General features: G+C 29.6%; 3 protein-coding genes across 12 annotated transcripts; 1 reads left to right on the plus strand and 2 right to left on the minus strand.

The window, feature by feature from the left end:
• Positions 1 to 5,424: 5,424 nt before the first annotated feature.
• Positions 5,425 to 78,642, minus strand: LOC136990229 (disheveled-associated activator of morphogenesis 1-like). 7 transcript variants are annotated; one of them, XM_067288614.1, is made up of 25 exons: positions 78,533 to 78,642; positions 56,142 to 56,357; positions 55,920 to 56,009; positions 45,366 to 45,431; positions 45,192 to 45,280; positions 44,972 to 45,107; positions 44,661 to 44,858; positions 44,372 to 44,586; positions 44,194 to 44,260; positions 43,280 to 43,397; positions 37,377 to 37,509; positions 37,153 to 37,279; positions 36,899 to 37,021; positions 36,609 to 36,801; positions 32,881 to 33,011; positions 30,735 to 30,842; positions 26,905 to 27,105; positions 21,567 to 21,673; positions 17,424 to 17,512; positions 17,106 to 17,320; positions 16,957 to 17,018; positions 14,109 to 14,169; positions 12,099 to 12,230; positions 11,823 to 11,993; positions 5,425 to 6,919 (listed from the first exon to the last, which is right to left on the minus strand). In XM_067288614.1, exons 2-25 carry the CDS (start codon positions 56,319 to 56,321, stop codon positions 6,584 to 6,586), a joined length of 3,348 nt encoding a protein of 1,115 aa, XP_067144715.1. In that variant the 5' UTR covers positions 56,322 to 56,357; positions 78,533 to 78,642; the 3' UTR covers positions 5,425 to 6,583. The 7 variants fall into 7 exon arrangements, with proteins under 7 accessions (XP_067144715.1, XP_067144712.1, XP_067144714.1 ...); XM_067288611.1 differs by lacking the exon at positions 78,533 to 78,642 and adding an exon at positions 77,000 to 77,157; XM_067288613.1 differs by lacking the exon at positions 78,533 to 78,642 and adding an exon at positions 72,644 to 73,473.
• LOC136990234 (arylsulfatase B-like) lies at positions 74,104 to 91,166 on the plus strand. The gene is made up of 15 exons (XM_067288623.1): positions 74,104 to 74,244; positions 87,298 to 87,531; positions 87,895 to 88,006; positions 88,342 to 88,393; positions 88,464 to 88,567; positions 88,991 to 89,130; positions 89,201 to 89,277; positions 89,363 to 89,464; positions 89,566 to 89,629; positions 89,884 to 89,981; positions 90,064 to 90,200; positions 90,283 to 90,341; positions 90,436 to 90,553; positions 90,618 to 90,760; positions 90,841 to 91,166. Exons 2-15 carry the CDS (start codon positions 87,438 to 87,440, stop codon positions 91,020 to 91,022), a joined length of 1,482 nt encoding a protein of 493 aa, XP_067144724.1. The 5' UTR covers positions 74,104 to 74,244; positions 87,298 to 87,437; the 3' UTR covers positions 91,023 to 91,166.
• An 833-nt stretch (positions 91,167 to 91,999) lies between these two features.
• On the minus strand, positions 92,000 to 113,041 carry LOC136990005 (uncharacterized). 4 transcript variants are annotated; one of them, XM_067288323.1, is made up of 16 exons: positions 112,862 to 113,041; positions 108,689 to 108,770; positions 97,820 to 97,946; positions 97,271 to 97,335; positions 96,924 to 97,058; positions 96,765 to 96,842; positions 96,647 to 96,697; positions 96,507 to 96,559; positions 96,275 to 96,407; positions 95,884 to 96,203; positions 95,661 to 95,803; positions 95,398 to 95,552; positions 95,123 to 95,325; positions 94,794 to 95,051; positions 92,337 to 92,394; positions 92,000 to 92,240 (listed from the first exon to the last, which is right to left on the minus strand). In XM_067288323.1, exons 2-16 carry the CDS (start codon positions 108,719 to 108,721, stop codon positions 92,073 to 92,075), a joined length of 1,980 nt encoding a protein of 659 aa, XP_067144424.1. In that variant the 5' UTR covers positions 108,722 to 108,770; positions 112,862 to 113,041; the 3' UTR covers positions 92,000 to 92,072. The 4 variants fall into 4 exon arrangements, with proteins under 4 accessions (XP_067144424.1, XP_067144425.1, XP_067144423.1 ...); XM_067288324.1 differs by lacking the exon at positions 112,862 to 113,041 and adding an exon at positions 112,668 to 112,827; XM_067288322.1 differs by lacking the exons at positions 108,689 to 108,770; positions 112,862 to 113,041 and adding exons at positions 98,255 to 98,425; positions 108,534 to 108,652 and having other exon boundaries at positions 95,884 to 96,200.
• Positions 113,042 to 118,293: the final 5,252 nt, after the last annotated feature.

Raw genomic sequence — 118,293 nt, forward strand, 5'->3', positions numbered from 1 at the left:
TAAAAAAATTTTTTCATGATAAAAATTAAACCTTAGATTGGCCTTTTTTTAAAACTCTTTCCGATCTGTGGGCACTAAGAGGACCTTTTTTAGCAAGCCCATTATGGGTTCGGCCAGGCCCACAATGGGGTGGCCGGGTGGTGAGAAACAAGGCCCGATATTACCGAACGGACTACCCCCCCCCGAAAAATTCCTGGGGATTTTTCGACCTATACGGATTCGATCCTGGATCCCTCAGAGCAATATACTGCCACCAACGGGCATTCGGCTAAACAATATGTGCTTGTGACACATTGAGATTTGTTGAAAGTTCACGAGTTATTCGTCGATTTTTAACAATTTCTTCCTACAGTTTTTCTTCGTCGATAGCTTTTGAGCGTGCAAACTTCAGTTCAAAATTTCTAAACTTTTAAAACCACACTTAACATGTTTTAAGTTTAGGTGCATCTTCCCCCATACACATTACGGATATTTTTACAGTTTCTACAGCGTTATATCATGAACGTCCGCAGAAAATTTCCCAGAAGGCAAAGCATGGCGACAAACAACTACTGTATTTAATTATTTGGAGTTTTTTCACAAGTACAGTAGATTTACTGTACTTGTGAAGTAAATTCACGGCAATTTCACAACTGTTAAAATTAAATCACACGCGTTAAGAAGCGACAACTATTAAAAGTATGCAAAAATTTTTTGTGCAACCCAATTAATAGGCATATTTTGCCACTCTGTATTGCGTATGGCCTGGGTATTTTTTTTATTTGTTTTTATATGGTTTACGTATGCTTGGTTTGTAAACTTCTTGTCAAATTTGCTTCTTGTCAAACTTAAAAATGCATTAAAACCAGAATTTAACGGGTTTTAATGCATTTTTAAGTGTGTTTTTAGGGTCTGGAAGGGATTCATCTAATTTACATTATTCATTATGAAGCAAAATTCATTTTGTACTCGAACAGCCTTCTGGAATGAATTGCATTGTATGGCCCTCCTATTTTTCTTTTACTGAAAATAAATTTTTGGTATGGTAACGTTCTCTTCTGTGTCCTAAACCTTCGTAAAGTTTCAGCCGGCGATTTGTGGCTGAGATAAAACAACTTCACCAATAGTGCTTTATCCACCAACGTCATCATCATAATGAAAACCGTACGCCAGCGCCAACAACAGGAAAACTCAGAAGTGAGCTGTTAATCGTATACCTTGCATTTGTTCTTGTTCTTGTTCTTGTTCGTGGGTTTATGTGTATACCTTGCATTTTATAAGACTCGGATTCCACAATTCCAGAGACTTTCTTGCGTTCAGCGCCCTCTACCGACAAAAATTTGAATTATTTTCTTTTTCTGTACCCAAAAAAAATCCTCCTTTGTGAGAATAACTTTTACGCAAACCGCATTCAAATATACCAATTCTTTCAACTTTTATGAATTTTTAAACTATTTACAAATTTATGGGATACCCTGTATATAAATTTCTGCTATAATTTCCTTGGTTAATGTTACCTATGGTGCCAAAATAGCGGCTCGTCTCTGATTCAAGGAAACAGAAGAAAGAAAACAGTGGAGACGCACGTTCTAACCTAACCTAAGCTATTCTAATAATTTGGTTGGTAATAATTATGGTAATTAGTAGAATAGGTTAGGTTAGGTTAGAACGTGCGTCCCCACTGTTTTCTTTCTTCTGTTTCCTTGAATCAGAGATGAGCCGCCATTTTGGCACCATAGTAACATTAACCATTTCCTTTAGCATCTGCACTACCTATTCCCCAAATTCTATTGTATAAATTTACATTTGTGCTTCGTGAATGCTGAAAGCAAGATTTCTATTATGACTTCTATACGACTAATATGATTTTGTGCTCAATATCATATGGATAGCTTTATTGTGACGTCATGAATGTCGTATAAATGTGTGCATTGCCTGGTAAAGCGGCTTTGATATATCTGGATAAGTAAACCAATGATATAGTCAGTTTCAAATTAAACGGGCTATATCATTGGCTTGCTTATTAAGCTTTATTAGTCACTTTACCATGCCACTTGGAGTATAAAAGGATATTGTACAATAATACTGTACTTTCGGTCTTTAGTAAAATTGCAGATGTGAATGACACTTCTGGGACCTTAATAAAGCTGTAAAGCATGCCCATAGGAGCAAAAATTTCAAAGGTGCCATATGATTTAGAGGTATGGTTCCTTTAACTTTTTTGCTCCTATAGGCATGTTCTACAACTCTGTTAAGGTTAAGGTTCAAACAGTGTAGTTCACATCTGTAATTGTACATATTCTTTTCATCACAGTAATTTTCTGAAATTGTTTACTGCATTATGCATATATATATGTTTAGTCATTTTTGACTTTGAAAATCATAGCTTTTATTGTTTTCATTATTCATATTATTATTATTGAGTTTTTAAATTATTCAAATGATTATTATACATTTTAATGTTCTTTGAAACTACAGAAAATGTATATATATAGAAATACACACAGTGAAAACTGCTTAGGTGACCACCTGCATTCGACGGGCACCTGTCAAAATGGGCAAAAATTTCTGGCACGGAATAGTTCATACATAGTCTTCGTATAAGTTACCCGTATTAAACGACCACCTGGGTAACGCGACCGCGGGCATTGATTTTTGGTCCGAAACAGCATACAATAACTGTAATAAGTGACCACTTCTGCAAATATATCTAGTCTAAACCATTGTTCGAACCCACCTCGGGCACTTCTCCCACCCTTGAAATTGGTCTAGCAACAAAGGAAATTCATTTCAGTTTGTTCGAAATTGTCCTGAAAACAAAAATGAGAAGTGCTGTCGTTAGAAGATCGTGTTAAAGTTATCAGAGAAAGCAAAAATGGTTTATCACAAGGGCAATTAAGCAGCGAAATTTAACTGTCACACATGATTAAGTCCTTAACACACACAAAGTACTGAAATTATTTAATGCCAACTATAATGTTCATTAAGGATATTCTAAATTTCGCAGGGTAACTAATGATCAGTTAACTAATGAACCGTGGGTGGTCGCCATAGACAGGTTTTACTGTATATACTTCATACATCTCAATTAAGATGTTATTTCTAAGAATAGAATAATTTCAATCTTTAATTTATAGTGATCTTTTTTAAATAACTGAAAAAGCTTACTTAACTGTTAAACATCAATTAACAATGATTTGCATGAGTTAAAGTCAGACTTTCTAGTTATTTTATAAGCGCTGGATGCTTGAAAAAAATTTGCTCATTTGTTTTGCATATATTTCACTTATAATATCAGGTCAGTCCATAAGTTCATGCGTATTTTTATCTACAAAAAAGATTTGTTGTAGGTGTCTATGAACAGTTCCGTGGGATGAATTTAAACGTTCCACAATTTCATCAACTGTTAAAGACGGTTCTGCTTCAACTAGTGCAGAGAGAGCATCATCGTCAAAGTCAACGGGTCTTCCAGTACGAGCCTCATCCTCCACAGTAAAATCATTGTTTCTAAATCTTTCAAACCACTTCTGTGCAATCCTTGCAATAATTACTATTTGATTATGTACAGTATTTATTTTTATGGCTGCATTTGTAGCATTCTCACCACTTAAAAATAAAAAGTATAAAACATGTCTTTTGTATTCGTTGGTTACTTCCATTTTAAGGAAAATAAACAACTGAAATGTTGACAATTCTGAACAGTATTATATGAATGAGATCCAATTTAACACTTCAGTGTAAAAATTATCACATTAGACTGACATTTTTAACAGCAAAACAAGATTTTTCTCAAGGTCATAGAAATGTGCATGGACTTATGGACTGACCTGATAATATTCAATTTTAAGAAGTATCATATAATAAAACAAAGATTTTAATTGCAAATACATATACATTAGCTAAATATTTTAATTAGTTTTTTGAACCCTTGAATGCTTTCCTGGCTATTTTTTAGTCTACATTCATTAAAAATATAAACTGCAGTGAAATAGAAAATTTAAGTAGAATTTTAATATAGAGTTCCATGTGCTGTATATTAAAATTTGCTAAATAAAGGAAAAACAAACTAGGATTTTTCCACAACAGGCTTTTATTGATTCATTTATAATGTAAAAAATAGGTGTGAATACATAAACTGTAATTTTCCAACGATAACTTATGTTACTTCAAATAATATCAGTACGAAATAAATTTCCCAATAATAGTAGAATTTACATAAAACAATTAATTAAAAATGGAATTGCTAATCTTTAATTTGGAAAACTTCATAGAATTCTTCAGACAAAAACTTCATTATTGAAAAATATGAAGTTATGAAGAATATGAAGAAAATTTACCTATACAAAATGTACAGAAAATATGGTGATGATTTAATGAAATTTTGGACATAAGTTATGGGATTGCTTTAATTTTATAAAATAATAGTGTTTATATTGTAGATGAAAACAAAAACAGTTTAAAAACTCAGGTTCTACCTATAGATAAATCATAATTGTGCAAGTGATTACAATATATCTACGTCAATTTGGAATATTCTTGCTTAAAAAAAAATGTACGAGACTCGTTAAGCACATAAAAATATAATGAAATAGATGGAATTTCAAAATAATACTGATAGGTTCAATAGAAAATGTCGGGACAGTTCACAAAGCAGCATCTTTTTTTACAATACAATAAACTTTTGTAGATAAAATTGCACATATTGTAGTCTAATGATTGTAAAAAATTAATTCAAAAAGTCTTGCTTCAATCTGTTTAATAGCAATGTTGCCAAATTGACATGTACATTAGATGATTATATATAGGAGTAAACATGCAACATGGCACAAATTGATTAAAAAGGACATGATTTGTGGTTGGATATGTCGACAATACGGAGCACAACACTGCTTTTTTCATTTTTTTGTTCCCAACTGTAGTGTTACTCGACATTCATTACATAACATTTGATATAGGACAGAGGCAATAATTTCCTGAATCATTTTTTTTCCTTTTATAAATACTTTAAATACCAAAGAATATAATAGCACCTTACACTACAACACAGTGCACACTGCAATGGCAGCAGCAATATAAAAAATTATATGAATACAAAGAGCTGATTTGTTCACTGCATAAGAATTACACACAATAACATATATAAAAAAGTAATGTACAAAAGTTTGTTATAAAAAAATTAATCTCCACAAAAACATTTTATGATTTCTTTAGTAGAAAATGATAGGGTAGGAAGGCCAATGATGATCAAAAGATTTGCTAAAGGATATATTTATATATTTTATAAATACCTATTATATACATACTTTAATATAATAACAAAATAATTAATAAATTAATTAAATAAATACATATAAATAAAAATTATACAGTTTTATAAATATCAAATTTTTATTTTGTCTAAAAACAAAAATTATTGTAAATTTATACAAAATAAATATCGGCAGAATTGCAACAAAATTTTTTCTTATTTAAATCATTAAATAATATACTGTAATACTCAAATTTGATAACTAAGATAATTGATAACAGACGGATTGCTAATTATTTAATTAATTATTTAAAAAAACAAAAAAAGGAATGAATTGGCAGCCTTCCCACCCAATTATTGAAAATTTAGAAATATACAGTACAAAAGTGTAAAACACATTTATAATGACTTCATTTATATACTAATATCATCATATAAATATCACAAGAAACATAAAAAAGTCTCGTTTTTTTGTCTTCGATATTACAAAAATTATCAATCTATTAAAAACTGCAAAATCATTTGTTATAAATTTTCCTTATCAAAACAATTCAGTTTATGACATTAATTATATCAAATTGGCAAAGTTGTTCTATTTTGCATAGAGCAACAAAAATTTTTGCAATGCATTTTCCCTTTTATATATATATATATTTTTATATATATAGCATCTACAACTTATGTGAAGACATACATATTCATAAGAAATATTTTTAAGAATTACAACTGCAATAATACATTTTAAAATGTACAGGCAGTATACAAATTTGGAATTCCTGTTACTTTTTTTGTACTATGACTTTCAGCCACCTATCTAATTTTAACATTTACACTCCATTCCTCCTGTTTTTTTTTCTTTTTTATTTACTAGTAACATTATTCTGGGTGGAACATTATGGTCACACAATTTTATCACTCTACAGGAACATCAACGCTACGATGGTTTAGTAAAACTTTCTCGAACTCAATTCTGTTTTGAACAAACTTTATAATTCCTTTAAGCAACTTTATTTTTTTTGTTTTTTGATACAATCAATTTAAACGGAAATTCTTCAGTCTATATTACAAAAAAATGGCCAATTGTATATGGCACTTGTTAATAGAGATCCACATTTTTCGATCCAAGATACATCTTGGACATCAGACGTAATGAATTAAATGAGTATGGCCAATAATATACTTTCCACTCCAAGCTCACGTATATGAATCTTTGATTATTTTCAATGAGATTAGATGGTTAAAAATAAAACATCAGCTACAGTCACTGATGTTTCATCTGTAATTTTTCTATTGGCATTTTTTAGGGTCAATAATATTTATATTACCGATTTTTTTATATTATAATAAACTATTTGTTTAACCCATAGTGTTGTGACCGGGGGAACCAAGAATTCTTTCTCGACTTGATTCTCTTGCAAGGTGGACTGTTCTCCATTGTCCACTTTCACCGTTCAGACCAACAGATTGAAGTGGAGATGGCTGACTTCCTCTCTTTTTATTGCGCCTATACTTAGCAAAATCGTCACCAAAGACATCACCAGTACGTAATGCAGATATCAAGTCATCAAATTCACCTTTATCTGAACTTTTAATACTTCTTATTCCATTTATAGCACCATTCTTTAGTCCATTCACTCCTTTCAAAGCACTCTCTTTACTGGACTTATCACCACTGTTGCTGCTACTTTTACGCTAGAAATATATTATAAATAGAAAAAAATAACTTATACATTTGTTTGATTTATAAAATAAAATATAACTTTAAAAATATAGAAAAAATGAAAACAAGGTATTTTCTAAAGAATATTTGAAAATCTCTCTCTCTCAAATGAAAAAAAATATATATTTAAAATAATATATGTTTAAATTGAAGCTTCAAAATATGATAAAAGTAATTCAATTGCTAATGTGAATAGATTTTTTTTTATATAAAACTTTTACTACTAAAATATTTTGCTTATAAGAAAACTTTTTTACAATGAGCACTAGTATAAAAATGTCATGATTAAATATGAAGCAAAAATCCAATAAAAATCAATTTTATTTAGAAATATGATAACTGTTATTTTATTGTTTGTTTCTGTGTTGAATACGATATATCTTATGCAAATATCATTGTAACATATAAGAGATATATATTTATAATAGAGATAGAGTGGGTGATTGTAATTAAACACTGTCTAGAGAAAGATTTAGCAGTTCAAATGCAACTGAGTCTGCCTATTGTGACATTTTAGAACTTGCAGAAGACATTTTCATTAAAAAGTTAGAATTAAAACACACTAAACCTATAAACCAGCAAATTTTTGCCTGTCTTGAATGAGCATCATCAGACAAACTAATCATTAAATGCTGAAACAAATGGGGGATTACCAAACACGTGTGCAGAAGGACGTAGAACGACTTCAACGCTGTGCGGAAGGAGTCAACATCACAAAAATTAATAGCAAGTTTTTTTGCAGGTGGCCTTATATATTTCAACCTGCTCAAGATGTTTGAGAAAGGGTTGCCTGGAAGAGTTATGTAAGAGGCATGCTTTGCAGAATTCCACATTGATGTCAGGGTCAGAGGCATAGATAATGTCTCTGTGTTGGCTAATTCTTTCATGATGGATGGCCTCAATGATGGTTTTGTAATGGCCTCAAGAAACATCAGACATGGAAAGCTTAAGAGCAGGAGGCCTCGATTAACTATATACAACTAACGTGACTTCTGAAGCAAACCGGAAATCACGTTATTTCAAAAATATTCCCATGAAAGGAGTTAGATAGATGAACAGCATGACTCTATTGCTAACAGAAAAGTATAATGTACAGGGGTAAGACACTACTAATTTGAGGTGAAGAGCATATATTTTAAATTAAAAAGTTATTAAAAATTGCAGCCTGGTATTGTAACAATGTCACAATAAATAATTGTTTGTTGGATATTAGGTTGTTAAATATAATTTATTGACATGTCATTAACTGTTTCAGTTAATTTTGTTATATGCCTTTGTATTTTTGGGACAGTCAAATTGATTGTAATTCTTTAAAATTGTTGTTTATTTTTTTCTGTCTCAATAAATGGTAATCATTTTTTATATGTGCATTTATGAAAGTTCAAGCAAGGTAAAAATAAATTATTTCTGCAAAGTTTTCAGTGTGAATGATTTTATGTGGATCTATTAATGCCTTTACTGTATATTTATGGGACACACTTTAAAATCAAATATATATATATATATATATATATATATATATGTGTGTGTCACCATTTTCTTATCAAAAAGTAATTTCATATTATTTTATTTTATAAATGGCTATTTGTATAAACAGCAATGAAATTGCAAAACCATATATCCTGCATAAATCATTTTGTTATTTAACAGAACACATTTTACATGTTGAGTGATTGTAAAGTAACTTCCAGTATTTGAGAATGTCTATCTCTGTAAATACTTGGCCTAATGAATGAAACTGTACAGTATCATTTAATGAAGAAACACACCGGATTATGCAGGAAATTTACAAACCAAACATGCAACTGATTTCACCATCTAGTGCAGAAACTTTATATAGCAGAATAACATTACGAGTATGATAATCAAAAATGCCTTTGACAACCTTTATAAAGAGGAAGAGTTAATCAAACATTACTATCATTCAGACTTGCAATGCTGGGGCTGCAATCAGGACATCGAGAGCTTGTACAGGGCCAAGGGGTAAAACAGGCTCTTTTGCCTCTTAGTAGTCTCCTGAAGCCTTTTGTTTTTTGAACAAATGAAATATGTAGACTATTTATTTATCTAAAGAAAAACATCTGAGATGTAAAAAATTATGACAATTTAGATGACAGCCAAATTTTTCTTCTTAGGTGTTTTCCTTTGGTAGAAATAAGCTTTGCGCTTTGAAGAGAAATGTAAAAAACTAATAAAAATCTGTGGGTACCACTTCAAAACACCAAGCTTATCTTAAGAAAGATTACTAAGAAAAAAAATTTGACTGTCATGTAAATTGTCATAATTTTTTATTTGAAGTAATTTTTTTACATCTCAGATGTTTTTTTTCAATATCAATTGTGTTTTGGTTAATGGCCGTGTTATTATACTAAAACCTAAAGCAATGACATACAATGTGCCATTAGTAAAATTGTTATAAAAAAAGTTTTAATTTATATAAATTTGGGTTTTGTTATTCTGAATAACATTTTGAATAGAAACAGTTCATTTCAATGCAGTTTTATTCTTATAAGTATAAAATTAAGCAATAAAAGTAAAATACCTCTATAGGAAACACATGAACTTTGATCTATTGACCCGGAAGTTTCGTATGCCCCTCACTGATAACAAAAAAGACTTAAGTTTAAAATTTGAGCTTTCTAGATCCAATAGTTTTTCTCTAGGAGTATCTGAAGTGCCAGATGAAGAAAAAAGAGAAAGAAGATAATATAGTGTTTTTGGCAATTTTTGCACTTTTCAATCGCTTATTTTTCAGCAATTGAAAAAAATCTGAAATTTTGCACACTACCTAAGAAAACAATTATCTTTCAAATGGATATTAAGAATTACTTTAGGCATCTGGAAAGTGGAGAAATCAACCTCCAAAAGATTGGCAACTCTGATTCCTTATACAGTACACAGTCAGTGACTCCATGCCAATCTTAATAAAGAGCAGTCTTAAGGATTTTATTTTCTGTTAGTAAAAATAACATTAATTTTATACAGTTTGGAATTATTAGAGGCCTTTAGTTTTCTCTGGGCTAGGAAAAAAGTTTCCTGTTCCCCCTCTCTCAACTTGAAATTGACTTCATTAATTTTCTATGAATTTTTAAAGTCATAGTAAATTAACAAATTCAATTTTAAAAATTCTGAATTGTATGTTAATAGAAAAGTTAAATAGGATTCTAATGCATAAAACTGGTTCTATCTGCTTCCATTTTTGAGAATTTTTGGAAAAGGATTTTTCCAATAAAAATCATTGCATTTTTAACACCATCTTCTGGATATTACATGCACAACCATAGAGGTTACAATCAGCCTTAATATAGCCTGCTTCATTGGTTTTGTTATGTGAGGTGAAAAAACACATTTATGATTTTCACAAATTACAGATCTACAGATATCATACTAAAACTTGTTTAAAACTTAACAGTATCATATATCTATTGTATCCTTGATAGAACTTGCTGTTTACTTCAAGTATAGTGTGAGGCCCAGAAATAGCCCCCCCAAAAAAGGGATATGTACAAGTTTGTTAAGTCAAACCCCAAGATTATAACTTTTATAAGTGTCGAGTCGGCGACACCGGACTTTGACGTCGACGCTCATAAAGAGTAACGGGAAAAACAAAATTTTAGGTAAAGAAAATTTAGAAAGAAAAATATTAAAGATTTTAAGACACAGTTTAGAAAGCAAAACGAAACTAGAAAGAAAAAAATATCAAAATGAGCATAGGTGTCATAGTCAACGATTAAACGTGATCATAGTCTAAAAGACAGTGTCGGATAAACCTTCTCTTGTCGACCTTTCCTGCGACCTAACGAAGCTCCATTTACACCTGGAGACAGGTGGGATACCAATTGGGAAGCGAGGAGGAGAAGAGTTAGCCAATTAGCGATGATTCGATCCCGAGAAAATTATAAAGCCTCCGATGTCAAGGACAGAAGAGCTTCCTCTAGACTACCTGTTGTGTTCATTTACCTCCAATAGTGGTGTTTCCGTTCATCTTTTGTGCACTGTCTCTTCAGATTTTCGAACTTTTAACTCGACGTTGCTACGAGGCCCCTCCAGCGTAGGACCAGACCGAAACCGAAAACAACCTAAAGCTCTGAACTCAAGGACCATTGCTAAATTTATGTAAGCATTTTCGACTAAAATAAACAATTTCTATGTGAAACGCTTGTTTTTCTGCATCCTCAAAACCGCCACCCACATGCGTATAGTCCTTAGCCATCCCGACGGTTGGGAATAAAAACTCCCTCCCATTTCGGCGAACTTACAATAGTTGAAGCAAACAGCAAGTTCTGAAAAATTGTAAATTTATATTCAAAATAGCTCAAACTTGTATACATAATGACACAAAATTCTGTACATTCTTTTTCAATATGCAATTAAAATGTATAGAATTTTTCATAGGATGGAGTTGAAAAACTTCTAAAGTAAATCCATTTTCTAGTTATGGACAAGGATTTCAGTATACTTAAGCAGGCAATTTTCTTAAATGGGAACATTTTATACAGGAAAAATTTTCACAATTCCTATGGAGAAAAAATTCAGACTGAAATTAAACTTCTTACACGGGAAAACTTCTAATTCAGGAACTTCTTAACCAAGTTTTACTGTATATTCTAATATAGACATAAATATACCTAGATATACAAGGTATCCGAAAAAGATCTACATTATTAAAAAATTCTATTTCAAAAAATAAAGCAGTCTATCCAAATGCTGTTTGTAGTAAAATAAAGATTAACTCAAAAAGTTTTTATGGCGCCTACATAATTTCCTTCATGCAGCATTTTCCAAATGATAGGTTGGCCGTGGAAGACCAACACCCTGGCCTCTGCAACAAACTTAACATGAAACATGAAACAAATAAAAAATATTACTAAATACCTCAGCTTCTTGTTTTGCTCTTTTCTCTTCTTCATCTTTTTTTCTTTGAAAAGTAACATTGTCTTGGCGAGCTTCACTAAATGAAAGTAAAAAGGAATCGAAAATTCCAAAAAATTCATCTGGTTGTATTTGACAAGGATCTTCTCCAAACATTTTAACCACAGTCTCATACTGAATAAAAAAGTATAATTATTAAAATTATTAACTAATTTGTTTATTTTATTTTTCACAAAGCTTCTAAATTTTAAAATGAAATAATTTAAATATTTCCAATACCCTTTGTTTCATATCTTGAAAACTATCTTCTAATTCAGAAAATCTGTATGTTGCACTAGTTATAAATTCTTTCATTACTGGAATGAATTTATCTCCTGACTGCTGAGGATGACTTCGATGAAATTCTAATTCCTGCAATTATTGAACACAATTTATATTATATGTTTCTATTCATTGAAAAAGTTTTCCTTTTACGCATATCAACTCCATTAATGCTAAGTAGTATTTCTTCTTGTTCTAACAATGGCTTATTGCACTAAAAATAATAATAATAATAATAAAAATGAAAAACATTTAAAATATTACAAATGAAAAATTCATCAACTAAATTTTTTTTAGTGTTTGTCATTTAATCTGTATAAAAACAAACATTTTTGGTTAATTTTATTAATCAACATTGAAAGAGAGAACCAGATTCTAGAACACTGGTTACGAGACATGAGCACATCAAAATAATTAGAATTTCCAATCATCACATGTAATTCTTGATCATAAAATATATAACAAATTTGATTTAATCTTTTATTATAAAATACGGCAATCAGTTCTTGTAGATTTATTGATAGTTAGCAACTTATTTTATGAAGTACAGTCAAATAAAAACTAGAAGAATAACTTTATTTCCCATAAAACTAAAACAAGACCACCAAATATTTTTATTTTTCAACATAGTCTCTCTATTCACAACTTCTTCCAAATTTGACCAATAACTTAACACCTTGTGAGAAGAACTTTTTTGGTAGCACAAGAAATTTGATTGAAATCCTAAATAATTTGACTGAAATGTCATCTGAAAAGCATTTCTTTTAGTGAGCTAAAGAAATAGAAAGTTCTGGGAGTAAAATCTAAAAACTGTACTGGATGAGGTAAGATCTCAAGATACAGTTTTTGAATAATTGCAATAGTTATTTCATCATTGTCTGGAGAGTAACAAATTCTTCCTTTTTGTCATTATTGTTGGTTTCAGACAATATTGCAGAAGGTTATTATATGATATAGATATTACATAAAAACCACAATCAATCATAATTATCAGCTTTTCTACTTTTTGATGCCATTGTTGAACCTATACATCGCTTATACTTCACTCTTACCTAAACAGGCATTGCCATAAACTATAGACATTCTCCAAAAGAATGTCAGCTGGTTTCACACCTTTCATATTCAAAAATCTTACAACAGATCACATTACCCTTCAAATAGCTATATATTGGAGCATCCATTTTTGAAGTTGCTCCTGAAACAATGATGCTACTTATAATATTGGCAACAGAATGATATAAGAAGTGTCTGTCATACATCATATGATCAAATGCTACAGTGGAAACTGAAGATTGGTTTTGATATAAATGATAAATTGATTTTTATTTGATCCAATCTTGTAATTTTGTTTAATTTTAATTTATTTGTTTCATGATTATATTTATATTTTAAATACAGCTTTAAAATATGTCATTGAAAGTTTTAATTACCATATATTTCCGCAGATAAGACGACCTTCAGATAAGACAAGGTATAAATTTTCATCAAAGTTTTATAGTTTTAGCATATATCTGTCCTATAAGACGACCCCCAAACTATCAATGGCCTAAGAATTTAGTTTAGATCAGCGATCATCATCTGGATAATAATACTGTGTAGCGTATACGGAATTATGTCCTATTTGTAATTTTTCAAATGAACAAATTTTATTTTCTGCCTTGCTATTGTTGCAAACGTTCGCACTGATTCGAGCATTCGGGTAATGACCTTCATTATTCACAAAAACGTCGTATGGGCTATTCTATTTTATGGACATGCCCTACTACCTACTAGTAAATGATTACGGTTTGTCTGTTTTTTTTATAATGGTTTTAATTTATATAAATTTTCATATAATTTTTTTTGTATCTGTCTTATAAGACAACCCCAGATTTTGGGGGCCTTTTTTTATGATTCAACTATTGTCTTATCTGCAGAAATATACAGTACTTAAATTAATATAATAATAATCATCAAAAACATATTTACCATTTGAACTTCTTGTAAACCAGATTTCATACATTGAATTTCTTTTGTTAACTCAGTTAAACTAAAATTTATAAAATTTGTTAATTTAAATAATATATTATAAAGTCATTAAAATAAATAACTGTAATGAAATAAAACTATATATTAGCAATATTAAACTAATTTCTTAAATTATCAATAAATTTATGTAATGAAAATATAAAAGCTTATAAAAAAAAATAAAAACCCAAGATTTCAATATTTTAGTATTTAAATATTAAATATGATATATTTAATACAAAAATATATACTGTATTTAATAATAAACAAATGTATTGGGTAATCTGAAAGTCCTTTGACATAAGCAGCCATTTATGCAATATGTAATATGTATTAATAATAAATACATGCATACATAAACAAAAACCAAAAAACCCATACTAAAAACTCTGTTGTTGCATAAAACAAAATAAAGAAAATTTTACATTCTTGGTATTGCAAGTGACTGTTATGTCAAAAGACTTCTGAATCATCCAGTATATTGAATTTAATGTGTAACATAATTCTATTTTTATTTAATGTCAAATGATCTATAATAATATTTGTTGTTTGTTGTTATGATGATGAATATATCATTTGTGAGGCTTCAGACAGGGTCTGAACCTTCTCTAAATCTGCTCAAAAAAAATTTTGATTATTTATTTTTACTTTTTTTTATTATTTGTTTTTGTTATAATTTGTAGAACATCAGGATGTCAATAAAGATTTCAAATCCTAAGATCAACAACCTGCAGTTGGAATCAGAATTTGGCATCGGACTAAATGTTGATGTCAACCTCTCCTGTGGCCTGAGTTGGTCTGAAATTTTCCCTAGAAACAGGTAAAAGACTAATTGGAAAGTGTGAACAAGGAACTGAGACCAATTAGATGAGGGCAATCAATGGACCAAACAGTTAAAAAAAAAAATCTGTATCTAAAGGCATGAATTTCCTTTTGTTCCTTCTCAATCAGGTTCCTCTCACTCAGGTTGCTCTTTTCTGTATAACTAATTTCTAACTTCTTATTTTTAAGTATATTTGATCTAAATATTTCAGTTATTCTGAAGAAAAATCAGAATTAAGATACAATCTAAATTAGTCATGAAAAATCACTAATTTTGATAAATGAGATTTGAACTTTGATTTCTTATAAAATACGTAAATCTCTTCTTGCAAATCTTAATTTTAGATGTAAATTCCTTACCGTATAATCATTTGAAAAAATTCTTGTCTTAAAATCCTACAATTTTTTTTTAATTAATAAAAATTTATTTAGATTTACATCTCCTCTAGAGTATGATTTCATATCTTTACCACTAATTAATAAACTACACTCCTGAAAAGTGAAATTGCAATACCACAAAGGAATGCATATAGCTACATGCAAATTGCAAGACCAGTAGAGGTGACAGAGATATGCAAATGATTAAGTTTGCATACACATCAGGGTATGTGGTACCCAGTTTCAGGCTATAAAGACCAGAAGCCAGCTAGGGTCATAAATGCTATCAGAGATGGTTTGCAGCTGCTGAAATTTTGAAGAAGCATAAAAAATGCTTCAGGGATGATAGCAAGCTGAATACCACTAGTCAATGGCTGGGAAACAAAACCATATTGTGGAGCTGTGCAACCTTGGTGTGTCGATGCACACAGTTGCCAGTGTGTTAAGCATGATGTGAGTACCATCCAGTAATGTGTGACATGATTGAACATCTGCAAACACTCTGAAGAGGGAGTGGATTGCACTGGTGCATGACAGAGCACACATCCAGCAGATTTGCTGAATGGTGGACCCATCCACCACAGCGCAACATCTCGAGCCATCTATCATTATCAATAGATGCATCTGTGTCCACCCAAACCATTTACAACAGGTTGCATGAAGTCAGACTGCTCACACAGTAACCAGCAACCAAGGTGCCATTAACCACTTGACAGAGGGCTGCATGCCTGGCATGGTGTTGTCATCATTGCCAATAGACCACTGAATGGCATCAGGTATTGTTTACAGATGAATCCTACTTTTGTCTGTGGAGGAATGACAGCTGTGGACAAGTTTAGCAGTATCTCAGGGAACACTACTTGTCAGCTATTTTCACCTAGCATCACACTGGTCCCACAATGGGTATCATGGTTTGGGGAAGCATGATGTTTTATCAGTAAACACCCTGGTGCACATGTCCAGTACTATGACAGCCACTCTGGTATTCTACAGTACATCACACAAATTGTGGGGCCTGTGGTTCAGACACTGGTGCAGGCTGCACTCAACATGGTACTCTAGCAAAACAATGCCAGACTGCATGTCACATGGTAAACTCTCACCAGCCTGAATGGAATTCTCATCTTTCTCTGGCTTCCTCTCCCATCAAACACCTGTGGAACTTCATCCAATGTGAGATGTACCAGGGACCAACACAACATACCATAGACAACATGCACACCAAAGTGGATGCAGCTTGGCAAGGAATACCTCAGGCAACCATTAATCACCTCATTGATAGTATGCCTCATCTTATAGCGACCTGTACAGCTGCTTCTGTGGGCCACATTCATTATTGAATAAACAGGTGTATGTTGCATATCTTTGTTTTTTTAAATCATTTGCATATCTCTGTCACATCTACCGGTCCTGCAATTTGCATGTGGCTAGCTGCATTCCTTTGTAGTGTTGCAATTTCATTTTTTGAGGAGTGTATTAATATGTCTTGAATTTCTGATATTGTACATAAATCTGTGTAATAAATAGTACTACTTTATCTGTTTTCTTTGTAAAACTAAGTATAGTATTAAAAAACTTTATTTGAACAAAGTATTTCAATGAAACTTACTTGACTTTTGCAGCATCTCGAACATGAGGTATGTCTTCTTCCAGTTTAATAACATCTCTAAACTAAAATTTGAAAAGAATATCATAAATGAAATACAAAAAATTTTTTGAAATGATTATTTTTTTCTGACAAAATTTTAAAATATTTACTTTTTTCTCAATTGTACCAATAATGAAGTGTAATAAAGTCAGATTGCGATTTATACTTGATTTGGTGTCTGCTATTCTATTAAGACTAGCAATTCTAAAACCAATTGCATTTCCTCTTTGACCTCTATTCATGTAATTACCAATTGCTAATACTAATTCTAAGAGTTTTCTTAATCTTTTACTTCTTTGTACTTCTTTTGAAGCTTCTAACACAGCTGAAATAATTTATTTTAATAAATTAATTTAATAACAACACAAATAAAAAAAATTTTTTTAAATATTATATAAACTTTTAACTATATGAAAAAAATTTGTAACCTTCAATTTTTGGTTTACAGTCACTAATTCTTTCTTGAAACTTCTTTTTACAAAAGAGTGTTCTAATTCTCTGTTCATAATGGACTATTCTATTAATAAAAACAGGAAATTTATTTTCAAAATCATGCTGTAAAAACAGGTGTAATATATATTAAACTTATGTAAGGTATTTATATATTTTTATGATTTGTAAAAGTTAAATCTAAATGATATTACCTACAGTAATACCTCAACTTATGCGAACCTGGAGTTATGCGATTTTTAAATTTTGTCGATTCGTCTTTTGTTTGAGCGCCAAGCATCTATTGATTACTCACTCCCCCCACACTATTGTTCAGCTTGCATGTTCGGACCTGTCATCGACGCATAGCTACAATTTATTTTGTGTTATTTATTTCTGTGTTTGTTATATCTACGGAGACTTGAGAGACTCTACTATGTCATCCAAACGAAGTAGAACTGATTCTTCTGCATCAAACAAGAAAAGAAAAACTTTATCTTTGGAATGTAAAGTTAACATTATTAAAGACATCGATACAAAAATGAAAAGGGGTTACAAATTTTAGAAAATATAGACTCCAACGAAGAGCACATTTCTTCTACTAAACAAGAAATTAAAAAATTACTAGCATGCTACGAGGAAATTTTGCGGGAGAAAAAAACAATCTTTGAGCTGTCAGACGAATTTGTTAGATTTTATGAAGCCTTCTACATCAAAATAACTTCAGTTTACGATTTTCATAATATAATTTGTTATACATACGTATGTATTATCTAAGATTTTATTAAACATTTTTTTCTAAATTATTGTTTTCTTTAGTCTCTGGCCCCAATTAAAAATAATTTGTTTGTATTTATATGCGAAATTATACCCGACTTACGCGGTTATCGCTCGGTCCCACCTATCGTGTAAGTTCGGGGTATTACTGTATTTGATCCTAAATTAATATAAATAATAACATGGTTTCAAATTTAATAAGATTTTACATTATCTTCTTATATACTTTGTTTCTTCAGCATGATGAAGTTCAATTGAATAGACACAAGGCAGTTTTTTTATATTCTTTATTTATTCATTGGTCGATTCACGTTTCGGGTCTCTGGTACCCCTCTTTAGTCAACTGTTTACAATGAATAAATAATGTAAAAAACTGCCTTGTGTCTATTCAATTGTACTTCATCGTGCTAAGAAAACAAAACAATGTAAAATCCAAATAACAGTTACAAGGAAGAATGTACTGTATTTACTACATCTGTTTATATGGGGTTACATGTCAGCAGATACTGCATAAAATTAAATTCCACATAAATTTATGCTTCACTCTAAGTACAGTGTGTCATAAAAGTAAAAGAAGCATTACCATTTTGTTTTACTATCACTTTTTTTCTAAAGTTATGTCAGTTTTCATTTCATAGTCATATGTATTCCACATATAATTGGAAAGATTGAATAAACTACTAATAAAGATGGAAAAATGTTTCTTTTATGACACCCAGTAGTTTCAGATAATTGCCTAGACACTTATGAAGCCATTTACATTTAATACAAAAACATTTAAACATGCTTAAAACATTTCACTTATGTTTTTACTGTAATGAATAACATTTTAGAAAACTACATGCAAATCTTAGTATTAACCACAGTGAATAGCATTTAGTACTTCTCCCTGTTTGAAAGATAGAGAAGTATGGTTTAGCAAACCATACTTCTCCACCTTTCATACCTCAAACTTATGTCAAATTTAAGAATCAGATTCAGTGGCACTAATTATTCATCAGTGGTGCATCCAGAGGGAGGTCAAGGGGTCTTAGGACCTTCCAAAGAAAAATAAAACAAACAATATAGAAAATTTTCCAAAAATCTTTTCTTAATTAAAATTAATTTTATTTATATTATGCTGTATCTTCTATTTCTATACTATTTATGAATTAGCAGTCACATAAGGTGGGAATTTTGTTGAATTCCCATAAAAAAGTTTTTCATCTGTTCAACTCTGCTCTCCCTAAAATTAAATCCTGAGTGCACCACTGTCAATCATTATCTACAGAAATACAAATCTATGACTATCAACCCCATATAAAATAAGAGCTTACTATAATACATTAGTACACAACAAATATAAGAAAAATTATTATATATAGACATGATAAAAATGAAGCATAAATGCAAATATGTACTTGATAATCATTACAACCATTTGTGAAGTTCGTTATGCTATTAAATAAAGAAATACAAATATAAATTAATTCTCCTAGTTAAGAATGGAATTCAGAAGAATCTAAAATTTAAGCTAAATATTAACAACGAGTTCATTATATTGCTATTAGTTACATATTCACTTACAAGTGAATATAGTATTACAAATTACAATTGATTATGTTATTATAATATACTTAATTTACATAATTCATATGACTTATCAATAGCTTATTTGTAGAAAAATTTTAATTTTGACAACAGATTTCATTATGATACAGTAGAGTCCCGAAAACTCGGCACTCGATAACCCGACAGTCCGGATAACACAGCCACACTCCCACTCCTCCACCACGTGTCTGGCGCCGGCGCGCGCTCAGCCGTTCAGTCTACCTGCAGCCTTTGCAAGGGTTAGTCGATTTCCTAACTAGATGTGAATGACTGTGAATTCATTAATTTTCATTTTCATGTAGTAAAGGCTCTATGCCTTCATAAGTACATATTTTTCCTTTGTTTAATTAAGGATATTTGGGCAGTTTATTCTCTGTTGTATTCTCAAGCAAGTAATACATACAAGTACAGTACAGTATTTTCTGAATGAACACTCGTACTTATTCTTTTTTAACCCTATTCCTGATAACCTGGCATTTTCACAAACTCGGCCACCCTTCGGTCCACATTAGGCCGAGTTTTCGGGACTCTACTGTATTCAATATTAAATATAAATAAAAATTATAAAATCAGTAAATTATTTTGCCTTATTACTTTAAAGGAGTTCTTATAATAAATGTAATTTTCAACTATATACAATTCTTTATTTTAATGTACTGTACATATTAATTGGCTTTAATTCAAAGACTGGTTAAGTTTAGATCATTACATATTTTGGTTTAAAACAGATAGTTAGAACATGCTGTCATTGATGCTAATTTCAGATCAAATTTTTAATTTTCCAATGAAAGTGGAATTAGAAAAGTCTAAAAATCTTATTTCTTGGATTAAAATTTAATCAAGTTTTATGTAAGTTTTAACAAAAATAACTTCTTGCAAATATTAATGTAGGTCGTAAAGAATAATAAAACTATATAAATGCACATATATATCATCACATTACAGAAAAAAATTATAAAAACTCAATAAAATATTAATAGCAATATAAATAACTACTTGACAAAATGTATTGTACAGAATGATTTAAAAGTCTTCATACAAAATCTAGACCACTTGAAAAGGACATACAATACTTTTGATATGTGTGTGCATAACTTCAGACATGTTAACATGTGTTTTCCATGATTGAAAGGGAAGTATTATCTATCAAGGTCATTTGTTATTTTTGTTTTCTGGTGTGCACATATATATATCACCAGAGTGCTTGGCTTGGATGAATGCTCCCCGTGAGAAAGGAGGGTATAACTTTCGGGATAGACAAGAATGGAAAATATAAATACAGAAGTTTTTATGTGGGGTGTGTATGCACACACATTTCTTTTTATTTATTCTGGCTGGGACAAGTACAGAATTTGTCATTAAAGAAAGAAAAAATCTGAGAGTCTGAAATACGGGAGGAGAAGTTTGTAAATGTAGCAACTTTAAATGAATTGTGTAAGTTGATCACTTTTTTCTTTGTTATATTTGTAATCAACCATGAAATAGGAATCATCACACAGTGTATGCAAGGTTTTTGTACACAAGTCACAAAATTATGTACTTGAAATTCTTTATCAATTTAACTTTGTTCTTTGCAAAATTAAGATTTCCAATCAAATAAAATCTTGTTTATTATTATTTTATTTTGGCAAGTATTCTCAAAAAAAACATTCAGTTAGATGGCACTCAAATATATCATATTCTATGAGTTATAAATCACTGCATAATAAAGTGAATTCTTTGACTATAAATGAAGACTTTTGAATCACCTTGTATCTGATATGTAATTTTCTAACCTGCTAATTTCAAACAGAAATCTATCTGCTCTTGCCATATTTTCAATTTCTGCACTATGTTCTTCTAAAAGGACTTTTTCTTCTGGACTTGGCATAAATTTTAACAACTATAAAAAAATAATTAATTAATTAAGAATTTAAAAACAATTTACAATAACTTTCAGTAAATTATAGAAAAACTAAATAATTTTATATAGAATTACTATTTCTTTTTTAAATTCAATATAAGTTCTATTTTATCAAAATAAAGTAAATATCAACGTATAATTTGTTTTCATTTAACTTTACAATTTATATTAAAATAGATTTAACTTGCATCTTACAGTTAATTCTTCAGATATGGTTTAATATTAAACTTCTAAAACCCATAGTGCAACAAAATTGACAACAATGCCATGCTTCTATTTAAAAAATTATTTTTTTTGATGACCATCTTTGAATAGGATTGGATTGCAATCTTTTATAAATAGTATTATGTGAAAATGATTACCATTATCTGAGTTTTGTCAATTACATAAGTATGATCCACAAAAGGAATGATTAAGTACTAGGTGAAAGGAATGTAATCTTTGACATGAAATACTTGTAAAAGAAACATAAGAATCTCAGATTTGGACCCAGAGTCTTCAAGATGATAAGAGACTCTGTCTTACCATTTAAAAGCACCCTGTTTATCAGATTTGGAAGTTCAATTATAGTTAATAAAATTATATATAGATTACTGTATATTAAACAAAACTCTTTATAAAAGATGAATACCCTTTAACATTACTAATTCGTAAATTTTGTAAAAATTCACATATCTATGCTAATTTTTATATAATTCTTACATATCCACATTTATCCACATATCCACATATTTATATATGGAAATTACTTGTGTTTCAAAAATTTGAAACACATATCCTATTTTGTATATAAGAGAATGCTCATGTATACCGGCTTATTTTGGGGCACTGTGCTGCTGTTCAGTGACACACAGTATATCCATAGTAACCATTATTAAAAATAAACAGCTAAAATAAAAAAAATGCTTCCAATGCTATAAAAGTTGTTTCAAAAATAGTGAGTTTTTTAGATACTTTGCACAATATAGTGCTGACACTTCCAAGCATATAAGAGTAGGCTCTAGTGTTGCCACTTTTACAAAATCGCCAACCCGAACGGCAGGTCAGGTTTGTTCGAACAGAAGTTCCTGACGCACGTGCAATGTCATTTTATAATGCAAAGAATAACGTGCATGCAGGTTCTAAATCACTTACAGTTAGGGACGAGGGACTTGCGTAGGAGTAACATACAAGCAAAAAAAAAAAAAGTCGAGAGGCAGGTTGCACGTCACACGTCAGCATAAACAGAGTAACTTGGAGGAATGGCAGATGAGTTTCAGTGAGTGTGAGGTCTTTCATTGTTCAAATGGTGTAAATTTATAACAATATTTGCAAGAACTTTGTTTCATTGTAATTTCACAATTTCTACAAAATTCCCGGACAAAATTAATAGTTTACCTGGACAGTGACTCAATTCCGGGACTGTCCTGGCGAAAACCGGATGCGTGGTAACACTAGTAGGCTCTTATATGCATGGTGAAATGTGGTACAATAGGAATTTGATGGAATTATATTTCTCGAAGAAACTTATATCAAGTAAATTAATCATTTATAATTTCTATTATCTTTATCACTAAAATATAATGTGATTCAACAGAAACACAAATTTTTCAAATTATAATGAAAATTTTACAAAATTCATTTTTGGAATGTATCCTAATCCTTAATATTACCCTATACATAGTATTCTATATTTTAAGAGAATTAATAATGATCAAACAAACTCTTCTTTAGAAGTGTATTAATTAGTAGCTGTTAAATACAATTCCATTCTTTATTTCCAATTGTTTATTTCATATTTTAAATAAATATTTAGCATATCCATAAAACTTAAAAATCCAGAAATCCAGATCACGTCAAGTCTCAAGCCTGCCAGATATTTGGTTCAGATCTGTATTAATGGAAACAGTGTTTTAGCAAATTCAGTTAAAAGAAGCTACTAAGACAAATCTTCAGAAAATGAGAATATGGCATATTTCTGATATGCTTTAAATTTCATTTCAACCAAAGAAAATAATCTTTACATCTAAATAAATTACATAGTACTAATAATTCATTCAGCTTTCTAAGAAAAATACATTATATTTATAGTATTTTTTTATATAAACAGTTCATAAAACAAACTAAGTAAAATTAATTTTGTATATTAATTAAATATCTTAAAAGCATCTTAACTTATCAAATAATTTCTGAATTTTAGATGTAGTAGAAGTTTTGTTATTTAGATATCAGATATCAAAATATAGATATATTAGATACAGAAGTGCTAGGGACACTTTGATCTGTTTTAAACTATCTGATTGACACTTCCTTCAAGATAAATAAGAAAATCTTGTAAAGACTTTACAGTCCTAGATGTCATATAAGTGAATTATTGTTTAGATGAGTTGCATTTATAACAATAATTTCTTTGTATATATATTTATTTTAATTAAAGATTGAACAAATGAATATAAATATCTAATATTCATTTCATATATTTTAAAATTTGGAATTAACTCTCTATTTGCTTTTGTTAAGAGATGGTGCCTAATGTCTACTTCTAATTTCTTATCACATAATTTCTAATTCTTAATTGCAGTGTAATATTGCCCAATTAATTTGGCTGATGGTTGGATGATTAATCATAATACATTGAATACACTAGAGATGTTTATATATATAAGTCAGTATTAGATCAATTAAGAATTTTGGTTTCAAGCAGGACATCTGTTGTAACTTGATCTGAACATCAAGTCAAAGGTGGAAATTCCAACATACTTTTCGTTTGTCTGAGAGAGTCCTTGTGTAGTTGTCACCCCAGTCAGTTGTATTAGAGAGTGAAAAAAGTTAATTGTTAATTAACTACGTGTTTTTATGTGAAACAGTGTCAAAAACAAAATCAATATAAAAACATCTATTGCGAGGATGATTCATATAACTACATCAAGAGCACTTCCATTCAGTGGCAGCCAACATGTGCAAGGATGAAGTAATATCTCTGAAAATCTTCTTTGTTTAGATCGTCTTCTGCAGGTTCTTTTTGAGTGAAAATCCTAATACCATTTACCATACTGGTATTGGAGTGGAAACAAAAGTTTCTAACTGGATACAAGCAGATTTGAAAGCATGGGCCCATGAAAAGGCTTTGTCAAGTTTTAGAGTATGACTTTCTAAAAGACATTGTCAAATCTGAGGGGATAACAACCCAGCAATAAAAGCATTGCATACATATTCACTTTTATACTCTTCAGCAGAGACAGAAGTGAAGTTGCAGTCCTTGCTTAATGCCTTGAGGTTCTGATAAAATTGGTCATTAGACTCATTGGGTTGTTGGCAATGATTAATGAGACAATGGCAAGCAAAAATTTTGTTTACAGGCTTCACATATAGAGCAGTCATTTTGTAGCTTTTGATCTTAATAGTGTTTTCAAATTCAGAGCACTCTAATATATAAAAACAGACTAGGGGACCAACAAAATTAACAAGAAGGACAAATTTCATCAAGTTGTCCATTTCCATTGTTGATAGGAAATTCTCAAAAGTTCAGTACTAATAAAATCTGTAGTGACTTAGATATATCGAAAGATATCTGGTCTATTTGTGGGGTAATGAATTGAGGACTTTACAAAACAAAAGAAACATATTGATGGAACCAAATTTAATAATAATAAAAACATGACAAATCAGCTCAAAGTCTCAAATTACGTTCTTATCGGTTATACAGTTATCTTGATCTCATCTCTAATTACATAGGTAATTTTAAGTCAAATACTAATACTGCTACTACACACTTATTCCTAGTGTATATACAATTATTTACAAGTTGGTACACAAGGTTGTTGCATCTTCTTAGAACGATTACTTAGCTAAATCTGATACTCTTTGTTAGCCAACACATGGTCATAACTTGGTTTAACGAACAATAAAATAAAAAGTGGAATCAATGAAATAAATGTCTGAAGGAGTAAACGTGGTTCTTAAATATGTTCTTACAAAAATTACTCCTCAGTCTGGATGAAAATCCTATTTGATGGATTTGGATTGTCCTTTGCACACAGCAGTCCAATATCCTATCACTTCTGTCGTATTACCACGATGACCTTCTCTCACCTTTCAGTCCGGGTAGGGGCTTGAAAGTCCAGTCCAGTCCAGTCCAGTCCAGTCCGAAGACGAATCCAAAAAAAACAAAAGGCACTCTGCCATGCACTTTTATAACTCTCGCCATCCGGAAACTTGTTCCTCTCACGTGACCTTCTCTTAAACGGTCCACAGCCACGACTGCTGTGACCTCATAAAGGTGATACAGAATGCACGACGTAATCGTGTATCAGGTTTTATCGTTACGCGTAACGATAAAACCCGATACAATATTCTTTAATCGACGGAACGCAATTACATAATTTTACAAAATTAATAGAATTAAAATAACCATAATAGCGGAGCACTACAAATTTATATTATTGGAACAAAATAATTGACTAATGGGTTTCTTAAAAATTAGTCTATTTTTATTATTATTTATTTTATAATAAATTCTTTAATAAATTTTAAAATAAACTAGAAAATAATTTTTTCAAATAATAATAATGAATATGCATTTATTAAAGAAATCTTCAAATAAAAATAAAGTTGTTTTTACTGGAGCGAAAAGTTTCAAAAACGCTTGAAAAACTCAAATGTTTTTGGGTTATACAACTATCCTTGATGTGTAATCCAAAAGAATGGGTTTTTCAAGAATTTTTGAATCTTTTGTTTCAGAAAAAGTAGTTTAGTTTATATATTAGAATATATTGTATGTATTTTATAGATACAGTAGAGAGTCGTTAATCTGAACCCCGGAAATCCGAATCGCCGGTAATCTGAATGATTTTCAGTCGGACTGTGTTGTGCTGAACGTTTTTGATACTAGATTTACTTCTAAAGTATAATTTTCATGTTTTTATATTCTTCAATATATTTATTTTGTTTGTACAAAATAAAGAAATAATTTTTAACGATGCAATAGCCTCGATTATTATTATAAAAATTTTCGTTAGACTTAAAATTGACGAAAATTCAACACGAAGCGACAAGGAACGGAGAAAAATTTGAACATTGGACAGGTTAATATATTTTTTTGTACATAATCGGTAATCCGAACAAATCACTAATCTGAACAACCCCAGTCCCCAATTGATTCGGATTAACGACTCTCTACTGTATTTTTAAACTGAAAACTTTAAATACGCAAATTTAAATAAATTACTTACTTGTTCTACCATATCTTTAGGTAATTGTTCTTTACTATCCATACTTAATATTGCCCTACATATTTCTTCATTTGACATCCTCAGTTTAGATAACAATATAGTACAATTCTGTGCACGCCTTCCATCAATAACAGAGAGCTCCCTCATGGCTCTTACAGGTCTTGTCAAAACAGTTGGTATATCTTCCATGGAACCATTTGACTAAAACAGATATTTAAATATTTATTAGCTAATTTAAATTATCACAACAGAGATAAATCAAATTTCTATAATATTTAAGATGTTTATTTATATTAGATAAACAATGATTCTCAAATTATATAAAAATTAGATTCTAAACAAATTGTGCATATTTTAAATTTTACATATTAAAATATTTTGCAATTTAAATTAATTGAAATTAAATTTAATAATTATATAAATTATTAATTATTTAAATATAATTCATTAATTAAAATTAATAATTTAGTTAGTTAAATGCACATGTAAATTTGATCCTAAGAAGTTGGTTCTGTAGGTATAAACGATGGAATGTGTCAGGTCAACAAATAGTTTCAATGTGTAACATGTAACATAGATAAAGTGAAAACAGTTTAAATCAGTTAAGATAAGATTCAAAAATGAGAGAAAACAAAAAAATAAGGTGTAAATCGAAAAGAAAGAAAAAAAGAATGAGTAACCGGAAACAAATAGGCCACGTTTCTTTATGCAGCGAGAGTGTAGTGAAATGACGTCACGAGCAGTATTGGCCAATTAGAAACCAGTTTCAGTGTGTTCGCTGTAAAGCGCTTCTCGAGCACTGCATAAAAAAATACGGCCATATTCAATTCTAACAAATGAAAAGAAACAATCATTATCATATTTTTGTGCATTTAACATGTGGTAGCACAGTGTACAGAAATTTGCTAGAACAAAAATAAAACCTTGTATAACCTGTCAACTGACCTATGAGAGCAGCAATTTCTCCAGAGGCAGTGTTTGTGATTGCACTTTATTATTAACATATAACCTACCCCACTGCACAATTTGCACCTGTTTCAAATTGACTTTTAAATGGTACAGTTTTTCAAGTCATATACAAAATACGGAAATTTGGCTTTAGTTCAACAGTTATATGTTTCAAATTCTTGGTTTTTCTAAATAAGGATTTATATTTACTGTGAATCACTGAATGAAAGTGAAATAAAAATTTTGCTTACAAATAAAAGTTGTGCATTAGCTTATCAATGGTTGCATGGATCTTTTCTGAAGATAGAACACACTAAAAGAATAGTTGAAGAATTTAATTATTCTTCAAGATGCTCATTGCACTGAATTTTCAAATAGTCAGTATTACCTAACATTACGACACACAGTATATAAACGTTATCATTAACAGCTAAAAAGTAACTACACTGTGCACATAATTTTAAATCATGAGTGTAAATTGAACAATGTTTACCAATTTCTCTATCACATTATCTCAAAATTATGTATTGCAAACTTGCATAATTTGAACACAGTTTATCTATATAAACTAGCATTAATAATGTATATATATATTTTTAATTTTAGTATTCAATAAAAATAATGTAATGTAGACATAATCTAAAAGTTTAAATGTAAAAAAAATTATTTTTTGCTTTAGTTTTTAGGCTAGTGTCAGTGTCAAAACTTTGTTTTCAGTATGTATACAGAAACAGCGCTCAACTGAAGATGGATTATATGATGATTTACCAAAATACATTTTAGATAAATTAACATTAACTAAATCAAATTATATATAATGTTTTGTAAACTTATAATTTATTACAAAACAATATCTGGTAATAAATTATAAAATATTTTTATCAATAAAATAGAAGAAACCCTCTTTTGGCATTATTGTAATGACAAAGAAAAATACATATACACAATACAACTTAACAATCGTTAGTACTTAAAGTAAAAGAAATTTATATATTATCAAGCAAAAATGAAACATTCCTAGAGATAAGCATAAAGGTTAAAGCGTGGCTGCTGTACACCATATTTATGTATGTATTAATTTAGGTTAGTCCTCTCCTTTGTTCTTTGTTTCTTCCTTCCAGAACTTTCTTTTCTAACTCTTTTCCCTTGGGTGGGATGACCAATTCTTGGAACCACAGAGAACAATGAAAAAGAGGAGGCCCTGGGCCAGAGAGAAAAAAAAAAAAAAATTCTTGAGTCCAGACCTTGTGGTGGACAGATGTCAAATGTGGTGCTCCAGGTCGGGAATGGCAACAACTGGAGAATTTGAGAGAGTTTAAGAATGGGAATTTTATCGTGGTTACAATAAAAAGGTGTTGTAACAATTTGCCAGGAGAAACTCAGCACAAAGACGATGATGATAGACTTTTCAGAAAAAGTTCAACGTGGTATCCCACCCAAATTTCTGAAGTCAAACAAAACCCCGGGTATTTCACTCCTTATTGTATCTTGTTTTCCTGGATCCTCTTTTCTCTACCATCTTTTTTTCTTCCCTAATTTTATTAGCATGTAAGTATTAGTTATAGTTTTCGGTCACTGTATATTTGTCGCAAATGGTACATTTGTCATTGTACCCTGAATTATTGTTTGATGTCGTGTTGTATGAAATTACTACAAAGTTGGAATCCAAAAGAACCTGTTTATATACACGAAATAAAATACTTTGTTTGATGATACTGTCGCTTAGTTATTGTTACGTTTTTCATTTGTTGATCTATGTACATTTCGCAACAAACCTCACAAAAGAATGTCATTAGAAGAAACAAATTTTAAATATTAAGATTTTAGAACATAGATAAAATTTCAAATTTGATTTGCATTGTTAATAAAAATTATACTTGTATCTTTATATACTAGTACAGTAGAGACTCGTAAATCGGAACCCCGGTAATCGGAATCGCCGGTAATCGGCACGATTTTCAGTCGGACCGGGTCGTGCTGAATCGAACATTTTTGATACTAAATTTACTTCTAAAGTATAATTTTCATGTTTTTATATTCTTCAATATATTTGTTTTGTTTGTACAAAATGCAGAAATAATTTTTAACGATACGATAGCCTCGATTATTATTATAAAAATTTTCGTTAGGCTTAAAATCGACGAAAATTCAACACGAAGCGACACGCAACGGAGAAAAATTTGAACATCGGACAGGTTAATATATTTTTTCATACATAATCCGTAATCGGAACAAATCCCTAATCTGAACAACCCCAGTCCCCAATTGATTCCGATTTTCGGTTCACTACTGTATATGTTACATTTTTAGAAAGGCATGCAAGAAAGATTTTTTGAGAACTTCATAATATAGAGATAATAATTTATATAGTAATTATAGGAAATTATAAAGTATATTTGTCCTTATCCTTCCTTAAGAAAATTATTACCTAATGATCTTTTTATCACTGTTTGAAAAATTTGAAGTTTATAAAAATTCTCTTTTGCAACCATCTGTAATTATTATTTTATTATTTTTAAGCTATTAAATCTTACACACTGTTGTTAGATTCTCGAACACTATAATTACATGTTTTATTTTCATTTAGTCAAGTTTTCTTCAGAAGCATTACATTCAAGATTCTTATTTCTCATTAAAAGTAAAATCATTTTCTTTGTATTACTTGAAGTGACAATTTAATGAAAACCAAATGTATTTAGGTAATAAAATTTTGTTTTTGAAATGCACTTTCATTTATAAATAAATGGCAAAGATAAAAAGAAATATTGAATATATTTACGAAACCTAAAACAATTTTAAGCTTTTTTCAACATGCCAATTATATCTAATGGATACAATAACATATTAGCAATAACTTTTTTGTTTTAAAAAATAATATTTACCTGTTGTTTTTGATATGCTGAAAAAGTTTTATCAAAATCACTAAGGTCAATATCTTTATAAAGTTTGGAATCATCTAACTCTGTCCATATTGTTCCATCTATTTTGCTCTAAAATAAAAATAAATAAATAAAATATATATATATATATTAATTGTATTATTTAATTTTTTATAAATTTTAACTCCAATATATGTATATGACAAAAGACAAATTTAAGTTTAAAAATACATAATTTTTAAATAAATAACTGCATAATTCTGATATAATAACAGTTGGATACAGTGTTGTACATCATATTTTCTTATCAAAATGCAGTAATCATATAAATACAACATATTTAAGATTTGAAGTTTGCATTGATACACGTGATAAGTGATCAAATTTTTATGGTTGCAATATAAATTTAGGGAATTCGAATAACAATTGAGAAAGTTAAATTAAGAAATTATAAAAAACATCATTTCAATTAAGAATTACTCAATCTAATTTCTTTACTTCACATTCTATAGGTATATATTAAAATTAAATTTCTTCTATACTAAAATTTTGTTGTTAACAGTTTTTTATTGAATAAAAAGATATTAGTAAATGAAATTGCTATAAAATTTTCATTATAATTACTGTATAATGTTTACTTATAATAAAAGAATTTAGTAACTGTTAAAATAATCATATCATCCATACAATTTTAAATGACTGAAGTTAAAGCAATTATTTATATTATTTCTCAAACAATAGTTATTTCTTTTATGTATTATTTTATCCTTCTAAGAAGCATACTAATCCATTATTTACATTCATTTCCAAAAATTTATTTGGAAAAGTAAAAAAATTATATATAATAAATTAACAAAAAAACATCTACTGAGTAATATTAAAAATCTGGTATTTACATTAAAGTATATAGATATATTGAACTACAAAACGTTTTCATTTTCCATCATTCACAACATTTTTTTGCATGGCATAGCCTCAAATAAAAGATTCTCTCCTTAAGTGAAAATTGTTTTTGGACTGTTGCTGGTGTTGTGAACGATGGAAAATAAATATATTGAATCTATAAATATCTTTATGTATTTTATATTTTAAAAAAAATCTACTGTTAATCTCCTGTTAATACTGTATATGTTAACAAACACGATTAAATTTGTTAGTTTATTAACAGTATGTTAACAAATTAACAAAATTCCATAATTTGTCATATTATCCAAGACTAAACCAAATCATTTTTAAATTTTTTTATAAAATAAAAACTAAAACTATTCCTTTGATAATTTTTACTTTTTATAATTTAATATTACAGGCCAACAATCTCTTATCTGAAATCCCCAGAACCAGATACTTTTCAAAATTTGGAATTTTTTCGATTTCAGAATGGTAGTACTGTTTTTACATATTATATACTGGCAGCGGTGCTTGCAGCCTATACAAAAGGGAGCCCAAGCTATAAAAAAGGGCATCATACATTATGTAAGAAGCTTCAAATCTACTGATTGCATTTGGGCTAACTTGGCCTCGAAAACAAGGAATGTTTTTTGTTTTTAAGCCAAGTTTTAGTTAACATATGACGAAGTTGCATAGGACAATGGACAAATATTGTTCGTTAGTTTCTTTTTTCTTTTATATTTACAGAAAAGGCTAAAAGTCATGAATTTTCTGTTGTTTGTTGATAATGGAAATTGGGGCCTTCTTGGAGTTAAGGGTAACACAAATGAAAAGGGAGGGGCATTTGCCCTAAGTGCCCAACATAAAGATGTCACTGTATACTGGCATCTATAAAAATAAGGATTTCCTAGAGTTCCATTAATTACTGACATGTCTGATAATGTCAAAAATTTGAAAATGTTTAAAGAGATGTCTCTTTCTGACATTTTCAATGTCTTCTAAGTTGAAAAATTATCTAAAAATAAACAAAATAGCCATGAAATGAGCAGCAAAAACACATCCAATTTGTAAATGATAGTTATCGTGCACACTAATGATGCTCCATGAAAAACTCTGCTTTTTGGAGCTTTTTGGTTTTCAGAATTTCACATAAGATTGTCAACCTGTATATTAGTTAAAAATTTTTAATTTCATTCTGTAATAGAACAGATAATATTGCTGACATAATCATATGAAAATATGTAAATTAAGATTAAGTTACCTCAGGCAGTTTTGACCAATTAAAACATTTCAGTGGATTTGAAGGCTTTGGGATGTAATTCTTGACTACCCGACAGTAAGTGGATCCACGATTTGTTCTAGAACTCATACCAGGATAAGAGGGATTCATTCCTATATAATTAAAAGTATACGGTCAATATCAATAAACTCAAATATTTCTATTAAAACTTTTAACTTTTTTAACCTTTTGTCAGATGTGACCCCCGTCCTCAGGATGGTATTTTTTTTCTTATGTACACCACTTATTCCAAGTGCAAGTGATCAGCCTGAAGGGTAGGTGTATTTTCGAAGGGATGAGTGAACTAAATAATACAGGAATAAGGACTGTTTTGGTATCGGAAAACAGTTGCCTTTTTTCAGAAGAACCCATCTTCGTTACATATTGTGCCTGCTTGTGTTATGGTGGATGTGTGGAAAAGATGTATGTAATTATTTCATTTGTTTTCTACTATTTTTACCTTTCTTACCTTATTTTGTTAATAAACATTTCGAATAAAAAAAATTTTTATTTTTGAATAAAAGCAAACATTTATTTTGTATTATAAATAATTGATAAATTTAATGTTACAACTGTTAATTTTGTGCTTTTATATTTTTTACTATAAATTACTAGATTGGTTCATTTTTACTACTGATTTGTATAACTTTTACGCTTTTAATTGCAAGTATGATACTTTTATAGTTTCATCCAACTACAAGACATGCCTCACATTCTTCAAGATCATCTGGAAGAGGAGGTGCAAAATGCCAAAACTATTGTACAAGATGAAAGTAGAAAAAATTTTAGAAAGTGATTGTGAAAGTCAATATCAATGTGTGGCCCAATGACTACTCGAATAGTGCTCAAAGTAGTGATGTGTTATATTGTATTTTTTCCCTATTTTCCTTATTGCTTTGTATTGTTTTTTGCGTATATATTACTTTTTCAAATAATAATTATAACATAATAATGAGAAAAACAATGGTAAATACTATTTAATCTGAAAGCAAAAACTGTCAGTCCCCAGCACAGGTTGTGCCTGCTCATTTTAAAATACAGATTGTGCCTGACGAAAGGTTAATTATTGTTTAAAATTTATATTAAAATTGAATATATATTGTATTGCAAACATCAAAATAAAATTCTTTTAAGTTTACAATCAAAAATGATTTCTAATTTAATAGTACCAAGTTCTTTTTTTTTTCGAAGTTTAAAAGAATTAGTAATATATTTATGACATTCTCCATATGTTCAATCCATTTTTTTAAACTCCAAAACTTTATTGTTTATTAATTTTACATGAGATGATCAAAAAGTAACTTTATAAAGTCAATACCACAGATAAATACTTTTATTATAAAAATAAAAACATACAGAATTTATCTGCAAGCAATATCCTATTTCTGAACAAAATCTATCCAGTCTGCCCAGACATTTATAGCAACACATTGTAACTGTTCTACTACTATTGCTTTACTTTCATCACTGTGCGTGATAAAAACAAATGAGATGAGATCGTAACACAACTGAATTTATTGTCTTCCTTGCATATATGGTACATGTCTCGACAACACAGCTAACAAAGGAACAACTAACTGCCAACCATTTCACTGAGTGAGTTCGGACTCATCTAGGAAGTGATGACTCATACCACCCAGGGTTTGTTGCTTGTTTTTTCACATCAGTTAAGATCGAAGGGTGACGTTCGCCACAAGATTAACAAGCTTGTTCATCCAGTCCTCAAAAAATTCCTGTCCTTGCAGTTGCAGCCACTCAATGATAGTTATTGCTTGTTCATCAGTAGTGACACAATGCTCATATAGGAGTTCCCTCAAATGTGAGAAAGCATAAAAGTCAGATGGGCTGAACTGTATGGGAGAAATGACGAATCTCCCATTAAAATGTCTGTAGCAAATTCACATTCTGGTATGCCTTACATAGCTTCCAGATGTGTATATGGCATGGTACAGGACTTGTCATGGAGAAGTAAAAAGCTTCAGCTAAGGAATCTAAGGTGCTTTTGCCTAATGGACTCTTTTAAACTTCAGCAGGTAGCTTTTTTGACTCACAAAATCAAATAACTATTTTACATATGCTTCTTTACAAGATCACTTTTCTAGCCTTATGACCATTTAAAAATGCTATGCATCATTCTAATCATCCAAAGTTGACATTCTATCTTCAGATTGACAAATGAGAATAATTGGACTGAAATTTGAAAAAATTGTAGACCTTAAATTTCCACTGTTGACTGTCTGTCTGTCCTTAATCTTAAGAACTGAGTTAGATAGATGAAAGTCAAGAACAGATATGAAAGCTTAGGGGCAGGAGGCCCTGATTAACTATACACAAACTTCTGATGCAAACTAGAAGTCATGTTATTTCAATTCAAAACTTTTCCTCTGAAAGCAGTTAATAGATGATCAGCATGACTCCATTGCTAACGAAAAAGTATGATGTACAAGGACAAGACACTATAGTACTAATTTGTGGTGGAGTACATTTTAAATGAGATAAATTAAAAATATGATTAAAAATTGCAGCCTGGCATTGTGACACTGTCACAATAAATAATTGCTTGTTGACTGTTATTTTGTTTAGCCAACAGATCCTCTGTACTTGATAATGGAGTCATAAATAAATATATTTGGAAATGTAAGCATTGTGAAGCACTGTAAATGTGATGATAAAACGTTTTTCTCAAATACCTGTTTATTGCTGTTTAAATACATTAACTTCCCATGGCTGTGTTCAGTCATACAGGGCATTCATTACAAGCCAACTATTTTTGGGTTTTGATGTCTCAAAAATCAAATGCACATTAGATTCAATGACACATTTAAATTGAGAAAACATGTTAAAAATAAATTAAAGTTTTTCAAAAATATATCTAAGACACAGCTTTCCCACTGAAATAACTTCTGTGATCATAAATAAAATTAAGTATACAAAATTAAATGCTTCTTTTATATTTGAATGCTTCGCCTCACCCTGAAAACCTGAGATGGTTGGATGCCATTTCCATTTATAAATATAGCCTCACCGCCATGTGCATCAATCACAAGGAAGAGCTGAATTTGTCAGTTGCACCAATCTTTAATTTGCCAATACCGGCCACCCACACGAATGCGCATGTTCAACATAATGATTTCACGAGACATGAATTCGATCTAATTTTCAAATCATGTTCTATTTACTCTGTGTTCCATCAGTTAATCTGTGTATCACCTGAAGAACAACTTTAAGCTGTTCAAAAACATTTGTGATGTACTTTATCCATTGTATAACTCACACCAGTAACAGGTTCAAGATATTTTGTTATATTTGAATGTTTGTTTTCTAACAAAAATCTGTTATTTAAATAATAAATTAAACATTATCACTGTTTTAATAATTGTTCTCCCATACATAAATTATTGTTGTTCAGACAAAATATATTCAGTTTGTATTTCATGATTAAATTTACAATTCCTTTCAAATTTGGGCACCATTTTTTGAAAAGAGCTAATATAACCATTTTCCTTTACTCAACCAAGCATTTAAATAAAGGAAAAAGAACAAAAAAAATTAATATTTTTGTATTTATAAACAAAAAAATGATTAAACCGATACCAGACATTTTGTTATTTATAAAGAAAATACAAAAATCACTATGTAAGAAACATTTTACACTTATATTTTAATAATAAAATTTATTCTAATTTCTTATCTATATCATAATATTTTACCTGGAGGAAATGGAGGTCCAGGTGGAGCTGGAGGTGGAACAGGTGGCATTGACGGTAGAGGTGGCGGTGGCGGGGGTGGAATTGATCCTTTAGTTCCTGGTGTTTGATTGATACCTGCTTTGGCATCATCTGAAAGACTTCCATTTTTGACTAGACTTTCTACTTGACTACGTTGTTGTCTTTCGGCTTCAAGCTATTAAATAATGTTTTGCAAATATTTAGTATTTTCATACTGAATAATTCACTTTCAAAAATTTACAAATATTTCATTAGATTATATTATTTCATACCAATTGACTAAGTTCATTCACACGATATTCTAATTCAGCAATTTTTTGATTGGCTTCCAGGTGTCCGACAGTTTCCTTTTCAAGTTTAGTTTTCATTTTATTCATGCTAACTTGCAGATCTTCCTAATAATTAAATATTTTCTTTTAATGTTAAAATATTTATAGAGTGTTGTCTATGAAATTTAATTTGTATTATTCAAATTTTAACAAAATTAAATTGTATCAATAAGTATATCATATGTTAAATTTTTAACCTTTTCTTGCAATTGCTGTTCTAGTTCTTGCTCTTTCTTGCAAAGTTGGCAGCTTAATTCAGCATTTTCTTTTTCCATAGTTTCGGCTTTCTCTTTTGCAGACCTTAATTCTTCTTCAGTAGCAAGTCTTGAATATTTAAAATTCAAATAATACTCGTAACATATAATTTAGAATTTTAATAAATACCATCACTATTTAAATAATAATACAAAAATTGTCTTACAGTTGAACTATTTCTTTAACATTTATTTGCAATGGAGCAATGTCAGGATTATCTCCATTTTCACTTTGTAGAATAATTTGTTGAATAACACGATCAAAAAGTAACCAATGTTGAGGACAAGCGCCATAGTCCACTAAAACATTTCAAAGCGTAAAAACTATGAAATTAATTAAACTATATGTAAAGTCAAAATATCTGCATATTAATGTAACTAAAACCATTCGCTTATCTTAATAAGCAGAAATCTTAACTTTAAATTTAAATATGATGCCAAGTTTAGTTCATTTTGAAAATTGAACTATATTACTTGTTGTAAAAAACACAATTAAATCAAAAACTAATCATTAAAATAAGAGATACAAAATATTATTACACAAATATATAAGTAATAATTAAAGATTATATTTGATGAAACTGCATAATATTCTATACATTTATAATCCTGCATTTGTAAAATTTTTAAACTCAAAGTTTGATTGAAAGGGTTTGAACTTTTAAAAACAAAATAATAATAAACCAAAATCTTTAAAACTTTGGAGATTTAGTTGGATTATATACAGATATAAGGAAGTATGCAATTTACTAATATTATATAAATCTAAGCTGAAAACAGAACTCACAAGTAGCAGCATGAGTTCTATTTTCATTGACCATTTAATATAAGTTTAACATTTTCACTTGTAAAAATGACAAAAATTTGCATTTTAAATGTACAGTAAGACCCCGCTTAACGCTGATTCGATATAACATGGTCTGCTCGAAGCCTGAAAAAAACTCAAAATTTATGCCAATTTTAATTATCATGGCCTTTCATTGATTCGTATATAATACGATTATTTACGAACACGAACCAATCAGCAAAAAGTGGCAAAAAGGTGTACTTTCTTTAAATCTAGGTTTGTTTGGTGCAATTTTGGAAAAAACATATCATCATGGATGCCATAGGAAATATTGACTTCGCTTGGCAAGAATTAACTGATAAATGCGTGAACAGAGTGTGGAAGAAGTTATAGCTGAAGTTATCCAAGAATTCTCAACGAGAAGAGCCTATTGCATCTACATCTCCTAATCCTGGATAGGATTAGGAGATGTAGACGTGCGGGATATTGAGGATTTACTGCAGATTTCTGGTGATAACCATACCAACAACGACCTTCAAGAACTGGCAAAACAAGGAATTCATGTAGAACTGGAAAATAGAGATTCTAAAAACAAAGAGCCCAAAAAATTTCTCTACAGATTTCCTTAGTAAAAGTTTGGTAACGATAACCGAAATCGTTGATCAAATTGTAACAAATGATCCAGAATTTGAAAGGCAAAATGAGGAGTTTTGGATGCGATCTTCTGCTACCAACATTTGCTTAAGGAAAAAAAAAGTGACAAATGAAACTTCACGACTTTATTGCAAAAAATAAAAAAACAAGAATTTCAGAAAAGTCAGGACCTTCGTCACAAAAAATGAACTTTATATTTCTGTGTGTATACGAGGGCTGTTCAGAAAGTTTGCGGCCTTGCCTATATGCGGCGCTGCGATCAATTTAATTTTTAGTGGGAATAATTCAGCCATCTTTGCTAAAGATACAACACCAATTTTTGCTTGATTTATCGTAAAGTTTTGCCACGACAGCTTAGCAGATAGTCAGTGTGCACACACTTTGTCAAAAATGGAGAAGACGGAGACTCGTGCGGTCATAAAATACCTGACAAAAAAAGGGTTGACCCCATATCAAATCAAAACTGACATGGATGAAGTTTTGGGAGAGTCTGCTCCTTTGTACACCACTGTGAAAAAATGGACAGCCAGTTTCAAATCTGGCAGAGAGAGTGTGGAAGATGACCCTCGCCATCAACTGCTGTCACTGAAGAAAATATCGACAAAATGCACGATTTGGTATTAGCAGATCGCCGTTTGAAAATGCGTGAGATAGCTGAGACAACAGGCATCTCTGTCGTCCGAGTGTACCACATCCTAACCGAAAATTTGGGTATGACAAAGGTCTCAGCAAGATGGGTGCCACATCTGCTGACCACCGAGCAAAAACGTGTTCGCACTTTGATGTCAAACGAGTGTTTGGACTTTTACCAGAAAAATCCATGGGATTTCTTGCATTGGTTTGTGACTACTGATGAAACGTGAATCCACTACTACACTCCTGAAACAAAAGAACAGTCGAAGCAATGGAAACACCACAGTTCGCCACAACCAAAGAAGGCAAAGACAGTTCCATCAGCGGGGAAAGTGAGGGCCTCGGTTTTTTTGGGATGCTTAAAGCATCATTTTTATTGACTACCTAGAAAGAGGAAAGACCATCAATGCTGTCTATTACTGTGAACTTTTGGAAAAAACTGAAGAAAGAAATCGAAGAAAAGAGGCCACACTTGAAGAAGAAAAAAGATTCTGTTCCATCATGATAATGCACCTGCATATTCCGCCAGAATCACTGAACAAAAGATAAACGAACTTTGCTTCCAATTAGTTCCACATCCACCATACTCACCTGATTTGGCCCCCAGTGACTTCCACCTTTTTCCAAACCTAAAAAAATTCTTGGCTGGAAAGAGATTTCACTCAAATGACGAAGTCATCTCTGAAGTGAATGAGTATTTTGCATAGCTTGACAAATCGACCTATTGTGATGGCATAGAAAAGCTAGAACATCACTGGAATAAGTGCATTGCTAACAAAGGAGACTACATTGAAAAATAAAAAAGTTTTAACATTATTTTGTTTGTTGTTCTATTTGAGGCTGCAAACTTTCCGAACCGCCCTCATATGTTTATGTATATTATTATGCAGATTAATATAAAAATTACTTGAAATTAAAGTAAAATCTGTTTATTTTTGGTCGCATGTTCACCTATCGCTATTTACTCTATGTTAAAATGACCTCGTTTAACATTGTTTCGCTTAGTGCTTTGTCGTCTAGGAACGCATCTCCCGCATTAAGCGGGGTCTTACTGTATAGTATAAAATCAGTTGTATGTTAAACCAAAAGCATTTTTTACAAATATTCAAAATAGCTAATGTTCTATCTTTTCTGTAACATCCTATAAATTAAACTAGACTAATTTCCATTAGTTTAGTTTGATTTACAAAAAGTCTGCTTTATTAGAGCTTGCTCATAGGCTCCAATAAAGCAGATTTGTTGTTATAAATCATCATTATTCTCAGGGTGTCAAGAGATGATGCTGGAGATTTTTCCCTGGGCCAGGAATAAACTTAAGAGCCCATAGTGATTTCTACGCCATAAAATTAAATCATGTTTGCATACATACTGTAGATGTACTGTTAAAATATGTCTGCAAACATGAATGTAAATAAAGCTTAATTCTAATTTCATATTCACACTGGACAAACTCCAAATATTAAAAACTTATATAAAATATAAAGATATCTATATATTTTATATAACTAGAAATCATTTTCTTAGTTATTTCTTTTTGTAGATTTAAAATAAATTATTTAATGCATTACTTGTTCATTCTCTTATTCCTTCATTAAAATGCTTACTAAACTCAGCAATTAGCCACATTGAATTCACCACCATTAATATTTTGTCCACTTTTGTTTTATATATTGTTTTCAATTATTAAATCTAATAAAAATTTATAAATTATGTTGTATTATAAATATGAATACATTTGTAATCCTATACAGAGTATGAATATAGTTATGCTAATTGTAACTTTATGTTTTATCATTTAACTGTTTTTTGTATAAAGCATTATCTTAAATAAATTAAATAATTTAATTAAATTTTACAATTTCAAAGAATATAATCTTTCATACTTAGAAAATTTACACTTTTTTAATAGTAGTAAACTATTCTAGACTATTATTCTAATAGAAAAATTTGTATTATATACTTGTATCAAATATATAACACTGAATTCCATTAGAATAACACTATTAAACATTGTAATAAAATAAATTATTATTTATTAAAGTCAATTATTTATAAAATAAAAATGCTATATTTAAGTACAGTGTGTGACTACATTCATAGCATGTCTTAAAACATTTTAAGTGAACAAATGTTATTTATTTATTACATTCAGTTTCAAATAATGGTGAGTGAGTGCCATTTACCAATCTGGTTTTTTGAATATGATCCCTAGTCAGACATTATCAATGCCTTTAAACTCTCTGGATTCTGAAGAGTAAGATCATGCATGATCTTAACATGAAAATTTGAATGCATTGACCATGCATTCAAATTTTCGCATGTATTCAAATCCTGGGCTTAAAGGTCTTGCATGACTTGCAGTTTATAAGAATAGAAGTGAAGATCTTGGTGGAAAATTTCCTGAATGATCAAATCTGAAATCTGCAAAGCTGCAGCGTGTTACTGAGCAGATCATCTTGGGCTCCATGTGATTGCAGTATGGAGTTTCAATCATTGCCAATGTCTGCACTGTTCTTTCACTCAATCATGGTTTATTATTACAAACAGATGCAATAGATCTAAAGCAGTTATGAGCAACCTGCAGTCTATAAGATCCTATATACATATCCCAGGGCTTTGGTAATGTTATTTTATTTTCCTGTTTTCTGTCTCGTGCCATTATGCAACTCTGATTAAGTTGATGTTCATGACAAAGAAAATTCAAACTAAACTTCACTAGTGAAAAGATGAGAATAAACTATAAACAGTCAACTTGCATTAATAGAAATCACTACATATTATAGTTTGCTTTATTCAAAATTCATATTAACAATTTTCAGGATCAAAGTCAAGGTTGTATGATTTACAGAATTAACACTTAACAGGCAATAGAAATTGCTAAATTATAATATTTTGAATTAATTTACTAAAATAAATTAATGATCTAAATAATTTTTTAATCAAACAAAAAGAGAAGAGACAGTATTTTCCATTTAAATGTGGAGCAGTATATCAGTGGTTAAACAAAACAAAGATTGAAAAAGTAGAAAATATTTTTTGGTGCCATGAGAATAAAAAAAGAGCCAAAGTACTGTATGCACCCCCCATGAAATACCAACTAGCACGTTTTCATGGGACCATATCCATCTAAAAGGATGAATGTCCTTAAACTTTAACCCCTATTTTCTGAATACAGTAGAATGGTCTGCTAAAACCAGATGTTGAATTGCTCTACAATTGGAGGTTGAACACATATTTGCTTTACTAGAATACCAGGAAAAGAAAATTATTCTACTCAAAATAGAACATTTATTACAGTAATCCTTTGCTTTATACACTTTTTGACGTCAGTAATAAAATCATTATTGGAAATAGGATTATTCCTTGGGGATTGTAAAGATAATTTACAGTTTGGTTTAACAAAAAAGTTTTGTTCACTTTATCATGTGAAAATTAACATTGTGACAATGGCATAATTTACTTTAACACGAGAACTTGCTTTATCAATGTTTGTTTTAAGTCAAATTGACTGTATTACTAGTTTGCATATCATTAGAATATATAATTTTAGTACCTAGTGTACTGGCAGTTATGGAGTATGATAATATTCAACAGACTTAAAACCTGCAACACCACAAGAAAAAATGTGTACCCTACCAGAAACTTACAAAGTTCTCGCAGCCAGCATCCAGAAAGGATTACTTATACTAATCTAAAGGAATGGATGTAACTTGTAATGGTGTGAACATCTGGTATGTTTCCATGATGACCTAAGTTGAAGGGTTACCTAAATATACACTCTGTAGCAAGTACACAATCTTGTTATTTTTTTAATTACGTCTCTAGTACAAAAGCATGTTATTCTGTGGCCCCCTTTTCCATGTCAAATAAAATGGCAGCTCAATGACAATAGAATATCTTGCTACTAATATCGTCATAATTGCATATCAATATATGCTATGAATGCAACCACATTCTGTAGTACTAAATTGAAGATTATAAAAAAAAAATAATTACATGGAAGGAGTAAGCTGTGTTGCAATAAAGACATAAAATGAGGATAGGCTGCTGTGTGTGTTAATTTTTTCCTTAATACATCAAACATTCCAGTTGCACTTTTTGTATCTACATGTACCTAAATAAATACATTTTTTAAATTAATATTAATTAAAATTCTAATAAAACTAATTTTAAAAATTTCAAAATCTTAATAATCTGTCTTTCCTTGAAATAACATATAGTTAATATTAAAAAATCAGAAAACATTTCATAAAAATTTATGTATTTCATGACACATCCCAATATTTTAAACATGGTTAAATTCTGCTTTATTGTGCTAATACATTATTTTGAAGAATGTGAAGGGAGCTTTTATATAACTCTAGGAAAAATAAGAAAGAAAAAACATTGGTCATAAAAGCTAAAAAATAAAAAATATATAAAGATGACAGTTGCAAAAGCAGTAACTTATATGGTGTCATTGGAAGGAAGAGATGAAAATAAATGCTGTGTAGATGCAATAAGTCTAAGGACTGGGCTGAAAGAACAAATGGAAGATTGTAAGAAAGGAAGAATGACTACTGCATTTATAGAACAAGTGTTACAGAAATGGGATGAAGTTTAAAAAAAAAAAAAAAAAAGGAAAGCAGAAATTTTAGAGATATGAGACAATTAAAACAGTGTATGCACAGAGGATCTCAATTTGGAAGATAAATAAGGAATCAGTAGCTTTAAAGTGTATACGAAGAAAAAGATTTAAAGAAAGATTGTAAAGAAGTAAATTTTGAGTGCACAGCTTCAATTAAATTTAATAAAACTGTACCAGCAAATTTATAGTTTACAATATAATCAATAAAGAAAGATAATGTTTTATATTAATATAGATATAATTTTAAATTTTAATAAAAAATAAATTATTATAAACATTTTACCATGTCAAATTTCCTTCCCATTTCTTTTTCATCCTCATTTCTAACCATTTCAAATATATCTAAATGCCTAAAGATTAAAAAAAAATTAAAAAGAAAATATATATATATATTTTAATAAAAGACAAGCTGTAATTAAATTATTTCTATCATTTCTATCTCCTATTAAGAAGTAAATTACCTATCTAAAGTTGCATTTTCATGTTTCCGGAGCTTATCAATTGCAGGTTGAATGCCGAGCATGAGAAATTCGTATCTTAAGTGAAGGCGAAACTCTAAATGATCTTCTCCGGGACCGTAGTTCATAATGGCATTTATAAAAGACATAATTGCAGTTTTTAAATTTACTTCATCTTGATAGATGCCTGTACTCCTATCTAAATCATTAACAATAGTCTAGGAAAATAATATGCCAGACTTAAGCAAAATATTAATAATTTCCTACAGTTCAATATATATTAAAACCGTACCTGAAATCGCGTGCGTTCAAAAGCAAACTTCTGAAAATGTAACATTGCTTCTAATACTTTCCGATGGCCTCCAGGAACTAAACAAACTGCACCTAATATTTCTAAAACAGCTATTTTAGTTTTAATGTTTTCTGAACTCAAACTCTGAGCAATTGTATTAATGGCAGTTGGATGGGCAAGTACGTGAGCTCTTCCATTCTAAAAAACATAAAATGTTAAATATCATATAATTATAACAATATTTAAGCATTTAAACGTATAATAATTCTTTCCTTTATTTGATTAAGTAATAAAAAATATTTTATACATACTGAATTATTCATTAATGCTTTTACACAACCAATTAACGATGTATGAATAGGACTTTGAGATGTAGCATAATCCATATTTTCTAAAAAACTGAGTAAACAGGATAGGCCATCTTGTTCTAAAAACCTCATAACAAAACTATAATAACAAATAAAAATTTACTCAAAATTAGCTGTTAATAAATGAAGCCAAAGCTAAAAACAAATATTAAAAGAGATTGACCTATTAGGTTGTGTTCGAAGAGCAGTTTTTAGATTGTCCAACATTTTTGCCCTTACCATCACTTCTTCTTCCTCTCTTGGGAAGAGGAGCTGCAATATAAACAATAATTTTTTTTTATTTTGTAAATTAATAAATATAATTAATAGTTAAAGATTGAAATGTTATCACACATACCATGGACATAGAATTTACCCTTTCGATATAATAATCTGGAAAATGTGCTGTTGATTCCACTTGTTCCTAAATAAAATTTTATGGCATTATAAATATTTTAAAAGTTTTTCCTTGATTATTTTTAATTGTTTAATTTATTAATTTTAAATTATATTTAGGAATTTTACAATTTTCTCAGTTTATCAGAAAGTTATGAAATATATTTTGTAACTTTTTATTATTATATATATATATAATAATTAATAATAATATATGAAGAATTTTATGAAAAGTTATAACAACACACCTTTTAAAAATTGTTAAAATTAAAATTACTTAAAATAATTCAAATTAATTATTTTCAGTACAAAAGAATTTTTATTTTTCGTTAACAACTTTTCGATTTAAACTTTTAATTTTTCTAAAATTGTTTTCTAGTGAAGTATTCACAAGAAAATGGCAACTTACTTCTTTGTTTATTGAAGTATAAAATTTAAACAAAGTAATTTTACTTCATTTATTTTTTGTTTTTTTATAAAGACATAATTATTATTTTCATTTTTCATTAATTCTCTTTTATTATAATAATGATCTCATTGTTAGTGGTTGAAAATTGGGAAAATCCAAAAAGTACTCTAAATATGATACAGAAGTTTCCATAATTGGACCACAAAGCACTGAAGTGTCTTGTTGAGATGATTAGATAGAAATCACAAGTATTGATTTATCTAAATCAGTGTTTTCCAACTAGATGATTGCAAATCCTATTACTCAATAATGTTGTAGACTTCCAGCATACCGAACAAGAATCACTAACTAGTGGAAAAACACTTATTTAGATAACAAAGCTTTGAATAAGAATCAAAATGGACAAATAACTGCAATATATTTACAATGGTAAAACATAAACAATGTAGTGGATGGAGCTAGGTTGGACCAAAGAGCAACATCCCTAAGGGATCAAATGGGTTTTTCAGGTGAACAAAAGTGAGACGCAAGGTCAAGTTGTACAGTGCTTGAATGGTGAAGTTGTGTTATATTAATTACTATGTCTATGTTATTTTGGAGTCATGTTCTGATTATTTATAAGGTTGTACCTAAGAACTAAAACACTATAAATAGCTTTGAATTTAATTTGTCATTTTTGTAAACAATTATTAAGTAATAGTTAAATGGTTACATTATAAAAGATTATTAATAAATTTTGAATTACTAAAACATTTACTTGTTTCAAATTTTATATTTTTATTCAATTATAACAATTCTTACATGCTTTAAATTTAGCAACATTGACATAGAAATTATTGCAATTAAAATACAGTATAACCACTGTTTATATAATACTGTATATACAAATTCTTAATACTGATTCTTCTTGTATTATTCAGATCACTTTTTGTCCATTGATTTATTTCCTATGTTTCGTGCTAGCACACTTTTCCTATAGACAGACTTATCAAACTGGATAGCCACCGGACAGAATGACCTCAAGAGACAATTTTCTTCTATGTATTTATTATGATATGCATGTTGGACCTAATAGGTCCCTCTTTGGTCATGATACATAGATCTCTTTGTGGATTTATAGGTATATACCCATACATTATCAGTTTTATAGTAAAACTTCTTAACATATGTAATCGTATGCAACAAAATCCTAAAAGGGTACACATTTTATCCTAGACACACAAATTTGGAAAGAAAATTCTGTACTATTTGATACAAGATTATGGAATCTGATAAATCCATACTGCATCACAATTTTAAACACTGGAAATTTACAGGTTACATCTCACTTACACATGTGCATTTACTTTGCCTTTGGGTGCTTTTCCCTCCGGCTCACAAATATGTGTTAGTTCGATTATTTTTTCACTCCCTAACTGTTAGGAAACCCTCCCAAGATTAATGTATCTGTAAGCTTGTATTTTTGTTTATTCTTTTATTATTATCTATAATTTCTAAATGTTCAAATAGTTTTCATTTAAACATATTTTCTTTGAATTTTTGAACTTTAGTAGTTTCTTTTATTTCACATCTATTTTGGTTACAGTGTTTAGCAATTGCAGATTTTTTGTCATTATTTTTTATTGCTTTGACGTGCTCCCCGAATCTTGTTTGGTGTTCCATCTTGGTTTCCCAATGATGTGGAAATCACTCCAGCTTATGTATAATATTGCTTCTGTTCCATATTCCTGTTTGTGGTTCATTTTCTTTATTTTAAATTTTTTTGACTGATTATGCTGTTCTGGTGCTAATAGAATACCACTTTTCCTAACATTATTTTTCATTTTTCAAATAAACCAGATGCATATATCATTTCAACAAATTCCATATCCTTGGTATTTTCTCCATTCGGTACAGAACTTGGATGTTTTTTTAAACCAACTATTAACGATTTTTCTGCTATACAAAAAATATATCTTATATATATATATATATATATATATATATATATATATATACATACATTCTTAGCAAGATTTAGTAAATTTGGCAGGCAAAAAAAATTAACACATTCATGCCAGGGAATGTGTTAATTTTTTTCATTCTTGTGTTTATGAGAAACATGAGCCTGATGTGTCCTAGTTATTTCTTCAATGATTGGACATATATTTGAAAGACAAACTCTCATTTCCTTGTCAATACATTGAAGAAATCCTTTCGTTTTATACTTAATTGTGTTTAGGGTAGAAAATCCTAATTCACATAAACAGGATGTTGAAAATTGTAGTAAAATGTTCAAAGCTTTTTTAGATATTGCCACATTTCTTCCTTTATAGAAATCCTAAAGGCTTCAAAAGACAATTCCTTATGTTTAATCATCAATCCACGGTCACTGGATATAGCTGCCAGTTCTTCTTTTTCTGTTAATGTTAAACCAAAATCGCTTGAAGCTTCCGTAAATGGGTTTCTAATCCAATTGTATTGTTCAGTGTTAAGTGATGGAAAATAAGAATCCAATTTTTCTTCTAAACTTATTAAATGTTCAACTATTATTGGAAGTATTTCATTTATGCAAGTGTTATTTACCAATGGAAACATCTCCAAACTACCTTCAACAGCTTTTCTTTTCCAAATCTGTAGTTTTCTCTGAAACGCTTTCATTTTGTCAGTGGATGTGAGAATATTTTCTTCTTTCCCTTGCATGCTAGTATTCAAAATATTGAGCTGCTGAAATATATTGGCCAAATACTGTAACCTGGCAATCCAAAATTCACACTGAAGGAGGTTACAAAAATTTAACTGTTTCATCTCTTCAAAAAAACACAAGAAGTTCTTGTCGTAGCTCGCGTACACGGGTAAGTACTTTTCCCCTTGACAACCAACTCATTTCAGTGTGTAAAAGCAGCTGTCTGTGTTGTGAATCCATATTGATACAAAGCTTTTTGAATAAATGTGATTTGACAGGTCCTCTTGTAATAAAGTTTACCATCTGAACAACTTGATCTAAAACTTATCTTAATTTTTCTCCCAATGTTTTTACCATCAATGCCACCTTATGAAGAAAGCAATGAGTTACGATAACATTCTCTTTTTTTTTTTTTTTTTTTTTTTTTTTTACAAAAGATGTAAGACCCTTAACAGCCTACCATGGAAGGGGTGCCATCTGTTCAAATGCCTACACATGACTTCCATGTTAACTGCCATTTATCAAGATAGTTATTCAAAATGTTAAAAACGTCTTCACCTTTTGTAGACACACTTAATTCTTTGCAAAAAAGAAACTGATTTACTATTTGATCTTCATTAATAAAACAGACGAATGCTAAGAGTTGCACCATGTCGGTAATGTCAGTTGACTCATCAACTTGTAATGCAAAATTTGAATCCTGAAGCTTATTACTGCATACAATTTTATCGATATCAGAAGACATTTCTATAATACGCCTGTGAACTGTATCGCTGGACAGAGGAATCTTGCTTACTTTCAATTCTGCTTCATTTCTTAGTATTGTCATGACCATTTTTTTGCATGCAGGCAAAATAAGTGACTCACCTAAAGTATGAGCTTTCATATTTTTTGCTATCAGTTCTGAGACTCAGTTCAAGAAACAATTTGAGCTTTGTCAGAAACAGTCATTATACTTTTAAAAGAATTTGCCGCTTTTGTTTGCTGTTCACACAATCTCTTGAAAAAACTTACAGATCTACTTTGTAAATTAGAGTGTATAGTTTTAAGATGTTTACTCAATTTACTAGAAAGCAATGATTCATTTGCCATTTTACATCCACGTACTAAACATAGTGGTAAAGGATGATCTTCACTTGCGGTGCAAGTGAAACCAAAGCTTAAATAACTTTTGTTATATTTGCGGGTAGGCCACGATTTTGCTTTCTTACTTGCACTTAACTTTTGCTCACTTCCAGAATCGAATTCTTTAAGTTAATATCACACTTCTTTTTGAGAAATCTATCCATTTTATTTAGGTGTATTTATCTAAAAATAATATAATGATGTGTTAACAAAAAGAGCAGTATTTCCATAATAAAATGGTATAATAGAGTAACTATACTTATTTTTATATCTGGGCACATATTTCTCTGGAATACAATAGGGCGCACACTTTGAGAACCACTGATCTATAGAGCTAGTGGAAGGAACGATGAAACTAGATCGAGGCGTCTCTAGCGGCGATGCCGGGTAACAGAATCGGGGCTACAGAGGCGGTACCAGTGTTGTTCCACCTTATACTTTTGTACTAATCTAGTGCCTTTTTACTTGTTCCAGTACCAAGACACCCAACACCATTTTCCTAATAATATTCATGAAACCCTAATACCTTTTCTTTCAATTTAGTACCTTTCAAAACATTCATTTTTATTCTATATTTCTATATTTTTTTACTTTACTTTGGCAGTAAATAGATGCTTTTATCGCTTCCTCATTCAAGTGCAGCAGTTGAACGTATTTTTTTGCAATTAAGTTTAATAAAAACTAAACTACAAAATCGAGTTCTTACCAATTCCTGTGAAGCACTATTATTAGAAAAGGAGTTACTTAAAAGCAACAACAATAAAATGTTACACTTGGAAATCATTATCTGCTTCAACCATACAAAAACATTCTGGTGAGGAAGATTCTGATGATGATGATCTTACCAGTGATTTTTCAATGTGATAATTTTAAAGTTTAGTACTTCATGTTCATTACTTTTGTTTCAACATTTTGCTCATTTGATTGTTGTTGAAGAATAATAGCATTCTTGCAATATATGAATTTATCCTGTATGAATTTTGTATGTTACATGTAACACTATACAGTGGGTGATCGGTTAACAAACAGATCGGTTAACGAACAAATCAGTTAACAAACGCTTTTGCGAAAGATTTTTATGATCGGACAATGAACACATGTTTGGATAACAAACACTTCACTGAACAAACACAAAAAGAAGCAACGAAAATAGCAAATACAGATTGATTTTTCCTTGTCTTCAGGTAACAATTAGAAACTTTTCGGAGCATGGGAGACATCAACATCGACGCTCAACCCGATATATGCTGATCAGACAGTATTCCTCGAACTTTGAAATACACCCTTGTAATTCTAGCTTTTTATTTTTCTGACAGAAACAATTCTTTTATAGTATTCGCAAGACTGTCCAGCAGGCACTCCTTAAGTTTTGCGTCAGTTTTTATTTTCGAAAGATGAGAGTATAACAGCAAAGGTAGAGAGTGGGCAGATGTCTGATGTTGCTGGGCAGTATGGCTTGAACAAATCTACAATAGGGCACAGTTCAATCTTATCTAAGAAAGATACAGTATAATCAAAAAGACTCAAGCAGCTAAAGGAGTAACAAAAATCACATCTGAGTAATAAAGAACATTGAAGAGTTCATAATGGAACCTGAAATAGATCTGACGACAGAAGAACGCAAAGAACTCTTGAATGAAGAACACCAAGAAACTCGGCAAGATATGTTTTATTATGAAAAAGAGGATTAATGCCAACATCTGCTATTAATTAAAGATTTTTTGAAGAAGTGAGGGATGTCAGATCAACGGTCTTAGAATGGCATCCAAACCAGGTTGAGGTTAATAGGCTTGGCAATCTCTACAATTACAATGCTATTAATTACTTCTGAAATTCCTGAAGAAGAGAGAAAAGCAATCGACATTAGACAGATTCTTTAACCCCCACAAACGAAAAAACATATCTAATAAAAATGCAAGACTGTGTATATATGTATTTTTATTATTACATGTAAATAAACATAGTAAGAAAGTATATATTTTTTATTTTTGGGGGTCTCCAGAACGAATTAATCAAATTCCCATACAAACCTATGGTAAATTGATAATCGGTTAACGAACAATTTGGATAGCAAACAAAGTCTGGGAATGGATTATGTTCATTAACCGATCACCCACTGTATATATTTTAATAAATAGAAATTTGATAAATTATAAATTTATATAATATTTACAAGTATATATTTTAAAATAATATATAATATATACATACATTCAGCAGTTTACAGTCAAAGTAATGCCTGCATTAGTCAATACAATCACTTCTCGACTTATATCCGAAGTTGCGGAACCGAACCCCGTCGTAAGTTGAGAAGTGACCGGTGCTAGCGGTGCCCATGCACAAGGCGCAGACCTTGGGGGGCGTAGAAATGACCTAGACCAAGTTTTATATCATAGTTTTGGGGCGTAGTTACAGAAGCTCGCACCGGGTGCATAAAAGACTAGTTACGACGCTGGAAGTGACTGTACTTAACAACAAAACAGTTAGCCATCTTACACAAGCACACGCAAAGGGTAACTAACTGCAGAACAAAACTAAAGATGACGCAATCAATCGCAAGATATATATGTATATGATATATATTTGACGAAAACTATAAAAAATTAAAATCCATCGCAAGAAAACAAAGCAAGAGCTAATAAGTCCACTCTAATAACCTTAAATAGCATCGCAAATATATTTATCCACAAACGTTTTCGGTCCCTTAGGACCTTCTTCAGGTGTGATTTAAGTAGACATTGAGAACGTTTGTGGATAAATATATTTGCGAAGCTATTTAAGGTTATTAGAGTGGACTTACTATAAAAAATTGATACATTTTAAAAATTTATGAAATTTTTTCGTCGTTAGTGCGAATGGTCGTAACTCGAGAAGTGACTACATCATTTTGACTTTATTGATTTTGCACGTACGCATGTCGTATTATCGATATTTAAAAAAATACTATCGCACATTACTGGCTAACTTTGTACCTGGCGGCGCAGTAATATAGGTAACACTACAACCGACCACACAACAGTTATTTTTTGAAGTTTTGTATGACAGAAAGCTGTGGTTCATTAGCGAGGTTGAGGCCGAAGTTTTAAACACGAAAACATGTACGTCGGACGTTCGGCGCCGCTTTCCTGTAAGCCTAGAAGTTTGACAATGGCCTTTGGAGAGTCAGTGGAATCATGCTCGACATTCCAAACGCCATTGTCAAACTTCTAGGCTTACAGGAAAGCGGCGCCGAACGTCCGACGTACACGTTTTCGTGTTTAAAACTTCGGCCTCAGCCTCGCTATTATCACAGGAAGAACACAAGCACAGCGTTTCACTACGTATCCAACCCAAAGACGCACGTGTTTTCCCGAAGCAGTTTTCTTTACCTGCGTACAGGTGGCGCTCAACTCAGTTCCACTAGCTCTATACTATTTATTATGTTTTAAATTTTATTTATATTTGTATTTTTATTGTTATAAACTATAAAATAATCATCAAAATAGCAAAATATCACTTGTATTCCTTTTATTTTAGCTATAATGTCTATTTTGATCATACTTAATTCAGCCAATCTAGGTCCTGTATACATATACTCACAGGGATGCTGTGTTTTTGCTTACACCACTTATTACTGTATTCAAAATTATTATCTAAGACTAGAATTATTAATTCATTTAACCGTTCTGCACTTTTAATATTATCTAATGTTTCTTTGATTTTATTTTTACTGATGGATGGGTACATATTTTTGACGTCTAGTGATGCTAACCTAGTGTTTACATCGATTTTGATTTACTTTATTTTTTTCAGGAACTCATCTGCATTTGGTATGCTATGCCGTGATACCTCAAATTCTTTTAGCTTGTTCTTAATAAACAATCCCGAGTTGTATAGGGGGTAGTTTTTAATGTCAATCAGTGGTCTGTAGCTTACTGGGTTTTTGTGTTTTTATTCTAATGGTTGTTTTTATTATTCTAATTTAATCTTTTGGTGTTCTATTATTTAATTTTAATATACTTTTTGCTTTGTCTTCAGATATTCTGTTTTTGGCCTTTAGGTTTTTAACAACTTTTTTAAGTTTTGAATTATGCCTTGTGTTAGATTTGTTGGCAATTCAAGATAATTGCCTTGGTTTATTATTTCATGTACTATTCCATCATAATGTATGTGCATATACCTAGAAATCCACAAAGAGATCTACGTATCATGGCCGAAAAGGAACCCGTTAGGTCCGAAATGTATATCGTAATAAATACATAGAAGAAAATTCTGTCTCGTCATTCCGTCCCGTGGCTGTCCAGTTTGATAAGTCCTTTTATAGGAAAAGTGCTGCTAGCATGAAACATAGGAAACTGATTCTTCTATTTAACTAGCATATTTCTTCAATTAGTCAAACTGCAGTTGTTAAGAAAATGTATATATATATTTTCTGGACCAAGTATCTTGGTATAAATATATAATCAAAGCCATAATTCAAATTTTGGAATTCTAGATTGAAAGATTTATGTTTGGATTTAAATTGAACTCATTAATGGTGATATAAACCCAAAATGCTTTTGTGTTTACGTCACCATCTTCAGGAGTTCATATAATCACATATATCTTTCATGGAAGTTTAGTTATAAAATTCAGCCAAATGATTGTTATATACAATGCAAAAATATTGCAGATTATTAGCCCTTGCAAGTATTTCCTAATGTAACTAAATCAGCAAAAAAAATCAATAAAAGTAATTAAAGTATGAAAACAATTTTTATTTAATTCAATTACTGCAACATCTGTAAAAATCAGTTCTTAGATGTGTTTACTTTCCTTAACTCTATTTTAAAACCTTATCATTGTATTTATTTCATTCTATTTAATTACTGCAATAACATAATTTTGTGTAAATATTCACTTAAACTTTGTGTATTTTCTCTTATTACTTTATTCTCTTAAGTTATTTCCTTAACGAATTCATTTTCTCTCATATATTTTTAATAAAATTTTTCCTATTTAATTATTTTAAAATCATTTTCATTCATTTCTTTTTCCAATGTAAATATATTAAATGCAATATTTACATATGAGATTTGAATTAAATTATAAAATCAATTAATTAAACGTTAATATCATTTTCTAATATTTTTACTTATACCGGTAATAAAAACATCAGTTTTAGGTATACTATTTTGATTTTACTTGTGATATATAAAGTTAATTGTCTTGTTTTCTATGAAACAATATTAGAAAATATAATTTATTTTCAAGAAAAAATAAATTTCTTCTTAGTTTATTCTCAATATGCTAGATAACATTGTTTCTTCAAACAAATAAACTTATTTTAGACTTATATTATCAGAATGTACTGTACTACATTTTATAGAATGTACAATCAAGATCTCAATGTATGATGTATGACAAATATCAGAAATGCTTTTACAACTTATTATTACAGTTATCAGTATAATGTCCTCTTTAATATATGCGTGAACCTGCTATAATTTAAGTTATACATTAAATTATAGCAGGTTCACATAAAAGAACTTATTGATACATATATCATACACGGAAATTTTTTAACTTAATCATGTCTCTATTATTAATTAAAAAATTATTATTTTATCTTTACAAAACTAAAAAATATTCTTTTTAAATAGATGATATTAAAATAATTACATTTCCTTATTCAATTGATATTCTAAATCTACAATAAGTTACTTCATTCTAACTTATTATATAAATTATATTTTATTCTAATTTTAAAAATATAATAAATATTGTGGAGAATGTAAACCAAAAAAGAAGAGCTATCATCATTCTATGAAACACTTGAAATTAAATGATTAAATTTAAAGCGTATAATATATTAAGTTTAATAATTAAATTTAAACTTAAAATATTGTTTTACAACTGATAAATAATTAATAATGTTATGTGTAAATTTTTAATTCATAGGTCTATAGCTTGAAAAGAATTCGGCTTGGTATTGTTTAGATAATACAACTAACAATATACATTCCACGGATATGAATTACGAGTTCAAGCTCTGCTCCAAATATTCTTTATCAAATGATTCTACATTGTTTACAATATATTGTTTACAAAATTAAAAGTAAAATAACGATCAATGCAAGGCAGTTGACTAAAATCCTAATTTCTGCCAGATTATTATGTAACTACTATATAACGAGTACATCCAATTATCCAAGTAGAATTCTAATTTATGGAATCAAAAATACAGTAAACTGTACTAAATAAAAACATTTAATCTTTTGTAAATTTAATAAAAGAACTCAAAGAAGCTAATCATAATAAAATTTATTAATATTTTATATCACTTAATGGAAGCTTACTGTTTTTTTGCTTAAGTATAATTGCCATTTCTTCTCAGATGGAAGATTAAACATTACTTCTCTTTTAGCTGCTGTTAAATCTAGTTCTTCCTGTAAAAAACAAATATACCAACATTAAATTAAAAATAATCATCATTGTTATTATCATTATATTGTATGTAAAATAATTTTAAATTTTATATTAAAAAATCTTATTAAATATCTTATAAAAAGAGACCATACCACTAATTCTGCAAATTTTGCGTTTAACTCTTCTTCGTCGGGCATGGGTTGAGTCGGAGTAAGAGGATGAGGTTGTAAATTTACAATTCCACCATTTTCTACTACGTGATAGGTAATTTCCGGCGGCTCGTTGCTACCGAAGCAACCGCACAAACCTTTTCCTCTTCTGTGTGCCGGCATCTTGTTTAGATGATCAGACACGGTCAACACTAAATGCTAAACAAATTAAAACATATTGTAAGCTCGCACACAATCAATATTTTACAAACTATTCATTTCTTTATCAGAAAAATCAAAAAAATTCATTTACTCACATATCCATTGTTAATAAATATTTTGCTATAAATTATCAGTGATAATTTTTTAGAAAAATATTTAACTGCTTAACTTAAATATTTAACTGTTTAATAAATTAAATAAAATAAATTTAGACTATTACGTGGTAAATCATGTAATAAATTTATCAATAAAATCCAAGAAAAATTCCATATCTAATCTATGAAACAAATTACATATGTAAGTTTATTCATCATAGCAAGCAATAAACTGAGTTTTTGTATACATTTTGATACCAGTATCATGTCTAAATTTTCAATTTTGGGAATATAAATCAATAACTACACCTTTCAGACTTACTTAACTACCATAACAAAAAGTTTTATTTAATTTTAAACCCTAAAAAATCATCATACATGCGAATTCAGTTTATTAATTATGAATACAGATAGAATACTACAGACAAGCTATGCTAGATATTAATTATTTCAAGACAATGTACACACACAGTTATGCTTATTCTTAAATACAGCTTACATCTTAATAACTCATTAATCTCTCTGTCTTCATATATTAAACAATCTGTCATATTTGAGTAATTAGCATTTTAATATCAGATGAATTTGTCTTTCAAACACTAAGACAGTTAATTTATTCTATAATATTGAGTGAAGTATTCTAATCACATTAATGTCCTATTTTAGCAAAATTACCATAATGTTTCTGCCTATTTTACACTTTAAAAAGTAATCTTAAAAAAGTAATACATTTTTTAAAATATAAAAAAAAAAAAGCCTTGAGTTTTATTTTTGTAAATGAGTAAAACAGGCCAGCATTTTTAAACACGTGACTAAATATGTCAATTACACGTGAAATTGACATATTCAGTCACGTTTTTACGTTTTTTTTTGGGGGGGGGGGGAAGAAAAACTATTATACTGTTGTATCAAAGCTATGGTGTAATCAATATTTTACAGGGGAATTATCCAGCATCTCCCCATTTATGTTAGCATAATAATAATACCGGTTTTCGATTTATGTTCCATTGTGAGAAAATAATTTTTATTTTATTATCCATCAATATTCAGAATTTATCTTCAGCTATATAAATTTTATTATTTTGTTCATACATATTTATTTTTAACGATTTATCTCAATGAATATATTATCATCAGTCAAGTTTTATATATAACTTATAAATTTTCCAAATTTTTTATATCTAAATATAGAAATTCTATTCATATTTACCATAATTTATATCGCACTTTGATGTCATATTAGCTTATTTTGGCCAACTTTATCGATTTACCACCCTTTTTTTTACAGTTTAACGTATAAAAAAAAGGAGAATCCCAAATGATCTCGATACAGTTGTTGGAAATATAAGAGTAATAACATATAAATCGACCATAACGCGACGTGAATCGAAATAAAAGTGATGTTAAAGGATTTCCTAAGGAAGTTGACTCATCTTGGACGATGCTGTATTTTTGACACGAGATCAGGCAAGAAACTAATGTTATTATGTTATTTATCTTTATTATGCTAATAAGATGTAGGTTTATAACTTATTTTTAAAAAGAAAATTTAAATTTTATCTTAAAAATAAATTGAAAAAATTGTAGACATAAATTTCCACTGTTGTCTGTCTTTCTTTAATCTAGAGAATGGTATTATATAAATGAAATTCAAGACTAGATGTGGGAAGATTAGAGACAGGAGGCCCAGATTAACTGTATGCGAACTTCCTATCCAAACCGGAAGCCACGCTATTTCAATTCAAATATTTCTCCCCGAATAGACTGGCACGACTCCGTTGTTAAAAGGAAAAGTATGATTTACAGGGGCGAGCCATTACTAATTTGAGGTGAAGAGCGTAGGATATATTTTAAATTAAATAAATTAAAAATATGATTAAAAATTGCAGTCCGGCATTACAATTTAATATTGTAAAAGAGTCTAGGGCCGGTTCAGACGTCCGTTTTTCGGGCCTCAGACCGGAGTGGCCCCCCCGCACTTTCAAATTTATAAGAGAGGGCATTTAAAAACTTCTGGGAAAATGTAAATAAAAACACAAGGATAATTTCAAAATGATATAATACCGCGAGTAAGTATCGCGTAGCGCTGTCGCAAATATTTTGGGCCCCACTAATAACGTGTTTCCGAGGCCCCGCAAAACTTCCAGCCGGCCCTGGTCGAGTCTACAATCGGTTCGTGTTTTAAAGCCTACAATATTCCCCATCAGTGGCCCGAACAATGGCCGTTGATGGGGAATATAAAAAAAAAACGGCCGTTGCTTAGAGATTGTTTTGTATGCATTTTTGTTCCCCCACCCCAAAAAAAGTTCCGAAAAATGGCCGCTGTTTAGAAATAGCCGTTGTTGGAAGGTGGTCGTTATTAGAGGTTCCACGTTATTTACTTTATGTCTCGAGAAATGATCATTTATAGTAATAACATTTATGATAAATTATGCCGAAAAGCCAATCTTTTTAGCTAAATGGTTGCCATTTTTATTGATTTTTTTAGATATCTCTCGCTTATAATTGGAGCGATTTGCAATGTCATATCTGGAAAGAAGTAGACATAAATTTAATTAAATAGCGTTTGAATATTTTAAATAATATTTAATGGATAGAATAATAAATTTTTATTTGTATTCCTACTCATCTAGTCACTGTCTGGTTAAGCATGTAAAGATCTGTTAGAGCGTGGATTTTGCATAAAACATTCATAAAAATACATGCACGGCATATTTTACAATGTGCAATGCATGTAGAAATATTAATTACTATGCAACTTTAAATATCTCTTAGTATTAAAGCAGATGTCTAATTTCATATCCTTATTATTTTAAAAAAAAAGCATTTTATGTAGTATTTTATATTAATATAATTAAACCGTTTAATAATAATAGGAGGAAATACTTATAGATATTTCTCTATATGGATACAGTTTATATGACTTGAAAATATATAAGAGTAAAGTTATTTAAACGAATATATATAAAAGATTTTACGTTATAACCATATATTTAACGCATATAAATGTAAAAAATATCAGCAAACGGATATACTGTAATTATCCATAGAGTTCAGTTGCACTTTTGCTTGCACGAAAATATAGTGACTTAAATACATGTTATGATTGATTAGTGCATGAACTTGTTTAGAATTCCAAGAAACTTTATTGGATTCATTCTGACCACATTAGAAATAAAATATATATATATTTTTTCAAACTAAAATTGAATTTATTTTTATGTTTTGTTCTATTATTATTATTATTATTATCATTTAAAAAATGAAACTATTCAGTGTATGATCATAATGATAAATTGGTTGGCACAATTCATAATATAATACTATAATTACATCAATATAATTGTAATTTAGTGATTTGAACGTTGATTATTACATATAGATTTCATTTAACATTCATTTTAGTTATTTTTTTAAAGTAATCATTTCCATTCAGATTTAGTTCCAATCATACATTAAACCATGAAAAATGGGATTATGCTAATTTGTAAAGCCGTTTACATTTTTCTACTACAGCTGTTACTTGATAAACGACATTCTGGACATTATTTTTGCAGTTTTGTAGGATAAATTAATGAAGATATGGATTAAAGTTTTTCATTATGGTCTTAAAATGAGTAAAATCGAATGCATCGTGATGATTTTTAAGTAGAATTTCTTGTCATTATGTAATGAAGATATTTTTGTGCGAATAGTTCTTATGAGCCTATTTCAATTTATTTAAAAATTGGCCTATAAAATGTTAAGAAACCATCTTGGAATCTGAAGGATTATATAGAAATTTTAATGGAATTTATAGAAAGTATTAAACGGAGAGATATCCGAGGGGTGCTTATGTTGCAGCAGCACCTATTTGGTACCAAAACAATCAGTTTTGTTAATTTAAAATAAAGAATAAATATAATAACACATATCGCATGACTTTAATGACAGAGTATTCTTATACAAATAGAAATTGATATTTCTCGGAAACACGTGTGAAGCACAGATTAAAGATAATTGCATACGAATTCAAAATAACTGTAATTTTAATAATTTTTAGTAAAAATAAGAAATATATTCTATTCCCCTATTAGAATTTCAGAGATTATAAATTATACTGTAATTTATATACTTTATAAATCGATTTATCAATTGAAAATGATCAATTTTCTTTACTCCATTCAACGATTTTAATAAAGCTAATTAAAAAGAATGGTGTAAAGAATTTTAAGATAATTGAGAAACATTCTCCCAAATACGACAGGGCCAAGTGACTTGGTATCAATTCTGCCTTGTGCAGCATCTAGTCTCAAAATTCTGGTATTAAACATTACTCGAGACGGCTGGGTGGACGAGGTGGTTAAAGCCTCAGTCTACTTTTCTGGGGGATCTGGGATCGAATTCGACGAGCAATTCCCGTAGAATTTTTCACGGGTTGTCTGTCCCTTACCACCCAACCGTCCCCAATATGGATCTCTCCGAACCCACAATGAGCACTGAAAAAGGCCCTCTTCGTGCTCCCAGGACGAAAAGAGTTTAAATATATTTAATTTTCAACCGGAAAACAAACCATTATATATTTGGCATCGTATTAAATCCACACACCTCCATATTAGAAAACTTTTACACATCATGAATAACAATTTGCATAATTTTATAAATGTAACCGGCATAAATTTTAATATATATATTTTTAATTATTTAAAAAACAAGAATAAAAATAAAATTTTAATGTTGGCTTGTCTTCGCATAAATAAATTCCACACGCTGGCATGTAAAAATAATCGTTTAACTTTCAACGAAATTCATAATTTTCTTCATTTCACGCTTGCTTTAATTTTACATTTTCCATTTTGTAAAATAAATTTCTCCTTGTATTTGTTCCACGCTTTATATTTACAGTTTTCACTTTATCAAAGAAGTTATTAGTTTTTTTTTTCCCCCTGGTTTCTATTTATATTATATTCATTTATTACATCTTTATTCCGTACACGATCTCACCTAACATACCAAACACGTCAAACATCTATAGTAGATAAATATGCCTATATATCACAGACTTATATTAAAATTGACACAACAACGCCCTGAAAGGTTACCATGGTACCTCCTTCAAATATATCTCTTGTATAGAAGAAGAGCTTTCGTTGCTTTCAATCTAAAATTTACTTTTATTCCGTCAATTTTTATATTATATTTGATCAACTCTGAATTATTTACAAAACGTACCGATGGATAATTATTTTTAGATAATAATTTTCTCATTTTCAATCTTTTTGCTTTGAAAAATTGCGTATTAATTTTAATGAATCTCAATCGCTGATCTGATAAGTTACAGAAGTAATTTTTTTTTAAAAAAAAAAAAGATTAGAAATAATCTTAAAAGTTTTGAGATTTAGAGAATATTTTACACGATTTTCTAAAGATTCTGTAATTAACTTTAAAAATATCCGAGATTCCGAGATTCTGTAAGAATCAGATCCTTCAGAAAAATTCAGAAAGTTTTCTGAAGGATCTGATTCAAGAATCCTTTGAGAAGTTTTCAAAGGATTTGCAGACATCTTTTTGCAAAGTTTTCGAGAATCCTTTGAGAAGTTTTCAAAGGATTTGCAGACATCTTTTTGCTAAGTTTTCGAGAATCCTTTGAGAAGTTTTTTAAAATATCTCTGTAAAAGTCAAATGTTTTCAAAAGAATTCTGAGGAAATCTTAAATTTCAATCTCTCAACATTACAGCCACTGTAGTGAAAATCTGGAATATTGATAATCAAGGATATTGAATTATTTATTTTCCTGTTTCGACTGTATACCAATAATTAATTTAATCATTACATACACTTATACGCGTTATATGGAATCAAAACCTCTATAAGTTTTTGTAAAGAAAATTTTAAAAATTTTTATTTGGTCTCATTTAGAAAAGTCGTAATATTGATAATACAAAAAATTCTTTGATTTATAGCTATGTTTCAAAATACGTCTATAAATAGCTAAGCTGTAATTATATTTACAGAAATTCAAACATGAGGAATTTGAATCGATTATAGGATTGCGTGAAAGGAATATTTATACATTATTTCATTTAAATAAAAACCATTTGCATATTTTATGTTCGTATTTTTCTATAAAACAATATTTTTACTCTATCATTCACTTTCTAACATTATTTAATAGTTTTTAAAGTAGTTTTTCGAATTCCCAGAAACGTATAAACTACGCTACGATATGATTTAACGGAACCATTTAATTAGGCGTTAAGATTCTTTACTCTTTGCTAATTAAAATTCGTAATAAATTATTTAACTACTGTTTTTTACCATTCAAATGTCTTATTTCAAGAAATTCTGCACTACTTTAATATTGCTTTAAGTATAAAGATATTGGAATTTTGTCTAGAGAATCTGAGCTATAGACTTTCATTAGTGGCTGAGTAAACCCTGTCTAGTTGTTGGTGCGGCTAGAGACTCGAAGGTACGCCATTGCAACCATTAATCTAGAAACTCTGGCATCCAGCAATTTTCCCTGGGTATAGGAAATCCATTAACTTAAAGATATTTTCGACTCTGTTAAATCTATTTTAATTTAATTCGCTAAAACTTTTTCCACGTGTAAAATGAACCCGAGTTTCTAAACCGAAATTTCCCTCACTCGTATTAACGATTTTCTTTTAATTATTTAATTATTGCATTTATATAAAGGCGAATATATTCGTGCCTAACTGCGAATTCTTTACACTTAACAAGTGCATTTCGGCACTTTGAACAAAGGTCGAAAGACTACACTTTAATTTATTGTGTTTATCGAATGTCCTCCTCGAAACGACACTTTGATAATATCTAAACAAGACCACTAATTAAACTAACTGCATAATTAAATTACCTTGCAGATATCATTCGATAGATGCTTATCGTACGTTCGAGATTTATGTTCCTTTCTTTTAAATGTAGTACTTGATAATTGAAACACGATAGTAAAGAGATAAATTTAAATAACCTGAAGGGACGAGTTTGTTTTTAGTTGATTGAAAGTGAACTGTTTACAAATTAGACACTGGGCCTCAAGCGTTACAACACAATTGATCACTTTCGATTTTTTTTTCGCGATACTCGGCGGTAACTATAGTGATAATCGTGTGACCAAATACATAGAGCGAACTGTTCAATGATAGAGAAATTGGATTATAGATTATATTAACAATATCCTAACAATAAATTGTTTTATTTCGTTCGTACCTTCTCGCATCTATCGTCAAAAAACTTCCATCAAAGTCAACTTTCTTTATAGAAAATTGAATTTTTCTATAAAGAAAGAGAGTAAGAAAATTCATTTTCACGAGTAATGCTAGATAATTTTATATCGAATTTCATTTGTATAATCCAAATGAAAAATTAATGTAAATGTAAAGATTATAGTGCGTAACACATCGTGAAATTTAATTATAATTGTAATTAATGGCGAGTATTTTTACCCTATATATATATATATATATATATATATATATAATGTATTTTTGTTATTTTTCTTCAATTTATGAAGATGTTTAGTATTAATTAACATTGCTTATATTGCATAGCAAAAAAGAGCATAGAAAACATGATTTTTTTTATGTTTAAGTAGAGAAAATTGCATAAAAAGTTACTTAAAATCGATAAAATATATGACGAAGCTGAGAAAAGGACATCTGTTACTACATTATGTTAAAAACTGATTGCAATAAGAGTGGTTATTAAACTTTTCATTCATATTTTTACGCTCAAATAAATAAATTCAAGAATTTTAGAGTATTTTTTTTCCAATTTTATTCAACAGAAAATCAATTTTTATGTTAAACAACATTAATTTAATATAAGCAGCTGTTTGCACGAATAACTCAATTGAAAGGCAACAGGCGGGTTTAGTAAAATTAGATATTTATAGAATCAAATTTCGATTATATTATAGAATAATTTTTGAAGATATTTAATGTAATAAAGTATAGAATAAAAATACCAGAATAACAGACTAAATAGATCTTTAACCTTTGAACTTTACTAACAGATCTTATATTTTAGAGAAGAAGTTTTTTAAGATTTTTCTTATATTTTTAAGAGAAAATTCCATTTTAAAAAATTGTTTATATTCCTCTATATGATAAAGGTAATTCTAAAAGAAACATGGAAAAACTCTTACAACATAACAAAAAAAACCTATTAAATTTACAAAAAAAATCTCTAATTAAATAATAAATAAATAAAAATATAAAGTATATTTAAAATATTTTTAATACGGTAAAACCTGTGCAAAACGGAATGGCACGGTACCGGGTGTTTTTCCCATTTAGGCAGGTTCCGTTTTAGACAGGTTTTACTGTATATATTTAAAATGAATAAAATATAAAGTTATAATAATTTTTTAGGTAAATTCACGTGCTTCTTTTGTGTAGTGATACATTAATAATAAAGTGTTACTTTGTAAAATGTAATAAATTACAATAATAATACCACTGAACTGTCATTTTCTTTTGTTGTGCTTGACAGCATTTATTATATTAAAAAAAAAAAAAATATATATATATATATATACACATCGAAAAAATAATAACAAGGTAGGAACTAGTCATTTGTACAGTTCATGAAACGTTTCTTTTTCTCAGTTGTACTTTTTTAATCGTGATAAAATACACTCTTCCTTATATATTTCAGTTCATTAATGGTGTTTCTCGCGGATTTCTTATTTTCAAAAATATTATTTAAAATATTCTTCATCCCTAGGTTCTTTAGATGGAAATTATCATCTTCTTATTGAATTAGATCAATTAAGAAAGGAGAGCTTTACTAGACTGTATTAGTGAGATCCTAAAAGAAAATATCTCTGAATAGTTCTGAGATATTAAAGCAGAAAGAATTTCTACAATCCTTGCCCAACAACTCTCGATAAAACTGCTCTAATTGAATAAAGAATCATAAATAACGAATACAGAAGATATAGGAGAATTCCCGGGAGATGTGGGAGAAATAGTCATATATATATATATATATATATATGAATCAGCTGGAACAATGATGAAAAAGACGTCACCGAATTATTAATAATGTGTGGAAACGTTACTTTGATCAACGTGTTTCATAAAAAAACGACTGCTTTTGCTCTACTGCATAAACAGAAAAACAAGAAAAAGTGAAAATAAATGGTGTTAGTAATTTCTATTTTAGCATAATTAAAAGCTAGTATTAAAAAAATAATAAATAAAGTGATAAATAATAAAAATCATAAATCGATCTATCAAACAAAAACATTTACATTTCGACATTCTTCAGAAGTATCCTGGGATACCCGCTGAGAACACTTTTACCGAATTCTTAGTGATTCCATTTAACAATTTAAGCGATCCTCTCTCTATCTAGGGGACGAAACCACTTTCTGGCCAGAAAACCATCCCGTGAAACACTGTCTCCATGATATGTGAGAACCAATTCCCAATGTTACACTAACGTGTTCTGCGATAATACTGTTGGCACTCGTACGATCTCTCTAGAGGTTTCATTTCACCGACTAACCGATCTTCTATCTAAGGGGTAAACTCATTTCCTTTTTTTTTTACTAGAACACCTGCCCATCATAGATTCTATCGGGGATATAACAGCTATTTATCATTTTATCCGGAATTCTTCGAGTATCCCACTGAGAACTTCACATTGCACCCCTAATGGTTTTATTTAACTATTTAACTAATCTTCTATCTAGGAGAGGAAACCACTATGTGGCCGTTATATTGTCATACGGTTTGTCCGCAAAAGTCACTTTTCTTTTAATTACGGGTATTCTAAGATCATATTTTATGTATTCGTAAGAGTTCCACTTTTCTATGCACAGTTATTCGATACCCACTTCATTGTACCAATGGAACCTCTAGTGATATATCTTCACCAGTATTATGGATATTATAGTAGAACCTATATAATGGGATACCTCTAATTGTATCTTATTATAGACCCTATTGTGTTGTATGGTATTAAAATTATTGATGAGGCCCTAATGATCTTGAATGATGGATACGCTCGGGGTTATATAGGGTGAAAAGTTGTGTTGGGGTGCTCCAATTTTATGTTTACTCTTTGAGTCTTTAAACATTTCATTTTAAATTCATACATTTTAAAGTTTCCTATAAATTAATGGATGAAAATCTTCGCTAGTTACTGTCATCTAATGATATATACCAGTTACTAGAAAGAACGTGTAGACTAGAATATATAATTTGCTGTTTTGTTTCCTTGAAACATTAAACGTTTCTTTGCCGTTATCCTTCCTGTTCTCCTCAAGATTTCAGTTTCGTACACAAAAACTAACGACGATTTCCGTCCTTATTGCTTAACAATAACAGCAAAAAACGTTAAGGATGACATCGATCAATGTCAAATTCCTCAGTTCAAAATACATTTGAATTATTGATAATAATTAGCTTAGCATTTCCTGATATTTTCTTTATAAAAGCGTTAGAAAACATTAAAGACACGAAGGAATTTACTAGATTCGTATTGGATTTAGTTATGGCGATTTGTGAAGAATGAGTTGACAGGACGATCCTATTTTCAGGATTTTTTCCCCCTGCAGGAGGAGTAGAATAATGGAAGATTTGGCAAGACGAATATATTTTATTTTAGAAAGGATTAGACAATTTTAAATCCTGTATTTTCCAGCTCATAATTCAATATTAATATTCTTGAAAAGAATGGTTTTTAAAAGTTCTTTAAAGACAGCCTATATCGATATTAATATTAATGAAGGGTGGGAAAAAATTTAATTCACTACAAAAATTACAGTTATTAATTTAATTATGTTCAATAAAAATCTACTAAATTATTTTTAATAAAAAAAAGGGAAAAATTTTAATTCTCGAATAAGAAAAATCAATAAAGAGATGGTTATGTTATTACTAGAGAGCAGATTTAGAAAAGAATTTTTTTTAAGTTAGAATAATAATATATTTAATGAGAGTTAATACACGAAGCATATTTCCTTAATAAATATTTATTTGGTTAGCAATTTTTTATATATTTGGTAGAGAAAAATATGAAAAAATCTAGAGAGCAATATGGCGATCGATGGTCCTTCTAGCAATGGCAGTTAAGAACATTGATGTAGTAGTTTTGTCTACGCTGCTGGAACAAAAAAGTGCCTTTCTACCGATTACTTTTTTTAGATTTTTTGAAAGAATTTGGGCTTTTCCCTTGAATATTTTATCTTGAAAATTTTTTCAATAGAGTTTTTTTTTTCCAAAGGCAATTCATATGAATGGGTTCATAATTGGTTGAACAAACAGAATTAATTTCTGAAAGAGAATAAAAAATTAAATAAAAAATAAATAAAAAAAACTCGAATTTTCCTTAACTTTTGTAGAAATATTTTTATATATATTCTTGATCTGAAAAGTCTAATTTTAGATAAAGAAATAAAAATGTTATTTTAAAATACATTTATTATTTTCCTTTTAAGCATTAGTTTTTTTCCCCCGTTATTCAGTGTTTTAAAGGCTTTATATTTCACTTTGTTTTATTATTTTATAATGATTTAAATGGATTATTATTATCTTTTTAAACGACATTTTCCAACTGTAAACGTTATCTTAACTCCTATTTTTTTTTTTTTAAGATTAAATCTGAATCAAGTAAACATGAAGCAAAATTGTATGGATGTAAGATCATTTTTTCGGGGTTGAACATCAATTTTAGATAAGAAAAAGCAGAATTTTTCTTATCTGAACGTACTTATAGATGGGGAGAGACGTTCAGTCTACTCGATTTTTTATAAATTTATTTCTATCTTTTTATTTTATGTACCGAAATGTTACAGTACACGGCCCTTTCTTTCTCCTCTGCTAGCCTCCGAAAACAATTGTTAACAATGTGTCGTGTAGTTCTAGTGCTAAATTTATATCGAAACCCTTCATTCTAACAACTTTTTATAACAATTATCTTGCATAAAATAATATTTTCTTTTATTTTAAAGATTTAAAATGATAGACCTGGCCATTCCTCCATTGGAATGGAGGAATGGCCAGGCGGTTAAGGCGTTAGTCTACCGTCTGGGAGTCCCGAATATCTCAGTGGATAAAACTACCGAACCCTTCTATTTAGTCGCGAGTTTTCACCCCAACGGGACGAACACGTGAAGTCTTTTTTTGGGGGTAATAGAGGCCAACTTATAGAAATCTTATCAAGAGACACCATCCTTTAGCAGACGAGGTGGATTGCCTTATTCCATCAAATCTCTCGTGCCGTTTCTGTCCTCCTATTATAGACCTGCCGAACTTATAATGGGTATAGAAAAAAGGCCCTCTTAATGGCGTAAAAAGTCAAAAGTAAGGAACGAACATCTCTTAAGATATTTATTAATCCTTCAAGTTTTTATAACAAAACACTAAAACGAGTAGACATGGATGCGTGTGGCTCATATCTTAAGAAATGTTATCATTTACATTTATCCAACCGGAGAAAAACATGAAAATCGAGATAATAAAAACGTATTTTATATTCCGAATGGATCGTAACTCGTTTCAAATGTTTAAGATTTTTATGAACGTGTGTTCTTCTCTCTTACGGTTCACATGTAACAGATGAAAATGGATTTTAACCTTTTCTAAGCATTATTTTTTTCCAGTAAATATAAAAATTTCTATAAATTTTACCAAACTACAATAAGAAATAATAATAATAATAATAATAAGACAGGAAAATAAAACAGAAACAGATGCAAAAATATCGAATTTTGTAACTTTAAAATCCATCTGGGAAAACAAGGAAACAAAGCAGATTTCTTTTTTTTTTTCTCTTCCTTTAGAAATAAATAAAACTAAAAAATAAAATAATTTACATCGAAATTCTATTATGTTGTAGCGATTCAATAATTCTTTTATTGTTTTTTTTTTATTCTTATTTTAAATAATCTTTTCGAAGAAACAAAAATAAATTATAAGTCGAAGCTGAAGATTAAATCGGATGCTCTTCAGCTTCCTACCTTAAAAATGAATAATAAGATTTCTTCTTTAAAAATTAATTATTTTATAAATGAAAACTGAGAGTAGAAATGCTAAATTAATGTATTTTTATTCGTTAAAACACGAACAATCGTTTAATTCAGAATAAAATCGACTACGTTTTAGTTTTTCGCTTGGATTTATATGTATATGTGGGCGAAGAATATTAGATTTATAGCAGTCCATAGGAAGGTTTCTTACAAAAAAAAAGAGAGTGGGGGAGAAAGTGAATTATTTACATTCGTTCTTTAAATGTAATATTGAAGTTGGAAAGACGAAATTCTCGACAAAAGTAGAGTATTAACTGTATAAAGAATTTAATAATTTTTCTGAATACTTTTAATTTTTTATAAAGAAAAAGAAACATTTTCATAATACATAAAATTTCATTCTGTACACTCAGCAATTTGCTCATGCAAATTGCAAGGAGAATGAAACAGCATCCTTTGTGATGCTGAAAAATATTCCAGTTGTAGTATTTCTGTAATAAGTGTTCGCCAGTAGCAATAACATTAAAAAATTATGATCAAAATATTATCGAAGTGAATTTATATGCTTGTTTCTTTGCTATTTTTCTTCTGAAAAGATTAAGAAACGTATTTAATCTTTGGGGAAAAGTGTTCGAGACATTCTTTCCTTCTTCCAAAAGTGAAGGAAAAAAGAAAGAAATTCGCTTCGATCCATTAAGAGAAGAGGAAAAGAATGATAAAGATTGCATTTTGTTTTTATTTTTACTAATTTCTTTCTTACTTCGAACCTGGATAAAGTTCGTACCACGCGAATAGAAGCAAATTTATATATATATATATATAGGCCTATATTTAAATTAATAAATCATAAAAATTATAAAGATAATTAAGTTATAATTATGCATATCGAATTTTTAAGCAAATGTCTCTATTGATTTCATTACTTTTCTTTGTGAGAATCTGATAATGTTACAATAAACTTGGCTATTTTTTTTGTTAGAATTCTGGAAAAAGTTTTTGATAAATCGATAAAACGGTAACCGTAGCGAATGACAATGAAGTTATTTTTGTCAAAATATCAATTTATCATCAGAGAAAAACACAAAAAAAAATGATAAAAATAAAATAATTTCGATTAAGTCACCCGCACGAAGAAACGTCCCTTTCAGCTTAAAAAATAATGATTTTTTACTTTAAAATAATCACAGAAACACTCGCAAAGTTATAGATTATTCTTCTTAAAACATATAAAAATACTTTTTACATTCATAAAAGTTAAATATACTTTAACATCCTTCGTAATAAAAAAGAAGAAGAAGAAGTAATGATAGCGAGTTTGTATGTTTTCTTACCAAACTTACGACGAAAGTAGGTGATAAAAGAGGAAAGACTTATCAAAATTCCTGTTTTAAACTTGTGAGGAAGTGCTACAACAATAATATCCATCAGACAAAAATCTTTTGAAGATACTCTGAGTAATCAGGAAGGAAATCTGAGATTACATATAAGACATCTCTTATGTTATCTGATCTCCTTTGTCGCCGCAATAAATTGTAAATATAAAACTGTCTGAGATTAAAACAAACTTTAGATATTGGAAAAATATCAAAAGAAATATATATATTTAACATTTTTCCATAATAAAAATAGATATATACACTATAAAAAGACATATATACACTTTTTCGAATGTTATACGACGTGTTGTACGTACTGAAAATTAATGTAAAACGACTTTAATTTGTATGCTTTCAAAATTTAAACAAATTATTATAATTATATATTAATTTATTTAAATAAAATACATATAATATCAATAATAACTTTTATAATAGTTTATTTTAATCAATAGAGCTTTAGACTTAACTAGTAAAATTATTCAATTAACAATGTGAACGTATCTCATTTAACGTTTTAATTAAATAAAATAAGGCATTAATTTTTATGTAGGAACATTGTTTCATGTTCCATTTTTTGATATTGATTTTTGTTATTGATCATATAACACTTGCAAGCGTGTTACAGTAGCACATTCGAAACACTTGTCTGTATCTGTAGAGCCAAACATGCTCATTTTCAGCAATATTTTTACATGTATATCGCTATCAAACCAAGAAATATCACTCGAGAGTTATGTTCCTATAATGAAATAAGTGTTTCTCCCATAAAACTTAAAGATACCGCCGAATTTTTAATTGAAATCTGTTGTTATCGGCAATAAATTCTCTTGTAAGTACGGTTTAATGAATTATTATTCCATTTTTTAAAAAAAATGCTACTGATGTAGATAAAATATGGCAATAATTGCCCCCAAAAAAACTACACCAGACTAAAGGAGACGATTTGGGAAAGACAATGAAGATTCAAATTTTTGGCACGAGTCCAAAACCCGCCCATTCACGTAAGGTATTGTTGCGTAAAACGAGGTTGAGCGCCCTCGTATGGTTATGAGGTGACTAACCTTTTCAGTCCGACACCGATGAGGTCAAAGGTTTTAAATATAATTTCTATCGAAAATTACCTGAATAATAATTCTTTTTTCATATAGAAAAAGTAGCCGAAAGAAGAATGAAGAGCCAATCTTCTCGCATCCATCTTGAACTAATGGGGAAGAACAAAAGCGTGACGGTTCGGTTGTCAACGGGATAGAGCCTGTCAGTGCACAACATCTGGATTATGTTGGGGGGGGGAAAGCACAGCTGACGAAACCGGCCAGATGCGTTCACTTCTTACGTATACATCATTAAATTCGGCTTTGGTTACTCAAAATAAATTGTAACACGTGAATCATCAACAGAAAAGTGGAAAATAATTATTTCTTTATTAACACTCTTAAAAAAAAATAGGGGCCAAATATTAATTCAGTTAAGGAATTTTCCTATTTGTTAAAATATATTATAAGCGAGAAACTTTTCAATTTTCTCTTCCCTTTGCAACACGGAAGACAAGCAAACAGCGATAAATCACGTCCGGTTACTTACGTCATTGGACCAAAACTGTTGTGGCACGAACAATAAAAATAAAAAATATAATAAAAAAAATGTGTGTGTGTGCAGTTTCACTTGTTCAGGGCAATAAAAGTGAAAGCATTAATTACTTTACTATTAGCACGCGCCTCGAAAATGGCGCCCATTAATTTGCTTTTAAAAAAATGTTCGTTAACAAACAACTTAAGTAGATTTTTATCTTAATTAAAATTATTATAAGGGAGCGATTTATTATCTCACCTTTGACAGCTACAAGTTTTCGATATCTTCAATACGCTACATTAAAATTTAACTTCCGGTCACACTCCACCCATTACTTCCTTTTTTATAATCCAGGGGGCGTTTTACATCCTCCCGACTTTCATCCGGATGTTTATTATGCGGATTTTAAAGTTATTTTTTCCCCCAACTTTCGAGTGATTTAATAAAAAAAAAAGAAATTTAAAATTCAAAAATGAGACCCAAGAACATAAAAAATATAATAAAAATAAAAGAGAATCGATTAAAATAACAGTTACCGAGACGCGAATGTTATTTTTTCAAAGTAATGACTGGAAAATATATTCCTTAGTATAAAATGTTTATCACTAAAGAAACATGGAAACTGATGGAACAACATCTGTACTCGGAAGCTCATAAACTAAACACTAGCGTATCAAATTTTCAAACATATTAAAGGAAATGCATCCATCTGGAATGATTTTTCTAGATACGGACCAACAATTGTGACTTTTCTATCGTAAATACGCTCACTTTAAACAGAAAAAAGTTATAAAAATACTCTTAAAGTTCACAATTTAAATCACTGTTTCGCGTTGTTTTCTTAGCCGAAGAACCCTTTTTAGCTTATAAGAAGATTCTGGTATCACTCGGTATAGGGTGTTTCAATCGATAGATCCCGATAGTGTTTCCTTATAAGTGTGTTTTCCATCTGGTATATCCCAACGGTGTTTTCCAAACATTACATCCCCGTGGTATTCCCCTACAGATAGATCCCGATAATGCTTTACAAGTAATATATTCCAGTAATGTTCCTCAATCAACAAATAGATGCTAGTAATGTTTCCCAGTCGGTAGATCCCAATATCAGTTCACAATATATGTTAGTAATATTCTCCGGCTGGTAGATCCTAATAGTACTTTCCCAATAGTGTTTTCTCCGGCTTGTAGACCTAATAGTACTTTCCCAATAGTGTTTTATCCGGCTTGTAGACCTAATAGTACTTTCCCAATAGTGTTTTCTCCGGCTTGTAGACCTAATAGTACTTTCCCAATAGTGTTTTCTCCGGCTTGTAGACCTAATAGTACTTTCCCAATAGTGTTTTCTCCGGCTTGTAGACCTAATAGTACTTTCCCAATAGTGTTTTATCCGGCTTGTAGACCTAATAGTACTTTCCCAATAGTGTTTTCTCCGGCTTGTAGACCTAATAGTACTTTCCCAATAGTGTTTTCTTCGTCTGATAGATCTCAACTCTATTTTCAAACCAATAAATCTAAATAACGATCCCTCCATTCCAGTAGCTCTTTCCAATCATCAGATCTCAATGATATTGTTTCTCAACTAGTAAACACGAGTTAAATTTTCCTTCTAGATCTCAATAGCTATTAGGGAACCGCGATTTACTGATCGAGGAGGAAACGTTTAGAAAAATTAATATTAAAATGAGGAAATACGCCATCACGAAACTAGACGTGAAACACTTGGAGCGGAAACGAAACGTACGCATCTCTTAATATATTTAACCAGCAAAACTTCCACTCTATTGAAATTCTTTCTGCATCGATAATTTAATTTTTGTAAGATGCGAACTCGGTGATAATGAAATTCAAATTGCCAAAAGGTTGGGAATTTTATTTACTCCTTCATATTTAATTAATTAATATATTTTCTTAATATAATTTTGAGTCATGTCGAAGCGAAAGTGATTAAATTTCTTCTTCTTTTTTTAATTACGGTTTCGATCGCGAAACAGACAGACAACCAAACACGCCAAATGGCATCGCTTCTATTATTATGCTAATAGAAACAGGAATGACCTAATTTCGGGATGTAAATAAACAAAATTAATAATATCCAGACAACCAGGCAAAATCTAATGATGATTTTAATTAAAGTCGAATACTTGTTCCATCCACAAAAATCAAATTTGGATACTGCCAAAGAGTAGACACACCCCGTTCTTTTAGAAGGAAGATAGAGGAGTGGCAATTAATATTAATAATACGAAAGAAACTAAGGTGAAAAGCTATTATACCGTATACAGAGGCACATCTATAGGTTATAGATACGTATAATACATATACACACCGGAATATAAGGCGCACCCCATTTTCAGACAGTATTTTTCGAGGAATAAAGTGATTTTAGATAATTTCAACTTGAAAATACAAGCAGGAAGATTGATTTCAAAGGAAAAAAAATTCGAGAAAATGGAAGATTTAAACATTATATGGATCAGATTATAAGTTGAAAGTAGTTCTAAGTACATAAAAAATTACAGATTACTTCTTATCAGTCGTATAATGTTTGAAAAATAAAATACTTCTTCAAACTTTATGCATTTTTTTAAATTAAATTCGTTATTTTTTCTTTTATAAAAGATTATTCCTTTCTATGAAACGTATGCCTTACTTTGAGGAACAAGATATGGATTATAAATGGTTTCATTACACAAAGAAGACAAAACGTATCTAGAAGATAAGCTCTAGAAAGGAACAATAAAACACGAGTGTAACATATGCATAAAATCAAGGATGAAAGAGAGAGAAAAAAACAAATTCCTTATGAAAAGATCCATTCACGTTCAAGGTTACATAAATGATAAAATTTTAAGACGTATTATATAAAAAGGTATTATACAACGGTGAAATAAAACAAATCAAAGCTCCCATTTTACACCAGTTTAGTTTTTCTCATCTCCATCACCACGCCTATGTTACCATCTGTTCTATGATAATTATACGGTGTTTATCCATAGCACGTGCACCGTTGCCTTAGGGGTTCGGGGTCCTTTTTAAGGCTCAAGGACGAAATTTGGCTATCACAAAGCTTCCATTTGAAATAAAAAAAAAAAGAAAAACGCTATTCATTCTACATTTATATGACTCATAATACTCGAAAGTGTGTTTTTATCATCGGCGGATTTTACTCAACTCTTGCACTTAAGTGAGTTAAGTGATTGTCATAAAGTGGAAAAAACACGGCAGAAAGCAAAATAATCTATATTTCTAATCTCTCCTCCCAATAAATGTATGAAAAGCCTATTATACATACACTATAAATGATGTTGCCCTTTGTGTAGGTGTGTAAAATATGAGTTACTTGATGAAGGTTCTTAAATATCTACAAGGAGTAGACACTTCGTTGTAAAGGGAGTTTAGTGCTGTGAAAATTGATAAGTCTGGTAGCATTTAAGTAGGAAGAGTAAAGTGAAAAATCGCCCGACTTAATAACGTGTGTCAAAGGTCAGTAAGTCGAGAAGAAAATAATGTAAAACCCGGATCTTGTCCGGTGTGTCAACGTACTGTCCGCTATTTCGTGCATGCGCTCTTCAAGTATGTAGAATATCTAACCCACCTTTACGAATACCTGACTTTGTAAATTTGAAAATTTTAATTTAATATCCTAAATTCTGTAATGTTTCTAAATTAATTTTTAAAGTTTAGAAGAATTCAAATCGATGATGACTATTCTTTGCAGTTAAATATTGAAAATGGACCAAGTTTGTGATTAAATTTTGTATGAAAATTAAATATTTATTATGCTATCGACTGCGATAAAAATTGTTTTAATAAGCTTAATTAAAATACGAAAAATATTGTTTTAACTTAGGTTATCCTTTCATTGATTTAGAAGAAGTCTCCTTCAAGATATTATCTGACAGTTGCCGAGGTAACCAAATGTTATGGCAATGCGTATCGTTTGCTAAAAAAGCTATCCCTGCTTAACATAATTCTCTTATTTTTTTAAAATAAAAAGTCCATAGTTAAATTGGAAAATGAAGCCGGAGATCAACTACGATAAATCTAAGGAACGTGGTGGAAAATCACGTGGTTAAGCGTGTAAAAAATTCCAATCACGAATCACTACTTTTGAAATGCAGACTAAAATATGTCGAGAGAGCAAAAGAATCGATATTAATCCGGAAATATTTTTGAAAAATCTAATTAAGCGCGAATAAATCGAGTACTCCGTAAGAATTTTCTTGAGAGCAGCAGCATCTCGCCGATACCCGGAGGATGAGGAGTAGCAACATCATCGCTTGCAGCAAAGGAGGAAATTCTATCGAGGAATTTCCGATATTTATGTTGATTTTGATGTATTACTCTTACAATTGTTTTACTTTCCGAAGTATTACAATCGACCTATCGATCGAAATTTTCTTGGATGACTCACTCTTCACCATGACCTATCTATACACTATCTATACCTATCCAATATGTACTACCCCCAACTATTTTCTCTCGTCTCTAATAATTTATACAATTATATAAATTATTTCTAAATGATAAAGTTTAAATTAAATAAAACATGTGCGAGATCATTTAAGCATCACGTATCGATGGGGATTGTAAAAAAAATCATTCCTATCTTACCTTTGCTTCTACTCTTTCCATTATCTTGTAGCCTTATGTAATTTGTAAGAGAGCATATTGCATCCCGAATCGTACGTAGGCCTAAAACGTAAACCCCTAACTGGACCTTTTGTCTACCTCGCTCACACTAAGCATCATCCAGCTGCTGACGTCATCTGCGGACGTCGGGTCGATTTCTCCACCTCCATTCTGCTTTCCCCTCCCCGTTCTGTGAAGTAGACGTGCACCTTGACAACCGTCGCCGAGGTGATTTTCATTCTATCAAATTGTGACATTTACAGTTAAACAATTGACGAAAATTAATTTTTTATTTAAGCATTTTTCAATCGTTTTTTTTTTTTTTTCGTAGATAATAAAATGCACGCTCCCGTGGAAACTCCGATTTTTATCAAACGATACGCGATTTCGCGTTTAACTAAAGTTCGAGCATCTTTTAAATTCTTTTCTTTACTGTAAGATGCTCGAATTTAACGTGTCGAGATGGTGTTTTAAAATTTCCAAACGGGATTGTCTTGCCATAAATTAATCCCTGTTTGAACATCTGCTTTGGATAAATCTGTGAAGGAGGAGCAGAAAGAGGATGGACAAAGAGATGCGTCACCTGTCACGTGACGAAAATCAAAGTGGCGACATCTAATGAGAAATGACACAACTAGAATAATTCTTTCTCCCCTTTAAAATTCCAGTATATTAAGTATATTTTTTTAAAAAAAATGGCGAAAAATGATTTATAATTAAGCAAAGTTTTTATCTAAAATAATTCTATTTCTAAATTTATTAAACACAAATTCTTCATCTTATTCAAGTTATTATTTTCCTTATTTAAATATAAATAATGACATTTAATACTTTTTTTTTAAAAAAGGCATTTTTTCAGCAAGGATGCTTAAAAATTCAATTGTCTCTTCGAAACTGTTGGAGGATCTTAAGACGACATCGCGTTAAGTGGCTCCGCCGGTGGCAGTTTTCGGTACTACTCCGACTGCGGTTCACTCTCTGTATTATTTGTAACATCCCGAATTATCGATCGTTTGTTCTCCTCCGCATCTTTGGTTGCTATAGCGACGGTAAACGACACCAGTTGAGATGTCGATGACCTTCATAAGATTTTAACCTTAAGAGGGATCGGTTTATACGATTCGCAATTAAGAATACTTTCTCGCAGTTAATGTTGCATAACAACATTTTATTGCCAAACCTTAAGATTTATCAATTTTCCAAATGGTGAAAGCGACGATCTTCGCCTTTATTTATTTAAAAATAGCGATTACCAAGGCTTTAAACAAATATATTTATCCGAAATATGCTTTATTTTATTAATAAAATGTGATATTTTGATGCCGTTATTAGCATTTTATTGATGTGATTTTTTTTCTTTTCTTTTTCTTCCTTCCTGTAGGATATGCGTAAATGCATTCACGATATGACTTTTGCATGACGGAAAATGTTATGCGCTTGCAAATCTCGATATATTTTATTAATGATAACAGCATTTACTAAACAAGTAATGCAGAAATTCATTTATTTTCTTACCTGACCTAATGCTTCCGTAGAGAATATGATTCAATGATGAAGTCGCAGTCCAATCGGTACCTGATATTATGATACATCAATCCAATCTCCCTGCTCCTCGGCACAAAAAAATGATTGATAAATTAAAATCAGAAGTGCATATTTTGTTATGGGCACGCTTCTAGGATCTTTCGATTGATAAAAACTCAAAAATATGATCAAAGGTCACTTAAAAAAAATAAAAAAATTGTCTAGAATATCAGCTAAGAAGAGTCACGCCGTGGTCTGCTAGCCCAAATTCTGTGAGGAAAAGGTAGCGATTGTAGCTCCTCTAGTGGATGTCCCTGATGATGAAATGGTTGCTATGGTTACCATTACAATGAAATACGCGATGAAAACTGAAAAATTTATTTAAATTTCATCTTTATATTAAAGAAATGGTAATCCCGGTAAAGACGGCTTTCCTGTATAACTCGATGATTATGCAGTGAAAACACCATTTCGGGAGCAAGCTCCGGCGACGACAGATTGATGAAAATAAGGGAGATGTTGCTGTTTTCAATTTTAGAATCGATTTAATTATCTGATCTTTATTTAATATTCGATTTTTAACTGTTTCTAGTAGAGTTAAGGTTATTGTAGTAGGAATAAATGAGGAGGGATAGACGTAAACGAATTACTATTGACAGGATGTGGAGTATTCAACATCCACAAACGTGTCAGATCGACATGGGTGGGTTTGGATCATCGATCGATGTCAGTTCTTCTCTAGGTCATGGTAAAGGACTCAACATGAAAAGGTGAATTGGAAGTTCATCTACTTGTACAATCGAAAAAGAGAAGTTTGGGTGCTGACACATCCAATCTATCAGTTCCCTTCGGAAGATGGGCTATCGATTGGTTATTCTGAGGTCAATGGTCGTTCCGAGGAGCCGGATGCAGTTCTAAGGATGCTACAGCTCAGTAAACTCATATTAAATAAGCGTTTGTTTTAACAATTGAACAAAATCGAGAGAAGATAATGCATATAAAACTTTCTTTACATCTGTTTACACAGATTGAAAAGCTTCTCCAATGGTATTTAAAAGCCTTTATTAACTACTCAAAAACGAAAAAATGATGGCAAACGTCCAGATTTTCTCTTAGAAATCTCAACTCTTCCCTTCACTAAGAGAATTGTAACTATTTTTAGAGCAGAGAACATTGTCTAATTCGAAATGACTTTAATTAAAAATTCGCAGATCTTAACATTCAAAAATTCCCAACGGTCACTTAATATTTATCTAATATAAGGATTATTTATATCCCTCTAATTGGTAAATTTTCCGTAAGATGGCATTAATAAACAGGTGAATATATCATTTTAAGATATACAAGAATAATTATAATAAAATTTTCAACTCTTTCCTTTAATAATTTAATTATTATAAAATAATAATTTATCTAGCTATATAACAATTTAATGTAAACATATTTAAAATTTTAAATTTATTTAATTACTAAAAATTATAAATTAAATATAATCATTTAGTTTAAAAAATAAGTAATTAAATTATTTTAACTTTTTTTACAATCATTTATTATTAAATATTTTAAATCATAGCCTTATTATTTTTTTTAACTAAAAACATTTGTTAAAAGCTTTATTAACATATTCTTTAGAAAATAATCATGAAGAGTGTAGCAATATAATAAAATAGTAATTGGAGATTTTAGTAGCTACAATAGGAAGTGAATACAAGTGTTTTCTTTATATCCAATAATCACACATTAAAGTGGAGCAAGTCAAGCATTAATAAAGAATTTGAAAAGAAAAAGCCTTTATTCAAAGCTTTCTTCTTGATAAAATATGTAATGCATTTGGGTAATTATATAACGGATGGTGATTTTCGAATACAACTCGCTTATATATTTATTAACCGAGATGGAATTTTTTTTAAGTGGTGAAATTGTTACCTTTTAATGTTTATCTAATGGCTAAAAAATGTTTACTTAGTTAAATATTCTTTTCTTTATTGAAAAAAAATATATAAAACTTTTTTAAATAAAATATTCTAAAATATAAAATATCAAATATATAATGTTGTAAAAATTTTATATCAAATTAAACTTTCACATGGTTTCACCTGGCCTTTTATACAAAAGGTAAGCTGTTGTACTTCGGGCAGGTGGTGAATGTAGAGATAACAGATAAATTGAATCATTAGAACAATGCTTTTTAAGAACTATAAAATTAAACTTAATCATAATTAAATACCCTTTCCAATTTTAAATTCAGAAAAATTGATAATCAACATGCAAATTTAATATACTTTTTACATGCCATCAATTTTATAACTATTATTAAATGCTAAAGTAACAACTGTTCTAGGACTTAAAAATGCTTTAAGAATTGAGAATTTTAATATTTTATTATGTTATTTTTATTTTTTTTAAATAAATCTTTATAATAGAGATGTTAATTGTGTCATTAACATTAACAGAATCTAAATATAATTATATTAAATGAAGATTTATTATAATTATATCCATCTGAATGGAAAATGTTATTATTTTTTTTTAAATATAATAAAAATTATATTAAATATTGGCTATATTTAGAGGTACCAGTCTTAATTTCATGTTGTATTCCTGGACTTTCAGTAAGAAATTCTTCATTTTATTATTTTGATTAAATTATTTATTTCTAAAATCATTTTAAGATGAATTTTTTTATGATTTAAAGATTTGCATTTTCATTATTAAAAAGTCAATAAAATGAATTCATCATTTTTATTGTCTCGAATAAAGTATGATTTAAACAGATGATATCACAAGTCGTTGATTCCGGTGGATAACGTTATTAAATTTTTAATTTATTCTTCTTTTATTTACCTGACAAACATTAAAAATACATTTTTCTTTACTTGATTCTATAGAATTTATACATAAGCTAAACAAGCTGAAGATTAGGGCCTGGTTTTATGATTCAACAGCTTAGGGCCTCGCATTATTACATTATTGGATAGGAGAGAAGGGCCTGTTATATGTTATAGCAGACTACAACAAGTCTAAGTCCAGTCCAGCCATAGAACACTACATATGAATATACAAACTTATCATGAATAATATGAAATTCTGTTTAATTTATACAATAATTTTACTAATAATAAATTAGAAAACATTGAAATAATTCAATTTTTTCTGTTTTTTTTTTTTATATAAGAATGACCATAAAAATTGTGAATATTCATGTTATTATGAACTAATATTTTCTAGAGAACAATGTCTTATCTCTATCAGTCAAAGCATTAAATATGTATGTTAAGCTTTAATGAAAATACCCTATAAATATTAGGAAAATTCATTTTTAAACAGTTTTCTATATATTTATCAAATAATTACAGATAAACATACAGACTATTTAAAACATATGATCTTTTATATATTATATTGTAATTTTGCATAATTTATTGAATAACAAAAAGAATTTTTTTTACATTCTTCTATAATAAAATATAAAAATAATATGTAGGATCTATATAAAGAAATAATTCACTAATAAATATATATTAATCAGCAATTATTTATTGGGGCTGCAATTTTTAATCACGTTATTAATTTAAAATATACGCTCTCCACCTCAAATTAGTAGTGCCTTGCACCTGTGCATCATACTTCATCATACATCATCGTGTAAAACTATTGATGTAATTTTTATTTAATTAAACAGACACTGTCTTCTGCGGACAACTGACAAGATTCCCAACCTTTCCTATTTTCTAAAACATCCTTTTAAGTTGAAGGTATAGTACAATGAATATCAATTAAAAAATACAATACCTCTCTTATCCATTTTTCGTATAATTTCTGTGTCCTTAAACTTGACGTTATCACAGTCCCATTTTTAAATAATATACTGGCATTATTGGCATTAGACAATGGTAAATCGAGGTGGCATTTCTCCTTTGCATAATGGAAGTAAGCATTAAGAAACAGGATTTAGAAGGAAGAAAGAATAACAGAAGCGGAATGAATTAAATTTTAGTACCGACAAACGTTATTAAGATTTTAAACAAGTTAATTTAACTAAATTAGAATAGATTTTTTCATATTTCTGACTCTTAAAATGTTATACATCTTTCTATAAATGGAGTATATTTTACTGATAAATATGTTTAACAATATTATACCTTTTCTTTTTTAATTTTATTTTAACAGCTTATATTTTTCCTTGGAGTTTAATATATGGAACCAAATATTTTACAGATAAAACTTTACGATAAGAGAAAAAAAAATGTTAGATGAGATAAGTATCGCCAGACACAGCTGATATGAATTATCTTTCGGGACAAATCTTGGGAATTGGAGTTGAAGTAAATGGAAGTGAAGCGAATGACGTGAGAAAAATTTTTCAAAGCTTATTTTTCTCATAACTTGAGAAAAACTTTTCAAAATATCAAATGCCCAAACGAAAAAAAAAGAAAATAAAGGTTTTTAATTTTGGTTAATGTAATCCTTGGTGCCAAGATGGCGGCTCGTCTCTGATTCCAGCAAGGAAACAGTGGGACACACGTTCTAACCTAACCTAACCTATTCTAATAAATTACCATAATTATTAGCAACCAAATTATTAGAATAGGTTAGGTTAAAACGTGCGTTCCACTGTTTCCTTGCTGAAATCAGAGACGAAACGCCATCTTGGCACCAAGAGTTACATTAACCTTAAATTTTTTTTTTTAATATAAGGGGTCGTCTGTTGTGTACAATGTTAGACGGGGGCTCGAAAAGCGTTGTATTCCTTCCATACCAGGAGGGTCCATCAACTATTGTATACGTAATTAAGAGGGGGAGTTTTTGGCCAGCTTCTGCACGTATACAATAGTTCGTGGATTTCCCTAGCATGGAAGAAATGGAAAACAGTTAGGCTAATATTTTCTAATTGATAGTTTATTAAAGACTATTAAAGATGAACAAATTCGTATGCCACTAAAAAATTCCACGTAGACAATGCCTGTACAGTACAGTACCCCCCTCCTACTATCGTTCGCAGTGATATACTTTTCTCGATTCTCCTTTACTTAATGGATGGCCCCCTAAGTCAGAAATTTTGAAGTAAAATACGTTATATATTTCTAAAGATAATAAGGATAGAATTTAAATATCAATTTGATATAAAAGCTGTGAAAAATGGCCGTAATGTGTCTCCTCCATATCATAAATTTGTATTAACTTCGTAAACGAGAGTAATGTTTCTAGTTTCTTATTTCCAACGCAAATCTGTATAATTTTTCGCTCATTTTGTATAACTTAAACGTATAAACACGTAAAACGAATACTGTTGCTTTGAGTTTAATTATTTTTATTATTAGAAAAGAAAATATAAGCGTGTTTACATCATTTATTGTACATTGATTAAACGTTTATTAAATATTCTTTAGTCATCCTCCTAAAAATACAGCATATAAACATTCGAATGAGTTTTCTATCTTCATTATCTCTTAATTTTGATATTTTATAATAATTATTTTATTCAAACAGCAATAAACTTTCATATAAGTTCGGTCCTATGACAATATTAACCGAGTAAGTGATGCAAACAAGAAAAACAGATAGATAAATATGGATAGCAAAAGAAAATAAAGATAAATTGGCTGCAGGAAGTGTAAAGATTCATTGGATTTATGTCACGAGTGTATCGATTTGACGAATATATAGACTTTTATGTGCAGAAATAGTTGTTTCGTATATTAATAAGCAGCAATCTTTCTTTCGGACGTAATTCTACTGAGGAGTGTCTAAGAGATTATCGTATAGAAACACCAAATAAATTGATTATATAACTTAATTTTAACACAATTTAACGTTAATCTGTAGACTGCGATCATTAGTTTACGTATATATTTAAATTAAATAAATTTATAAACGTCAGCCTTAAAAATTAGCCTAATTCTATTGTAACGAAGATAGCATTTTTTTATTTATGGGAACATAACCTACACCTTCCTGATTTCTCCGAATATATTAATTAATTATTGAGACTGGAATCGGTTTATTTACGAAATTATTTCATTTTTAATTACGTTACAATATTCATTTCATGAGAATATATATATTGTGTGATTAAAAATAAATAGATCCTTTTGATAACAAAACTATACGATAAAATGCCTACGGAATTAATAATTATTATATTTATACCTGTTTTATTTTATTTTTTAGTTGTATATATATTTATTTACACATATTAAAAGCATAATAAACATCTTCGCAGCACAATCAACCCGATATAATCTCACTTGCCAACACATTCATTCAATTCTCGCTCTAATGTATACAATCCGAGAATTGTATAAAGTATGAACGTAACAGAATATCAAATATCCAGTTGGTTTTCTTTTGGAAATTGCCACCAGTTACGGTGCAGATGCCAGGTATCTCAGGCAATTTCACTGGTAGTACAATACCGAAGAAATTGCTCGGGTATTGTTTGTTGTGAAATAATTGTGCTAATTTTAAAAACAATTAAGAAAAACTTCCATGTCTTCATTTATTTACGTATTTTTCTCCATTATCTAAACATTGGTAACAGAAAATATGTTTGAAACATATTCCGTCATGCATAAAACAGAAACCAGACATGTAAGCACTTTATAGTATCTAAAACTTGGGATAAATTTCGGGAATTTTATCCCCTCCTCGACCAACCATGCATACAAATTTGCATTTAGATACTAATAAATCTGTAAATTTGTAATATTATACGGGATAGTATGCTTGATTAGTCGAAGAGGAGATAAAAATCCTGAAATTCATCCCGTGTTGTACAATGAGATCCAATAGAATCACGGTCTATGTGTCTAATATCTGTTTTATGCGTGAACAGATATATTTAATACAACGTGTATTAAATTACAAACGGTGTTCTTTCTATTTTACAAATAATAATTAAAGAAAACATGTTCTAAATCTTGAATTAAGTCATATAATATTCCGATTTTATGGTCAATGTAACCCTTGATGCCAAGATGGCGGCTCGTCTCTGATTCCAGTAAGGAAACAGTGGGACGCACGTTCTAACCTAACCTAACCTATTCTAATAAATTACCATAATTATTAGCAACCAAATTATTAGAATAGGTTAGGTTAGGTTAGGTTAGAACGTGTGTCCCACTGTTTCCTAGCTGGAATCAGAGACGAGCCGCCATCTTGGCACCAAGGGTTACATTAACCCTGATGATAGTGCAATTCAAATCAATAAGCTACAATATTTGATTAGAGATTAAAACATATATTTGGATCACGTTTCGTTAGTTTATCAGACAATGCTCTTTCATTTTTATCAAATTGTTTTTTCATAAAATATCTAATCTTTAAAAAATAATAATAATAAAAAACATATTATTTAACCATTAAAATAAATATATTCTTATATAATTAATTTTAAAATGTGTGTATATATTATATAAAGAGATCTTTACCATTCACAGCACTGTTTTCGGTCGTTATCCCTTGCGAAATTAACGATTAAATTTTCAATAAGCTCCCGTTTTGATGAATTTATAAGATAAATTAATTGAAATTTCAATAATTAATTTAATCGTGCAAATCATTAAACACGTAGAATAGTATCTAAAGCCTATCAAATTACACAAATCGCTACACTTCGGCCATCTTGGATTCGTTGGAAAGTATGGAGATACATTTTCACACATTTTCGGATAATATTCTTTAAAAAATCACTGGTCATTGATAAATGACACCATTTTGTCACGTTAGATTATGAATTTTATATACGAAATTTAATGAAATTTTTATCTATTCGCGTGACAAAACAGGAATAAATTGATATTTCTAAGTAGCGTGTACGTGGATAATTCGCGTGATACACAGTTTATAATCATTGGAATCGTATATATATATAGGCCTGTAAAACCCGCTTCAAACCACCGATAAATAAATAATATTTAAAAATTAAATGATCAATTTATATATTTATTTAGTACGAAAAATTGTTAAGAATTTTTCGTGATTATCACGTGTTTAACTTCAATGAAGTATTGAATAAATAAAGTAGAACGTGGTAAACATTGGCGCATGTTTTAATACACTGTGTTTTAACACACAGTGTATTAAAACACTGTGTCAAACCTGTGAACAACGGCCATCGATGGGAACATAAAAAATGGCCGTTATTTAGAGGTGTCCGTTATTAGAGGTTCGACTATATATATATATTTATACTTATTTACTAAAGATGTATATTATATACTTTAAGAATATTTTATATAATAAATGAAGGAAAAAGTATGCTTTTCTATACTGTTTATATTATTGATAATATAATATTTATCCATTTTGTTTATGTTTAGATAAAAATGTTAACCGTAAAGTTCAGAGTCTATATATAATTAAATATTTTACAAATTATATATATATAGACGACACTTTAAATTTAAATCATATAAAAAACGGGGTATAAAAATTATAGAATATTTAAATAATTAAAAATTTATAAATGCTATTATTAATTTTTAAATACATAAAAGCAACCAATAGATGTGCATATCAGTTGTTTTAAATTTTAAAAATTACAGTAGATGATCCTTATTGGTTGTTTTAAATTTAAAAATTACAGTAGATGATCCTTATTGGTTGTTTTAAATTTAAAAATTTGTTAATTGATGTTGCTTATTGGTTGTTTTAAATTTGTAAAATTATTAAATTATACAGTTTATTAGTTCTTTTTAAATATTTAAAAACATTCCCCGAATGGTTTCATTTATACTGTATATACTTATATATAGAAGAATCGTGTTATCGATAAGACCACTATCGTGAAAGCGGTAAGTGACGTCACGTTTGCAGACGAAAGAGAATGAAGTGCATCTCTTTGCTTTGAATGCCAATGAAGTGAAGTGTATCGACTATCAATGAATTCTTAACCATGTTTAAGCTCTTAATATTGCTTACAATTGTGACACTTACGGCATCATTAACCTTTAAGCCACATATTATTTTTATTGTCGCCGATGACCTCGGTAAGTTATTTAATTAATACATTCTCAATATAAAAAAAAAAAAAATTATTACTTGTACTTTCTTTTAGCCTACTTTCTTTATCGATTTTTGTAGAATAATCGTATTTTTATACATTAAAATCGTGTCAATGATAAGCAAAATAGTTTAATTAAATATAATTAATTTATTTCGTAATTTTATAAAGTAATAACTTATTAATTGACTTTTATTTTATTAATAAATTTTTGAAGTATTTTTAAAATTTTAAATTGTATTTTAAAAATGGCGTTGTAAGTTTAGCGTGTCGCCATCTGGTGTGATAATTGTTCATTAACTATTATTAATAATTTTATATTTTTAAATTTAAATACTTTAAATTTTAGGTTGGAACGATGTCAGCTGGCATAATCCGGAAATGCTAACACCAAATTTGGGAAATTTGGCAAGAGAAGGAGTTATACTTAATCAGTCATACGTTCAACCCGTTTGTACTCCGTGAGTGAATATTTTTAGAGTAAAATGCTCAAATATAGCCAAAATTCAACAAAAATATTTAAATTTAAATTAATTCGTATGTATTAAAAAAAAGACTTAATTTATATTATAATAACCCTTAAAAATTTTTCCTTATTAAATGATGAAAAGGATGAGAATGAGCATCTTCTCATCCTCATCACTTTTTCATGTTTAAAAGTTCAATTTAAAAATAATAATAATAATAATATTTTTTATTAATAAAAACATAAAAAATTTAAAAGCATTTGAAAGTAAATTTTATTTATTTTACACACGTATTAATTATTAAATAAAATTTTTAAATAATTAAATAGATCAAGAACTGCTTTTATGTCTGGTTATTATCCTTTTAAAGTTGGAAGACAAGTAAATAAATTTATTTATTTCTGTAAATAATTTAATATTTTATAATTAAATTACTAATTTATTTTGTTAGAATTCAGTTATTGATTATTTAGAACCAACAGGATTATCCATTAACTTTACTCTTCTACCTGAAAAATTGAAAAGTTTAGGCTATTCTACACATATAGTTGGAAAGTAAGTGTTTTTTTTTTTCTTTCTTTCTTTTATAATTATGAGAGAAAGAAATAAAAATTTATAAAGAAGATTAATTTTTATATTTAATTTTATTGATTTAATATCATAAAAGTTTTTCAGGATATAATAACAATGAAGATTAATGTTTGTGTATAAGTTCATTACTCCTCCTCATCCCAGAATATTTCAGTTAAAATTAAATTATCCCCATGTGGTTAAATAGTTACAGAACAGAATCATGAAATTTTACCTCCTGGGGTAGAAAAATAATTAAAATAACATGTCCTACGAATGTTTTATTTTATTTTGTAAAATAAAAAAAAAATTATCATTAATTTTCCTTGTCTTTTTTTAATTTTTAGAAATTATTTTATTACCAGATCATAAAAATATGTAATACATTCTTAAAAATGATTCTTCTAGATGGCATCTGGGTTATTGTAATTGGTCATATACACCAACTTATCGTGGCTTTGATACATTTTTCGGATATTATGGAGGAGCAGAAGATTATTATACTCATAGCTGGATTATTAATGACAAAAGCTTAAAAAATACACCATGTAAATAATAAATTTATAAAGTTATATCTATATTTTAAGTATAATTAATGTAGATTATGATTTATTTCAGGGAGAAATGCAGAATATTATTTAGATTTCCGAAATGATACGCATCCGGCTAAAAACTATAATGGAGTTTATTCTCCAGTAAGAATGAATTTTTAAAAAATTTCTTTTATTACAATTTAATTTCTAAAACGTTTAAAAATTATTTATTTATTTTTTTTTTCAGTTAGTTTTTGCAAAAACAGTTAATGAAATATTATCAAAATCTGATCCAAAAAACCCTTTGTTTTTATATTTACCTTTTCAATCAGTTCATGCACCTTTACAGGTAAATAAATGATTTTATGAATTAAAAATAATTTAAGTTTTATAAGTTATGTTTTATTTTATCTCTTCATGTTAAAGTTTTATTTAAAATCCTATTTCTAGGTTCCTAAAAGATGGGAAGATTTGTATAGGAATATCAAGAATAATAACAGAAGAAAATATTGTGGTGATGTTTTAATAATAATAATAATTATTATTATTATGTCACAATACTTTTAGTACTTTTTTATACTTTTTAATACTAAAAATAATAAATTTTTATTAATACTTGTTATATTATTTTAATTTATTAATTGTGATATCGTCAGAAGCGCCTGTAAATGGTACTTCACCTCACAGCATTCTGTGTTTTAATATCTTTCTTTTTATATCTTGTGCCTTAATTTTATGATCTTAAAAATTATATCGTTGTTTTAATAGGAATGGTAAGTGCAATGGATGATGCAGTTGGAAAGATAATCACTTCTCTAAAAAAATATGGATTTTTCAACAATTCAGTAATCATTTTTACAACCGATGTAAGAGATTATTTAAGATTTTTGATTGAAATACATAAAAATACATAAAACAATTGTGTTTATTATCAAAAAATCAATTTAGAACGGAGGACAAACTAAAGCTGGAGGCAATAATTGGCCTTTGAGAGGTAATAAAGGTACTTTGTGGGAAGGAGGAACTCGTGGACCTGCCTTTGTTTATAGCCCTAATCTTCTAAAAAAACGTTACGTAAATACAAAGTAAATATCCTTTAATCACAATAAAAGCTTTTTATTTATATAAAATAAAAAATATTTCTTTAAAAAAAGTCTTATTTTCCAGAATTATACACGCTGTAGATTGGTATCCTACAATCTTACATTTGGCAGGTTCTTCTAAAGGTTCCTTTTTTTTAATTATATAAATCTCAATTAAAATATTAAAACTAAACATAATATTCTTTATTTTTTAATTTTTTGCATTATTTTTGCTCAGTGAATAATAAAATTGATGGCGTTAATCAATGGGATGTTATCAATAATGACGGTCCTTCAGCCAGAAGTGAATTTATATATAACATATTCGATAATTCTCATCGACGTGCTGCTATCAGGTAAATCTAAGAATTCAACACATAAAATTCTTTATTTTTTTTTTTACTATTTTAAACACTTTAGAGTTGGAGATTATAAATTAATTTGGGGACATCCAGGGAATCCTAGTGGATGGATACCACCTCCCAGACAGAATGAGCATATTAAATCATGTAATTTATCTACAAAATCCATTGTATCAGCTATAAGATTGTTTAATATTAAAGGTAAGCGAGTGATTCAATTATAAATTATAACATCGATTCAATTGAAAATAATTTGAATTAATTATAAAATATGTTTACAGAGGATCCAACAGAAAGGAATAATTTAGGTGCAACCTTACCTAAAGTAGTGGAATTGTTAAAGACAAAAATAATAGAATATAGCAGAGAAATGATTCATGCAGATGACCCAAAAGACGATCCAAATGGCGATCCCATTTATTGGAATGGGGTATTTTCACCTGGTTGGTGTATAGCTAGATGAATATTAAAAAAAAAACAATTTAATTTTTATGTTTTTAATGAATATTATTATTTTAAAAAATGAAGTAAATGGTGTCGATGACAATTCTGAATAAAGAAAAACTCGCTTTAATTTTCATGTGAGAAGATACAATAAAAAAAAGAAGACTCATCTTTGCTTCAAGGAGAATGTTAACAATTTATGGCAGGGATACAATTTCCTTCTCGATTTCTTACTAATCCATCTTTACAGAAACATCCAACGACACAATCGGTGCTGCAAACGATCCCCTCCTTAAAAACATTTAAGCAAGATGGAGGACAAGAAGGACCGCAAAAGGAATGTACTTCATCTTCTCTACATCCATCTAGTACTAAATAACAATATTTTAATGTAGAATAAAGATATTTAAACTACAATGATAGATATAAAACTAAATACTTACCACGTCCATCGGTGCTTATCATAATTAAAACAAATATAAAAACCTTCACCGACATTCTTCTTACGGTTGACGATTATTTAATGAATTATAAGGTAAAGTTTTGAAGGTTTTTTATATATAAAATAAGAATTTTTTTTAATCTTAATTTCCGGGAAAAAAGAAAAGTCTGTTTATCAGAGATAAAGCATGATGCGGATGGGAAGTAAGATAATTATCCACTTCCTTTGTTTTTACACCTTCTTTTTCCTTAGAATTTTAATTTTTAAATTAAAAAATAAAGTATATTTTTAATGTAATTCCCATAAAATCTGTCGTAAAATTAATTTTTTTTTTATTATTTAAATGTATAATTAATTTTTAAAAATATTCATGTATAGATAGTATTATTTAAAAAAAACGCTATTTACTTAAATAATAAAAGAAATTACGTAAACAGAAATATAATTAATAAAAAATATTCGATTTTTATTATTTTAAAAATAAAACATAATATACAAAATATGTTTTATAGTATTAATATTATTTTTTAAAGATAAATACAAAATATTTGCGTGTCAATCGTATATATTTGAGCTTGTCTCTATGACTATTGAACACGCAAGAAATATAAAAAAAAATGCTTTTTTTTATACAATGTATATCTTTAAATCGTTTTGATGAAATGTAAAATGAGCTTCTTGTAATATACGAATTCGAGGACCCATTGGTATACCTAATTTTTGTAGTTTTTCTTCGTTCAGGTACGGAAGTTCCATTATTCCGATTTTTTCCGTTTCAAAATTCGGAGCGTATTTCTTTTAAAAAAAATTTATTTAAAACACGTGAAATTTTCAAATATTTTTCGTAAATTTCATGAAATATGCCCTATATATTTTCAATTTAATACTTACTTCATAACCTAATCTCTTCAAAAACTGGCGAAGTAGAGGTGGTTCGGCACCGAAGAATCTAAAGAATTATAAGGCTTTTATATATATATATATATATTGTAATGTTAAATATAATTATTTATAATAAATACGCCTAATCCTATTTACATCAATAAACGTCAATTATATATATATATAAACATGAAGTGGCAAGCAAGATGGAAGAATCTGTATAAGGAAGATCAATGCTGGAGACATTGAAAGCATTAGCAAAAGGGCTGTACGCATACAAGAAGAAACCACTTCAGTTCTTTCGGGGAATTAACACATTTAATAATATGCCTTATGGTAGTATATTCTATTAAATGTGTTAATTAATAACTTTTTATACCGTTTGTCACTAGGTAATAACGTAAGCTACTATTGGATGTTTCACGTGTGTCTTAGACTGAAGATAATACAAAGAAACACCAAAAGACTAATTTGTTAGGCATGGCGTTTTTAATGGTATAAAGTAATTCGTTAATTTAAAACATTTTTATATTCTAATCGACGGTACTTATCTAATTTTATCATTTTAACTACTCGAATGTACAGTAGAAACTGTCATCATTGTATAGTTTATAAAATCGAAATTACCATGGTAATGAATGTTACATATAGCAGTTTATCCTTTATGTCACTTTTGTTTTTAATATTTATACAATATCGGGGTCGAAATCGGCCGAGAAATTACTCGAAAACAGCCCACGACGCCATTTTCTTCAAGATGGTGAGAACGGAATTTTGTTATTGCATTTGTTTTTTTTACTAATTCAGTATATTAAAAAAAATTCCAGTAATAAGTTGCTTAACTTTTCCGGCAACGTTTGGTGGCGCCATCTGTTATGACATTAAAAAAAAAATAGTAAATGTTAATAACGATAAAATCGTCATTAAGTCCGACCCTACTGGAGATACACACGATCCCCTTTATCTCCCCCCTCGACCTTTAATCACCAAAATTTAATAGCATCAATTCCTCTAATACACAAACTTCCCTGCAAAATTTTGGGTGTTAAAGGTCGAGGGGTAGAAATGTAGTGTGTGGGTCACGTCTTATATCTCGAGTGGAATCGGACATAATGATTTTACTCGTTATTAGCATTTACAGTTTTTTAAATATATATATATAAAACCCATCCCTATCCTCAAAATTAAGCTTTTTGTCATTTTACAATAATTTAAAAAAAAAATATAAAGCTTTTTAGTATAAAATATCATAACAGATGGCGCCACACGCAGTTCTTCCCGGAAAAGTTAAACAACTCGTTGCTGGATTTTTTTAAAAATATGAGTTTTATATTAAATTGTTATATAAATATCGTACATTTTTATGTTTAAATTGATAAATTTCCACACTTTTCACATATTTTATAGCGTAAAAGTGCTAAAAAAAAATCACTTTTATTCCAATTTTCAAGTAAATATCTTCAACTTCTGCATTAAATAATGGGTTATTCGTTATTTTTTTTCAAATTTATACTTTTTATTGTTCTTAAAAGTTTATAGGAATATATATAAAACTTATAAATAGAAAGAATTTATAGGTCGTAGGGTCCTACTATATTTTCATCCATTATCAAAGACAATATATTAAATAATAACAACCATTTTTCGCACACCCATAGAGTTAGCACATGAATGGTAGGTAGGCTTTAACCCGGGTGTGGTTACAAGTACCAAAAAGATAGGCGTTACTGCACAAAGATAATAGTCATTAAGTTAAAGGAGAAACTCCACTAACTTATGTAAATGAAATGTTTACAGCACACAACAGCTTCATTCGTTAGAAATGGGCAGATCAATGGCTCATATTTTCGTTTTTAAATTATAGACTCAGTCATTTTTCATTCTCGTAACAAACCCATTAAGCAACAATTTTAAAAGGTATAATTTCTAGTTCATGACTAGTTTTTTTTTCTCTCGCTCTCTCTCTTTTTATATCAAGAAATTAATATAAATTTCAAACAATAGTTAGTAAAGATAAATTAATGAGTTTTTGTAGGTAAGGTTTTCAGATGTTGGCTGCATTCTCTTATGTAATAATACTACACAATAACAGAAATTATGAGCGATTCCCAAGCGAAGTTTTTATGAATTAACGTGTAGAAATCCCACTAATTTAATTCTATTGAGAGTTTGTGGCATTTCGTGTAAAGGAGGATTAATGAAAATGACTAGTAGCAGTTTTATGGATCTTTCGAATTGTCAATAAACTAAGTGAAACAATGTTACAGAGGATGAAAGAAAAAGCCATAAAACAAAGCGCAACATTAACTATCTATTGTATTTCTTCTGTGCAGAATTCAAATTATTTTACTTGGACGTTACAAATAAAGTAAAAAATATGAAATTTTTCTTTGTCAACACACGAGTTTAGGTACTGTACTTAATACTAAGTATACTCTATTTAAAATATAAAATAACAGCAAATACTTAGTTAATTTCCTAATTCTTCCTGGATTTAAAATCTGTAAAACTTCCGTTCGAAACGTGTCCCAATCTTTAAAGTTTTTTGAGGTAGATGACTGAACTAGTTTCAGTTGATCGCGAACCCATGTCACGTCGTTCCTTAATTCGTCTAATTCCCTCGATAAATATTGCTGCGACCTTATTTCTGACGAAAGTCGTGCGATGTTTCTTGCCAGATTGACAACGTGACATTCCAAACGTTGTATACAACGGTTAGAACTTCTAAAATTTTCGTTTAATGTTATAAATTAATTTGTATTTTGACTTAATTAAGATAGAAGATTTTCACTCACCCATTTTTGCTTTCTTTACATCGCCGTTTTTCGTTGTGGCAATGACTCTTTTCTCTATGAGTCGAACAACTCTTCCCTGTTAATGACGATAAACTTCCATAAATCTTCCTCGAACGTCCACTTCGGTGATGATGTTCTGGTCGGGATGATATCCTACTTCCCATTTTTAAACATCGACTCTTCACCCCGAGTAAACGAAGTATCTAAAAAGAATTTTAAAGCCCGTAAGACCCCAATGGTCGACGTTGAAAACTATAGTTTGAAGCAATTAATACCTCGGAATACATCGTTTCGAGCCCATCTAACTGTTGTCTAATAACGAACATTCCGTTATCTTCACGATAATTTGAAGCGGAAATGTCATCGTCGTCGTCTTCTAAAGTCAAACTTTCTAAATCTATGCTTGTTGTTGTATTAGATTCCGTGTCATCTACAAAATATTATTCGGACTTAATACGTGTCCTATATATATATATATATATATTAAATTACACTTAAATTTTCCGCTTTTAGTACTATTTATTACTGAAAAACATACTTAAAAATATTTTATTTTGATGGGAATTTCTTGTTATTGTACTTTTAAGACCCGTTTGACATCTATTCCTAACAGGTTGAGATTTCTGCCGATCTTTCCTCTCGCTGTTACTAGAATCTTGAGGCGACGACACAGTTTTTGGTCTTTAAAAAAAATTAATTAATTTATAAATTATCCATTAAGAAGACGAATTATTCTTTTAAAAATTCGTTAATTCACTTACTTCATCGAAGAAGATTGCGTTGAATCGTGAGGAACCGCATCGAGTTGAGACGTTTGGTTACAGGGAATGGATTCTTTTTTAATCCAAGTAACCACACTGTGATCCGAATCGAGACTAATATCGAGATGATGTTTGGGTCCTGTCATTCCACTTTGCATTGTACCTCTTCCAGATTCCGAGCTCGATTTATCCTCGTCTTCATCTAAATGTCTCCTCTTAGAAGTCTCTTGATGAGTTCTTCCAATGGTTTCTTTTTGTACAACTTTATCGGGTTCTTCGCTTGATTTAATGTTTAGCGATAGATCAACGTAAGTACCCTGCTGTATCATCACGTTTAATTATAATATAATTAAGATCAGTGACGTTATAAAGTCACACACACAAAGCTAACCTTATTTGGTATATGTCGATGAATCGAAGTCACGTCATCGCGTGCAAACCACTTAGCGCAAGCATTCCTCAAGCTTTCACTTTCGACATTATCATCATCACGTTTCGGAGAGAAATGAGCACAGAGATTTTGTCTTTAAATAACAATTAAAACAATGACATTTTAAAAACAAATTGGCCTATATATATATATATATATATATCTGGTAACAAAATTAAATAATTGCACCCACTTTTCTATACGACGGTGGCGTAACGTATTCGAATGATCCAGGCTTTCGTGTAACTGGAAAAATATACGTAATTATTCAAAAAATATCCGTGTAAATTATAATAAATTAATTATACAATAAATATATTCGGTTTTTATTACCTGATGAGGTATTTTCCTGTTTATCTCTGGCTGTTTAGATGTAGTATTTACCTTTAAAAATGAACGATTTGGGTTAAGATATTATTTAAAGTGTCTAATAATTATTTAAATCACTTACTTTGTTATATTCCATTTTAATATTTGTGTTACCAGAAACTATATTTTTCAAGCCATGTTCGTTACTTTTCTCTGAAATCTGTTAAAATATGTAGTTAAAAAATAAACTAAAACATGATAATTTTCCTTTGTTTTTTTTTTTATAAAGTTTACTTCTTACTGTCTGCTGTTCAACCCACGCGTGTGTCCTAGTTACTGAATGAACATTGCCGAAATCTGGAGTGCGAAACTTTTCTAGTTTCAAAGCTTGTGATAATACAGGACCGGGAGAATGCTGAATGGTTGAATGAACATCCTGTAATATTATAAATAGGAAAAAACACGTAAAAACAAGGATGTAAACAATTCTAAACACATAAAACTTCTTCCAAAATAACGTTATATACAACGCAAACATATGTAAGACCAGTAAATAATCATCTGTTTTTTATTATTAAATTCATTTTTAGATGAAAAATATTTGCATTATAAGGTTATTTTTATGATTTCAAAATGATTAGACATTACCTTGTTTATATCTTCAGTGGTTCTGCTACATGTTCGAAACTTTGATGGCCCAGATGGCTTAATGGCTACATATACAAGGAAAAACACTTTTGTCAATTTATTGAGTAAGGGTGAGCCACACGTTCACCTTACTGTCACGATGTGTTAGCTAATGTCAAAGGTCATCATCATTGGAATTTTTTAACTTAAGTCTCTTAGCAGAAAGACAATAAACTTCTATTCAAACTACGCTCTTTACTAATAGTTAAATTATTAGTTTTTCTTTTTTCTTCTCTCTTTACTCTCCTTTAATAATCATTTTCTCCATGTTTATTACTTTATTAACAATTTTTCTATTTACTTTTATCCCATTTAACAGTATATTTTTTTACATATTTACTTTCTTTCTTAAATAATTTTCGTACGGTCTATTCTCTTCAACAATACTTTTTAATGCAAATTAATGATTATATTTAAAATAAACTGGTTAATTTAGCTAGAGAAAAGCATTCTTATACAGAAAATCTTGTATATTTTTTTGTATATATGGAAACAAAAATTGAAACTTACCATGTAAATGTCTGGTAGAGTAGGAATTTACATTATTGTGAATCATGCGATCTGTTGATGTTGATGACTCTTTCATGTAAGAATCAGATCGTAAAGGTGAACTTCCGTTCTGGATGGATTGAGACAACTGAAGGAGAGAAATTTTATGCGAAAAATCAAAGAAACGACCACCTTAATTCTTGTATTTTAAACTTTAATTAATTTTACACATAAAAAAAATTTAATTAATAAGCCTTTATAATAAAAGCTTAACGATCTATTAAACCTATAATAAAATAGGCTACATAACAAATTAATCAATGAGTCGAAAGGAAAAAAAAGAAGTCCATTTATTTCTTTATTAAGATACATAAGATTTTTAATATATAAATATAATTTTCTGATGGGAGATTGTGCGAATATGTAAAGTGAAGACATGTATGTCACGTCACATACTTTAACCTGCTTTGACCTTTGACCTTTATAAGCCATTAGGCTATTATCAGGGCGATAGAACCCAACAATAAATGGTGCCGGTACTGAGCTTTCAACATTTTCTCCTTCTTTCAAGCTCTCACGAGGTATAGAAGCTGAGGCCAGATGTGAGTATGTTCGATGACTCGATATCTAAAAAGATATAGAATTGTTTTATATTTTATTTTAAAATTAAATATATTAATAAATGAATGTACGTAGAATCTCACTAAAATTCGAAAAATTTTATTTTAAAAAATAGTAAATTATAGGTGCGATTTAAAAAAAAAAGAAGAAGAATGGAATGTATTTAGTTCCAGTTGAGTGTAGAAAAAAGAAATTTTTGCTAATGCCAGGTTAATTTTTTTGAAAGATTTAATGGAATTTGACGTTTTTAGAAGTCAATTTTCATAGGAAAAAACACGAAGGTTTTTCACTGCATTAAAAATATCTCCAGGTACTTAACAAAACATTAAAGTTTCGTTGACCTCGTGAATGAAAAAATTTAGATAATTTAACACTTCGAATTGCACACTCTTCTAAGTATCCTCTATGAATACAACTGCTATTTAATGGGTAATGATGTGGGCAAATATATGGATAGAATATAAATGACAATATAATACGGAAACTTTGGGATATTTTCCAAAAAATATCAAAATAAAATTATATAATTCAAAGATCTTTTCAAAGAAATCGTGTCTAAAGGTTAATTCGTACTGTCAACGCATTTGACGCATTTAATTGTATTGACGTGCGTGTTACGTGCTTTTCTATCCTAAAAGCCTATCATACAACTTGTTTGGCAAGCATTTCTGATGCTGTATAAACGGTCATATACTAGTACATAACTTTACAATACGGTCAAGAAGAAGAAAACGTGCCTTTGTCACACCTTGAAATATCATATAAGTTAATTTATATATATAATGAGATCACTTAGCCCATACAATAACGTTTGTTAGTAATTAAATAAATGGTTTTTAGTGTTGAGAAGGTAATAAAAAAGCTAAAAATTCATTTAAAGATTATTACAATTATAATATAATGAAGGAATCAAAGGAAATTGAAGAAGATACCATTATTCATACAATAATACATGCATTTCTTTGTAAAAAAAAATGATACTTATATTCAATTTTTAGAGTTGAAAACACAAAAAAATTAAAGTAAAAACCAGATAATAAAGTAATTTGGACCAGAGATGGCAGTTAAACCACCATCTTTAGTCCAAACTTTTATATGTAAGACATAATATATATGTATAATTAATTAGTGATACCTTTTTACACATTGAGTTATATTTAAAAGTTATATAATTTAATTTAAAATACTATCATATTTTGAAGTAAATATTATTTTATAGCTCAATGTTGTTTAATTAAATTGCATGGATGCTCACCCTAAAGAAGGTGAGATGCTGACATTGTACTGTACCGGTACAGTATATTTGCCACTTCGCCACGCTTGAACCATTGTACCTTTCACAAATTTCTCTTTAGCGGCATCGTGTACAGAGTAAGAGCTCTAATTTGATATCTAAATCGTATTTTTATTTCCAGCCGTTTATTCAAACTGAATCGGACAAACCGAAACCCCCCTTTCAATTAACATATAGAAGATTAACCGTTCTATTATTATCTGTTGCATAGTCTACGCTAATCTACGAATATGAATGAATTTAATAAGACTATTTGACTGTCCAGACATAGAATAAATTAATATATAACACAAATAAATTGCTAGAGTTAGATTTTTTGAAGCACGATGACTAGTAACTCCGTTTTCGACATGAAATAATAATATTATGCACGTTTGAACATTTGACTTTATTTTAGATTGAAAATAGGAGTATGCTATAATATAACATGACACGATACACAGAATGTTAAAGATATATTCGTTATTTATATGGTAAATACCACACATCCTACCGAATAGTAAACGTAAGTCGAAAACTCAACCGTTTCTGAGATATTAACAATTTTGTATGTTAATATCACGACTAACTTGTCATGATATATGAGAGAGGATAATGTTGCCACATCTTTACCTCGATATTCACAGATGTTCACGTGTCCTCCCTCCATTTCCATGCACGCTTGGCATCATCTTACAGAATGGCAAACTCTCTGTATTTGTCGGTTATTTATATCAGAAACGATCGAGTTTTTGACACATGTTAACCATATAAATGCGGAAAGATTTTCTAACATCCTACATAAAATGGCCTATGAGTATTGTATTGGTTTTTGCATAATTTTTAATATTTAAACCACAAGAAAAATATCTGTTTAATGCAAGGATTACAATTAATATTTTCATTTCTTTAACTAAGATATTTTGAAATTTTTAAACTATTAACAGATCATATCCCTTTAGATATAATTTGAAAAGTTACAAAGGTTTGAATATCCAAATTTAATTAGTGAAGAGCTCATTTTCCAATCTGATTTTCGCATGCCGTATACAGTACTGTACTATCACTGCAGTAAACATTTTTACACTTAATAATGGAAGTTTCAATTAAGAAATTCTTAATGATAATAGTATTAATAGAACATTCGGTATCCTCACAATTAGCAGGATCCATAAAGAATTACTAGGAAAATTATTGATACAATTCATAACTTCTAAGATAAAACCAATGTTACTAATCAATAAAATACAGTAAATAAGCTTAGTATTAGAACAATACGCAATCAATATCATAAAATAGTATATTAGAAATTCGACATTCATAGAGTAATACAATAAATCTACACATTTTCTAACAGAATATTTATGATATAAACTTTATAAGATAAAAATTACATGATATTTTATTCATTGAAAAAATAAAATATTAAAATTTTCTGAAATTATTTCATTAAATATTCAATAGAAAACAACTACAAAATTTATCACCAATTTTAAAAACATGTAAAAAAAACATCGAAATTAGTTGGAAAAAATTCAAAATAACTAACAGAAAATGAATTATTCAAATAAATATGACAGCATATTTAATTTAAATTCTATAATTTCATAGGTTAACAATCAATAGACGTTATTGTCATTAGGGATTTTACCCCGCTAATATGACAATATCAATAAATATGTGGGTTTTTAAACGAATATTCGGGTGTTTTTTTTTCTTTTCAAAATGTAAAAAATTCAGAGAGGAATTAATGACAAGATGAAGAGAAAACAAAGTTGAATGGAGTGATCAAATAGGCGTGGAACTGCCTTGAACGGAGACATTCAACTTGTCTATTCATTTATGTCTTCATTCAAAGAATTGGTCGTAACTAAGGTTAAAAATATTTTTAGACAATAAAAAATGTTTTAAGTATAAAAACAAATGTAGAATTTTTATTTTACAACTATTTAACTTTAGCAGTAAGTCAAAATAAAATATTTATATTACGCTTCACTTTATCGTTTCGAATTATATGAATGTAATTTAATTCCTTTAATTTCAGTCTTCTGACAAAATTCTATTATTATTATTATTTTTTTTTTTTTTGTTCTAGAATATAATATATTTTGTGAAAAGCGTGAAAGAATCCCGTTTAACTGACATTTTACTGACAACCAGATGAATGTATTCCCTCCTCCTTGCCCTCGGTTCAAAGGATTCTATGTTAAACTTCTTCTTTTAAATTGAAACACTTTAAGTATTTAATTTTATTATTTAAGCAACATATAAAATTATAGAGAAAGGATCCGTAATTTGTTTTAGTTTGTAAATTTGAATTATTAGTAATTTTTGAATTTAAAACAAATTCTTTCAATGGATGAATCGCGATCCCGTTCAATACAGTTTTTATCAAAGAAAGAGAATCACAGTTCTTCAATTAAAAAAAAAATTGAGGAAATATGCTCTAAAACATTAATTCTTTCTTCTGATTAGGCCTATATTAATCGTTATAAATTAATTAAAGATGCGCCCTTAACAAACGTCAGCATAGGATGACGAATTTTTCTTCGAAGAAAGTCTCGAGCATCATTCTCACATGGGTATTATCATTGAACTGTATATTGACTATACGGTACTGTAGAGTGCGAAATAGATGGTAGTCGGTTGGCGCCAAGTCTGGGCTGTAAGGCTGGCAGAATTTCCCAGGCCCAGACTGGCCAGCTTCTCTAAGGTCATCTTTGCTCTATATGCTAGCGCGTTGTCGTGGTGTTACGGATTTTGTCGATTTTTGGAATGTATGGAAACACTCGCGAGTTGTTGCGCTAATTCTCTGGTGGTCAACCATGGATAATCAACTCTCAATTGCAGAAGAACGTCATCATCACTGGAATCGGGCAGCGATTCCATTGAAGATATTCCATGAAGAAATCCAGAAATCTCCATCCTTGAATTTCTTGAATCAATTGTAGAAAGTGTTGACTGTGTCTTCGCCAAATGCCCTTGCAGATGAGATCGTGAGCTTTCGTTGCGTTGTGGCCACTTATGAAATGATATAGCAACATAACGCTAATGTGTTGTTTCGAAAGTTTCGTATTGTCAGACATTGTTGATGCGTCTATTTCCATGAAATATGTGATGCAATGCCCCTGATTACTCTACTTATATACCCACATCGGAACATGTTTTCCTGTCGTTTCTAGAAAATGTCACCTTTACAACCTGATATTATGTTTACGTAAAGGTGGTCATGAATTACGATTGTGTTATAATTTAAGAGTTGTAAATCTTCGAGGATGAGAATCAAGTGTATCTGTATTTTCATAAAATACGATTATTGATGATATTCAGTTTGAGATTGTCAAACAAAATCTTGTCGTCTTATGTTAAGATGATAAGTAGTCATCACTATTAATTAGAACTAGACTGTTAGCTATATTATATTTAAATTTAAATTGTTATTGAAATGTCATGTATAACCCCCGTAAGAAGAGTGATCTTATGACAATAAACTGCTGGAATTGGAAAATAATAGATACTTAACATCATAAAATAAATTTTAACTCAAGTAAAGTTTGGTGTCAATTTATGATTTTCGATTGAAAAACACTTGCACAAGGTTCGTCAAAAATCATCCAACTTCTAAATTATTTTTTAATGATTCTTTTAAATTACATATAAATTTATTTTAAATTTTATTGTTTCATAACGTATTAAAAAGTATTTTCAAATTTAAAAATGATAGTTTGTTTCTCCTTTTGCATTTCGATATGCATAAAAGTTTACATAGAGAACAACATAGAATATACTGTACAGTACGGTAGCACAGTTACTTTCCCTTTATGGAAATAATCATAATATAACCGTAAAAATTTAAAAAAATAATCAAAGTTAACAAAAAACAAAACATTTAAAAAATACTTTATATTTATTATCTTAAATTAATTAAACAAAGGTGGGAAGAAATAACATATTTTGCAAAGAAATATGTTATTTCCTCCCACTTTGTCAATCAATCGCTAGTTAACCAATCATCGTTGAGAATCATTAAAACATTGTGTCTTTCATATCAAGCAAAGAACCACTCATATTCACATAATTTTCTTCCTATATTCCATAATATATTTTCTTGCATTTTAAAATCATAAATCATATATTATTAAGAATTTTAAGAAAAATGTCATCACATATTATCCAAATTAATAAAAATTTAACAATAAATTAAATGTATAAAGTTTCTTCAATAAATATCGATTGGTTTTAATAAGGATTTTTTAACTTAAACAAAAATTGATTTTATTACAATTGCAAAATTTATATTATTATACTGTATAAGGATTATAACATGCTTAAGAAAATATTTTTTAAAAATCTATATACACCTTTACGCAAAATTTATTCTTTATTTTTTTATAATTACACATAGAAACATATAAAAAAAGTATTTTAAAACAATTGTTTACACGATGTTAATTTAATTTTTTTATTAATTTGATTATAATTAAATTAAACTAATAAAAAAATTAAAATCAACAGAAATTTTGACCATTCTTATATCATTGATTATTTATTAATAGTCTATTTTAGCTAATTTTCACTGTTTTAATAATTTTTAGTGAATTATTATTTTAATTTGTAAGCTAATTCTTCATTTCAAGTCATTCTCTCGGATATTTACATAAAAATCACAATTTTAAAAAATTTTCTTCTTCTACCAAACGTCAAAATTATTTATGCTAATAATTTTAAGACATAAATTAAAAATCTAATTTAAAAATTCCTACGAACAAAAGCAGCCCTCTACCAAATGTGGTATAAAAGCCTAAAAGATCTTAAAGAATATTTAATTACCTTAACGATAATTGGTTGAATTAAATAAAAATCAACTGAAGTAATTAAACTCCGCCTACTTGGACAATCAATCATCGAACGTTCGACCAATTATCGTTTGAAATCTTTGAAACGTTTATCTTTCATATTCAGCAAAGGACCGCTCATGTTCGTAAGATTTTTTTTTAAACAATTATGCTCCAAGTTCGTTATTTTAATTCATTTTACATATATTTTATTGCGGTTATTTTTTAAAAGAACTTTCTTGTCAATCTAATCGTGTTAAAATAACTTAATTATTTAAAATATATTCTACACAATTCTACAGTTTATTGGAGAATTTTAAAAGTAATTACATAAAATATTAGTATTTTAACTAAGCACATTCTTACATTAGTATAATATTAATGTATACTTGTATTAATCTGATTAATATATTATTTTTAATAAAATTATTTTAAGTATTTATTATTAAGAAAACCTTTTTTGTTAATCATTACATTACGTTCTTGCAACAGGGCAATAAATATTTATTATAACTTTAATGGAAAAAAAGTCTTAATTTATATCTAGATTTCAATAACTAAAACAAACTATTAACATTGTTTTTATACGAAAGTATTGCTTCAAACAGAATTCTGTACTGAAGTTACAGACTAAAAACAGTAGCTAAGCATATTTATACTATAAATAATTAATTCTCGGACATTAATATTTTTATTTTTGCTATTAAGTTAACCTGGACATATATTTTTTTTTGTAAAAGTCTCGATCATGATCATATCAATTCCTTTAGACAGTAGAGGAATCACGAAATTTTACAACCTTTGCTATAAAAATTAACTATAAAACTATAAAAAAAACCTCGTTAAACAATGCTTAACGACTTTTTTAAATATATAATATATTAACAGTATACAATTTCTCATAAAATATTTTTATTAAACATGTTTCTTTTTGAAACATGGCTCCTTCTCGATGTATCATATTTAAAAAAAAATTCACAGATGACACGTTAGTAAACCATATAATTATCCAAAGAAACAAAGATCAGATAACCCAAAGGAAAATTTCGTGTAAATCGGAAAGACGTGAGTTCGGTTCCCATTTTGAGAACCGAACCCACGTCTTTCCAATTTTCATTATATATATTAAACTATTCTAAGTAACATGCATTCATGTAGGTCTTTATATAGAAATATTTCATTTTACTTTAAGAACATTTATCACATGAATGTTTATGAAATTATGTAGGTGGACATGTAGTTTATATACAAGTCTGGGCGTTACTTATTATTAAAAACTGCAGTTAATTTTCATTAACTTTATAATGTAAAATACATGCAGTGAATAATTTATATCCATTTCTTCCTAATAACCTGTTATTTAATTCATATATATATATTTATAGCTCTTATAATGTTATAATTTCAAATTAGAGCATAAATGCCCGTAGTTTTTCAATAAATTTAATATATAAATAATGTAAAAATCAATATTTCTAAGTGTTTTTATGTAGATTATAAGATTTGAATAACAAGTTTTTTACTCTAAAAAAATTTCAACGTTTTAAACGAGGTTAATATTTTAAAGTATTTGGGATATGTTCTAATTTTCAAATAGGAAATGAAATTTTGGGCATTATCAAAACAAGCATATAAACAAAATAAAAAGATTTAAATATAGGAGAGGAATGGATGTAAAAATCTTTAAGGAAGGATCGAAAATACAACCATTCGTATTTGAGATCCTTCCTCGAAGTCCTATATTTCAGACTTTAAATAAAGTTTAAAGCAATAAATATAGATATTTTATGGAACTTTTCTAGGTCATTCTTTCTTGTCTATCCTTTCACGTTATCCCTATTGAAAATAACTGTGTATTGTGGTTTACATATTCAACTCAACTATACGAATATATATTGATACGCTTTATCTTTTATAAATTAGATTATATTTAAATAGAATATTGGCTCTAAAACACTAAACTTTTCTAAAAATGTAAACAAAAACATTTTGCGTTTAAGAATAAAAGGTCATTATTATAAACGACTATTAACGTGACTGAACTTGTAAGATGATGTTATTGATATATTTCTTTAAAGTAAAAGAATACCAAAAATACAATGGATGATGTATTTACTCTCTATGAAGAATGAAGAGAGGTTACATAATTTGGTGCATTTTGTAGTCTTATCTATAGTTACTCGTGAGAGAGGAGTAGCCCGAAGGTTAACACAAAATGCTACTAAACCGTGAGAAAAAAAAAGGGAAAGATCATGACCTGACATCTTGTTTTGATCACTTTAATTACCATCTAATCGAGCGAAGTTTAAAAAAAAATCGCAAAAAAACGAGTTTACATCATCGAGTATCATCAAAATAAAGATAATGAATTAATCGATTTAAGTTTCGTTATTTTTCGAATTCGATATTTCTCGAATATTGATTCTTTTTTTTTTTAAATTATTTCAATTTCGAATTCGAAAACGGGTAGACGAAACCAGTTTTGAACGTCTTGAGTAAAAATAAAGACGTTGTTTGCCATCTCTTTTGCATTCAATCATCCATCACTGCTTAACGATTCGCATCTCCACGTCATAATTGTCTCGTGCACTATTGGTTTGCATGTCACGTGCTAAACAAGATTGCACGTCCCTTTTATGCAACTTCAATAATTCAAAATGTACACGCTTCGAAGATTAATTACCAATTAATTACGATGGCAATTAAAATATTTTATGATTATAAAAAAAAAAACAAATTTATGGAAATAATGTCTACGTTTAAAACTTTTAATAATTAATAAATTATAATACAGAATTTATTTATTTATTATTTATTTTTTTTTTCAAACAATTGTAAATTCGAATATGATGGTAATGAGAAGTTTAAAAATAAATAAATAAATAAGATGCTGTAAAGTATGCAAATTTGGCGCTTGATAGGGAATCTACGAGCCAAATAAATGTATAAATATGAATGAAATTCTTCAGGAAAATGTTTTTCGTACATTAAAATGCACTTATTTTAACTTAAATCATATTTTTAAAGATTTCTTAATCTTTGGAGTAAAGGTGATATATATTTTTCAGAACATCCAAACGGAAGATTTGCATCACAAATAAATAAATAAATAAAAGAAGGAGAAAGTATCGAGAATTCTAAAGATAGAATAATGAAACAAAAGACAAATTGCGATTTCTCAGAAATCAGACACGTTCCAATTTAGCTAATTTGGCAAACGTGCGGTACTTTCGTCAAATTGTCCAGAGAGGCATGTAGAAATTACAGATAAGGAAAAAAAAAATAAAGGTATGGAGTCGGGAAAATTTCCACGAAGACTATAGGCATAGCCCCGTAAAGTGCCCCCTAAATACCGACGATTTGACCTACGACCCGATGATGCCGCCCCCTCCGACAACCCTTCGGGTGAACATGTTAACTACAGGTTGTAACCACACGCCAACTACCCGACGTTCTTTGCGACAGACACGAGTACCGTGACGTCACATGCCCGCCCACGTTGGGATGAGGATAGATTGTAGCAATCGCTTGACTACAAAATATGTATAATTATTAACATAAGTACAGCGTGTACACCCACGCATAAATAACATTTTTTTACTATTCTAGTTATCGTGTATCGGAAAATTTCTGTATTTAATAATTACAACGATGATGATGAGGAGGATGAGGAGGAGGAGGAATGTTTCGACAATTTATATATGTACATACGTAGAATACAATTCTCTAAAAACACGCCTACCGGTATCGACTGGTTTTAGAAATTCATTAAATGAAAAAAAAAAATCAGGTCGCATTGTAATCACTTAAATTACATTTTAAAATCATAATATATTTATATTTAAAGCCGAAAAAATCAATTTAAAGATGCAAAAGAATAATCTAAGAATTAAAAAAGTTTTGCAAAACATTTCGTGTTTAGGGAACGAACTCGAATTAACTGAATGTCTTTAATTTTATACCATATAATTACGCTAAAAAAATATTAATTGCGTGTACATCTTACCTCTTTGGTTGTTTCTTTCTGTCGAGAGAACTTTCTACGAGATTCAGTCATGAACATCCTTCTCTAACGACCGATCCTTCACAACTGAAAACTCAGCACCCTCTAACACCTGAGGCTATAGTAAAGCGCTGTTTGAAGGCGGCCATTTTACTTACCTCAATGGTTATGTTAATGTTCTTGGTCAGCATAAGATGACCTCCTAAGCAGTCCTCATAACACGAAAAGAACGGGAGCGTCCTGAAAACGGTAAAAATTTATACATTATGCTTATCAGATTTTTCCCCCCCCTTTTAGATGTTTCGGTTTTTCGAATGGAAATCTAAAAGAAACGGACGATGCTTGTATTGTAATTAATTAAATTCTATATTATTTGATATCATTAAATATTTCTCAAAATTTTGGTGTTAAAATTCTAAAAATCTTAATAGAATATTGACTATTAGCGTACGAAAAAAAATTACAATACATTTTAATTAATTGCGCGAACATTAATTACCGAATTAATTAATTTTTAAATATTTGACTTTTTAAAAACTGCAAGAAGAAAAAAGTCCTTGCTATTATCTGATATAAAACTAGGTTACGTGTATTTTACGTACACGTTCTGCTTTATTTATATAAGTACTGTACAGTGTTATGCTTACTGTAAAAATACAATATGTTAACGTAAATAGCAAACTGTATTCTTTAATTTAGAAATTAGTAAATATGTACATTTTAAATAAAATTTAATTTATTTTTTATTAATTTAGAAAGAGTTTATCCATTGGTCAATTTGTAGTGTTCCGTAAGATAAATTATGTAGAAAATTTCATAATATAAGAGGTCCAATATACATTCTGGTGTTAAGCTTGATCGAGATGGAATCGAGAAGTACGGCTGTATGACTACTTGTTTCGTGCATAAGATTTTGACTACTTATTTGAGATAATCGAGGGGTTTTGAATTAAATTTAATCGGTTGTTTTAGATGATTTTAAAATATATATAATTGATTGATGCTATAACAATTTTATTTTTAAAATAAAAACAAGAATGTCTACATACCTTTTTCCTATATTAGAATATAGCGCCATTCCGAGATCAATTATAAATTTCGGGAACATGTTCTATAATATTTTAAGGGTGTAATATAACTAATGCAGTGTTAATATTTGTATACGCGTTGTTTTTATTGTAGAGCATATAAAGGTATTTTGATTTTCATAAAAAAAAGATATGAAATTGTGCTTTCTGACAGACACTAAATGTCTATAGGCCATAACTATGCTAAAGGCTTAGTTATACAGACATTTAGTGACGTATCAGCTAAACGTAAATGCGTTTAGAGGTTTACGTAACTATGCTAACGACTAAATGCATAGTTACGTAGGTATTTATGGCATAATTTAATGAGGGATGGCGCATTGCATTTGAGAGGAAGTAATTTTTAAAAGTTTATATTCAAATAGGACTCTCAGTCGAAATATTTTAATTATTAGACTTAGTTGTGGTATGTAATCCCGGAGAGTAGACATTGGTCGGACGAAGTGGCGAGCTAATAAAATATCAGCGTCGTTTATAGCCAACGCGTGAACAATGAACTACGAGAAGAGCATACACATCAAGCAAACTGACGAAGTAAAAAAAGTGCTCATGAACATGAGCAGTTATCATTAACCCTTTCGCCCGATACAGTCGATAGCTTTGTAGAAATAGCCCCGCGAGTAATGCGTGCTCGAGTAGATCCGGGACGGGATTTGACTCCATCCCCCTTAATTTTGGTTGCTATGAGGGGAAAGTGGGAGACTGTGGGATGTCATGTGCCATTACAGTACTCGGTCCGGGTTAAGGAGATAAGTATGCGGAGGTCGGGTGGTCACGAACTAAACTTTTCAACGCAACCAAAGATGATGTGAAAGGACCGATTCGTCGCCCGCTACGATGACGATACACGTTGAAAATCTTTCACGTATGTGAAATTTATAAGTGGAAGGCAACTAAAAACATCCGCTCCCTTTTTTTATAAGTTAGATTTATGACTAACCGAATTCAACCTTACATTTTCGTATATAGTTTGAATGTTATAGAATAATAAGATATAAAAAATGCATCAGATTATCATCCTTATCAGTTCTTTATCCTTTAACGTAAGCCAAGGTGCTAATTTCCTCTATTGAATGTCATATTTGTTAGAGAATATGGGACGTGATAGAGGAACCACTCGCTTGTCGTAAGTTAAAAATGATAGGATCAAAAGTTGTCAGACAAAGAGACGCATCACTTCTTGTATGTCAGTTTGATATACAATGATGAGATATGAAGATGATGGAATGAGCGATTGGACTAGTAGATAGCGTCGGTATTTCATGAGTTTGTGGACAGCAGTTGCTGCTCAATACATCATCCGCAACTCAACCCTCTCCATCCTTACGAGCCGCTTAAGATCACCTACAACAACTCTTCTAAATATATATAAGATAGGCGGGTGTAGTGACCTATACTGTATTCGAGTCCGTGTCAAGTAATGAACTTAATTTTCTAACTGTAATTTTCGCGACGATCGTGAAAACGTTACGTTCTGTACCGATCTTCATTAAGGAGTTTGGATGACCAGAAACTCATTCATCATCTATGACCTCCGTGTCTGAAATGATGGGTATCGCCTCGGGACTTTTCCTCACCGGAGTTACCTGAATTGAGACACGACCGAAGTGACTTGATCATAAGCACTAATTGAGGTCAAATTCATTTAATTAGTTCATTATTACAACCTATATAAAGCTAGAGTTAAAGAACTTCCGTCCTTTAACAACACGCTTCTTAACATGCAATTACAACTCGCTGTTCTTAGGTTCCTTTCTTTTATTATAGTCTATTTATTTCTAATTTATTAAAGATTTTAGATTTTCTACAATTTCTATAATTCTAGAAAAATCTAATTTACAATTAGCCTGTATAAAATATATAAATCTACATTAATCTTTAAAAAAAAAAAAAAAAAAAATAGGAATTTTTATTTTGATTTCGATACATTCTTAAATAAAATTCCAGAAACCAAAGATAAAAATCACATAACATAATCATACAACATAAAACACGAGTAACAATAATAACTGTAAAACTGGACATAAAAACAATTTATAATCTGTAAAATAACAGATAAAAAAATGTAAGAATAAAGAGAAAAAAAAGATAAGGTCAAAAATCTGATGTCCATGATTTATGAATGCAATTTTAATCCCAGAAGAGAGAAGTGTATATATCTTATATATATATATATATATCTTTAAAGGTGTACTATGAATATAAAATATAAAAATTCATCATGAAAATGATAGAGAAACAATTTACTTATCTATCAAACAGTAAATAAAACATCGGCAATTTTCTAAATTGTACACAAGCAGGTATGTGTGTGTGTGTGTATGCGTGTGTGCATATATATATATATTTTAACGACAGTTCTACAAGCAAATATATCAGTATTCTGATCTGCTAGGAGCATTAAATATGCAGGTTGAACGAGCACGATTCGCACTTAACTATCTTTTAAACAATAGATGGTTTTGCATCATTTTTTCAGGTGGAATTCAGAAAGAAAACCACGAAGAGTTAACTAAAAGATGCTTTATTGTTTCTATAGTAATAACTCGATAATTATCCAATTATATTTTTATAATTATCAGAGTTAAAAGTGGCCATAGTGGTCGTGTTAAATTTATTGCTGGTGAGTTCATATTCTTTAAATTCTTTCCAACCGGTGGATCGCTATCTCTTTGATTGTTTTGCAAACTATCATCTAGAACGTCATTCGATTAAAAGGTATTGCTAATTAAAATAATTAATTTTATATAATATTATTCGGCAATATTAAAAACGATTATATTTTTAAATGATATAAAATGATCAGAAGATGATGCACGGATGATCAGAAAAATGCCACAGTAATGATCAAAAAATGCCGAAAGATGATTGCAGGTATGACTAGAACAATGCCACAGAAATGATCAGAAATACACCGTAAAAGTAATTAGAAAAATGCTATCAAAAATAATTGCGATGGAATAGAAACACGCCATAGAAAACGATCAGAAAAATACCATTAAAAAAGAATCGTGAGAATTATTAGAAAAGATATTTTTATCAAAGTCACCTCTTAGCAATTTCTTTAATTCACTCATTTATTTTCGCATCTTCAAACACAGAATTACACGTTTGTAATTCTGGATAACTACAATTCCGTTCTTAGCGCCATATTCCGATTTTAATGCCCGAAGCCATCACGATCTTACGTTGTTGTTATAAATTGCTCGGGAGGTCAAACAAACAACGGGACAGAACACTTACCAAAGTAACAGCTGCGACCATCGACAGATAAAATCGTAATCACGATTCTCTTTCTAAACACGACATTAACTCGACAGTCTCGATCGATCCTCGATTCCTAGTTCTCTGCATCGACACTAGGAGGATCGATCTTTCGATACAATACTTTTTATTCTAATGTATATAATGATGTTGCCATCTTCGCTTCGGGCTATTTCTCTCGTCTACTATTTTTATTTTATTATTTTTTTTTTATATAAATTAAAAATATCTAAGTTTTTTGAGTTTGTTTTAATTCTAAATAAAATTTAAATGTAATAATATATTAATTAAAGTTTAAAATGTTTAGGCTAAATCTTTTACACTATTTAGCGAAAGTACCAGTGCATTAAAGGTCCTTTATTTTGTGCACTTTTGAGAGATTTAAATACTCTATTTTCTTTATTTTCCATAAGATTTTACTTTATTTCAACGTAAATTACGGTAGAAACACTATTATAAACTTTTTGTAATGGCGTCGGAGATTATAAAGACTTTCGAATGAAACACTTCGATTCACTTCAATGAACAAAGTTTTTCTTCGGAGTTTTTTCGTTTCTTTGAATCTAAATTCTTTTGACAATTGTTTCAACTGGCCTCCAATGAACTTTCACTACATTTTATATCTTACGCCTTATATATATATATATATATATATTATACAACTGTATCATTAAATATTAATAATTAATTAATTAAAAACTAAGAAAATAATAAATATATTTTAAAAAAAAATTATTTAGAAATGCTTTAAAATACTCGATTTTTGAATGGGTATTATAATTATATTACATTCAAATTCATTTTCCCATAATTTAATTATGTTAGGTATTTTTAAAATAAAGAGTACGTTTTAGAGGATAAATTATTAATTTTCATTCTTATATATTTATTAGAAGAATTATAATGTAAATAGTAATACGCAAACAGCGAAATTTTAGTACCTCTCTTAGCTTGGTAGGGCCTAGGCCAATTTGAATTAGAGGACCTGGCGTACAGTGTTGACTTTTCTTCGGTTAGAAGTAAAAAAAAAAAAACATTGATATCTGAAATACAGTAGCAATTTCATGATTAAAATATGCAACAACCTGTTATAAGTTAACATGTAATTATTACCTTAGTGCTCTCAAAGCAGAAAGAGACAAAAATAAAAATAAGATTCCTATTCCTTACCATCATCGTGTAACTAAGCTGTCTTAGGATTCTGGTTCCTCTGGAATGGCCCCTAAGAATTTCACTTCGGTTTTATTATTTCGTAAACTTCTTGGGGGCCATTTAGCCTTCTGGGAAGTCGAGATTCCATGTTCCTGTCTAGTTACACCTGACAACCTGGGCAGCTCTCGTTGTGGGTTAAGCTTTGCCCATAATGGGTATAATTTGAGATCAGTCACATATAATTCGGCTGTACTAAAACCATAATATTAGACTAATTCTATTCGTGAATGAAAAAAAAAACTGTTCTGGTGCATTTAACAGTATAAAATAACAAGTTCAGATGAAAAGAACATGATAACAAGTGATTATTATTTCTATTATCGCGTTCATACAGCTTTTGTGGATACATTTTCATGAATTCCAATGATCCAATTCACCCCTATTACCCTACATTAACACAGTGGTACTTCGTATAACGTACTTAATCCCGTTCCAGGTGCACGTCCGTTAAGTGAAACGTCCGTTATACGAAACGCATTTTCCCATAGAAATACATGTTAAAACATCTAATTCGTTCCGCGGCATAAAATAACCGTACTGTATCATAAAAAAATGAACATGGGGTGCGTTCTTTTATTCCTCCGCGTAACTCTGCGCGAGCGACATCCGTTAAAAAATTCCTGCAGAACGCGTTCCTAAATTCGGATGGGAGTGCACGCCGTCGAACGGCAAAAACGGCCGCTTGTAGCAGTAGTTTACGGTGGAAAGCAACATGGCGTCCTCCATGGCTAAGATAGTTTCGTTTCCGGGTCCATTATGAGGTTTTATGAATGAGAATTTAGAAATTGTGAAAGCGCGAGTTAGCGCACGCGGTGATGTGTCTTTACGAATTTTTTTTCGAGGCTATTTTGAATGCTCTTTCAACAAATAATCCATTTTATGGTTAAATTGGGACCCTTCTTTTGTCTTTTAAAGCCCATAGTTTAGAATTATAGATTCCTCCATCACGATACTATCGATAGTGCGGGCGCCGCCATCTTTCTTTCTTTCACCGACGTTCCTAAATGCCTACAAACAGCAGCGCACTCCCGTAGTAGCGGAGACGCAGAGCGACCGCTATTAAAGAACGCACCCATGGAGCAGTCACCAATTATGCCGGAAAGTCCGTTGTTCGCAGCCAGTCCGTTATACGAGTTACAGTACCACTGTATATATAAATTGCTTTTCTAGGTAAGATTAAACTTACCTTTTACCCCTTGTGTTTTAATTATAAGTTTAGTGTACTGTTTTTTGTTTTGTTTTTTTATTAAGAAATATGTTGTATGATCTTGTGTAATTTTTTATGTTTTCTCCCCGCATCATGGTTTTATCAGTATGCTTAAATAATAATAATAATATATTTATATATTTATTTAACAGAATTTATCCTTTATATCTTACAATCTCTCATCTTTCAGTCTCCTTGAATAATTTTTTTTTTTATATAATTATATATATCAAGATTTTATGTTTAATAGAAAAATTATGAATTTGCATTAACATATTTTTATTACATTTTGTATTAAAGTTGCTAAAAAATTAAGATTAGAAAATTTCAATATCTTGTTCACGCGATTTACTAAATATGAGAATTTATTAATAAAAAATTAAAATAATTAAAAATAATAGGAATAATCTCGGCTTGCTATCCTGCTGTATTAAAGCCACTTTACCCACTGTGTCTATAAATGAAAATGATTCCCTATTATGGCCCACTATTAACGAGAAACTACAAAATTTTATGTGAAATGGTCTCGAGTTAGACATATATACACACACTCAAATACACGAACACACCTATATGACATATCAAAACTAGTTAAATCGTATTTATAATATCCCACACACTTTAAAAATTCTTTCGTAGAAATATACGCCTCGTATATTTTATATTATAGTATATATATAAGGTGTCCACTTAAACATCTGTCTATCAAGGACAAAAGAGATCTTTCCAGCATTGCACGAGTGCGTGTGTGTGGTGCAAGCTTGTTTCACAGTTGTGCCAACGGTAAGTCATCAAGCAATTCGTTCATCGTCGTGTTTAGGATGTGCAGATACCGGGTGTACATCTGTACATCGGGGTCTAAAAAGTTGCTCACTCCAAATTCCGCACCCGATATCTCAAGTAAAATGCACTCGGTGTTGCGTATGTTTTGTGCATGGCTTAGCACGCTCGTTGTAAGTTATACACTCCATTCCGGGAAACAATGCCTCGTCATACTGTAAATTTAACATCATGTTGCATCACAGAAATCGCGGTTGGCATCCTATGCATGCGGCACAGCGATTAGCTGTAGATAGTAATACCATTTCGTTGGTTGTAGATAGAAACAAAATGGATGCATGTCGTGGCGACCGTAACATCCTTTACTTTTTACTCTTTCTGCCCTGTGGGCACTAAGAAGCCATTCTTTTAGTAAGCCCAAAATGGGTCGGCCGGGCAGTGAGGAACGAAGCCCGACATATCCGGACGGACCATCCAAAAAATTCTTGGGGTTTTTCGACCCATCTGGATTTGATACCAGATTCACTTCAACTTCTCGGCCAACGCGACGTAATATCCGGTGCTTTGGTACAGTTTAAATTATTTAATACATCGAGATTAATAATGTAGCTATTATAATGACTCATAACTCACACATTCAAAATGGAGGAGGAAGCTATCGACGACGTACTGTACACCTCAAATTGATTGCTATTGGTTTAAGAAATTCCTTAAACCAATTCCGTAGATAGTGGCGTAACTAAGATTTTCCTGTGGGATGATCTAGGACGATCTAAAAAGTACAATCAGAATGAAGAATTCAGTATCCCTCACCCCTCACTAGTATATAATTAAGCGATTAAATAACCGAGCACTCGTTTTATTATTATTATAATAAACGAAATGATTGATATTGAATTATTAATTAATAAAATGTAATTTTAGATTTGTTATTTAAGACGATATTTTAGTTTAAATTTTATTCCCAAAAGCTCTAGGGGGAAATACAAAATCCAAATCACCCCTATAAGTACCCCACAGTCCGTAGAGGAAAAGTTAAAACTTGTTCAACTTGTTTTATACTGTGGAAAAGGAAAATTTCTCTAAATTCCTTTCGTAAATGAGAATGGGGCTTAAGGCCTTTTTTTTTATGCCCGTCGCGCATTCGGCCAAGCCCACGAGGGCTGCCACGTGATAACAGTGGGCCCAACCGCCCACGAAAAATAGTGCCGAAACGATTACGGAATAACTTTGTAACTTTGTCCTAAGAGCAATGAGAGGATCTTTATTTCCATGCCTATCGGGAGTTTGGCCAGGTCCACAAAGGGAACAGCCAATGGTGAGAGTTAAGGTGTAACGTATTCAAAACCGACTGCTCATGAAAAATTCCTGGAATTCTCTATCCATATTCCATCCGGAGTCCTCATGTGGCAGACTGATATCTTTACCATCTCGACCATTCAGCCGTTTACAATTAAGATTACATATATTTACATACATACATACATAACAGTATGTATGTATGTATGTAAATAGTCTATAACAAATTCAGCAACAAATTGCTCAACTTTCCCGGCAACATTTAATGGCGCCATTTTTTATCATATTTTATTATTAAAAACTTTTTATAGATTTAATTATTATAAAACGGCAAAAAGCTTAATTTTAAGGAAAGGGGTGAGTTTTATTTAAAAAAAAAAGAAAAAAAACTGTAAATCCTAATAACGAGTAAAATCGTCATTACGTCCGATCCTACTGGAGATACACAGGACCTCCTATATCTCCCCACCTCCTCGACCTTTAACCACAAAAATTTAATAACATCAATCCCCTAATCTCCCTGCAAAATTTCAGAAATTTTCGACAAAAAGCACGGGCGTTATTAAGCTTCGAAGAGAGTGAATAAAATCGTGCCCCCACACCCATACATACAGGAATTACCCCCAATTTTTTTTGCATTTCAACGTTTCAAGGTCCCGGGTCCAAAAATATAATCATCTTGGGGAATCATTTTTTCACCGATCGCCATACTTTCCCTCTGTTATATATAACAGCCAGGAAAGTAATAGGACAACACTGTCAATCAAAAAGTTTTGTAGTACATGGAAAAATACATACTATTATCTTTTAGTGCAGTGTTTTTCAACTGCCGATCCGCGAAAAATTTTCACCAATTCACAGAAAAATATTTGACTCTACTGAAGCTGATTACAGTTCATTACAGGTGACATTT

Source organism: Centruroides vittatus, unplaced genomic scaffold, assembly GCF_030686945.1.
Source record: "Centruroides vittatus isolate TY-2023 unplaced genomic scaffold, ASM3068694v2 scaffold_861, whole genome shotgun sequence".
Taxonomy (NCBI): domain Eukaryota; kingdom Metazoa; phylum Arthropoda; class Arachnida; order Scorpiones; family Buthidae; genus Centruroides; species Centruroides vittatus.

Coding starts and splice junctions, on each gene's coding strand:
- LOC136990229 (XM_067288611.1), bottom strand. CDS start 77,020: ATGGAAAGAGTAGAAGCAAAG. Junction 21,674..26,904: donor CTAAAGATATGGTAGAACAA/GTAAGTAATTTA, acceptor ATTTTTTTATAG/TTGTTAAAATTTATGCCAAG. Junction 17,513..21,566: donor TTTCTGTTTGAAATTAGCAG/GTTAGAAAATTA, acceptor TTTTATTAATAG/AATAGTCCATTATGAACAGA.
- LOC136990234 (XM_067288623.1), top strand. CDS start 87,438: ATGTTTAAGCTCTTAATATTGCTTACAATTGTGACACTTACGGCATCA. Junction 88,007..88,341: donor GTTCAACCCGTTTGTACTCC/GTGAGTGAATAT, acceptor ATAATTAAATAG/ATCAAGAACTGCTTTTATGT. Junction 90,554..90,617: donor CATCGACGTGCTGCTATCAG/GTAAATCTAAGA, acceptor TAAACACTTTAG/AGTTGGAGATTATAAATTAA.
- LOC136990005 (XM_067288321.1), bottom strand. CDS start 108,590: ATGTTCATGACTGAATCTCGTAGAAAGTTCTCTCGACAGAAAGAAACA. Junction 95,804..95,883: donor ACGCAATCTTCTTCGATGAA/GTAAGTGAATTA, acceptor TTTTTTTTAAAG/ACCAAAAACTGTGTCGTCGC. Junction 92,395..94,793: donor AGAATTAGGAAATTAACTAA/GTATTTGCTGTT, acceptor ATAATTCTTTAG/ATTCTTCGGTGCCGAACCAC.